Source organism: Callospermophilus lateralis, chromosome 10, assembly GCF_048772815.1.
Source record: "Callospermophilus lateralis isolate mCalLat2 chromosome 10, mCalLat2.hap1, whole genome shotgun sequence".
Classification (NCBI taxonomy): Eukaryota; Metazoa; Chordata; class Mammalia; order Rodentia; family Sciuridae; genus Callospermophilus; species Callospermophilus lateralis.
This window is the reverse complement of record NC_135314.1, coordinates 58,226,907-58,343,602: the sequence shown is the minus strand read 5'-3', so window position 1 is coordinate 58,343,602 and position 116,696 is coordinate 58,226,907. Positions and strand designations below refer to the sequence as shown.

The window sequence follows — 116,696 nt, the reverse complement described above, 5'->3', positions numbered from 1 at the left end:
GATTTGAAGAGCAAATCAGGTCAGAGAAGCAAATTTTCCTCAATTAGGAAAAGAAAGAAAACACTTTAAAAACAACATGTCTATTATTAAGAATAATTTTCTGAAATTAATTTTCAGAAGTTAATTGATTCATTAACTCATTCTTTTGTTCATTCATTCATTTAGTGTGACACCCTTACTAAAAAGATGCTTTCTTTCCTTCACTTCTGAGTTTAGAAGTGCACATTCATACTTGTTTTCTTTCTTTGAATGTCACAGGCACTTGGACATATTTAAGGTACTTGTACAACTTAAATATGCAGATTTCTTAAGCAACATCATTTGGCTTTAGTGTCAATGGGCCCCTGATGACCAATGATGGTGCTCAAGAAGTCACTTCTACACAATAAGTAAGTTCCTTAATTGTGTTCTTCTCTGTTGGGTAGGTGACTTCTACAGCAGCCAAATACAGATAGAAATAATGACAGGTTCCTAAAAAAAAAAAAAAAAGTAGATTGTAGAAGGTGAAATACTCAATAATTAAACCCAGAGGTTGGGAAAGGTGATTTTGTCCTTCTAGATTTAAAAGATATCTTGCCCCTTACTCCAATCCACCCTGCATCCTGAGGAGACAGCACAGTCCTCTGCCATTCTAGGGGCAGACAACTCATATTTTCCTTGTCACTTGGCTCCAGTCCTGGTTTCTGATATCTCATTTGCATCTCACTTTAAACAGCTTGCTCTTCCTTATGCTTCCAATATGGAGCTTAACTCTTTTTTTCTTTTGGTGATATCATCCTTCCTTTCCCAAACTCCCCAAACCTCCAGTGAGACATCTGAGTATGCAGTAGAGTCCACTTAAGACTTGGGGCGAAGTGAAGGCTTGTATACACATTAGATATTTTTTATCCTGCATACCTTCTTCCTCTCCCTTTAGCTTCCCAACCCAAACTCAAGGACCCAAAATCTGGGGGATAGGGAAGACATAGATGCTTGTCTTTATGTAGTTTGATTAACTGAAGCCCCTTCATAAAACAAAAGGACCCTTAGCTTTGGGTTTCTGCAAATAGTAGTACTCAGTAACTGATAGACTATTTTTTCCAGGGCTGCCGTGGGGGCAGGGTACCAGGGATTGAATTCAGAGGCACTTGACCACTGAGCCACATCCCCAGCCTTATTTTGTATTTTGTTTAGAGACAGGGTTTCATTGAGTTGCTTAGCACCCCGCTTTTGCTGAGGCTGGCTTTGAACTCTTGATCCTCCTGCTTCAGCCTCCAGATCTGCAGGGATTATAGGTATAATGCAAATGTGCCCAGCCTGATAGACATTTTGATTTATCAGTTTTTTAATTTCCCTTGTACCATTTGAAGCTATTCATGTCACCCCCTTAAAAGGTAAAAGAGTTTCATTGGGTTTAAAATATACTTTAAAAAATCATTATTATAACATATATTTATTAATATGGATAAGCCCTGTTTAGCTATCAATGGATTGCATATGGCAAAATTATCACAGTGTTTAAGAATATGTTTTAATGTTGAAAACTACAAAGAGAAAAGCAAAAATTGTCCCACAATCTTCTCAGATTGCCTCCATTGATATAATATGCAGATTTTGATGATTTTTCTGGGACTTCCCTTTACTGGGTTTGTCAGAATTATAGAATACCCACAGGGAGAAGGAAAAATGGCACTTTGACCCAATTCTTAGCACCAGGCTCAGGGACCACACACATCCTGACCTGTATTCAATAGTGGAATGAGAAATATCAAGACACAAATCAGGAGCTGGCTTCAGTAAGTCAATAGAACAATTAAAAGTAGGAAAGTTCATGAGGAAAGGGTAGAATTAAAGGTGGCCCAATGACAGACTTCAAGACAACCATAGAAAATGTCAGGTTCATGAAAAGGCAAGTATGGGAATCAAGATTCCAGGTAAAGTCCCAGATCTAAGCAGTTAGGGTTATAAAGAGAGCAAGAGTAGATGTGTCATAGATTCAAATGACATGTCCAAAAGCATTTGCCATGGATGTTTTCTGGAGATACTCAGGCCCCTCCCATGGATGGCGCTCTGCTGGTTCACAAAGCCTGCAGTTTTGCAGGCATCTGCTGGTATCACATTCAGTTAGGAAGTGGTCACTATGTAAGACCTCACAGCTCTATGAAATGCTATTGGTAGACTCAAAATAGGGTTGGGCAAGACAGGATCATTAAGGATGTCAACCCGTACTCGAGGTATACAAAGCCTAAGTAAGGTTGGGGGTCAGGATGCCAAGAATAGCAGTTGCGTTATAGACAATGTGAATTGGGCTTTCTGATACTTGGATTGAAAACCATCCTAACTGTGTGTGTGTGTGTGTGTGTGTGTGTGTGTGTGTGTGTTTGTGTGTGTACGTGCACATATTGTATTTTAATGAATGCAGATTGATAAAACAAATTCTGAAAGACTATGCAAACAAAATTCTATATAAACAAAAATGTTAAAGATTGTTATCTGATTAAGGTATTATGAGTATTTTTTTCCTTTTGCCTTGACTGTATTTTTTATTTTCTTTTTTTTTTTTTAACAATGAACTTCTATCAGCTAATATTCTTGCAAGCCACAGAGGTAATCAAGCCTTAAATGGAAGAGGAATTTGTTGGAAGGATATTGGGAACTCACACAACTACCTGGCAGTGTGCAAAACCAGGTTTTAAAAGAAGGCAGACTTCAAGACAGCCACACAAGGGAGCCCCCAAAGCATACCCAACCAAACCTGGTGAGGATGCTGCTCTTTTTTCTTTTTTCCTCTGGGGATTGAACCCAGGGTGCTTTGCCACTGAGCCACACTTACAGCCCTTTTTATTTTGGGACAGGGCCTCACTAAGTTATGTAGGATCTTACTAAGTTGCTGAGGCTGGCTTTGAACTTGTGATCCTCCTGCTTCAGCCTCCTGAGTTGCTGGGATTACAGATATATGCCACCATGTCCAGCAGGATGCTGTCCTAGCTGCCACTAACCCCTGGCCACCACAGCTCATATTGCCACCCAGCCTTAAATTCTGAATACCACAGATGCTGACCTGAAAACTTGGTATTGCTACCTCTTCTGCCTTTACCTGTCCCCAAAGTGGAAACTTGCTTCTTGGTGACAATACTCCCTGCTTCAACATTAATCATTAGTAGAATGGAAAATAAAAGAACAAATAAAATTAAGAAATTCCTTTACTTTTGTAATATTTTTGAAAATGTAATAAAGCAAGACGAAATGAAACTCAATTCACATCAGACCATATCAAAACAAACAGAACTGAAAGTCTAATAGCAATATAAGCACTTCAAGAAAGATCACTAATTTTTTTCTAAAATAGGAAAAGTAAATGCATATATATAAGATGCATCTGGGAAAAAAGGGATTTTTATTAAGTCACTGAATTTATATACCTTTCAATTTTGAAACACATTTATCTCACATTTCCTGATTTTCTAAACAAAGTCTAAAAATACACAATTCCTACCATCTTTTCAGTCTCTCTAGTACATTTTGTCACCAGAAGCTATTTCTTCTAATGTACCAACAGATATAAAATATAAATTAAATATAAATAAATTAGTGTTAGATGTCTTAAGCAGCTCAGCTTCCTCAAAGCACAGTTAACTGAGTAATAAATAATGCATCTCCACTCAGTTATGCATATTTTTGCCATAAAATAGAAATTTTTAAGTGGTCAGGAATAACATGCTCAATGACACATTTACTTGCATTAATAAAAAATATGTATATTTAAGCAGAAAATTTACACTGTGATTCAAAAATATCCAAAGACCTAGATACAACTAAGTATATTTACTTTTATTGTCTTTGAATTTTCTTTCCTGTAATTTTAGAATATAAATTCCAAAATTTTTTTCTTTAAAATGCCAGTTTTATGAGGTCAGTTTCAGTAGTTACCAGGGTGATGTAGATGTTGGCAAAGGAGTTCCAGCTCGGGTATAGACTTGCAGGAGGTTAACACTAAAGCTTCAGGACACAAAGAGGGATGGAAAGGAGAGGTCACTTTGTAACTGAAAAAAAAAAAAAAAAAACTAATAGCAATATAAGCACTTCAAGAAATAGGAAAAGTAAATGCATATATATAAGATGCATCTGGGGAAGACACATGAGACCACTCCCATCCCCACCCCTGCTTAGGGGCTCCCAGAAATAGTTGGGAAGGATTTTAGAGTGGTCAGATTTCCCAGAATTGAAGGTGACAACACTCAAAGAAATGCCACTTTTCCCATTACTGTGACCCTATTCTATTTCAGACAGGTGTGGCCTAGAACAACACGGGTTATATTCAGATGTGTTTATTTGTCATTTTAAGGCACACAGGAATGCCAGAGAGTTAAAAATAGTTGTAGGTAGGTGAAATGGTTATGGGTAGTTTTTGTGGTACAATTTAATAATAAATAAGTAGTTATTCTTGGACTGTTTTCACAAAAGTAACAAATATTAGACATATAAAAATATAAAATTGTTGCCAAAAAATCTATATTTTACACATTATGCATGTATATACATATAGCCACATATGCTGTAAAGGCACATGTCATTTACTTTTATTTGGGAACCTCTGATTGGATACTTTAAGGGTCAGTGATGTCCTCTACACAGCGACCATTGGCATCCTTTGCATTCAGTAGGAAAAGCCAAAGTATTCTGAGACAGAGGAAGAAAGGTTCTATTAGAATCCAACTAGGGAGAGGAAGATGAGATATTACTTCCTGCACATCAAGAAAAGATGAAAGAAGAAAGCAAATGATACAATCTCAAAAGACATGGGGTCCTTGGAGTAATACTGAATTGTGGACAGAATGTGTCTTCTGTTCTAATCCCATCCCACTTTTATCAACTTGAACCTCAATTTCTTCCTTTCTCTTTCATCTCTTTAGAAAATTCATGGGCTGGGGTTGTGGCTCCAGAGGTAGAGCGCTTGCTTAGCATGAGTGAGACACTGGGTTCGATCCTCAGCACTACATAAAGTAAAATAAAGATATTATGTCCACCTATAACTAAAAAACTAAATATTAAAAAAAGAAAATTCATGAAAGTAGAGTTTTGTTTCTTTGCCTTACTCCGTTCTGTTTCTTAGGGCTTTCTTAGCATAAGAGTTCATCCTCTGCCTCTGTGTTTTTTTTTTTTCCTTCTTTTAAAAAAAATATCAATTTAGTTATTAGTGGACTTTTATTTTACTTATTTATATGTGGTGCTGAGACTTGAACCCAGTGCCTCACACATGCTAGGCAAGGGGTTTACCACTGAGCCACAACCCCAGCCCTGCCTCTGTGTTCTTTTTATGGTGGAGAGGGTGGGTTACCAGGGATTGAACTCGGGGGCACTCAGCCGCTGAGCCACATTCCCAGCCCCCTTCTCTCTCTCTCTCTCTCTCTCTTTTTTTTTTTTTTTTGTATTTTATTTAGAGACAGGGTCTCACTGAGTTGCTTTGAGCCTCGCTCTTACTGAAGCTGGCTTTGAACTCATGATCTTCCTGTCTCAGCCTCCAGAGCTGCTGGGATTAGAGGTGTGCGCTACCATGCCTGGCCCTGCCTCTGTGTTCTTGAGCGTAAGATATGGTCTCATTCTGAAGCACAGAGTGGAATATCCTGGACCCCACACAATGTTCTCTGAGGCTTCATGAGATCCCTCCATGTGAAGCTGGCCATGAACACACTGCAGCCTAACTCCTAGGCTGCTGCCTACTCTCTTGTGCCATGGATGTTTATCTGCCAGGGATGAGCTTTGTTATAGATCCTGGCCAATTTCTGTATAATTTCAGTGATGGCCTGACTCCTTTTACAAGTGAATTCTATTCCTATCATCCCCCAAAATATGCTCTGCCATGATCCATAACTCCTCTGATCTTTAGAAGGCTTGGGAAAGATGTCATCCCTCATTTAAGTAGTACAGCTAAGGTGCCCCTCAGCTGTCCTTGCTGCTCTACTGCTCTGTGGAGGATTTCTAGGGTTTACTATGCTTTAACCTCAGAGGTCTCTACAGACTTTATGAAAAACATTCAACCAAGGCCATGTTGTAGGTCTTCCATCTCACAGGTCACATGACTTCCCCACCCCCACTCCAAGTGGCTTGCTAATTCTTGAAATTATCTGATGAATTTACTAAGGAAACCTCACACTGGCTGCAGAATTTCTTCAGCGATTATGAGAAGGCCTCAATTTTGCTATATCTAGTCTATACCCTACCACATCTGACCACAGGTATTCACGGTCTAGTAAATACAGAGGAAACTTCAGATATCCTGACAGAAGCCTGGGTCTGAGGTCCAGGTTTCCACTAGTTGGGGCTTACTGGTCAACTCCCTATGTCTTGAAGAAGACAGGACTTCCAGATAATGGGCTTTCTGCTAAACACTTAAACATGAGGAATTTGACTAATTTCAGTGGGATCAGATGGAGCAACCCAGAGTTTACAGAGACAAACACACCCACTGTGAAATACTATAGCCTAAAGGTGTGCCCAAGATCTGTCCTCTTGCCCTTTAATGTGCATGTGAGTCATATGGGGATTTTGTAAAAATGTAGATTCTGATTCAGCAAATCTGGGTGGGGCTTGAAAGTCTGAATTTTGAACAAGTTCCCAGGTGATCCTAATACCAGCCCTAGAACCATACTTTGAGTGGCAAAACTCTGAAGGAAGAAAAGCAGATAGAAAACATCCCAGAGTTCAGATTCCATTCTATGGACAAAATTTTATTGAAGCTGGATAGGAAGGCACCTTTAGGACAAATGGAAATGGACTTTATCCATTTGGCCCTTGTCACATTCTCTTAAGGAGACATTTGTGTGTGTGTGTGTGTGTGTGTGTGTGTGTGTGTGTATGTGTGTAAGTAAGGAAGCAGAAAAAAGGGAACTGATCAGTGCTTAAGAGGAATCTAGACATATGTTGGTATTTCCACCCTCCTGCACACATAACCCCTCATTACTCCCCTAATAACACCCCACCCCTCACCTTCCTGCCTTCATCTAGTGATGCTGCAATGATGGGTCATTTAAGCCCTAGCACAGGGCAGAAGAGAGGATGTGAAATTGCCCAGGAACTCCACAAGGGTTAGTCTTGACAGCTGGGGTTTTCAGATGAGGTAAGAGCATCTTTCTGTTCAATCTCTACCTGCTGTCCAGGTGGTAGTTAGCAGCTTACTGGGCTTGGTATTGTGGGAGTTGAAAGTAAATAAATAAAACCTATCCCAACTCTCAAGAGCTTACCAGCTGGTGAAGACAAGGTATGTGGGCAAATAACAATGGGAACAATGCATTGATTCTTCAACAATCTTATGACAAATACCTGTATTGGGCATACCTGGCATAGAGGCAGGGCATCAACTTTGGGTAAAGACTTAGAAAAGGCCTCGCAGAAGGATGACCTGGGAGCTTGAACTTTTCCAGGTGGAAAAGGAGGAATGGGAGGATGTTCTAATCAGAGTACCCAGACAGGCTTCCTTCAGGGAAAGGCTAGGAAGAGAGAGCAGCCTCAAAAAAGAGGAGAAATCCCAATGCCAAGGTTTGCAAAGGGCCTGAAAGTGGAGCCAAGGCTCTTGCTGAATATTGGATAAATGTTTGGTCAGATGGAGCACTACTGAGGTAGAAAGTTTTTCTCTTTTCACTTTTAATGTTTCTCTGTGTGATTTTTTGGGTGGTGGGGGGGGCACCTCAGGGCCTTGTGCATGCATATACTGTACCACTGAGCTACACCCTCAGCCTCTCTCTGAGTGATCTAATAATTATGCCTAGTAAATTAAAGGTAGATAACAAGAGTTGATTGCTGTCATGAAAATGGTGATTAGGAGCTTCTCAAAGACCTTGGTGCCAGAAAAAGACCAAAGTCAGATCACATGCTTCAGGGACAGGCCAATATCTTGGAACCAGTTACAGTAGTGGAAAGTGGCATCATTACCATCTAATGGCCCAAAGCCAGGGTGTGAGCCCCATTGTTGGCATGTATAGTCTCTTCAGGTGTGGAATTGCCATGGCTTCTACAAGTCACTTAGCATAATCTCCTCCGTCCTCTTCCAGTTCTTAGTCCCTTGGATTGGTTACTGGAGAGCATTGATTCAACTCTTGAAAAGGCCAAATGGACAACATTACATAAGAAATTAATTTACACTAAAGTATAAAGAAGTACTCAACAAATGTCAATGACTAATGTTGCCTCTGTGTCTAATTTGATAGGGGAGAGGAACTGATGGAGGAACTACAGAGAGCAGGAAGAGGAGGGGTGGGGTGGGGGAATGGGCTGTCCCTAAGAGAAGAAACAAATACAGGAAGAGGCAGCTGGCTTAGCAGTGCCTTTGATTTTACTTGTTTACCTTCTCCTGGGAAGGGGCAAATAGAAGTTGCTAGTGACATTATTTTTAGAACCATTTTTCAAATAGCATGGCTAGCAAAAGCTGTGGGTGCTGTTTTGCTCAGGAGAGGGTTTATCATGGCTAATTTTGTTATAGAGTGGCTTTGTTCCTAGATGCAATCAGCATGTTACGTTAGAAATTCTGAAGAAAGAAATTCTCATATCAGTGGCCCCTGGATAATGTCTGGGGACTCTTTTGGCACCATAAGGGTCCCTGGCATGGCCTTCTGCCATTGCTCAGTTGGGGGTAGTTGGTCAGAGCTCTCTTTCCTGTTTTTTTCCACTGGGTTCCAGTTCTCTGGGTTCCCTTATTAACTACCAAATTCTTACAATGCTCAGAAAGAGCACAATCCTTACAGATTGTGCAGAAGGTATCTCTGGATAAGGAAACTGATGTATAGACAGGCAGAGCCATTACGGAGCAGTGAGGGTCAGCATCCGAAGGAGGCCAGGACTGATGGGACAGGGAGATGGAAGGGGCAGGGACTAGGGGTCTCTTAGGAGCTGTATGACACATTAGGCAAGTGAGCTAATTTCTCAGGGCTCAGTTTTCTATCCTATAAGATGGAAAAAAAAAAATTAGTATACGTGGGAAGGTCTAAAGAAGATAAAGACCCGCAAAGAATTTAGAGGAGACGAAGACTGGGGTACAGAGTCTGGCACTGAGTGTTTGCGGCCATTTCTTTCCAGTGCCTGCCTCTGGATCTCCCTCTGAGTACCCTGCTTCCTCCACCATGCCACTGTCCTTCTGTGGGAGGCACCTCAGTCTCCAGTGTCATTCAGAGATGCCTCTCTTCTAGAAGGAGGGGTTCTCACTTGGGGCAAAACAAAACCACAACAAATATACGTTACAGTTAAGCATCTGAGTCGCCAGAGAGCTAGTAAATGTCTGTGTGTGCTGGTGGTGGGTCGCTCCTTTCTGAGAGGATCCTCCCTTGTGATCACTTCCTTCTGCCCAGCACAGGGGCTACAAAGGAACCCTGTATCAAAAGGACTTGGTGGTTGCAGCTAGTGTTGCTCTGACTGAGTCTGAAGGAGGACAGATATTTTCCTGGGCCACAAATTCTTCAACCCCCCACCCCCACCCCAAAGGGCTCTTTTCACCATCGGAGTGTTAAAATCCCAAAGGTCAAGGTTAAACAGATAGGGAAAGGGTCTAGGGGAGCTGCTTTTAACCTACACAAGGATTTCTCATATTTGGATAATACCCAATCCTCTTTTTTACTGTGATAAAATGTTGGTGTTGTAAAATTTAGCATTTTAACCATTAAAGTTCAGTGTCAATAAGAAGAGTCACACTATTGTGCAACTACCACCACTATTTATCTCCAGAAACTTCATGATCCCACGTTGAAATTCCACTCCCACTAAACACTAACCATCCCTTCAGTTTCCCGCCCCACCATGCCCCTGGTAACCATTACTCTGTCTCTATGAATTCTAGGTATCTCATATAGGTGGAATCATGCAATAGCTGTCCTTTTATTTTATGGATTCTTTTATGTGAAAAATATTTATTATAGACTTGCTTTACTGAATATTCTGATGTTGTGTGTGCGTGCGTGCGCACAAGCACACACAGAAGTCCTAAACTTAAAGCTTATACAATTATAAAAACAAATTATCAAATGAAACCATAATCATCCACAAAATCATGTACAATTTAATGTGAGAGCTGATGCTTTGCTGAAGCAACAGTTCAAAGTCGTTTAATAATAGAAATAGTTTTAGATCTGCTTCTATATTTAATTTGTGTTTGCATTTTTGGCTTTAATTATTTTAATGCAGAGAAGAACGGTTTGCATATGTATATTATGGGAAGTGTTACTAGTAACATCAAAGCTTTGTTTGACAGTGCAGGATAATCAGACTACTCACTTAACTATAATGCTGCCAGCAAGCAATACTTGGAGGCCAAGTTTAATGAGGTGTTACTAGATAATAGCATAAAATTATCTTTTCTTGGAGATAAAACTAGCACTGTGGTTTTATTGGAATCTGAATTAAAGGAACGTCTAATCTAAATCTTGTTAGAATTGGGAACAGCAAAATCCTTTCTTGTGATTATCTACAACACTTGCTGTTAATGATTTGCAGCAAGTTGGTACACACAGAGATAAGTGCCAAGCAATAGAATTGGAATACAAAATTAACAGCTATGGGCAAGCTCTCTTGAGTTCAGCATACTTAAAAAATGATAAAAAAATACTTTTGATTCTTTTTGGCTATGAAACAAACTGTCCCAAAATGTAGTGGCTTCGAACTACAGTATTTGGCTTAAAAATCTAAGATTTGTGGGGGGCTTGATGGAAACCATGTGTCTCTGCTCCACTAGATTTTATCTGAGGTGACTCAGACTGAGGACTAGAATCATCTAGTGTAAAAGTTGGGATTTTTTTTTCTGCAAAGCACCAAATAATAAATTATCTAGACTTTTATCTGGCTCTATGTTCTCTGTTATGATTCAATGCTGCCATTGTAGTACAAAAGCAGCCATAGAAAAATAGACATGATTTGTGTTCCAATACAACTTTATTTATAAAAAGAGGCAATTGGCTAGATTTGGACACAGGTCAAAATCTGCCAAGCCCCAGTCTGGAAGTTTGCTCACTGACACATCTGGCAGTTGATGCCAGCTGTTGGTTGGGGTTTTGTCTGGGTCTTTTGATCAGAACCTTTCCTTGTGGCCTTCATGGTGCCTGAGCTGCCTCACAACACAGAGCTGTTCTCCAAGAACAAGTGTTCACAATGAGCCAGGCAGAAGCTCTTTTATAACTTCACCTGAAAAGTCATGTGACACCACTCCTACCACATTATTTGTTGAGGCATCACACAGACATCCAGGTTGAAGGGAAGGAAATATATGTAAGATTAAGGTTTTCTTCTCTGTCAAAGTTAAATCTATAGTCTGAGTTTCCTAATATGTAACAAAATGTGTTTGTTGTCATCTAAAACCTAAATTTCACAGTGTCTAGTTAGGTGGGGATATTTCTCAGTTACAAAACCATATAGTTAAAAAGTAGTCATTTTGAGCCTTCCAGCATATCTCCCTTTGTCCTTAGTCTTCCAATCCTAATGCATATGGTGTACTAGGTGATCCTATGGTAACTACAGCTCTTCCCCTTGCCCTTCTATCAGAGCAAGTCAACACTGCATTAGGGATAAAACCTGGGCAGACTTCCCGTCCACTGTCCATGCTTGCTAGATTTGTTTTGTAAGCATACCCTTCCTCAGAAGTAGTTTGTATTGCCAAGTAACTTTTGAGTATGGGATTGATTTCTTGCAACACCAGATATTTCTAAAATATAGATACCACTTCTTCTTCTTTTTAATGGACAGAATGCCTTTATTTCTTTATTTTTATGTGGTACACACAACCAAACCCAGTGTGCCTCACACATGCTAGGCAAGTACTCTGCCACTGAGCTATAGCCCCAATTCTAGATGCCACTTCTTGATGGGATAGTGACAAGATTCCCTCAAAGACACTACTAAAAGTCCTGAATTGTTTTTAACTGTATTCCAGATTCTTGGAAGTTCTTCACAGCTGCTAGAAAAGTGAGGAAAAGATCCTTTTCTTCACTGTTGTCTGCATCTCTGGTTGATGTGCATCAGATTCAAGGGTCATCTTCCGAAAGTCACCCTTAAGGTTTTGCTTGGTGCCCAGTCTGGAGCACTATACACCTAATGCAGGTGCAATTGGTACAAAAGAAGAATAGGAACCTTTTCCTGCTTAACCATGCGACTGACTTCTCATTCTTAGTTCTTAAAGAAATAATTCTCAAGAGTGCTGCCCACTCTGACAAAGCCTTTGCTGACATCTTCTTTCAGCAGGTGTAGTTTTTTAGAAGATGACATGGGAAGCAAGTCTACAGATGTCTCCATTCACATAACAATGATAGCTACGTTGAGATAACATATCTACAGTCTCTTGAGGACAATGCCAGCATACAGACTTCAGTATGTGATTGAATGTCAGGCTGGATGGTAGTAGCTCATATTCAAGGGTGACTTCTCTCTGGGTTGTTGGGTGTTGGGCTTCCCACATTTGATCCTGGGACTTCCATGCAGGCAAAGAGTCAAGTAGGCCCTGGACTTTGGGTTCCTTTGTTGAGTAGTGAGAAGGTAAGTATTGGTGTATCTCAAAGATGGGGAGACATGGTAGAAAGCTTTCGTGTTTCTGTTGCACTTGGCAACCAGAGGCTGAGCCATGGGCCCTCCTTCTCTCCTGTGCATCCTGGATAGGGGTCTCTATTTAAAGATACTCTCTCTCTTTCTGGATTTTCTTTCCCCTCCTGAGAGCCAAATCCTCTCTATATGACTCATGTAGTCAGTATAGAGATAATTCTTATGTCAGAAGCAGCAGCCATTCATTTGCGAGGAGAGCAATGACTATTCAGAAAACAGGTCTCCTCTCATCATGCAAATACCCCTAATTAAGAAATCCAGAGTCAGATTCTGTGTCATGGAAACATAATTTCCTTTGACTCAGAGAGTTTCAGGAATTGCTGCAGGCTATGAACCTTTCTTAGTTTCCTGGGTTAAACAGCATAATTCTTTGCCCTGAATTTTCTTGGACAGAAGTGAATTCAATCTAATATTGATGAAGTATCTTCCAGGTGCCAGGCTGGCCCGAGTGACTCAAGAAATAGGGGGGAACAATCACTGAGTTCCTGCCTTCAAGGAGCTTGCAAAGGAATCAAAGGAGTCAAAATCTTTAAAAGGTAAACTCTGCTGTGTGGATCCTGATAAAAAGGTGGAAACTGGGTTTGGACACTGTTATTGGTTGAGTTGTGTCCCTCCAAAATTTATATGTGTAAGCTGCCTAGTACCTCAGAATGTGTCTTTATTTGGAAAGAGAGTCTTTTTAAAATCTTTTTTTCCCCACATTAAAAAATATATATATATATATTTTAGTTGTAGATGGACACAATACCTTTATTTTATTTATTTTTATGTGGTGCTAAGGCTTGAACCCAGTGCCTCACAGGTCCTAGGCAAGTGCTGTACCACTGAGTTACAACCCCAGCTCTCCCATATTTTTTTATTGGTACAATATAGTTGTACATAATGATGGGACTTGTTGTTACATATTCATACATGCACACAATATAACAATATAATTTGGCCCATATCACTCCCCAGAGATTGCCCCTCCTTTCCAGCCTCCCACCCCCGATTTCTTTGATTTTCATGAAATTCGCTCCCACCTTTCTTTTCCTTTTTCTTCTCTAGCTTCCTCTTATGAGAGAAAAATATGCCTCTGACCTTTTGAGTTTTATTATTTTGCTGAACATGATGGTCTCTAGTTCCTTCCATTTTCTTGCAAGTGACATAATTTTATTTTTTATTTTTCTTTATGGCTGAGAATATATATATATATATATATATATATATATATATATATATATATATATATATTTTTTTTTTTTTTTTTTTGTTGTTGTTGTTGTTCAGTCATCCATTGATAGACACCTAGGCTGATCCATAGTTTGGCTATTGTGAATTGTGCTTCTATTAAAATGATTATGTCTGTATCACTGTAATATGAAGACTTTAAATTCTTCAGGATGAATATCAGGGAGTGATATACCTGGGCCATATGGTGGTTCCATACCTAGTCTTTTGAGAAAACTCTGTATAATTTATAATTCCACCAAGAGTGTAAAAGTGTTCCATTTTCTGTACATCCTCTCTAGCATTTATTATTATTTGTATTCTTGATGACTGGCATTCAGACTGGTGTGAGATGAAATCTCATTGTAGTTTTGATTTGCATTTCTTTAGTTGCTAATGATATTGAACCTTTTTCATACATGTGTTGGCCATTTGTATTTCTTCTTTTGAGAAGTATCTGCTTAATTAATTTGCCCATTTATTAATTATTTGGGGTTTTTTTGGTGTAAAGTCTTTGAGTTCTTTATATATTCTCATGTTAATCCTCTGTTAGAAAGTAGCTAGCAGAGATTTTCTCCCATTCTATAGATCCTCTCTTCACATTCTTAATTGTTTTCTTTTGATGTGCAGAAGCTTTTTAGTTTGATTCCATCCCATTTATTAGCTCTTGGCATTATTTCCTAAGTTTTAGGAATCATATTGAGAAAGTCGTTACCTCTGCCCCATATGCTATATGATCCTATGCTTTCTGCGAAAAGGCTTGTGTAGTCTCTTATCTAACTCCTAGGTCTTTGGTCCATTTTGAGTTGATTTTTGTGCAGGGTGAGAGATAAAAGTCTAATTTCATTCTTCTACATACAGATAACCAGTATTTCCAGGAGCATTTGTTAAAAAGGCTATCTTTGAGATACTTTATAGAAGCAGTTAAGTTAAAGGGAAGTCATTAGGATGGGCCATAATCCAATATGGCTAGTATCCTTATAAAAGGGGGGAATTAGGCCTCACAACAGTGGCTTCTGACTCCAGGCCCGGGTCATTCTGGCCAAAGCATGGGGTGCTGCAGCTCTGGAGTGACCAGGGTGACTGCTGGAAAGAAGACATCTGGCTGCATTCCACTGGTATGGCTTCTTTTCCTGAGGGTAAAAATCTTTGCTTGTGACATCAGAAGAATGTGTGGATGAATCAGTGTCCTATTTCCAGTTTTTTACTCTATTTTGTGGAAGGAGCAGTAGCAATAACAGCAGGATTAACCAGGTCTTTCTCTTTCTTGGTACCTTCACCTCTCTGTAACTGCTCATGGCTAGACACCATCCAGAGAGGTGTTCATTGTTGTTGTTTGAGGATGTTGGGGAAATTAGGTCTGAGATTTTAGGGAGTGCTGTGGTTTGAAATGTATCCCCTCTCAAATTCAGTTGTTTCCCATGTGATGGAATTAAGAGATGGGGTCTTTAAGAGATGATTAGGCTATGAGGGCTCCTTCCTTGTGAAGGTAATTAGGACCCTTATAATAGAGGCTTCACACAGTGTTTGGCTCACTTGCCCTTCTGCCTTCTGCCATGTGAGGACACAGCTGTCTTCCTCTCCAGAGGAAGCAGCTCTCACCAAACTACTGAACCTGCCTGCACCTTTATCTTGGATCTGTCAGTGTGGAGAACTGTGAGAAGTACATTTCTATTCTTTATAAATCATCCAGCCTGTTAGCTTAATTTCTTCCAGCAGGACATGTAAGCTCCCGTCACAGTGCCTGGCACATAGTGAGCTCTCTGCAAATGTTTGCTTCCCTCTTTTCCAAAGAGATAGCAAAGATTCTCTGAAATGCTAAACTTCAGGTACTATCTGAGAGAAGATAGACAGGGGTGAAGGACAGGTAGTCTGTGTAGATTGTAAATAATCAGGTTGGAAAGATAAGGGCTGATTATCAAAGAAAAGGAAATGGGTTGCTAACATCTCCATCTCAACCAGTTGCTAACACTTGGGAATCCACTTCCCAGCATAAGTAATTGCCCCAGGGCTGCTCCTTCCTGCCCAGAGGCACACAAGCTGAGGAAAACAGAGAAGGCGGGGGATTTGTAAAAAAAAAGCAAGACACACCCTCTTCTGTGGGCACCCAGTTCTAGGCCCCCTTCTCTCTGGAGAAATCTCTCTGTCCCTCTCTTAAATAAAACTTGTTTTGTATGCTTGCCTTGGCATTTCTCAGGTCTTTCATCTTCATCACTGGGGAACTAGGACTCAATCTTGATTTCTAACACCCATATCAATAACACCAAATTCCTTTTTATCTGCTCACGATACTTGGTGCAAACAGAAAGGTGAGAGCAAAAAGAGAGTTGGCCCAAATGAAGCCAGAAATCTTGATTGAGGTCTATTAGGAATCAGGTATTGTGTAAAATAGTGTGGAGATGCAGTGAGAAATTAAACATGGTTTTTGTCATCCACACTTTGATAATCTATTTGGAAGGACAAGCTATGAGCATGTGAAGAGTTAAAAATAAAGGGGATGTATCTATGGGGGGGGGCATATGCCTAATAAGTCAATCTGAGGGCAGCTAGAACTGATCAGAGGAAGGGGAGGCCATTTCAGGCTGGTAGTTTGAATAAGGAGAGAGGGGCTGTGTGAGCAAGAGTGTAAAGCCTGAACTGGACCAGGGTATGTTCTGGAAACAAATAGCACACCCTTTTGGCAGGAGCTAGGAGAGTTGTAGTTAAGTGGAACACAACGGAGGGCAGAGCTCCATATGCAGGGTCTCAAACCTCAAGCCAGTGAGGTTAGACCCTGCAGGAAGTGGGGAGCAAGGAAGGTTTTTTCAGCAAAGTAGGCGTGTGAATTGAAAATGCATTCTGTGGCTTTACCCCAGTCTCAGCAGACCTGAGATCTGCACTCCTTATAGCTCTTTCTAGTTGTCGTGGGGTCTCCTAAGTCTCTTGTTTAACATTTCTTTTTGTGCCAATGCTTGAGGAAAAAAACATTTTCAGCTTGGGTGACTGGCTATGGTATTTTTAAACAAGTAGCTTGTTTGTTTTCCGTGTAATGCGTATTCAGCATTGAACTTCCTGAAGTGGGTGGAAAGGACCAGGTAGCTTCAGAAAGCTGCTTTCCAACCTCCAGGATGCTGATTCAATGACTCAGCACAGAACGTTTTGCAATAGATCTCCAGAACCAGCCCAGCTGGCTTTTCCCAGGGAGAACTTGGTGTCCAAAGAGAACCTTAGCCTTAGCCCCTGCCCCACCAGGTAGAAGTTCATTCTCTGCTCTAAGAGCACACCTGCAGCACGTGTTCTGGAACCAGCACTGGGGAATCTCAAAAGAGCTTAGGAATCAAGTTAGATTTCAGTGCAAACTCTGGCTCAGCCTCTAACCAATTGTGTTTCTTTCTTCTTTATCCAACCTCTCCCAATTAAAGTTTCCTCATCTGTGAAACAAGAGACAATGACTCCTTTGTAGTGTGGTTATGAGCCTTAAGTGAGACAAGTGTTAAGTGGCACACAGCAGGTATTCTATATTTGGATCTTTTTCTATTGCAAAATGCACAGTATTTCTACAAAGGAAGCTAGTTGTGTCTCTTGGCTCTACCTTAAAAAAAAAAAAATCAGATTTCCTCATTTTCCAACCACACTCCCTTTGGCCCTGCCCTGATATCTGAGTCCTACAGGTGGATGTGCTCCCCACAGAAAGGGTACTTGACTGGGAAGAAGGGTTCAGGAGAAAATTCTGTTGCCTAAAAAGTGGGCTGAGCCAAATTGCCACCCTCACTTGGCTAGATCTGTTCCCCCAGAAATAAGTTGAAGACAATAACAGGGAATTCAGGTGTAAAGCAAGAAAACATAAACAAGATTTTGGAATATAAATTTGTGTTTTCCAAATACCTTTCTAAGACATTTTATCGGCTTTTTATTATTACTTTTTGTTTTAATTGTATTTAATATGTGTATAAAATTTAATTTAATATGTGTATATCAGCACATATTAACTGTATAAATTAGTGGGTTTCATCGTGATATTTCATATATGCAAAAGACATGCTTTTATCCTATCTACACTACTACCCTTTCATGTGTCTTCTCTCCCCTCTCCCATCTGATTTTTATTAAACAAACACTTTAATATTGCTTGCTGTGTGTCAGGCACAGTTCAAGCTATTTTACATATTAACTCTTTCAGCCGTCATAGCAACCTTATGGGGTAGGTATTATTTTTCCAGTTAACAGTTGGTGAAACTGGGTCATAAAAATGTTAAACAACTTAAAAAAACAAAAATGTTTGACAACTTGCCGAGACCACACAGACATGTGGGGGACTTTGAGCCAGGCATTGCAATGAGAATAGAAAAATTATTGCCCAAAATTTAATAGAGAATGAAACCCATATAAAATTCCTGCTTGACCAAAAAAAAAAAAAAAAAAAAAAAAAAAGGTTCAGATATCAGAGAGAATTTAAACTTTGGTGAGTCGGCAACTTGCTGTCCTTCATGTGAGTAGATGAGAAAGACAGTCATGTATGGCTTCCCATGTGGCCATTTGAGAGCTGCCTCAAGACTATTCTGGCTACTCTTCCTTTCTTCCTGGATTTATTTGTTTCAGCAAAAATCTGCTGAGCATCAATCATGTACGAGGTACAGCAGTGGGTGTGGGGTACATCAGGATGATTACAACATATTCCAGGCTCGGGGAGCTCACAGTCTAGTGGGGACTGAAATGAGATGCAGAAATGAGCCCATAGCCATATATGTACTAAAGAAGGGCCTCTGCAAGGGTATCTCTGCCTCTCTTTGCAGGAGTGAGCCTCATTCTTTCTCACCTCGCAACTGAAACCAGCACATTTCTGATTTACAAGGAGAGGCCACTGCTGCGAACTGCCTACTGGCCAAACCAAGTAGAATCCCTGTGTTCTTTGCCTGGCTTCCTCCATCCCCAAATCTCCCTCTTGTCTTGTTCCATTCTTTGAGATGGTCTCCTTTCCTTCTTTTTTCTATCTTTTGGTTTTCTCTTAAGAACTGGCAGACCTCTTTCTAGGTCTCTCCCAAGCCCACGCATCTTGGGAAACCCTGACCCAGATTCGCCAAGCTTGCAACAGGTTATTTGCCTTGCGACACCAGCATTTCCTGTCCTCAGTGGCCTCAATAGTGAACTGAACACCCAAGGCATTCCTTTTCAAATGCAGTTTAAGATAAGGAACATTTTAGAGAGGAAGAGACCAAAGTGGGTACCGGAGGTGAGGGAGAGCAAAGTCTGAAGAGAAGGCGATCAGCCTCCTGAACATCACTGGTGCAGCAGATTCCCCTTAAGGAAGCCCAAACACTGTTCCTGGGTAAGGTGCAGCAGCGAGGTAATGGGGAAACCGCTGAGGAAGGCAAGACTGAGGAAGGTGAAGATGTCCTCCAGCTAATACTGCTTGTTACCCAGGAACAAGCCTGTGAAGGTGGCATCTTCAGGAGAAGCCCTCCTGCTAGGAGATTTGGAGTACTACCACTTTCAGAAGCCAGCTGCTTCAGAGTCTGCTAGTGATGTTTCATGCTCTGAAGTCTTTGGAAGGCAGAGAACCCAGAAAGCTCTGCTCCCTTTGATGCTCAGCTCTAGTCCCAGAACAGGGTCTTTTCCCTCCTTTGTTTCCTTGCTTTCCTTTGCTTCACCTGTTTGTCTACACAGAAAGCCACCCACTGAATATTTGCTGGGCTTATACTTTGGGCAAAGCTCTCTGATGGCTGCTCTAGAGGAGAGACAACAGGAAGACGCATGAAGACAAGGTTTTCAGGAACTTGCAATTCACCCATCTAAATATAATGTAATAAATACAGACACTGAAGAACTGTTATGGAATGTGCATTGACTTTTCCTTTTACCACTTTCAAAATGATATATTTCTTTAAAAACATGCTTCCCGCATCTGATTCTTTTTTTCTTCCTTTGTGAACTGTATTTAAAAGGGGTAAGTTGATCCTTTAAGGAAAGAGGGCTTGGGACAGGCCAGGAGATCGGGAGAGACTTTGTTATGAACCCCAAGATTTTCAATCAGCAGAGAACATCTTCTGGGGTCAGAATGAGGCCTGGCTCCATGGTACACTTAGGACCAACAGAGACAAGCCTGGATGACGGCAGCAGAGGCAATGTTTACATCCCCAGGATTCCTTCACATAATTTACTGCCCTTTCTTCAAGAGCATAACCAAGAGTGTGCCAAAAGTCATGGCATTCTCATCCCTTTAAGAATTTCATCATGGATTAGCTGGTCTTGGGCAAAAGCTTTAGAAAGGGAGCTGGAAAGGAGAAGAGGTGGTGGTGGTATATTTTGGGGCAGGTAGGCATGGTGGTTGGTACATGGCTTTTGAACCAAATGACAAATAAGGAATATGTGGGATGGACTCCCCGCCTTTTCAATCAGATCTAGCACAGCTTACAAAGTCATTCTAGATGAAACAGGTGATACAAGTCTGTATACAGTTGAATCAAAAATATGAACCCTCAAACATCCCTCTCATTTCACCAGGGGAATCAGTCAATTTTATTAGGGGATACTCAGGAAAGACCAAAGAGAGACGTACGCTCCATTTAAGTCTTAAAGGGGAACTAATTCACAAGGTACCCAAAGTGAGGGAAAAAATTCTAGATGTAAGAAAGATGGAGATGTAGAAAGGCTGTGACAGTGGGTCTGAGGTTCTAGAAGCAGAGTAAGGTGGCTAAAAAGATGGCCAGGCTGAGACGGCAGGTTCCATATTAACCCCCAATAGGCCTCAATTGGCGGCATACTGGGAGGCGGGGAGCTGAAGGAGGTGAAGCCAGCCACAGGACCCCCAGTGGTTGGGAGGAGTCTAGGGTCTCCAACATTTCCTCTATTGGGAGGGGTGGGGGGCACTTCTGGGAGAGGGAGCTACCCAGGGATACCACACAGAACCTGTTACACTGGGCGTTTGGCAGAAGTAGCACTCCGGAACCACGGGGACCTAGCAGCAACTCTGATGGCTTCTCCATTTCCTCTTCCTTGGGTGGCTGAGTCTTACTCAGATCCCTCCTCCCTGGCCCAAGACTGCAATTTCAGAGGAGACTTGCCTTGGGAGTCATTCCTTTTTGTTTGTTTTTATTAAGGTACCACTTGACAGCACACAAACAACACACACAGAAACTACAAACCCACACACAGAATAAATTATGAAATTTGTATTTAAAAGTAGGCAATAAAAGAAGGTGTGCTACCAGGAGGGCCTACAGGAAGTCCAGCATCAGAGGGGTCATGAGGTATTTGCAGGCCACTAGAGTCTGTGATAAATGTGTGAGAAATTTAGTGCCCAACATTCCTTTCTGAGGCCCAAACTCCTTCATGAAAACCTGTGCACACCCACAGATGCATGCGTGGGCGCGGGAGCAGGGGACAGCCTGTAAACATCAACCAGTTCAGCATCAAGCAAAGTGGACCCAGCTGTGTTCTCCCTGTGGCTTTGGTGGTGGAGGAGCTCCTGGCACTTGTCCTTTACCAATTCTCTGAGTCCCTCAGAGGTGCAGGTGTGCCCTGCAGCAGGGAGGAAGTGAAGGCCTGCTTCCGGAGGGAGGTGAGAGACCCAGTTTTGTTACCCTGGACTGTGGGGTGCCCATCTCAGCTTCTCACACCACCCTTGCTTGATTGTCTGACGAGCCTCACCTGCCACTCCCAGAAGACTGAGTGAAGGACGTGTCCCTAGGGAAATCCACCAACGTGGAGTCTCAGGAGCTGTGTGTCAGTTCTCCAGCAGCGTGATACTGGGGAAATCATCTCATTTATCTAAGCCTCAGAGTCCCCATTTGTAAAAATAAGAGTGTCTACTTCATGGGATGATCGTAGGAATTACTGAAATTTGAGTCAGACGCAAGTGAAACTTTCACAACCTGTTTTCTTTCTAGCCTTCTTGTCATCCATTTCTCTCTCTCTCTCCATCCCCATTTTGTTTCCAGGTTTATATATCTTGGATGGTCATGTAAACCCAATAGGACTAAAGTACCTCTCGACCAGCAGGGCCTCCCTATCCCAACAGAAATTGTAGGTGCTTCCCAGCACATCACTGCAGCACTGGGAGAGTCAGGGGGTGGGCTTCGGGATCAGAAGACACTCCTGGTCTCTGGTACTACTTTAGTCCAGGAAAGAGAACTGGGTCACCTGTGGGCACATGGAGACCTGACTGTCTTGGGGATGATGGTGAGTGAGATGCCACTGATGGTGGATGGAAAGGAAAAGGAACAGTGGGGCTAGGTGGGGCCTCTGAGGTGCATCTGATTAGAAGCTGGAATCCACGGGTGGTGATGTTTACAACCTTCCGTAGAAAGAAACCCACCCTCCAGGTTTGAAAGGACCAAGGATGTAGAAGATTCATCTGTTTTTTTTGTTTGTTGATACTGGGGATTGAACCCAGGGGTGCTCCACAATCAAGCCATATCCCTTTGTATTTTTATTTTGAGACAGGATCTTACTAAGTTGCTGAAGTCTTCACTAGTTGCCCAGGCTGGGCCTGAATTCGCAATCCTCCTGCCTCAGCCTTCTAAATAGCTGGGATGCCTGGCATAGGAGATTTATTCTCCTGGAAGATGTGTTCATCAAAAGGTCAGTTGATGGGTCATAGTCTACAACTTAAATTTTGCAGAAATCTCTCCATTTTCCTGTCCATCCGGTCATCCATCTGGTGGTATATTAAGAATTCTGTAGAATGCAGGCTGACCTGGACAGAAAACTCTATGTGCTCATTTAGCACTTTTTATTCAAGGAGTTGTTATCTTCAAGTCACTCAGCTGGAGTCATTGACAGTCATGCTGTGAGGTAGTAGCAAGACAGGTAATATCTCTTTGTATGATCAAGAAGTTCTTAAGGTAACAGAGAGCACAGCTCAAACACAGAGCTGCTCAGGTCTGTTCCCCAAACCAGGATCTGGCTTTCCTCCTGTAGGCTCCAGCTGGTCTGACCTTTATATCCAGACCAACCCCTGCTGATGTTTATACCAGCGTGGGTTTTAAGTCATCTTTGAAGTTCACAATGGGCTTGGAGCGGGCCCACAGCTTTTCCCAGGAGACCAGCCCCCCAGCAGGTTCAGGATCAGTGTCTGATGTGCCACTGTCACTGGAGTCAGAGGAGCTCTGGAAGCAAATCTCACAGTAGGGTCGGTGGCAGCGGCAGAAGAACTCATCTGAGCTGCTGGACTCAGTGTCAAGGTAGTTGCACTGAGAAGACAGGAAGGGACAGCCAGGGAAACCTGGGGACCAAAGCTGCTGCTGCTCAGGCAGGTCTGGTGAGCGGGGAAGGCTTGAGGCAGTGGGACTCTGTGCCTGGGCAGAGGCAGAAGGCTGGTGAGGAAAGGCTGCTTGGCTCTCTTCAGCCCCCTGGGGCTCTGTCCGGTGTCTGCTGCCCTCCAGGGGCCCTGGCCTCCCTTGAGGATCTGGGAGTAGTAAAGGCTTCCTGGAAGAAAGCCTTAGTACCTTAGAATCAGCAGTTTGGAGGTACAGCCTGCAGTCGTCCCCACTCTGCACATTCAGCTCACTGTGTGCCCCATAAACAGTCCTGTCTGCCTGATGCCACACATAGGAGGGTACAGAGCCAGAAAAGTGTGAGCGGGCCCGCTGAGCTGCCCGTCTCCTCCTCACTACGTATGGGCTGAAGCCCAGCTCCCTGGAAAGGGGCATTTTCTGGGGACTGTGGGCAGCACTGCTTTTCCAGAGCTGCAGAGGACGAGATGGGGAGGCAGAGAGGGGAGCCTCAGGGCCCAGGTCCAGCTCTTGTAAGACTTCCTGAAGCTTTTCCCTGACTGCTGAACTGACCCTAGGTACTCTCTCTGGGGAAGCCTCTGAGCCCTGCCTTTGTCTCTGGAGACCAGAGGCCCCTCCACTTAGTATGACACTCTGGCTGGGGGCTTCAGGTCCCTGGTCTTCTCTTTCTGGACTTTGTCTTTGCTCAGCCTGTGGCTTCTGGCTACAACCCAAGTCTGGATGATCAGAAAAGTCTTTCAAGTCAGGCATTTTCTGGCCTGGGGAGGAGCTGGTGTCCCTTGCAGGTGTCCTGAGGCTCTGCATGTGTGGGGAGGGCGCTGAGGTGCACTGGGAGTCTTGGGTAGCTTTGCCCACATCATCCTGAGAGGCAGAGGGGCATTCTGAAGGTCCCTGAGCTGCCAGGTCATGAGCAGAGGCTGCAGCTGGGGCATCCTGGCCCTGGAAAGAGGTGGGTGGGACAGCCCACTCTGGGGTGTCATAGGTGCACTCAGCAGACATCAGCCGCACCAACTTCTCTTTGGCATTGTTTACTTGTTCCTGCAGGCTTTCAATCACAGCATTTTTCTGTAAAATAAAAGCAAATCATCAACCAAAGATGATGCTACAGGTTCTATACTGCCTCCTACCATGGAAAAAGTGTGGCATCTGAAGACCTTGGTTTAAATCCCAGGTTTTCCAATGTACTGGTTCCAAGAAAGTGCCTCTACCAGGAGAAATGAATCAAAGCGAGCAAAGTGCCTAGCACAATAACTGACAGAAGGTGTTCAATCAAGGCTGCTGTGATTTATTGTTGTTATGATCTTCATCTCCCCTTCCATCCCCCAGGCTATGGCACTGTGAGGAGAGAGGAGCCCCATCTGTCTATTGCTGGCTGCTGCAGCATCTTCTCACTCTTTCCCAGAACCAAGAGGCTCAGCTCTGGACACTGGTCTCAAGGGGTTTGGGATGGGTCTCACTCTGGATTTCTCACAATTTTGTCAACCACGGATGAATCTGAAACACATCTCCTGGGGAGGTACAAATAGGGAAATAAGTAGTTTGCCTCTTGCTAAGCAGCTTGGAAAATGGGAAGAACAGGGAGAAGAGAGGAGCCAAATCTGACTGGATCCAGGAGGAGCTGATGGGAAGAATCTCGGGTTTGTGTCATGACCACCTTCCCAGGCTGGACCTCTGGGGGTGAGAGGCCAAAGCTACCATGTGGCAAGGTCAACCATCAATATCTCCTAAAGAAATATGTGCATCACAATTATTGCAGAAGCTTTAAACAAATAAATAAACAAACAAAAAATGATTATTGGGCCTAAGTCTCTGGTACTCGATTTAGTAACTATAGAATGGAGGGCAGAAGATGAATGAAATTGGGGAAAGGAAGTTCTGCAACTGAGCTGCCTGCCTGTTGCGTGAATGGTAGTGGATAAACAGGCTTTGCCCAGGAGTGCTGGCAGGTGACAGCTGCAGAGGTGTACCCATTCTGTCTGTAAATTTGTGGGGCAGGAAGGAGGAGGAGGATCAGCAATGGGTGTACCGGGTGTGACTGCACTCTGGACATCTGCCTGTGGGGCAACAGAGGATTGTCTTTCCATCTTTGGAAAATACTGATGCTCCAAGGCAGAGAAGTAGGGATGAGATCCTAACGAATGGTCTTAGGGCAGATGAATGGTCTTAGGGTCAGGGTTTGGGGAAGGCAGTGTTGTGTTCTAGGAAGGGCTTGTCTGAAGACCTAAATGCTGCCTTTTTGCTGCTGTCTCTTTAAAGGCTAAAGCTGAGCATTTGGACATCCATTTATCAGGTGCTAGAAATAAAGGGTATTCCCTTTTTTTAGGATAACTAACAAGTTTCTCATGGACCCAGCCTGTGGTCATTTCTTGAATTTACATGAAAGAGTTGCTTAGAAATGATCTTTTCAGGGTAGTGACTGAAATAAAATAGACAAATAATCTGGTAGCAACCCCTCCAGGCAGACCCACTGCAACCCCTGTGCATAAACAGGACAGAGGTGTTTTTTTTGACAGTGTTTTTACTCCCAGTTTTTACTTCGTTACCATCAGGAGAGAAGCCAGGCCCAGTGAGTGACTGGTGAATCAGGCGGAATGGACTTCAGCTGAGCACCTGCCTGACAGTTCTCTCTCCCTCCCGGCAGCTGGGAAGGTCTGGGCGTAGCTGGGTGAGTGTGGATGACTCAAGGCTCAGCAGGAGCAGAGCAGATGAGTAACAGGAGAACGTTCAGGCTCTTCCTGATGTCTGGGATGTGCCAGATCTCCCTGAGGATCTCCTGGGAGGCTGGGATGGCTGCACAGGAGACCCCAACCGTCTCCCTCCTCCACCAACCGCTCCTCCTGAAGCTCACCCTGTACCTTGTCCTGCTGTCACCTGCCAGCACTCCTGGGCTTCAGGAGGCCATCACTGCCTCACAGAGTCAGGAAAAAGTCATCGGTTGATGACCATCACTCCAGCGGGTGAAAGCTGAGCACTGCCTTTTTGTGCCTTATGCGAAAACTTCTCTGGGTGTAGGAAAATAGTCTAAACCTTGAGTCGGGAAGAATACTCTCCTCCCAGTTAAGCAAACATCTGAAGCCGGCTGGCGACAGATTTAGAAACATCAGGGTAAACAGTATACTTCCCTTCTTCCAGAAAAGGAAATGGGACTCTTTTTCCACCATGGCTGCATACTAATTAGAGGCTATCGTGACGCCAAAATCTGACCTCCAGTGACAGCTGTTTTTAAATGAGTGTATTAATTATTACTTTTGGTGCACTGAGGGAGCAAAAGGCCAACAGGTGTTTTCTCATAGGGTGAAGGTCGTAAGGAGCAATAGCATCAACCTCTCATATCTCTGGGTCTAGGAAGAAAAAGGTTAGGCAGGTATCCTCTGTGGCAGAGTCTGGAGGGGAGGCTCCTCAGCCTCTGGGAAGGTTCTCTCTGCTGCCTTCACACAGGCTGGGTGGCCAGTGACAGATGTTAACCCTAACAGCCGGGGGATCCCTGGCCATCGGAACAAGAGGATGCAGGAAGGAGAAGATGGACTGCCTAGATCATGGGGAAGAACGAGAAAGGCACGAGGGCTGCACAGAAAGATGTGTAAGGAGAAAACGGCCAACTGGGAGGCTGGAGTCAGGGCTTGTGCCCACAATGTGCTTCCAGAGGTATTTGTAGTTATTCATCATGCACTGCTAGCTTCCAGGAGGCCCACATGAGACACGCCCCCCCCCCCTCGCTTGCCACGGGCCCAAGGCAGACTGCTGGTGCTCAGACCTGTTCTTGGAAAGACATAGCAGGTGCTGGGGAGGCCAGCTTTTTACTGCCTATGCATCTGCATCCATTCCAGCCCTTCCTCCACGGACTCAAGGCAACCTTTTGGAAGAGCAGATTCAGTCACTGTGTGGGAAATGGCAGCACGGCAGAGGTACAAAAAGCATGTCATAAATTACCATAAGGCTAAAGAGTCAGTCCATGCGGCCATCCCAGCATTAGCTGATCATAAATGAAAACTATCCAGATTGTTCTAGCCAAGTTTCTGGCCTTGTGTTTAGCCGGAGGGTGGGGGGGGGGGGGGAATGCTTCTTTGAAGAATTCACAGAGCATCAAAGGCAATGTCACTCCCTTTCCAGGTGGGGGAAGTCTGGTTTTGAAATAATGTCCTGAGTGTTTAATAAATAGTAAGTAAATGGAAAAGTGTTACTGTGATGGACATAAAAGGCCCAGGGCTAAGGGTATGATGTGGGAGACCAGAGGGGCGGGCTCCCTGGGTGCCTGGGCAGGTTCAGCCCTCCTTCTCTGGGGCTTCTTAGGTCCCCAACATACCATCCTCTCACCAGGACTGTTAATAACAAGGGGCAGTCCTATTACAAAAAGTACAGTTTGCCAAATAGCACCTATCCAGGTATAAGCTATACAGAAAAAATTATGGAATGTAATTTAGTTAGTGTCAAAATACTGACTAATTCCCCTGGGCCCCGTGCCTTCTTCCTGAGGAATGCAGTCCTCAAGCTTTTCCACGTGCTTGCCTCAAGCCCACACTGTGTTTGTCTGGGAGAGGGGCCAACTCTGGCTCAAGAATAGAAGAAAGAAGGGCTGGGGCTGTCCAACCCCCCTTGGTGCTGTAGTGACATTCAGAGCCCTTGTTTCAATGCCCTTTCATATCTGTAGACAGGTCGGGCTTTCTAGGGTCACGGGATGATTGAGTTCTCCCATTAGTACCTGGCAGGGACAGTAAGGGCCCTGAGGGATCTTGGCTATGAGGGTAATGGTCTATATAAAGAAAGAATGTATCACGTTGATGCTGAGGTCCACTATAACTTGGGGCCTTTACAATGCTGATTCCTCTCCGTGGAATGCTTTTCCTGTACTCCTTGCCTGGTCAGTTTGTACTTCTGTTCACTTTCAGTGATAGGTCTCTGTCCCCACCACCCATTATTCTGACTTACTACCCTGATTTTTCCTTCATAATTCTTACCACAATTCATGATTACACATTCATTTAATCAATATCCATTTCCTCTACTAGACTGTAAGCTCCATGAGGGTAGGAACAGTGTTTGTTTTGTTCTTTAGAGCTTAGCACAATGCCTTAGCACATAAAAATGACTAAATATACACCTGTTCATTGCCTGTACAAAGTCACTGGGACAATGTAGAGGTTTTGCTTGCTGTTTGGGAAGGTGAGGGAACGTTGGCCATGAAAGCACACGGGGCCCACCAGTGCATGACTGGAGTTCTTTACAGGAATCTGCCAGGCAGGGTGCAGCTTACTTCTGTGAGGAGCCTCTCCATGGAGCTCTTCTCCCCTCTCAGGTGGCAGGTCTGTTCGTCACCAAACTGGGTATGCAAGCTTTTGCTGGGAGTACTGAAATATTTGGCCATGTGTCTGATTGTTTGGTTTTCCCCTTCAAATGCCTTCCATTGCTTCAGCTGTTAGAAAAAAAAGAACACATGTTATTTATTTAATTACACACCCAGAGACACATTCCCTCACTTCTCAGAAACACCAAGGAATGACACTGTCACAGATACACATATGCACAGACTATTCTCTCCTCAAAATGTCCTTTGCTCTGGAGGGCTTGTAGACAGGAGTGATAGAAAGTATAATGTTAAACCTATAATAACAGTTTAAAAATGCCCAAGGAAGAAGATGACAAGGAATGAATAACTTTAGCTCTTCTACTGATTGCCAAACTGATCAAAGAGAACCAGAGTTGATGTCTACTCCTAGAACCATATTTTAAAGCCAGAATTTAGGAGGTTAAGCTTTCTAAACAGTGTATGTTTCAAATGAAACTGTTTCTAGTTGTGTGTAGCTGCTGTTCATCAGTTTTTATTTGCTGAGTAATGATGTGCTTCCTGATGTTGGGAACCCAGTTCTTGTGAGTGGTCTTCTAATCCTAATAAATGAGCAAGGCTCCAAGAGATAGGAACCCACAGAAGTCAACAAAAATGATGGACATTAGGTCTGACAGATAGCCATATCTTTCCCTTGACAAATGAGGAAAGATTCCAGTAGGAGTGCGACTTGTCTAAGCTCACACAGGAAGTCAGTGGCAGACCCACAGCTGTAACCAGGTCAATAAGCCACACTGCCTATCCCTCCACAAGTGATGAAGAGAAGACTGTGAGCTGTGAGGTCCTAGGGGAAATTCTTTGGCAGAGACTGACCTTGAAGAACAATCTGTAGAAGCATGGGCTGGTTCCCTTTAATAGGGATGGAGCTGGTGCACATTCACAAATGGGGTTTGCTCTGGAGCTTCTGGGACATGTGCCTATCTGTGAAAGCCCATAATGTGGATTGATGGGGCACAGTAGTGGAGGCTTTTCTCTTTCCTTAAGGAATCTCCAAAACTAAGTGTCCTAGTGATGGACATTGAGGACTCTGGCATGTAATTTTGAGGAATGCTGCTGAAGTGTCTATGGATAGCCTCAAAAGGAGATCTTGGATTTCCCCCGCCACTCAACAAACATTTACTAAACTCTTGAATGTGGAGCATAACCCAAATTCCATAAATTTCAGATAGAATCCTGGATTTCACTCCTAATTTCAGTACCACTTCCTCACCCAAGTCCTCTTGGGTCCTGTGTTGACTCAGCACATGTCTTCCTGGTATCAGGAGTCTGTGTGGCCTGGGACAGGCCAGGAACCTCCCTCTCGGAGCCCTTCCCAAAGGGTCAAGTGGGGGGTTCACTGCTGCACTCAGCAGCTACTGGAGCCCATGTCCCTCTTTGGTCCTATGTGGATGGAGCAGACCTCCTAAAGTCATTCTCTAAACAATGCCCTGGCAGTGCCACAGGCTGTCTGTTCCTCTCAGCATCCCCCTTTCCTTGGTAGTACAGCTCTTCCCTTTGCCCCCAGCCCTCTGAGTCTGAGCCCTTTCTGCAGGGCTGCCAAAATAGGTAAATATGGGCATCAGGGCACTTCTGGACTTTGGGTTGGTGTCTCTCTAAGTGGGATGGGTGCAGCCAAGCTTAATTCCTCATTTGTGAAGGTCCTGGCATTTAAAACTTGACCCTTCAGGGTTTCTGGATTATAGCTATAAATAATTCTCAGGTTGTAAAGCGCTTCCTTCAGGACAGGCACATTCTTGTTCTAGGCTATGTGGGTGTGGGAGCTGAGTAATGGCCCCTCAAAGATGCTCATTTGTCTCTGAATCCATGGAACCTGTGCATATGTTGCCTTACATGGCAAAATGAATTTTGTAAATGTGATTAAGGATTTGGGGATAGGGAGATTATCCTGGATTATCCAGGTTGGTTCAATGTAATCACAGGAGTCCTTTCAAGAGGGAGGCAGAGGGATTAGAGTTGGAGAAAGAGATGGAAACAGGGAGATGGGGTGGGCAGAGAGAGAGAGATCTGAAGATGCCACACTGCTGGCTCAGGAAGTAGAAGAAGGGACTTGAGCCAAAGAATGTGTGTGGCCCTCAGAAGCTGGAAAAGACAAGGAAACAGATCATCCCTAAGAGTCTCCAGAAGGAGTGAGACCTACTGACACCTTGATTTTAGATAAATAAGATCCACTTCAGATTTCTGACCTCCAGAACTGTACGATAATATATTTGTGTTGTTTTAAGCTGCTAAACCTGTGGTAATTTGTTGCAGCCTTAACAGGAAACTACTATGGGGGCGGGGTGTGTGTTAAATGTCTAGTCTCCAGCAGGTTACTGCGCAGCTTTCAGAAGCTCACCAAATGCACCTCTCTCACTTCCTGCCACTCTCCTATTGTTACCATTTGTGCTGCAAAACCAGCGAAAACTTAGGGTATTCCAAACATACATACATTACATCCTCTGACTCACACCTCGGATCAGTGTTATCCCATCTGAAAGGTCACCTACTGTCCCTCCCCCATCTGCTCAGAGAACTCTTACTGTTCCTTCAAGACTGACTGCAAACACCTCATTTGCTGAGATGTCATCACTGAGTTCTCCTTCCCCAGCTCCGTGTAAAGCTTTCCTCAAGATTTTAATTCCTTTCCTGTTTGCTCCCCATTACCTTGGAGGTGGGGCCATGCATTTCACGCAGGTTCCCAGCAGCTAAGAAATGGGTTGGATGGATACAAGGATAAGAGAAAGAAGCTTCCCTTTAAGAAGCTCTCCAGTCTAACAGGAGTGCTGGGACACAGACATAACCACAAGGCAGAGTAGAAAGTCCTAAATAGGCTCACGGAGGAGCAGGTGAAACGCTTTGGGGTTAGAGGAGAACACAGTGTCCTGTCTCTGACCGACTGCCTCACACAGGAAATGGAGGGTGGGGGATGGTTCACGTTCGGGTCACAAAAGCAAAGGTTGGCTGATTGCTGGTGATGACCTCAGTGCTTGGCACAAACACTTAGGCATTTCCTGAGTGCCCTTGTAGAAGGCTGCTGGGTCCCCTCGCCTCCTTGTCATCCATTTCACCGGCTCTCTAACGCCGCCTAGAGGCCACTTGGGGCATCTGTGCCTTCGCTGTCACAAGCCCCACCCATCCCAGCGGAGCCTGGAGGCTGACAGACAGGAGGACTCACTGCACTGCGGACCCGACCGCCACCCCGCCCTCGGTAGAGCTCCCCTCGCACGCTTTTCCCAGTTTACTCAGCTGTCCTACTGTCTTGGGGAAACACAGTCCAAATCTCAGAGAGGGAGTCGTTTTTCTGCCAAAGGACAGGGAGGGAAATCAGTTTGGGGACAGTCATTTTTACATTTCGAAAAAGGATGTATCTCCTAAACCTCAAATACGACAGACTCAAATAAAAATATTTTTTTAGTCTCACATCATGGTCAGCTCAAGAGAAGAACGTGAGAAAGAAAACAGAAGAGATACAGAGAAAAGAAGCTCAAGCCAGCTAGGAGGAAAGGGAGTAGTGAGGCAGAAGGAAAGAGAAAGGCCACTGCCGTCCCTCCATCCACACAGTTCCTGTGCCCCTTGATCCCATCTCACTCCCACTTCAACAAACCAAGGGCTTGTGGAAGTCAGACGTCTGCTGTTTGTCATCCTGCTTTATCGTGTTCACGGTAGGGGGAGTGTACCTGGAGTCACTACTGTCCTAGGTGCTAAGGATTCAACCAAGAGATCAGGAAGGTTTTCCTTTGATAGTTCCTGGATAATTACTTCTGCCCCCAAATTATTTTGTTCTCTTTCAAAGATTCCCATTACCTCTACATTGTATCCTCAGACCTGATCATTATATTTTCTTATCTGGTCTCTCACTTTTATCTGTCTTCTTGTTTTCTGTTTCCCTCATTTACTAATTCAATATTTTGCACTGTCCAATTGCTTATTCAGTGCTTTGGTTGGGATTTAAAATTTTAACACCATATTTTCATTCCTATTTAATATTTCATTACTTAAGACTATGTTCTTTGCATGATGGTTTGCTTTTGTTGAAGATGGGCATATCCTTTGAATCCTATTGATGAGAAAAATAATATAGCTTCTAAAACTTTAGTTCTACTTCAGAGAAAGACAGCCTTTACAAATCTTCAGATTTTGTGATTCTCTTTTTTTTAAAAAAATATATTTTTTAAGTTGTAGACAGACACAATACCTCTATTTTATTTATTTATTTTTATGTGGTGCTGAGGATTGAATGCAGTGCCTCACACATGCTAGGCAAATGTCTACCAACTGAGCTACTACCCCATCCCTTTTTGTGGTTCTCTTTTTGTGAACTGCAGGTTTCCTTCATAGGTCCTTCCCCTTGAATTTCTTGTATTACCTGGAAAGAACTATATTTTTCCAGTAAAAAATAAATATATTTTCCTGGTCTTTCCCTCATATTTATAATACAGCTGCCATGGCTTCAGGTATCACATATATTCAAAACAGGAAGAAGAAAAAAGGGGTATGTTAACCATGCTTATTGCTTTTTTTTTTTTTTTTTTAGGAAAACAAAAGCTTTCTCAGAAGTCTCCCAGAAAGCCTCTAGTGTTCCAAACAGTATCACAGAAATACCTCTGCCTGTCTAGGAGCCTAGCAAACAAATATTTAGTTCTTTCAGCCTAAGAAGTGGAGATAAGCAAGGAAGAAAGGGGTTGGCAAAGAGGTTACCAATCAATAAAGCTGGCCACAGGGCCCAAGGGGAGGCTTCCAAAAAGGCCCCTCCTTGTTGCCTTTACCCATGTTCCAGAGAGGTACAGTCTTTGCTTTTCAGAGCCCATTTCCGCTACATCCTGGACAATTAAGTATCTGCTCTCAATGGCGTCTTCAATCCAGTTCTTACAACATGAAGATTCAGCAAAAATTCCTCCAATTTCTGACACAGATGTAACACCCATCCTTGGATTCTCATACTGCTGCCCCTGTTGATTTTTTTCTTATTTGTTGATTATGTTGAATATTTTAATGAATTTGTGAACAGTAACTGGCTCATGCTTGTGTCATATCATCATGCCCCAAAGTATACTCTTTTCTTAGATAAATACACTGAAATCTGCCATTAGCCAATGCTGCAATGATGGGTTAGCTCTCTCATGAGGAAGTAGTTCAGTCACCTGGAAGCTGCAGTGGAACCAGAATGGGGACTTGAGAGAAGAGAGGGATGAGGGAGGCCTCAGGAAAAGGAAAGGAGGACCAGGAGGGAAATAGCAAAGTGCCTGCTGCTGAGTTTGTGAGCTTGGATAGATGTGTTCGGGGTTGCTAGTGCACTGTGGCAACAATTACCATCACTTTCCTTTCTAGCCTCTGTGTGCCTTCTCCTGTCCTCTGACTCCCTTTCTTCCTCTTTGATGTCTGTATAATTCTGCTTCTTAATCCCTATAATATAAATCATATTTTGATTTTTCCCTGTTGTAAAACAAAGAGGAATATTCTAGATTTTCCTCTAATAAAAAGAAAGGAAAAGCATTTTAAATCACAAAGTTCCAAATCAAATTTTCCCAGTGAATCTGTACTCTCAAGTAGAAAGAAAAATTTTTTTTCTCCCTCCAGGACTATAAAAAACAAACAAACAAACAAACAAACAACAACAACAAAAAACTAGTGTTATCAAGATGAAGGGGGAATTAGGAATGAGTGAATCAGAGTGGGTTTAAAAGCAGGAACCAGGCAACCACCAAGGAACAGACCATGCCATTGCTCAGTCCCCTCTGGCCTGCCCTTCTAGCTGACCGGAAGCACAGCTGTCCTCCCCCAGGTCAGTAAGGAAGGACAGAGGGGGCCCTTGCCTTCTTTGTGACTCTCCAACAAATGGCATGGAAAGGTATCAGCAGAAAACAGAATAAACAATCTGTCATGCCCAGAGAAAACTCTGAGTGATTAAGAGAACAGGCCCTGCAAAGTTTTCCCTAGAGCATACCTGAGGAATGAAGATGAAGCAGTTGATTGTGGTTGTGCAAACAAAGATGCCTCCAGATGTGAGTCCAAAGACGAGGTTGGGCCAGGAGTGCAAGTATCTGGTGACTACAAAGAGCAGCCCTGCAGCCAGTACCAGGAGGTTGACCCCAACCATGATTGTTAGGGACTGATTCACAGGAGGAGAGCTGACGTGGTCTGTCAGGCCAGCCAGGTAGGCACCATACAGCAAGAATAGTCCCTGGAGGAGGAGAGGGAAACCAGAGACACAGAGAAGTGGAATGGCATGTTAAAGAGCAGTAGGGTTAGGATGTCCCCATTTAAAACTGGGTAAATAATAGCTATCTCAAAGGGTTGATATGAGAATTTGTTAAGAAAACACATAGGAAAAGCTTGTGGCATCCTTTCTACTCAGTAGGTGCTTAATAAATGTTATTTTCCTCTCTTTTACTGAGAATTAGTTTATCAGAGACCAGCAAGTCAGCCATTAGACAAGAATCTTCTGGGATAAGGCAAAGGACAGGCTTATGTGGGTGGATTGGGGCGCTGCAGAAGGGGTGATGGGCACTAGAAGGGCTGCTGGTGGTGAGGGCTACTGCATCCATTGTGTTGGTTTTGCACTGCATGAAGCTGAAGGGACACGTGAAAGCTGAAATCAACCAGTGGTTTGCTTCTCAAGTCCTGTGCCACAGCAGGGCACTGCCCAGAGGGAGGGGCTTTTTTTCTTCTTCTAATTTTCCCAAAGACACCATCTGCTTGCCAAGCTCTGCACCTGCAAGATTGCATCTGCCTAGAAGAGATGGCATTTTCTAACTTACACAAAAGATCTCTATAGGCTAGCGGTGGCTCTGTGCCAGGGGGGGTTTATGGGAGATGAAGGGTGGAAAGAGAAGAACAAAGGCAGGCTGGGACTTAGGCAGGACTGTGGGGCAGGAACAGGCAACAGATGCTCCCCCTATACTTTTTGCTGCTTTGTGACATTCCCTGTCTCCACCACAAGGAACTATTTTTTTCCTCTTTCCGTGAATATGAACCTGCTTTCAGAGTGCTCACTTGTACTAAAGACAAAATAACTCACAGCACCTTAAACTGCTGCTTTTCCCAGAAGGAACATTATATATACAGAAATCAAAGCTTCAATCCATAATCCACAGCACATAGATTCAACATATGCTTGCCTTTCTGACTATATATAAAGTATGACACTACGTATTTGGTGGAAATTAGTGCTCTACAGAAAAGGTCATGGTCCTAGCTTTCAGAGCAATCAGTATGGTAGAGACATTTAAAGGAAGCATCAAGATGTCCCTGTTTTTAACACAGATGTGAGGATGCCAGAGGGGACAAGGTGGGGCTGGGAACATGGGGAGTCAAAAGGAGAAGAATGATAGTAAGGTTAGGTATCTGCAGGACACTCCCATGACCCAGAAATCAATCATCTGGGCAACCCCACCTGCAGGGACAGCCCTATGATAATTTCTGGAGCACTAGCTATGCCAGGAGGGACAGGATCAGCATGGCAGAGAAGCCTTTGGAGCTCTAATGCCCAGCATGCCAAATGGGGCTGAAGGCTAAACGTGGCCACCCCGAGCTCTTCAATGACTAGGGGACACAAAAGTTAGGGGGCCAGTGGGTCCTGGCTTTTGGTTTACTGATACCAGTTAGGTGATATCTGTCAGCATTGGGTATCATTAGTAAACTTATCAGAGGTGAATGAAATTAATTCTGTGATGTGAAATATTCAAATACAGCCAGGCATGGTGGGGCACACCAGTAATCACATCAACTAGGGAGGCTAAGGCAGGAGGATTGCATATTCCAGGCAGCCTTGGCAATTTGACGAGACCCTGTCTCAAAACAAAAAATGAGTGCTTATGCAGCATGTGCAAAAGCCCTGAGTTCAAGCCCCATTACCAAAAAAAGAAAATAAAAATAGGAATAAATGTTCAAATATATATTTCTTTTTTAAATTTATTTTTATTTTTAAATTATTTTTTCAAATATATATTTTTAATAAAACATTTAATTTGGTTAAAATTCTTGCTAAAAGGGAATTAGGCATGAATAAAGCATCTATATATCCATGCTTCCTGTTGAGTGTGTCAGAACTGATCCTTTAAGTCATTTGCCTTCACTGCTAGGGATGGAGTAGGGGTAGCTGACAGGCTCAGATGGGGGATCCTGGAACCTAATGTGGGGATTGGCTCCTCACTGATTGGCCTCTGGGAGTCTGGCTCAGTCAGTTTCCTGATGCTCAGCACTTTCCTCCTTTCTTTCTTTGTCCTACAGAACAATAGCACAGTGAAATTAAGTGGAAATGAGAATATATAAAGGGCAATGGAGGAAAAAAAAGTCAAGGTGGGTCACATAGTGTTGCTATGGGGAAGTGCTGGGTTTCCCTGCTGGAGAGGGTAGGCTCTGTTACAGGGGCTTGAAGAAGTAGTAGAGGGCCTGTGTTTCTCAGAACCGTTGGTGAACAGTGGAAGAACAAAAACAATAATATCATCTTCTTTTATCAATATCTCTATCAGAGTAGTATATGCACATAGTTAAAAAGCAATATTTCCCTGCCTCAGTCCACCATGCCAAGGCCTGTTCCTAGTGGTAGAATGGGTCAAGTTCACCTTTAAAAGCCACCTATTGCTATAAAAACTCCCCCTCCAGCCTCCCAGGCCTCCTTGCCTGGATAGTTAATAGCAGGCTCATGTCCCATAAGGCTGCCCAGTTCAGTGAAGCAGGTCTGCCCTTGGCCCTCAAAACTGAAAAGCAACTAAGGGTCTAATCTGTTCTGAGGACTGTCCTTAACTGCCCTGTACAGGTTTCCCGTACTCTCTGGAAAGAGTTTCCAACATTTGCTCATCTAACAGAGACACATGAGTCTCAGAATGGGAGATTGGGGCAGTATGGGAGATACTCTGAGGCAGCTAGATCCCTCAAGGGACACTGTGGATGCTGCTGTCTTAGAGCCACACCTGTACCTAACCAGAGCAAGAAAGTCAGGTGGGTGAAAGGCAGCGGGAAACAAAGACACAGTTGTGAAGAAAGACACAAGACACACAGTAGAAGCCATTAGGAGAGCAAACTAAGCTGAGTGGAATATCTCGTATTTTTCTTACAGGGGAGCTATGGAGAAAGTGGGTCTTGTCCAATTAACTTAAAAACCAGACCACGAAATGAGAGAAACAGCGGATAAATTCCACATGATGTAGAGAGGACTGAATGAGGAAATCCAAAGAGTTAAAAAAGTGACCCCTGAAAAAATAGAGAAATAAAAGGCTCATAGCTTTGAGATGTTTGCACCAACAGAGATCTCCTCTGAGTTCAAACTCTCTGTAGACATCATTAGTTAGTGGACCTCATTAATCCCTGTAATCCCCTCTTCATATCCATTTTGTTGGTGACAGACTTTCATTGAGACATAGTTACCAACCTTGCATCCCAAAACGAGAGCAATCCAGACATCAGAGTACCGTGAAGCACAGAAGTGTGTGTTGGTGAAAGAGCAGGACACATCTCTCCCTGTCACCTAGGAGGGACACAGGGTCAGGACTGAGGGTACTCACAATTACCAATATCACACAGCAGATCTTTGTGAACATCCTGGAGAATGGATTCCCCCAGAGCACATAACCCCCTGCTCAGGAAGTAAATTGGAAAAATGTAGGTGATTCCATAGAACCTAATGAGAGTGACTATGAGTTGGAGGGAAAGATGATAAAGTTGGGTGGATACTAGGTGCTTGGTGGTAGCAGGGTTTACCCTTCAATCATATGCTTTGCTACCCAATTATTTAATATGCTGCCTCATTGATATTACAGATTATTTCACATCATGGACCTTTACTTGCAAATGTTAGATTCTTACGTTAGATTTTGCAATGTCATGATTCTGCTGTACTTCTCAGCCTCTTGTGAGGCTGGAGGAAAAGAGACTTAGAGTGGTTAAATAACTTCCCCAAAGTCAGATGGCTGGTGAGCTTGGTAGAACTGGGATTTGAACCAGGGAAACTCCAAAGACTACCTCCAAAACCACCACGTCCTCTCAACAGTTAGGGGAAGGCAACTACCCCTTAGCTGAAAGTTCTCATTATGGACAATGTGGAAGCAGAGATAACTGCCAGTGTGCTGACATCTCACAGATGCCAGGAGAAGGCATCAGGGGCAGGAGGCACAGTGGAAGGGACACTGAAGCCTATGGAAAAGGGGCACTCATGGCAGCCCCAACCCCACACTCTCCTTCCTCTACTTGTTTCAACTATGGCCACACAATGAATGCTCCTAGGAAAATGACCCCCTATGACCACAGAGGACAGTCCAGTCAGGAATTAGAATCCCCAGAGTTTAGGTCCCTCACCGTCATGCTGACACCGAGGATCTGGAGGCACTGAATGGGATCAGTCAGCACCCATGTCATGAGCAGGATCACATCGGCCATCACCAGGGCTGCCACCAACCCCAGCAACTGCAGGTCTTTGATAATCTGCAAGAGTCAAGATTGAAATGTTCTCTGTTTGTTGGCTACCTGACACAGGGGCTAGAATGTCCTACATGCTCTGAGCAGTAAGCTCCAGGGACAGGCCTCTCAAGGAGCTTCAAATGCAGACATCAAACATGAAACAGGCATCAAACATTTGCAATGACTTTAGCATCGTTGTCATAATTGTTACATCAAACATTTCCATTTGCTTAACTTTTTCACACCCTATTTCTTCTGACAAAGAATTCAAAGGGTCTTATAAAATAAATACACTGATGTTTCTAGATATGTTTATATGAGCACAGAGAGATCTGGAGGTTTTTTATATTAAACTGTTAGTAACTATTAATTCAGGGTGGAATTGAGAGATGGTCATGGGTACAGGAGGAATTACTAACATTTTCTTCATATACATATGAATTATGTGACCTAATATGAAGAAAATGTTACTTTTGTGACCATAAAAATAAAATTAAGAAAAAATACACATGCATTCTAACAGGATAAAATATTGAAAAATATGAGGGAACAGAGAAGTCTGATGAAGGCCTAGGTGGGAAGCACAGGCAGCATCGGAGACCTAACCTTATTATTATTATATTTTTTGTACCAGGGATTGAACCCTCTGAGCAACATCTCCCCCCCTTTTTATTTTGGTATTTTGAGGCAGGTTCTTGCTAAGTTGCAGAGGGTCTTGCTGAGTTACTGAGGCTGGCTTTGAACTCATGATTCTCTTGCCTCAGTCGCCCAAGCCACTGAGTGGATCTAATCTTTTGATAGCCAATGGAAAGAAAGAGGCACAACCAGGTCCATGATTTAAGGTGAGATAAAATAAATCAGTTGGCTAATCAAACTGCTCAAATCAGCCATAAATAGAAACTCTCCAAAGCAACCAGTGTGTGTATAGGGATTGGGGGAGGCCATTATGTGTAGAGGAACAAAGAAAAAGAAGATATTAGACTCCTCATTATATATATAAAGCCAAGTGAGCATATAGTGGAAGGGCATCTTCAAGATGAAAGAGAAAAAGAAAACTCTGGTCTAGAATCTGTACCCAGAAATACATTTTGCCGGAACTGAGGATGTAGTTCAATGGGGGAGAACTTGCCTAGCATGCACAAGGCCCTGGGTCCAACTCCCAGAACTGGGGAAAAAGTATAAGTGTGCGGGTGTGTATGTGTGTGTGTGTGTGTGTGTGTGTGTGTATTTTTTTCAGAAAAAAAGGCAAAATAAAGACTTCTTTAGATATACAAAAACTGAAAGAATTCAAAACTAGTACACACACACTAAAAGGAAAGGAAAATGAAAATGATACCAGATGGTGGATCTATACAGGAAATTAAGACCACTGGAATGGTGGAAAAATGTGGAAAAATATATGATTCATATTTATAATTTATATACCTCAAAAGATAATTGATTGTATAAACAAAAGTAACAATAATTGTATGGGCCTTATAATATATATTAAAGTAAAAACAATGAGGGGCTGGGGATGTGGTTCAAGCGGTAGCGGCTTGCCTGCCATGCGTGCGGCCCCGGGTTCGATCCTCAGCACCACTACAAAATTCTCTCTCTCTCTCTCTCTCTCTCTCTCTCTCTCTCTCTCTCTCTCCTCTCCTCTTTCTTAAAAAAACAAAACAAACAAACAAAAAATGGCACAAAGGTGGGAATGGGGAGTGAATGCATACTGTTGTAAGGTGCCTACACAACACACGAGTGCAAATTACATACATATGTGCAAACTCTTACAGAAGCCAAAAAGGAGGGAATAGTTCCCAACTCATTCTATAAGGTCAGCATTTCCTTGATATCAAAGCAAGAAAATGATACTACAAGAAAAGAAATTGATGGGCACTATCCACTAAAAGCACAAGTATACAAACTATAAACAATATTTTTACAAAAATGAATACAAATAAACAAAAAGGATAATACACATTAGAAAAAAATAAATTGTTTTCTCAATTTCTAAAAAAAAAAAAAAAAAAAGAGAGGATAATACATCACGATCAATTGGAGTTTCTCAGAGATGTAAGGTTGATTTAACATCCCAAATCATTTAGTATAACCCACCATCTGAAAAATCTAAAAAAGAAAAACCATATGACAAAACCCAACATTAATTCTTGGTAAAAATTCTCAGAAAAATGAGAATAGAAAAGAATTTTTCAACTGGGTAAACAGCATCTACAATGAAACATTCATGCTTAGTTTTGAAAAGCTGAATGCTTTCCCCATAAGAATAACTCAAGAATATCTGCCCTTACCACCTCTGTTCAAGAATGTACTGTTGTTTCTATTCAGTGCCAGCAGAGAAGAAATGTTTATTCACAGATAATTTAATCATCTATGTAGAAAATCTGATGGAATCCATAAAAAAGCTGCTACAAATAATATGTAGTTTAGTGAAGTTGCAGCAAAATATATTCTATTTGTAAGCTATACTTTATAGCAAAATCCAATCTGAGGGCTGGGGCTGTACCTCAGTGGCAGAGCACTTGCCTAGCGTGTGTGAGGCACTGGGTTTGATCCTCAGCACCACATAAAAGCGAACAAATAAAATAAAGGCATTTTGTCTATCTACAACTACAAAAAAATAAAAATAAAGATAAACAGTCTGAAAGTAAAATTTAAAAAACAACAACATGTATAATAGCATATGAATATGAATACTTAGGAATAAATCTGTTAAAATATATGAAAGATTTATTTTGAAAAGTACAAAAAAATTGCAGAGTTGAAATGAAAGAAAGCCTAAATAAATGGAGAAATATACTGCACTCATGGGTCAGAAGACCCAACACTGTTAAGCAATCAATTCTCTACAATTTGATCTATAGATTCAATATAAATCAAGAATCCAGTAGGATTTTTGTAGAGGTTGAAAAACTGATTAAAAAATTCATACAAAATTCAAAGAACCTAAAGTAACAAAAACAACATTGAAAGAGAAGAACACGGTTGGAGAGTAAACATTCCCTGCTTTTAAGATTTAATAGGAAGCCACAGAAATAAAGGTAGTTTGGTACTGTTGTCAAGATTAAAAAAAAAAAAAAACCCACATACAACAATGAGACAAAAGAAAGAGTCTAGTAACAGATCGATACATCTCTGAGCAACTGATTTTTGAGAGAAATGCAAAGGTAAATCAATGAAGAAAAACAGCCTTTTCAACAAATTGTATAGGAACAATAGTATATTCATGTGCAAAAAGGTGAACTTTGATTAATATATCACACCATATTACAAAATTTACTCAAAATGGATCATAGTTCTAGATGTAAAAACTAAAACGCTAAAATTTCTAGAAGTAAACACAGGAAAAAAAATCTTTTAGTCCCTTAAGTTAGGCAAACATTTCTTAATATGATACTGAAAACTGATCCATATAGAACAAATAAGTAAATTGGAATTCATCAAAATTAGCAATGTCTTCTGTTTGAATGACAAATAAAATAAAGGGCACAAAGTATGAGAAAAATCTTTGCAAATCATAATTTTTCTTGCCTCAAAAAAAAAAAAACCCACAAAAAAACAAAACCTATTTTTGAAAAAGGAGTCAGTGTTCTGGAGGGATAGACGCATTTTCTGTCCTTTTGGGCAATCTTCTTCATCTGTGTAGTTACTCACAGCTGAGCTTTTGATAAATATTCATCATGATTTGATAATGTTTGAAAAAAAAATCTCATTCCAGAGAAGTAGACTCCAGCTGAATTATATATTAGGTCTGGAAAGAGCCTCTAGCCAAAGAGGCTGATGGTCAGGCTTTGAGGTCTGGTGCTTAGGGGAAAATGGAGGAATGTTGGTTAGGTTGATGCTGGACACCAGGGACACGTAGGTGATCTACTTTAACATAGTTCTGGGGTTGCTTCTATCGGCTGCATGGGTATGGTCTTGCTTGCTCACAGCTTTAGTCACATCTTTCTCAGTACAAAGAACTGCCTTCTTCATTGAAAAGAACTGGGATCCAGGGAGAGCAATAGTTCTGCTCATTTGCTATAGCTTCTCTGTAATCATATCTTCCCTCCACTTCTAACTCACCCCTGTGCCAAGAAATAGTCTCTCTGGGCATCTTGTTCTCCCTCACACCTGTGCCTGGAATCTCCATAGGGGCTGGAATGGGTGTGCATGAAGCAGAGCCTGTGTTTAAAGACCTATCTCCCAATAGTATTAGCTCACAGCCTTCCAGACCTGGGGCTTTTTGAGACCACCTGACTCAAAGGTTTTAAGTGAGGAACAAGAACTTCAAATCATCCTAAGAGGGGCGAGGTCCACTGACCCACACATGTTTCTCTAGCTTTTAATCCACGGGGAGCTGCTGCCTGCAATCCAGTGTTGTGTATTTGCTGTCGACTCACCACTCTCTTGTCTGGGACTCTCTGGGTAAACACCTTGTAGAGTCGCCAGCTCTTCCCCAGAACAGGGCCAAACACAAGGGAGGTCCCAATGCACAGCAGAGACAGTCTTATCTATAGGTGGAAGGGGACAGAAGCAAGAGTCAGGACAGGAATCTTCATCCGTCTCCATGCATTCTGATCTACAAAGCTTCAGGTCCATAGAGGGCATCAAATAGAAGATGGGACCTAAGTGGCTGAGTGTGTCAGGGATCACCTGTGAAAGTGCCCATGCCAGGGATATGAGGAACCGCTACTCTCGGGAACAGCTGATGGAAAAATTTATCCAAGCTTTAGCATTATATTCAAAACAAAATTTCAAAATGTCACCTACCTGAATGAGAGTTTCCATTGAGCTCCCTGCAAAAACATCTTGAATCCCAAAGAGGTAAGCACTACTGTAAGTCAGACAACTGCCCAGTAAGGTCACAATGTTCAGATTGGGACTGGACATCTTCACAATCCTAGATGGAATTAGGAAGAAAGATGCTTAAAACTATGATCCTTTGCACTGGGGTCAAAGATCTCCAAGATCAAAGCTTCCTCTCCAGCATAATCTTCAGTGCAGCCCCAGAGTGAAGGCTCCTGCTGGGAAGAAACCACTTCACTGCCCTGTGAAAACTTATGGCCTATTCAAATTTATTTTCAAAGAGAACTAAATTCTGGCACTTCTTGCAAAGAAGGCTGACTACCTACACTCAGGAGGCAGCAGACAGGAGTTAGGATGGTATCCATGAAGTTTAGGGTTGCTAAGGGATTGCTGTATACAGCTGAGTGAATAAATAACTAGCAGGTATATACCCAGAGAGACAGTTTGGAGCTTTTACAAATGAGCTATAAGGTAAATTTCTATCTGAAAAGAGGTTTGGAATATTTTGCATACACTCTGTACTTTAATTGACATGTAAATTTTTCTTTTTCTACCTGAGGAAGAAAAAAGAAGAAGCAGGGATGAAAAAGGCAGGAAATTAGGGGAGGATCTTTTCTCCAAGTAGTTTTAAATCAGGGTATAGAACAGTTAGATGATTAGAGTGAGATGTGGACAATCAGGGTTCTCAGTCTCTAAGCACCAGCAGAGATTCAGGCTGGGAAACCAGGCTTCCTGAATAGTGACTGAAAACAAATACAATTAACAAGTAACAAGAAGGAATGTAATTTTTTTAAGCATTTTAGTCTAAATAGTGTATGCTATATAAATGCAATATTACAACTAGGAATCATTTGATAATCACTGGATGTATATACATATATATATATATATATATATATATATATATATATATATATATGCATGTATGTATGTGTGTGTGTGTGTGTGTGTGTGTGTGTGTGTGTATATATATAATTTTTTTATGTGTGGCACTGGGGATTGAACCCAGGACTTTGCACATGCTAGGTAGGTACTAAGCTATATCCCCAGCTCTTTATATTTTATATTTTTTTGAGATAGTGTCTTGCTAAATTGCCATGGCTTCCCTCAAACTTGTGATCCTTCTGTCTCAGCCTCTTGATTAGCAGGAATTGTAGGCATGTGCCACCACACCCCACTTTATACTTGTATTTTATATAATAACTGGGGAGGAAGCATTCTTCTTTGTCTCCAAGTTACCTGATTGAATGGCTTAAAGGCCAGGACAAGGTTAAACTATCCACTTAAGGTAGCCTATTTTATTTATTTTTTATTCTGTTTTATAATTATTTACATATTTTAATTGTACAAATTAATGGGGTTGACAGTGACATTTCTATATATGAATACATCATGCCTTAATCATATCTAACCTCCCTATTACCCTCCTTTGTCCCCCACCCCCTTCCTCTTTTCCTTCCTTAATAGACTTTCTTCTACTTTCAGTTTTTTTTTTTTTTTTTTTTTTTTTAAGTTTCCACATATGAGAGGAAACAGGTGACACTTGTCTTTTTGTGTCTGGCTTAGTTTTTTTTTTTTTTTTTTTTTTTTAACATGATGATTCCCCAGTTCCATCCAGCAATCAAATAATGACATAATTTCATTCTTCTTTATCACTGAATAATTTTCCATTACACATACACACACACACACACACACACACACACACACACACACACCCCCCATATTTACTTTATTCATTCATGCATTGATGGGAACCTAAGCTTATTTCATAATTTGACTACTGCGATAGTGCTTCAGCAATAAACGTGGGCATGCAGGTATCACTATAGTATGCTGACTTCATTTCCTTTGGGGGTATACCCAGGAGTCGGAAAGCTGGATCATATGGTAGTGTGCTATTGTTAGTTTTCTTCTTCTTCTTCTTCCTTCTTCCTTCCTCCTCCTCCTCCTCCTCCTCCTTCTTTTTCCTTTTCTTTTCTTTCTCTCTTTCTTTCTTTCTCTCTCTCTTTCTTTTTCCTTTTTTTTTTTTTTTGAGAAACTCCATACTGTTTTCTACAGTGGTTATATACATTCCCTTTACATTCCCACCAACAGTGTGTAAGGATTCCTTTTTTTTCCCCACATCCTCACCAACATTTGTTAATTTTTTTCCATAACAGCCATTTAGTGCAACCTATTTTGATGACAGTATTTAGGAGGCATTCAACAAGCAGTCTGGCATGTTGCATTTTCCAGTGTCATAATCACCATGTGCCACATGGCTGGCATCTTAATATATCCCCATACACCAGAACACCATACCATCACCCTGAAATTCAGCCTGGTCACCACAGGCCAATATACATTTGAGCTTCACTTTGTCTTATAGTTAAAAAAATGTTGCTTTTTTTCTGTCTCTAAAAATGAGAACAACTTTCATGTATTCCCTTGTAAAATGGGATAATAATAATGATAATACTTTCTGAGAGTTTTGAGGCACTATTGCAAAGTGCTTGGCACAGAGCTTGGCACACAGTAGGCATGTCACCAACATTAGGGACCAGTATTATAATCTCGCCATTGTCCATGTTTCAGTAACCTAGGAATCATCTTTTTCTTCTTCTGTTTATCACTTCTGCTCAATCACCAAGTTCTCTTCTTTCTTATGTCACTCTTTCTTCTCATCTCCATTCCTGTTATCACATTTATCCAAGACACAGTCATGTGAGAGACAGGAGATAAAGTCAGGTGTGTCAGGTGGGGATGATGGCTCTAGGCCTCTGTTTCCTCTTCCATGAAATAAAGATAACACCATCTTTCATACCCCCCAGGTCCTTGTGGGGCCCAAAAGAAGTATGAACCAAAACTTAATTCTAAGGCGATATAAAAATATTAAGTTTTAGATTTTTGGTGTAACTTTTCACTTTCTGCAACAGCATTTTTTTCCTGTTATAGAAAATCCTGTACCTTACTTTCAGACTTATTTTCCTAAAATACCACCTTTATCACTTAGCAAGAATGACATGTAACTGGGGATTAGCTCAATGGTACAGCATTCTCCTAGTATGGATGAGGCCCTGGGTTTGACCCCCAATACTGCCCCCCCCAAAACTGTGAAATCTAAAAGAATATTTTTTTCTTTCTTCTATCACTTACCTTAAGTTTCCTCTATCCAAATTTAAGACCTAGCCTATCCTACCTAGACACATTCTCAGGTCTGCCTCCTCTGCCTCCACGTTTTCCAATAGTGGACTTACTGTAGAGTGATCTTCCCTTGTTTCTTTGTCTCTCTAAAACAGAAGGGGGAGATGTGGTAAATGTTAGCTACATAAATAGGAATGATGCTAACCAGCACTTTCACAAAGCATTCTTTAAGAAAAGTACTACGACTCACGTTGACACTGACTTAGAGCAGAGGTCACTGATGCCATGGGAGTGGCCACTTGGAAGCCTGAGCAGTGATTTTAACCAGTGGGGAATTCGTGCAAGACCAATACTCAAGACCATGTCCCCCTATCCCCTGCACCCCCTAGTTGCTCAAATGCTCCTGCACATAAGCCATGGATATCTGATGGTGACTTCCTTATCAAGCACCTGCCTGGATCTCACAGCCACACATCTGTTGCGTCTAGATCACTAATAGATAGGTTTCTCACTTTATTCTTCTCTGCCCCCGGTTTATCTGAATACCATAATTCTGTCTCCTTTGAGAGATTCAGTCCTGCATGGAATCTTGATTTAGAATTCTTCCCTTTTCTGATCTAGTTAAGAGGAACTCCATTTAGTTAGATTTGATGAAATAGATATTACATAGTATTCATATCTCAGACACTGGTGCAAATTCATTGTTCAAATGACATGGTATAGACTTACATATATATTCTTTCATAATTTTTTTCTGAGAAAATTTTACTAAAAACTTGCCTCAGAAAAGGAAAAAGTGAATAGAAGATGATTTTCCTATTTTGTTTGGCCTAGTGAACACCTGTGAAGCCACTTAAAGGTGAATCATCTCTAATTTAGCAGGATAATTATGTCTGGGGAATGACTTTGCTATACTGATAGGAATTCAATCATCAATGTCATTGATATTTTTCTATTGAACTATTCAGCCTACGTAACTGAATAGTTTAATTCAGTCACAGACACACAATTTCCACAAAGTCATAAGATGTAAATAGTATATACTTAATTGTAAATAGTGCCATCTACATTACTGTGTTCCATTGATGAAGAGTTAAAAGCCTGAACTGGGTGACTGGCAGTCTGAAAAAAGGTGGTGTTATTAAAAAAAAAAAAAAAGATGTTATAGCTATCTCATTATCTTTTTCTTTTCATTTATTGTCTCAAGTGTAAGGTAAGAGCTTTCTTGATTTTTCTACTTTTAAGTAAGATTTCTGTATATGTAGAGAAAAACTTATAGATGTCTATAGAAAAATATCTATGTCTGCAGAACTTTTATAATCCTGAAGTATCATTTCAATAATCTTTAATGAATTCTGATGCTTAATTGGCATCCACCAGCTCATGGTATGATGTTTAAAAAAAATCTTTATCAAATATTGGTTTCAGAATTTGAAGACATTATATAGGGAGTTATTGGGTTTAGAAACATGGCCTAAGATTGGGGCAGAAGGTATTTCTTGACGTGCTGTGACTATTAGAAAATTTTCCTAAGATGTCATAGGATGTGCTTTCTAAAATGCTACATGAGTTGATGTAAGTGGTGTCACTGGGCTTTAACATATCCAAAACCAAATATGAATGTCTTTCCAAAAGTCTTTTTAGTGAAATAATTAAGATTTAAATTATGATTCTTTTTCAACCCCCTGTTTTTGATCTGTGCTACAATGGGATGCTAAATTCATCTCATATAGAACTCCAAACACTCTTATCATATCTGATGTGTTATCTGATGTGTTCCTGCAAATCTGATCTTTTTGCTGTTGTGCCTGTTTCTAATGTCTGATTCATTGTGATACTAATTCAGATTCTTTGCACTTCAAACTAATATTACTGTGACATCTAGCCATTTATATTTAAACTCTGTATCATAAGAGCTGGCCTGCTCCCTTCTCTCCTGCCTGGGCCACCATCTTAGGAGGCCAACCCAGGAGATTTCATTAACCTTTCAACCTTCAGATTTGTAAATTCTCTATTATAATAACTTCACTTTATTCCACTCCTGACACCCACCCGTGGGGTTATAGCTTGCGTCTTATGATCACTGGAAATGGTTCCACTTAAGGAATTTTAAACATCAGTAAGCTGCTCTTTGACTACAATCTGTCTAAAATTTGATTCCTAGTCTTCTCTCTCAACCTGCTCCTCCCACATTCTTCCCCAGTCCAGATAACAGGAGTTCCATTTTTCCATTTGTTTGGACCAAAAACCTTGGAGTCATCCTTGACTCTTGCTCATTTCCCACATCCAATCTGTCATGAAATCTTGTTGGCTCCATTTTCAAAATACACCCGGCACCTAACCTCTTCTCACCACCTCTGCTGCCACCACCTGATCAAAGTCTTACTTGCAATAGCCTCCTAACTGGTCTCCTTGCTTCTAATCTGAAACTTCTCCAAAGACTATTTTCAGCATGCACAGCAACTTGAGTGACACACTGAAGGTAAATTGGATCATGCCACTTCTCTGCACAAAACTCCCAATGGCTTTTCATTTCTCAGAGGAAAAGTTAGTCTCTATCAGGGTCTCCAAAGCTTACTCAGTTGGTTTCCAATATTATCTCTCTAATTTTCAAAATCTTCCCTGTGCCTATTCCCCCTCCAGCCACAGAGCCCTCCCTCCTTGCTGCTTCTTGAAAACAGCAGGTATTCAACACCCTTCAAGGCTTTGAGTGGTACTCTCCTGCCTGGATATTTCCATCCACATTTTTGCCTGGCTCATCTCCTTTTTGTCTTCATATCTTGTTCAAATGTTACCTTCTCAACCAGAACTATAATGGCATTACCATTTAAAAGTATATCCTTCCTCCAGAATCTAAATCCTTTTTATCCTCTCTATTCCCTTCTTTCCATGCTATCACAGTACTTATTACCTTTTAATACAGTACCTAATGCATTTAATTCTTGTTTCTCCCAAACCAAGAGTCCCAATTAGAATTGCTCATGATGAACTCCCAGCATTAGACCTAGATATTCAAAGCACTCACTAAACACTTGATGAATGAATGAATGAAAGTCTCCTATCCTCTAGCCCTCTCATATGCTTCCTCTTTTTTTTTTTTTTTTTTTTGGTACCATGTATTGAACTCAGGAGCACTCAACCACTAAGTCTCATCTTAGTCCTATTTTTTTTTTTTTGTATTTTCTTTAGAGACAGGAGGATCTCACTGTTGTTTAGCATGTTGCTTTTGCTGAGGCTGGCTTTGAACTCTCCATCCTCCTGTCTCAGCCTTCCAAGCAGCTGGGATTATAGGCTACACCATAGCATTTGGCTTATATGCTTACTCTTAATACCCCTTCCTCATTGACAGCCAGCCTGCAGACCTCCATTTCCCTGGTTCTTTTACTTCCTCCAAATCTATCTCTTCCTTCATTTATCCAGTTTTTAAGTCTTTGGTTGGTCATCTGGACTCTTCTTTCAACAATACCCTAACGAGCTCTTTTGCTTCATGTTAAGGCTTAGATATGTGATGTCCTCTAAGAAGTTCATGTGGCAATATCCAGAGATAAAATGATTTAATTATGACAGCTGTATCCTCATCAGTGGTTAATTCATTTGATGGATTAATAATTTGAATGGATTAATAGATGATAACTGTAGGCAGATGGGGCATAGCAGGAGGAACAAGGTCACTGGGGGGTGTGGCCTTGGGGATTTTATTTTGTCTTTGATTCTTCTTTCTTTTTTTCTCCTACTTCTTCCTGGCTTCCAAGAACCGAGCAGCTTTGGATGTTCTGCTTCATCTCAGGCCTAGAGCAATGGAATTGGCTGACCATGGACTAAACCTCTGAACCCAAGAGTCCAAACTAAACTTTTCCTCCTTGAAGTTTTTCTTGTTAGGTATTTTGGTCAAAGTGATGGAAAGCTAACACATTGCATCTACCCAATAAAACTCAGATAAGAATTACGACTCATTATCTGATTTTACATCGAGGCAGCTGAGGCTGCAGGAGAAAACTGTACAACTTTGCAGATTACTGTCACCAAGATCAGTCGTTTCCAACACCAATTATCCAAGTTAACTGTCCCACCTATCTTTTTACTTGTACTTTGAAGTATTCCTCTACATTTGCTTTATGAGTGACTTACCTCATTGGAGTCAAAGAAATAAGAGCACTATCTAAATGGATGATGTCCTCAAGTCTAGGTTTGGGGCCATCCCCCATGTTCCTATTTATAACCCACTGGTGTACATATGCGTTAATAAATTGTCATGTTATATAATACCACCATTCTATGTTTCCATTCTCAAAAGTCAGGCTGTTTCCAATTCATCTATATCTCAGTCCCTAGCACAGTCTCTGGAAAATGCTAAATTTCCAAAATCATTTATAGTATGAATGTATAAATTCATTAATGGATGTGGAAGGCCTATCTTTTCTTCCTTCCTAATCATATTTTTGTCCTCTTTGCTAATCTCACTATTTTTTTTTCTGGTAAAGCCATCTTCTTTTTAGATGAAGGATAGGAAGTAGGCAGGTGAGTCCAGTGGGCTCTAAAGTGAAGCCAGAAATCTCTTGAGAGTCACGGTCTGGCTCATGCCTATGTGTTAACACAAGAGGGGCACATGTTGGATAACAGCAGCAGTTCCAAGGAGATACCTGTGGTCTCAGAATGGCTGAGAACTAGCTAGCATTATTGAACACAAAAAGGTCAGAAATATTTTTGAGACTCTGACTGCCATAGACTTCCAAAAACATTGAGTTTTAGAAAACTGATATACCACTTAGAAAACTGATACACTCCAAATTCTCATTGAAAATACTTGTTGTCTGGGTGAACCCCTCTTTAGCCTCCCTTGGTGCTAAAAGGAGTCTAAAAATGAAAGAGAGAAAGGATCCTAGCAGGATGTTTGTGAAGCTTTTTGCTCTCCCAGTCTCTGTTTCCAGGAAAGGGTAGTATCTGAGGGAGTATTTATCCACGTAGGAGTATTTATCCACATGCACATATATGTTCACCTGTTTCCAATGAGATCTGCCTGCTTCCAAGATCCATTTCTATTGGCCAGATTCCTCCTGGAGAATTCTCCTAGGAAATGCTTTTTATAATGTCTTTTACATCATGTGCCATGGGCTATGCAGGCCTAGAGATATGACAACAGCCTTTGCTGAGCTGGTGATGGATGAGACCTCATCTTCATGACCACGCAGATTTCCAACTCTTAGCTGACATCTGCATCAGAAGTTAATAATAAGCACTTCTCTCTCAAGCTTCTGAAAACCCGCTGATTCTGGACTGATTTGCTGCTTGTAGCTGGGCTAGGAAGCATGACTTCTTTTTATGTACTTGAAGCTAGCAAATGATGTTTTGATAAGAGCTAAAATAGTCAGCACTGCCTCTTATTCTGGGTGGGCCTGCTTCTCTAAATTATGCTTATATAGTTTTGTTTTACCTTGAGAGAGCAAGCTCCCTAACCAGCAGTCTGTCAGTTCAGGTGGACAGACATCAAAGCTGGAGAAAACCTGAAAGAACAGAGACATCCTGCCCATAGGACAGCTAAATGATAGCCACAGTTGAACCCAATGAAATATATAAGGTCCCTTCGGGTTCCTCCCTTCTTAAGTTATTCCAGAGAGCCAAGTTCTTCCCCTTATTGCTGATTTATTAATAAGCCAGTCATGCTGAATTTCTGCCTCTTTTCCTTGACCAGGGATAATAGGTTGGCCTGGTTAGCAGAGATGTGGTAAACAGTCAACCAGTCAACCAATCATCCAAATAAAATACATAAGTGCAAAAGAAAACTTGCTAAATATTTTGCCCAAATTTCCCCTTTAGTTACCTCAGTGTGCCCATGGTTTACTATTTACTATTTTGTTGATGATCATCATCTGTCAAACATTAATTTGAAAGATCCTAAATATCAACTTGTCAAGATAGTAAGAACTGGAGCCGGGCATGGTGGTGTACACCTGTAATCCTAGAGGTTTGGGAGGCTGAGTCAGGAGATTCACAAGTTCAAAGCCACCCTAAGCAACTTAGTGAGATCCTGTCTCAAAATAATATATAGAAAAAGATTTGAGGATGTGGCTCAGTGGTTAAGCACCCCTGGGTTTAATTCCTAGTACAAAAAAAAAAAAAGGTATTAAAAGCTGGAGATAGGAAGGAAAAGGAGATGTAAACTCTGCCCTCAGCTCATTATGATACCACTCCTGGGGGTGGGGACATGGGAGGATTAGATGAACTCTAGATAGGGCAAAGGGGAGGGAGGGGAAGGGAGGGACATGTGGGTAGGAAAGATGGAATGAGGTAGTCATTATTACCCTAAGTACATGTATGAAGACACTTAGTGCTTATTGCAGCACTTCTACTTTGTGTACAACCAAAGATATGAAAAATTGTGCTCTATTTGTATAATATGAATTGCAATGCATTCTGCTGTCACATATAACAAATTAAAATAAAAAATTTAGATTCTCTTTATAAAATAAAGTTCCTTTCCACTCTTTGCTAAAAAAGAAAAGAAAAGCTACCACCTCCTTGGTTTCTGGCCTTTTCACTGCAAAGACAATTCTTTTTTTCATTTTTATTTTCCTCTTTTAAAATAAAATAAAATTTCAATGTAATATGAATGTTATTTCTTCAATACCCATTGTATCATTTAATAAGATCTATGTATACGAATATACGGATATTAATACATGAACTTACATATAAATTTACAGTGTACATATTTCAGAGTTCAGAGCTCTCTTGGACTATCAACAGTGCTAAGGAGCAAAACAAAAATACATTCTTCAATTCTTTTAAAAGCTGAAATGTGGAAATTTAGAAACAAGACCAAATGCCCATTACCTCATTATAACGACTCAAGTTGAGGGGCAGTAGAGAAAAAGCATATTGATAGGTTCAAGCTAGTGAGAAGGAGGAAATAAAAGCCCCGAAGTGTACCCTTGGAACGGAAGCTTGTACGAATTTACTGAGAAATATTACGGCCACATGCCCCATTGATTTTTTAAAAATTCATTGCCAAATGCATTTTTCCACATGTAATTGTGAAAAATTTCAAATCCCAGGGGAGAAAACAATAGAAACACAAAATTTCCTCTTTTCTTTGAAAACCTTAGACCCTAGAGTTACAATCCAGGCATGTGCTGTAATTTATGAGGCAGTGATTTCAACTTTTCCCCCTTTGCTGTGGGAAAAGGCCTTGAGCAAGTCCTAGCAGGCAACTTGTAGCACTTCCCAAAAGGCACACCAGATGCCCTGATTTTAAGTAGGGCATAAAGCACCAGCACAACTGGCCACAAGAAACACCCAATCACAGGAGTCTGCTTCCGGACCAGGGTGTCATTAGCTCCCAAGTGACTCACAAGTCAATCTCTTCGAGGCAGGAGGGAAGATCCACGTGCCATATGGGGAAGCTTCCTCTCCCTCTTCTCCTCTTTCTCCTCCTCAACTTTGCATCAGAGAACATCGGGCCTTGGGGGATCTTGAAACCTGAGGGGAATCCTGAAGCAGTAAGCTGTTGGAATGCTTCCCCACTGGCCACAAGCCATGAATTCATAATTCTGTGACTGGGTCTGACACAGCTTTGTCCCCATCAGCACCTTCTGTATGACTCTGAACCTAGATGTAGCTTACCGAGTATTTGTTAAAATGCATAAACTTTTAGAATTTGAGGGGTCTTCCAGGTTCAAGGCTCAGAAGAGATAAAAGGAAGTGTGCTGCTAGGCAGGACCCGGCTCCTCCCCACCATTCCACTCCCACCAGGTGTGTAGGGCAGACTTGGAGACCTGGGGGTCTGAGGCTGACTACTTGAAAACCAGTGATCTGCCCCGACTCCCTCATTGTAAGATGAAGGGACTTGCATGTGGTTTTAGAGCCAGTCGGGGACCACACTGGGACAGCTGATCCAGATGTCCTGACTGGTTCCTCCAGGGTTCTTTTGCTTCCTCCTGGTAACTCCAGCCGCCTGGCATCCCTGTTCTCATACTAATGATTAACGAAGCTCTGCCAGGGGCCTTCCTGACCCAGATTTCTAACATGCTGTAGTAGTGTCAGTAGGCCAAGGGTTTTCACCTGCCTCCTCAACTGAGGCTCCACAAAGGGCCCCATTCAGCTGTTGGTGTCACCAAGAGGACATGGAGGGGGAGTCTTGGGTGACCTGGGTTCACAGAGCCTCTGTAGTTTCGGTGAGGTTTTTGTCTGCCTCTTCAGACTCTGTCGGCTAGCTTGGATCTTGGGCCTTGGCAGACTTTCCATTTTGCCTACTGGATTCACACACTGGCTAGAACTTCAGACTGAATTCTTACTGCAATTTCGGGTTCTTGGTTTCTGTATTTGTCTGGTGTCTCTCAATGTTGTCCCCAGCAGTGACAGGAGTTGTATATTTATTATATGCTAGAATCGATGTAAAAGGAACAACTAATAGATAATGTGTGTGTGTGTGCGTGTGCGTGTGTGTGTGTGTGTGTGTGTGTGTGCACACGCAAGCGCGTCTTTCATGGATTAATTCTGAGGTAGCCTGGTGTAGTGGAAATCAGACTGACTAGATTTACTAGCTGTGCATATTCAGTGATTTGCCTAACTACTCTGAGGTAGACTCTTCATCTGAAAATGGAGAAAAGAGTATCTCTCCTTTGCGCTATCAAGGTTAGGAGCTAATATATCTAAAGTGCAAAGCACAGAAAAGATATGTAATAGAAAGTAGCTTCTAATCTTAAATTGTGTTTACACATATAGGAACTAAGAGCTGATTTTATGACTTTGAAGTGCTAAAGTGTCCTGAGGTACCTTTTAATGATCAGAAATTACACTAGAGTCAAAATCATCTGAGCATGTCATTTCTATTTCTACAAATACAGGTAGAATAATATTAAAAAGAGTTGGCAACGTAATCTATTTAATGTATACTAGGTAGTTGCTAAGTGCTTGCTCTACATAGGCTAATGCAACCTTCAAAGCATTCTGAGATAAAAAGCATCATACTTCTGTTTTTAAATATGGCAAAGGTTTAACAACGTTCAATAAAGTGATTAATCCATGTGCCTTGTGAGTGAGGAGATGGGATTTGAGATGGGATTTTATTCCATAGCTGAGTTCTTGTGCCACTTAACCTTCACTGTTCACACACACGTAACTAGTCGTGAACACTGTTAAGGAAGAACCCTCATCCCCTTGTCTCTGTTTTCCTAACCAGGTTCACTGAAGAAACACTTCCTTCCTCTGTGCCCATGTGTGAAGCTTCTGAAGAAGTCTCACACATACTCCTATACAGCCCAGCATTTGCTTCCCTGAAAGCAAGGAGTGGCGAGTGGGACAGCCCTGGGCTATTCTCTTCCAAATGGTCTTTAGGGAAAGAATTTCCACATCTCTTTCCTCCTTTTGCTCCTCCAATAGGCAGTGGGCTCTCTCTCACTTCTTGGACCCTGTTTCAGCATTACATAAAGTAGTAGTTTCTCATTTAACTTTCACCAGAAATCCCTGTGCTTTCTTTTTCTCAAAAATCTTTTCATTTTGAAATTATTTAGGACACAAGAAGTTGCAAAAGCAGTACAGAGAGTTCATATGCACCCTTTACCCAGGAACATCTTACACAATCAGCATATGTAACCAAAACCAGGAAACTGATACTGGTGCAATATTCTTATCTGAACTATAGTCCCTATTTGAATTTCACTGGATTTACATGATGTGTGTGTGCATGCGCGCGTGCACATGTGTAGTTCTATGTGTAGATTAATGTAACAATCATCAGGTCAGGATACTGAACTGTTCCATCACACACACACACACACACACACACACACACACACACACACCCCTCATGTTACTCCTTATAGTCACACCCTTTCTTCTACCCTAATTCTGACAACCATTTACTTGTTCTCTCATAACTACAAATTTGTCTTTTGAGAATGTTATGTAAATGGCATGCAATGTGTAAAACTTTGAAATTGGCTTGTTTTACTTAACATAACACCCCTGAGATCTATCCAAGTTGCTGCAGGTATCAAGATGTTCCATTTTTATTGTTAGGTAGTCTTCCATTTAAAAAATTTTTTTTTAGTTGTTAATGGACCATTTACTTTATTTTGTGTATATGCAGTGCTGAGAATCAAACCCAGTGCCTCACATATACTAGGCAAGCACTCTACCACTGAGCCACAACCCCAGCCCGGCAGTCTTCCATCTTAGGATGCCCCACAATTTTATATCCATTCACCTGTTGAAGGTCATTGGATTGCTCTCAGTTTATCCCCCTAGCTTTACATTTATAATTGGCAAATAACTATTATATATTGACCGTGTACAATATGCTACTTCAATAAATGCATATATTTTGAGAAATTGAATCAAGTTAAATTAACATATGTATCACCTCACAATTTTTTTTTGTTCTAAGCACATGAAAGATACACTTTTATAGCAATCTTAAAGCATAAAATACCTTATTATTAACTACATTCACCATGCTATACAATTGCTATCCGGAATCTAATCATCCTAGCTGAAACTTTATAACCTCTGCCCTGACCAGCGTCTCTCCATTTTCAATCTTCACTTCAACCTTAGTTCTTGACAACCATAATTCTACTCTCTGCTTCTGAGTTTCAATTTTTAAAGTTCCACATATAAGACAATGCAACATTTGTTTTTATTGTGTCTTGCTTATCTCACTCAGTATAATGTCCTCTATATTTATCCATTTTGTCCCAAATGTTAGGAAGCTCTTTTTAAAGGCTGAATAATATTCCTTTGTACCCATATGCCACTTTTCTTTATACAGACACTGATTCCGTATCTTAGCTATTATGAATAATGCTACAATGAAGATGAGAATGAAGATATCTCTCCCACATTCTGATTTTATTTCCTTAGTCTATATAACCAGAAGTGGGATTGCTGGATCATATGTAGTTCTCTTTTTATTTTTCCGAGGCAACTCCGTATTATTTTCCCTGATGTTCTTACTTACATTTCCACCAACATTGTACAATCTCCACATCCTCACCAACACTTATTTTGCATCTTTTTGATAAAATCATTCTAACAGGTCTATCTCATTGTGGTTTAAATTCACATTTCCTTAATGATTAATGATGTACCCACTGGCCATTTTGTTGTTGTTGTTGTTTTCTTTAAAGGAACGTTTATTTGTGTCCCCTGTCCATTTTTAGAATTGACTTATTTGTTTTCTTGCTATTGAGTTGAGTTCTTTATATGTTTTAGATATTTACCAAATATTTTCTCTCAGAGATTACCTCTAAGAAAACTCTGCTTTTTTTTTGTTGTTGTTTTCTTTGCTGTTTAGTTTGTTATTTAGATTCTGTTTTTATGTAATCTCATTTGCCCATTTTTTGCTTTTGTTGTGCTTTTGGGGTCATATCCAAAAAAAAAAAATCATTGCCCAGACCAATGTCATGGAACTTCCCTGTTTCTTCTAGAAGTTTCATAGTGTCTTATATTTAAGTCTTATATATATATATATTTTTTTTTTTTTCCCCTAAGTTTTAAGTGCACACAATATCTTTATTTTACATTTATGTGGTGCTGAGGATTGAACCCAGTGCCTCGTACATGCTAGGCCAGCACTCTACCACTGAGCCAGAACTCCAGCCCATGTCTTTAATATATTTTGAGTTGATTTTTATATGGTATGAGATAAGGATCTTATTTTATTCTTCTGCATTTGAACATTCAGTTTTCCCAACACCATTTACTAAATACAATGTTCTTTCTTTTTTCTGTATTCTTGGCACCTTTGTTGAAACATCAATTGATTATAAACAAATAGACCCTTTGTCTGTCTGACTAGTTTATATCTCATTTTTGTTGTTGTTGTTGTTGTTGTTGTTGTTTTTATACTGGGGATTGAACTCAGGGGCACTCGACCACTGAGCCACATCCCCAGCCCTATTTTGTATTTTATTAGAGACAGGGTCTCACTGAGTTGCTTAGGGCCTTGCTAAGTTGCTGAGGCTGGCCTTGAACTTGCAATCCTCCTGTCTCATCTTCCTGAGCAACTGGGATTACAGGCCTGCTCCACAGCACCCAACTATGTCTGTTTTTATGTCAGTATTATGCAGTTTTGATTGTTAGAGCTTTGTGGTAGATTTTGCAGTCAGGTAGTGTGATACTAATAGCTTGATTCTTTTTTTATCAAGGTTGCTTTGGCTATTTTAGGGCTTTTTGTGTTTCATAGCAATTTTTAGATTGTTTTTTTATTTATACAAAAAGTAACACCATGGGCTGGGGTGGTGGCTCAGCAGTAGAGTGCTCGAATAACATGTGTGAGGCCCTGGGTTTGATCCTCAGTACCACATAAAAATTAATAAATGAAATAAAGATATATATTTCAATAGTGTTACTTTAATATATATTAAAGTAACACTATTGAAATATTAGCAGGGGGGCTGGGGATGTGGCTCAAGTGGTAGCGCGCTCGCCTGGCATGCGAGCGGCCCGGGTTCAATCCTCAGCACCACATACAAACAAAGATGTTGTGTCCACCGAGAACTAAGAAATAAATATTAAAAAGTTCTCTCTTTCTCTAAAAAAAATAAATAAATAAAGTGGAGGTTCCATTTATAAAAAAAAAAAGAAAAAGAAATATTAGTAGGGATTATAATGAATTTATATATTGCTTTGGGTAACATGGGTACTTAAACAATATTTATCTTCCAGTCCATGAACCTGGGATATCTTTTTATTTATTTATGTCTTCTTCAATTTATTTTATCAGAAAGATATCTTTCATCTTTTCGGTTAAATTTATTTATTATTTATTTATTTGTTTATGGTACCAGGGATTGAACTCAGGGGCACTTAACCACTGTGCTACATCCCCAACCCTTTCAATTCATATATGTTTAAGACAGGGTCTCACTAAAGTTACTTAAGTTCTCACTTAAATGCTGAGGCTGACCTGAACTTGTGATCCTCCTGCCTCAGCCTTCTGAATCACTGGAATTACAGGCATTCACCACTACCCCTGACTCCATTTATTTTTTGATGCTATTGTAAATGGGATTTTTAATTTCTTTTTCAGATAGAACACTGTTAGTATTTCCAATTTAAAATATATGTATACAACACACACACACACATATTTGAGTTGTAGTGGGCACAATATTTTTATTTTTATTTATTTATTTATTTTAATATGTTGCTGAGGATCAAATCCAGGGCCTCATGTGTGCAAGGCAAGTGCTCTACCACTAAGCTACAACTCCAGCCCCAGTATTTCCAATTTTTTTTGACTATTGCAAATAAACCTTTGTACATAGGCTTTGTGTGAACATAAAATTTCTTTTCTCTAGGGTAACTATACAGAATTGTAATGGTTGACTCATATAGTAAGTGTTTAACTTTCTAAGAAAATATCAAATTATTTTCCATAGTAGTGTATGGCAATGTATGAGAGATTCAAGTTTCTCTGCATCATGCTAACATTTGGTATAGTAGTCTATATGCTTTGGGTTCATATATGTCAGCCTTTAAGAATAGAATCCTTGGACATCATTTGATGGTCAGCCCTGTATTTGTATGTACTCTAACTGGAGTGAATCCTGCAGGGAAGGAAGTGTGTTTTAATGTGCTGAATTCTTATCAAGTACCTTCTATGTGCCAGACACTGTGGCAGGGGTTAGAATACAAACTATTGTGTTTGACTTTGAGGATTCAAAATTTAGCACAGGAGAGGGGTAAGGGAATAAATAAATATGATTATGAAATAATGAAGTAAATAAAATAGGCACGTGCAAAATGCCATGGAAATCATGCCTTGGGGGCTGGGGTTGTGGCTCAGTGCCGGCCTAGCACAGTCGAGGCACTGGGTTCGATCCTCAGCACCACATAAAAATAAATAAATAAAATAAAGGTATTGTGTCCAACTACAACTTTAAATATATATATGAAATCATGCCTTGAAATAGTGGTTGTTAAATTCTAGCACCAGAATCACTTGGAGAGTTTATTAAACTACATATTGATGGTCCTAATCCCACAGAGGTTTGGATTAATCAGGGTCGGGGGTAGTCCTGAGAAACTGCACTTCTAATAAGTTCTCAGGTGATACTGCTGGTTCTGGCCAGCACTCTCATTTTAAGAGATAGGAGTTTAGGGCTGGGGCTGGGTCTTAATGGTAGAATGCTTGCCTAGCATGTGTGAGGCACTGGGTTCAATCCCTGGCACCACATGAGAATAAAACAAAATAAAGGTATTGTGTCCATCTACAGCTAAAAAATATATTTTAAAAAAGAGATAGGAGTTTATTTTAAATAATGGATGGGACTTTGTCAGGTGATAAGTGAGAAAAAACAATATCAAATTAAATGGGTAGGGCTGGCATTGTGGCCCAGTGGTAGAGTGTGTGGCTTATGTGAGGTCCTGGGTTTGATCCCCAGAACACCAGCACCACCAAAAACAAAATTTAAAAAAAATGCAAATAGGTAGGTAGGATTCTAGAGCCAATAAAAACAGCTAGTAAGAAGAACGGTAAAATCAGCACATTCAATATGGCAGAAATTAAGAAAAGAAAAGGCTTCAGAAAGAAAGAATAGATGATATGGTTAACAATGTCAAAGTGTTTTGAAGGCTAAAAAGAATGGAATATAAAAGAAATCTGTGGGTTTAAGGACCTTGGCAAGGAGTCAGATCCAGTAATTTTTCAGTAGAGTAAGAAGTGTTGGTTGAGAGTGAATTGGAGATTAGAAAGTGGGGGTGATTAGTGAAATCTATTCCTTTAAGAGATTTGACAATAAGATGGGGAGAACTGGGGCAGCAGTTTCAGAGAGAGGCACAAACAAGAGAAGAATTTCTTCTGGGAGTCTTCTCAAGTCTCAGAAGAACACCAACAATTTTCATCTGTCTTTATCTGTCTACCTGACTGGAAATATGCAAAACACAGAAAGCTATCTGATCAACTACTACCAATCTATGCTCAGGAGGCAATTTGAGTTTGGTAATCTCTCTGTTATCTTTGTCAACAAATTCAGAGTCACATAATTAGTTTATTCCACTGACTTTTTGTACCTGAGCACTCCCAGAGCTCCACTATGAGAGCAGAAGATCCAGTGTCATCTAGTGTCTTCCTCCTTGTAGATTTTAAGAAATCCCTTTATGTTTTGTACTGTCTTCAAAATGCTTCTCCAGGGGCTGGAGTGATTGCCTAGCATGTGTGAGGTGCTGGGTTCAATCCTCAGCACCATATAAAAATAAACAAATAAAATAAAGGTATTGGGCCCAGTTATCATTAGAAAAAAAGAGAGAGAGAGAAAGTGTTTTTTCAAAGTCTTTTTTTCTTCTTTTTCCTATTTTGTAACTAACCTACCATACTTTCTGCTTCTCTCTGGAGAGCTTTTTACATTTTTTGAGATGTCACTTTCCCTCAAACAATAACTACTATGACTGCCATGTTTTTATATTTATGTATTTTTTAAATAATCAGTTACTTTTTCCCTATGCCTCCAATGAAGTCTCTTAAAATAGTTTCCATCTTCTTATGAACACCTGCCTTTCAATTTTCTCCTAGCAAATGATCATATGTTTTCAGATTTCTTAATGAGAATTGAATAATTGAATTTCATTTTCTGGGTTTATGTATTTACTTGTGTCTTGATCACTTACATCAGTTGAATCAGTCATGATTCCCTCACAAAAGCGACTCTTAGTCACTAGGCAAGAGCCACAGCCAGGACATTTTCTATAGCTTTAGTGGGTTCGAAACTTCCTGTTTAAGAAAGTTCATTCCATTACAAATTTTACAAATTATTATTAAAAAGTTCACCTCTACTTCTTAATCTGATTAAGTATTTTATAATTTTCATGTAGGCTAACTTTCCCACTTTTGAATGCCTGACACAATTTCTAAGATTCCAAATCTCTAATATTAATATATAGATATCATCAGCTTGGTCACTCTAGTATATATCAATGACTCTCAAACAATAGGACAACTTGGAGAGTTTTTTTAAAAAACTGCTGCTTGTATCCTACACTTAGATGTCTTAATTTAACTGGTCTTGGTGAAACCTGGGCATCAGGGTTTTTAAGAGCTCCAATGCAGAGAAATTAGAACCCTCATACATTGTTGGCTGGACTGTAAAATGCTGCAGCTACTTTGAAAAAGAGTCCTAAACATACCTTAAACACAGTCACCATGAAACCCAGCAATTCTACTTGTAAGTTTACATCCAAGATAAGTAAAAACTTACACATAAAACCTTGGACATGAATGTTCAAAGCAACATATTATTCAGGATAGCAAAAAAGTGGAAACAACCAAATAAATCCATTAAGTGATGACTGGATAAACAAATTATGTAGCACTCATACAATGGTATATTATTCAGACATGAAAAGAAGTGAAGTTCTGTTTAATGCTACAACATGGATGCACCTAGCAAACACACTAAAATGATGCTAAGTGAAAGAAGCCAGACACAAAGGGTCTCATTTTGCATGGTTCTATTTATATGAAATGTCCAGAATAGGCAAACAGAGACAGATTAATGGTTGCCAGAGGCTGGGAGAAGGGAGGAATGAGGAGAGACTACTAAAAGGTACAGAGTTTCTTTTGGGGGTGATGAAAATGTTCTGGAATTAGTGATGATGGCTACTCAACCCTGTAATTGTACTAAAAAACCACTGAATTGCAGACCTTAAAGAAGTGACTTTGACAGTATATGAAAAATATCTCAAAAGGAAAAATAGAATCTTTATTCCTATGGTCATCTTCTGTATCGGAGACATTCTTATTTATGGATATTTGAGCAAGATTCTCCATTGTCAATAACATTTCTATTTTACTATTCTTGTTGTATATTTCATACAAAATTAGGCCACCTCCTCCCTTTTACTCTGAGACCTGAAAACTCAGCATAAAATTAATTCCATAGTGTGGCAGAATGAAATATCTGGCTTCAGTCACCTTTAGATACGAGGGAAATAAATTCCAAAGAAAGAAAATTAGAATAATAGGGTCTCTATTAAATGGGAACAGACCATTCTGCAACCTGGGAAGGAGAAGACCAATAACATTGTGATTGAAACCTATTATATTACAAAGAGATTGTGATAGTGTGGATCTGAATGCCACCCAAAGGCTCATGTGATGAAGGCTTGGTTTCCAGTGCAGCAATGTTCAGAGGTGGGAGTTTTGGGAACTGACTGAATGTCATAAGACTCTGAGTCTCATTAACAGATTAATCCACTGTTGAACTGATTTTTGGAAGGTGGTGGGAACTGTAGGGTGGCCGGGGAAGTTGGAGGACTCTCTCTCTCTCTCTCTCTCTCTCTCTCTCTCTCTCTCTCAATTTCTCTCTCCCCCCCCCTCTTCCCTACTCTCCATCCTGGCTACCTTGAGATGAGCAGCTCTGCTCTGCCACACCCTTCCACCACGATGCTCACTGAAGGCTCAGAAACAGTCAACTGTGGACTGAAACTGTGAGCTGAAATAGATCTTTCTCCTTGTACATTGTTTTTCTTAGATATTTTGTCACAGCAACAAACAGCCAACTAACACAAAAATCTCAAGTATGGCAAAATGAAATCCTAGAAGATTTGAAAGAGAAGATAACATTTAGACATGCAAATTTAGGATATGAAAAATAAAGTACCAACCTGCAAAACAGATAGTAATTTAAAGGTGGTTATTATCTTCCAAGAGATGGTACAGGCAATGAAATACAGTTTTAAGGAAATGGTTCCATAATAGATTATTTGCCAAAAGGAGTTGCTATTCGTACGAGATTGTTTTTCTTTTTGGGGAGATGGGCCTAACCATGAAGGTAAATCAGAGGATTTACCTGCCTTCTCCCATGAAGGTGCTTGGTATCACTATCAAAGACAGAAAAATGGTCAGAATTGAGACTCAAATGGTGGCTAAGAATTTAGTCCGGAAGAGTTTAGATTCAGGAATCTGGGAAGGCCCATAAGCCAGACACTGAGAACCTGAAAGTAGAAACAAGCAGTGGTGGAATACGCAATGATGTCTAGGACCAAGAGACACTGTGAGGAAGAGAAATACAGAAAGAGCCAACAAAAGGGAAAACTATGAATGAGTCTATCAATCAGGGCCAGGGAAGACAGAAAATTCTCAGAGCTCCCAGTCAGTGAGAGGTGCCAGAAAGGCCCAAGCTGGCATGGGTGTCTATGCCAAGGTCTAGGTTTGTGGGCAGGCACTGGGCCACTAGAAAAGAGTGTGAACAGACTTGGAACAGGCACTGGCTGCTTCTCTTTAGCCTCTGCCTTGGGCATGTTGACCTAATTTTGTAAGAGACAAGGCCCAGGAAGCTTTTGCATTTCAGGGCTGAATCCTAACATCCAAAGGGTTGTAGCTGCTTTGATTGCCATCCAGGCCCATGTCACTGACACCATGGGCTGGATTTCATCAGATATCTATGGAGAGGGTATGCTTGGGGTACAGAAAGTGGTAATTATAGTCTGAAGTTTATAATGGGCTTGCTATAAAATAAATTTACAGAGTAAACCCAGACTACTGATTTTTTTGTGCTCTGAGCCAAGGTATATATGCCCAGGTCTGGGGAGGGACTAAGCGGTAGTTGGGAGTTAAAAAGGCCAGCTGCATAAAGGAGGACATGAAGACGGTCAGTTCTTTGCAGTCCTAGGCTGGATGGCCATGACACTAATCCAATGTGAAAATTCTCAGGATTGGAAATAACCGTTCAGATGTTACAGAAACAATATTACCAATTTGTTTGCCGTTTCTCTTTCCTTTCTTCTGTTTTCTTTTTAATGTTCAAAGTAGATAAGGCTCAGATTTGTAGAAAACAATCCATGTTTTGAGAAAACTATACTTACAGATAAGCTTTTCTAATTTGCCAGTTCTTTTGTGCTGAGCCATGTTTTCCAACAAACAAAACACACTAATAAATCTATCAGGGGCAGAAAGGCAGCGGGGGACAGCTGCAGCCGCATCATCCAGGAGTGACAATGATTAATTCCTACATCTGCTCAGTCGAACAGAAACAAAGGTCACCATGCATAGATTAGCATCGTGATCACCACCCCCTCCCAGCACACGCAAATGCACACATACATGCAGAGAGAGAGAGAGAGAGAGAGAGAGAGAGAGAGAGAGAATCTTTCACCTTTCACCACTGACAATGGTAACATTCAAAATGCCTGAAAAACATTCACTATCTGGTCAAAAGGAAAAAATGGAAAACAAGAAAAAAAACAAAACAAAATCAAGATCTTTATCAAGATGCTGAGGGGAAAAAGCATAGAGAAGGATTGGGCACTGATTAATGTCAGATTACTGTCCAATCTTGAGCAAAATTTGGATGCTCAGATATATTTATGAAAACAAAGGGAACAGGAAATTAAGGAATAAATCCTAAAACAGCAGTCTGATCAAAGGAAGAGAGGATATTGTGGTGAATACAAATATTTGGTATATTAATCTTCTCAGGCTGCCATAACGAAATACCATAGGCTATGTGGCTTAAACAACAGAAATTTATTTTCTTGCAGTTTGGGAGCTAGAAGTCCAAGATCAAGGTATCATCATGGTTGGCTTCTAGGGAGGCCTCTCTTCTTACTGGGTCCTCAAAGGTCTCTTCTCTGTGCATGCACAGGGGGGGAACTCTGGTTTTCTTCTTCTTCTTCTAAGGTACCAGTCTATTAGATTAGGGGCCCACCTAATGATATCATTGAATCCAAAATACCCTATCTTAAAGTACAGTCACACTGGGGTTATGTGAAAAAGTCATGAATTTTGGGGAAATACTTTCTGTCTATAATATTTAGAATTATGTAAAGAAGGTGTTTGGAAGTTGACTCTTTGTCCTGAAGACATGCCCACCTCCTATTTACGACCCGTACAATTATAGCTCCCTGATAGTTTGCTTTTAAAAAGATAATCTTAAGCTAGGAAAGGTATTTTTTAATTGGTTCTTTCTAGTTATACATGACAATAGAATTAATTTTGACATAATTATAAAAGCATGGAATATAATTTGTTTTAATTCAGTCTAGTATGTCCCCTTTCCTTCTCCTCCTCTCTCCCACTGTTCCCTTCCTTCTACTTTACCAATCTTTCTTTTTTTCAATATTTTATTTTTTAGTTGTAGACGGACACAATATCTTTATTTTATTTTTATGTGATGCTGAGGATCGAACCCAGGGCCTCGAACGTGCTAGGCGAGCGTTCTACCGCTGAGCCACAATCCCAGCCCACCAATTTTTCTATTACAGTTTTTTTTTTTTTTAAGTTAGTGTCTTGTGGATGTACATGATAATGAGATTCACTGTGGTATGTTCATATATGTACATAGAAAAGTTAGGTGAGATTCATTCCACTGTCTTTCCCTACCCCATCCCTCCCCGCTTCCCTTCATTCCCCTTTGTCTACTCCTCTGATCCTTCTTCTATTCTTTTATAAATAAATAAATTAATTATTTTTTATTCCCCTTTATTTTGGATTAGCTTCCACACATCAGAGAAAACATTCTAATGAAAGTTATTTTTTTAAAACACACAAATTACAAATACCTCAATGAATTATTAAAAAGAAAACACCAAGTGACTATAACCCATGTCAAAAGAGGACATTACAAATATCTCAAAATTCTACCTCATAATTATTACCCTTACCCTTTTCCCTAAAGGCAAAATACTATATTGACTATAAAATACTTTATTGACTATAATTTAATTATGCCTGAACTTTTTAAATAAAGGGAGACCCTAAAGCCCATGCTGCTTTGTGATTAGCTCTTTTAACCTGACATTGTGAGATTCATTCATGTTGCTGGATATCACTGTAGCGTGTTCACTTTTACTGCTATATAGTATTCCACACAGGATTTTACCACAGCTTATTTATTCCTTCTACTACTGATGGACATTTGAAAATTATAAATAACACTATCATGAATATTTTATACATATTTTAAACATAGTTCTGTTGGATATAATTTACATGTAAATTGAAAGGTAAATGGATTCCTAGTTTCAGATTTGTTAAATTATTTTTCCAAATGTTTGTACCAGTTAATATTCTCACCAAGAGGAGATGAGTTTATAAGCTTCACATCTCTACCTAACTTATCGTTAATTCATTAGTATGTATCTCATTATAGTTTCATTTTAATTTGCAATTCTGCAGTTATACACACCCATCAGTCTACTTTCTGTCTCTATAAATGTCTATTCTAGGTATTTCATATAAACGAAATTATACAATATGTGGTCTTTCATGACTTTTTTCACATAACATGTTTTTAAGTTTCATCCACGTTGTAGCATGAATCAGTAACTCATTTTTATGGTTGAATCCTACTTTATTGAGTAGTTTGTGTCACTTCATTTATCTACTCATCAGATGGTGGACATTTGTTTTTCTCCACTTTGGGGCTATTATGAATAATCCTATGTACATTAATTTATGAGTTTTTATGTGGACATGTTTTCATCTTCTTGGGTTCGTACCTAGGAACTGAATTGCTGGGTTATATGGTAACCATGTGTTTAACATTTGGGGGAAATGCCTAAGTATTTCCACAGCAGCAGCACCATTTTCCATCCCCACCAGCACTATATGAGTATCCTTATTTCTTCACATCCTCACAAAAACATATTTTTTTTATTACAGACATCCTAGTGGGTATAAAGTGGTATCTAATTACAAATACCTCAATGAATTATTAAAAAGAAAACATCTATGTGACTATAACCCATGTCAAAAGGGAACATTACAAATATCTCAAAATTCTACCTCATAATGATCTGCATTTCCCTCATGGGTAATGATGTGCCTATTGGCTATTTGCATATCTTTCTTTATTATTCAGATTCTTTGCCTGTTGAAACATTGTTTTTTATTTATTATTGAACTATAAATATTATTGATATATCTAGACACAAGTCCCTTATCAAATAAATGATTTAAAACTTTTTTTCATTCTTAGGTTCTTTTCACTTTTTAAAAAAGCGAGAATATTCTATTTATTTTTTGCAGTGCTGGAGATCAGACCTAGACCTTGTACATGCAAGGCAAGTGCTCTACTGCTAAGCTATACCTCCAGCCTTCTTTTCAGTTTCTTGATGGTGTTTTACTTCTGAAGCAGAGAAGTTTTTCATTTTGATGATGCTAAATGAATCTACTTTTCTCTTGCTCCTGTGTTTTTGGTGTCATTTAATTGTGTTTTAATAAATACGAGTTCTTATTTTTTTATTATTATCAATGGTTCCATGAACAGGTCCTATAAAATTCACTTCTGTATTTATAGTGAAACTACTCATTATATCATTCAATATCCACAATACACAGTTGTGGAGTAAGAAGTTTTTTTTGAAAATAGTTACTTTTAAAAGTCTGAATTTACTCATAAAATGTGTTTATCCTTTTGGATGTTTTCTTTTTGTCTTGTCAGAAACCCAAAGATAACTTTTTAAACTTTTATTGAAGAAAACTATATATAAAGAAAAAATACAAAAATATAAAATTCACTGCCTTTTAATAAACAAACACACCTGTGCAAGCAGCATGTAAGTCACGAAACATAACCTATACTCAAGTAGGTTTTCTCTTGTATTCTTTTGGTCACTATTCCTTCTTTTTCCCTTCCTTCCTGACCTTAGGACAAGTACTATCTTGTCTTCTGACATCTTAAATTAGGCTAGCCTATTTTTGTGTTTCACATAAATAGAATCATATTGGATATAATTATTGTGTCTGACTTTTGTTCAACATTATTTTTATGAGTCGTACATAATGTGCCATATAGTTATAGACTGTTTATTAGTTCATTCAAATTGTTGAGCAGTACCTAATCATCGAGTGTATCATGAGCTATTTAGACATTAAGTTGGTGATGGGCATTTGAGTAGCATCCAGTTGGGTTTTGCTGTGGTTTGAATACGATCTGTACCCAGCCAAACTCATGCTGACATGTGGTCCCCAAAATAAAAGTGTTGAGAGGTAGTGGGGATCTTCAGAGGTGTTTTGGGTCATGCAAGTACCACCACAGGAAAGGATTAATGTCCATCTCATGTGAATGAGTTCAGTCTCATGGGGCTAGCTTAGTTGCCATGAGTATGTTGTTGTAAAGCAAGGCCACCTCACATATTTGGTCTCTTTTGTATGCATCCACTTCCACTTCGGTTTCTCTGCCATGTTGTGATGCAGCCAGGGGGCCTTCACCAGATACCAGCACCATGCTATTTGGCCTTTACAGCTACTAGAACTGTGAGCCAAATAAGCCTCTTTTCTTTATGCATCACCCAGCATCAGGTATTGTTACAGAAGCACAAAATGGACTAAAATGGAGTATTACAAACACTGCTGCTAAGAATATTCCAGTACATGAATTTTGGTGAACATATGTATGCAATTTTGCTGGAATTTCTGGGACCTAGAGTATTAACATGTTTAATAGATACAACTAAACAGTTTCCCAAAGTGATTACATCTTGTAGTTAAGCACTATATACACTGTTTATATATAATTTGTCTTTACAATGTTTACTGCATATATAATGATGGTACCATATAGCTTAGATTTGTAGTAGACAATACCATTTGGGTTTACTCCAAGATGTTCACACAATGATGAAATCACCTCACCATACATTTCTTAGAACAGCATCCCTGTCATTAAATGGTGTGTGACTGTACTTCCACATCAATGCATAAGAATTTCCCATTGCTCCCCATTCTTCTCAACACTTGGTTATGTCTATTTTTTCTTTTTTGATTGTAAATATTCAATCTCAGTGTAGCTTTAGTTTGCATTTCTCTTATGACTGATGAAATCGAACCCTTTATTGGCTATCTGGATGTATTTTTTTGGGAAGTGCTGTATCTTTTGTCCATTTTTTTTTTTAAATTGGTTCTCTGAGTTTTTCTTATTGATTTATAGTAGTGTTTATTCTGGATAAAAATCCTTTGATGATACATCCTTTGTGAATACAGTCCCAATCTACGACTTGCCTTTTTCCTGTCTTAGGAGTGCTTTAACAAACAGAAGTACTCAATTTTAATGAAGAGCAAAATAACAATCTTTTCTGTCATGAAAAATACTCTGTGTTTTTTTGGACACGTCTTTCTGCTTCAAGTTTGTGAAGATATTCCCTTATATTGTTTCCCTGAAGCTTTACATTTCGCCTGGAAGGGATTCTGTTGAGGTTCAGGTTGCATTTTCCCCCAGGTGGATGGCCCGCTGACTCTGCACCACCTATTGAAAAGTGTGTTTCACACTCAACTTCTTATGGGTGCTTCCTATTCTGTTCTAGCGGACTATTTTTCTCTCTTTACCCCAACAGCATACTTAACATGTCTTCCTTGCTAGTTTTATAATAAATTTTGATATCCAGAAAAGGAAATCCTTTCACTTTGTCCTTTTTTTTCCAGGCTATTTTTGGCCTTTTGAATTTCCATATAAATTTGAGAATCAGCTTTTTGATTTTCACCAAAAAAGAAAAAAAATGTGATTCTGTTGTGATTGCATTAAAAACTACTTGTATCAATCTAGGAAGAAAATTTGTCTTTACAATATTGAGTCTTCTAACTGATCTGGATGTCAAAGTGCCCACCCCCCAGGCTTTTACTGTTTTGGGTTCTCTCTTCTTAGGATGGTTAGCTGTTTACTGCCTCTCCCTTATTTCTCCTACATAGACAAGAGTAACAGCTCTTGTGGCTATTGGTGGTCTGTTCTCAGATAGTTTTATTTTGAAGTTCACGGGAATATTCTGTCATCTAGTTTTCTTTTTTTTTTTTTAATTTTTTAACATTTATTTTATTTTTTTTTTAGTACTTGGCAGACAGAACATCTTTGTTTGTATGTGGTGCTGAGGATCGAACCCAGGCCGCACGCACGCCAGGCGAGCGCGCTACAACTTGAGCCACATCCCCAGCCCTCATCTAGTTTTCTTATAAGTGGATTTTGTTTTGTTTCTTACAAAGTTTTTTGTTTTCTCTGTACCTTCTCTGTATGTTTTCATGTGGAGATTCAGGAAGATTTAAGATTTATGATTATGCTGCCAGGCGTGGTGGCACATGCCAGTAATCCCAGCAGCTTGGGAGGCTAGGACAGGAGGATCTCAAGTTCAAAGCCAGCCTTACCAAAATGCGAGGCACTAAGCCAGGCAGTGAGACCTTGTCTCTAAATAAAGTACAAAATAGAGCTGGGTATGTGGCTCAGTGTTTGAGTGCCCTTGAGTTCAATCCCTGGTACCCATAATAAACAAACAAACAAAAATCTATAATGCCCCTGTCTCTGTCACCTTCCCTAAATTCTTTGTCACTTATTGGTTCTAATAATTTATATGAACATACATTTGAATTCTCTATACATTCAATAATATTATCTGCAAATAATAAGGTTGTTTCTTGCTTTCCAATCTTTACTCAGTATTACCTGATAGTCCCTTTATTTTTCTGGCTCCAGTTTTTACTCTGTGGCTCATGTTCTCTCCAAGTATACACAAGAAGTGCCATTGCCAGTATTTACTTCCAGAACCAGATTCCCAAGCTGCTGGGATTACGGGCATGTGCCACCACACCTGGCAGCATAATCATAAATCTTAAATCTTTCTGAATCTCCTTAGGTAAATTAGGATGCTGCTTCTTGAGGTAGCCCCTATTGTATGCTGCCAACCTGATGACATCCCTATAGAAAATACAGAGCACAGAAAGAGTCCATGTGCACTCTCTTCTGCTAGGGTACCTTAGCCTAGGAAGGGGTGGAGCTGGTGCTCACCCATTAGACTTGAGCAGCAGGGAACCAAAGATGACTCCTCCAAACATTTCCAGGGTTTCTTAGGTTCCACTTATAGCCATTCAAGTACTTGAATTAAGATACCTCAAGGAGATGACTTTATTTAAGGTTAAATAAAGATGTTAAAGTTCAATTCACAAAATGGCACCCAGATTTCCTGTTCAATGGAAGTCAAGTTATGTCAGTCCTTAGCTCCAGACCCTATAATGGCTTCCCATAACACTCAGGGTAAAAGCCAAAGTCCTTACATTGACCTACGAGAGCCCCGTGATCTGGCCACCTTTATTTTTCTGATGTCACCCTACCCTTTGTCTTACTTAATCTGCACCAGTCACACTGGCTTCCTTGTATTTGTTTGAACACTAGGTATGTTCCTACTTCAGGGTCTTTGCATTTTATGTGCCCTCTGCCTGGAATGGCCCTTATCTAATGACCTATTTATTATATTTTTCAGGTCTATTCTCAAATGTCACCTTCTCAGTGAGGCCTTCCCTGGTCAATCATCTAACTACTACCCTGATATTCCTCATTCACATTCCCCATTTTATTTTTCCTTTCTGTCTTGATCACTAACATCCCATATATTTTATTTATTGACTGCTCACTCTTTAGGAAAGCAAGGTCTATGACGGAAGTGAAGTGATTTTTTTTTCCTATTTTGTTCTTCAATATAACCCCAGCACCTAGAACAATATCTGGTACACTGTTGACCAATTCAATAGATATTTGTGGAAACAACAGGTACACTCATAAGAACCAGATTATGAGAATGCCATCTTAAAGTACAGACCTCTGTGGTCTTGTATCAAGAGAAGACAGGTTCCAATGATGTGACAAGATTAAAAGATAGTTGAAATAAGGGGCCACAACCAAGAGGGCTGGTAATCTAAAATTCTAGATGTCATCTTTGGGCTCCTGGAAGTGGAAACCACCAGGAGAAAGAAAACAGTGGAAATCAACTGCTTAACTTTGGCATGATTTCATGTAGAATGATACTATATTTAAAAAAGTTAAAGAATAAAAAAATCTGTCTTCTAAGATCTACCTTTATCATCATACTCTATTATATTCTAGGTCAGTTAATTTGTTCATTTAAGAAATAGAGTGAAATCCAGGCACAACAGAGACACAAAGATGAATAAATTCCAGGCACTTATTATCTGGTGAGGGAGATAAGAGCCCCCTCCTCCAAATTCAGTAAGTGCCATCAGCTGTGATGGGGTAATTGTTGTGTCTATCTATGATGTTAGGTAGGTAACAGAGGGTGTGGACATTTCATCTAGAGCTGATATTCATCTAGGCCTGTCTGCAGGATGAACAAACAGCATCAGAGCCCTATGTTGAAACCACTCATACACATTAACCCCGACTCTGCCTCATTCACTTCTGCCAACTCACCCACATTCCACCCCATAACCAGTACCCTAGAAAGACCTCCTTCCTGCTCGCAGTGCTACATCTTTCCACCCCACTTCTGCTTTGCTCCTCTTTCCCTGTACCATTCCTGCATACCAATGGCTTCTGACCTCATGATACACCACCTGTTCTTAGATCCCTGCCCAATTCTCTGAAATTGGTAAGTAGATTTTTTTTTTTTCCTTTTATGACCCTAGCTACCATTTTGGAGAAAGCCTTGCAGAAGTTGCTTCTGGCTAATCTATCTCATCAAGGCCTTGACCCTGCAACACCGTTCCCAAGTTGAGCTATATGCCTGGTATTTATTCTAGAACTGTGTAGTTCCTCTTCCTCCATCTTGGTCAATAACCATCAAACCAGGGATAATAGAGAAGATCCCAGAAATCCTTGTAGGGCACAATAGAATGCACATCTTCTCTTAGCTAAGATATATCAGTACTGCTCTCCTTTCTTCCCAGCCACATTTCTTTCAGCTCCAATTACTAAAATCACAAAGACGGCAGACCTGAAACAACATGAAAAGAACACAGCTCCTATCCCTGCAGCAAAGCACTCTTTTTTAAAAAGCTATTTTTTCAAAAATCCAAATGTATTTTGATTTGTTCATGTTTTTCTACCCAGGGGATGCATTTAAAACTCCCAGAAAGCTCTAAATAACATTTTAAACAGGATCCTGAGCACATAGGAATTGAGCTCAGTAAATATTTACTATTGAAATTGATAGATAAATCTCACTCAAATAATAATATAAGGCTTTCAGGAATGGAAAGAATAAAGATGAATCTAACTCTTTTGAAAAGTGAGGAGATCTTGAAAATTTTGATAATAAAGGGCAATTATGCAAAACCTAGGAAGCCAGAGAGATTTGAAAAGGGTACAATAATAACGTGCTTGAGAACCATGACTCATGCAGTATGTTGGATTTTCCGAAGGCAGAGAAGGAAAACACAGCAGGGAACACGAGTGTGAAACTCATCTCTGCCTGATACAATAAAAGGCCTGTGAGAGGATCCTGAGGAAGACGTTGTAGTAGACAAGGAGACTGCAGGGTTGGACACATTTTAGCCATTCACCAGCATCTGGTTCTTTGTCTATCACCTCCAGCCAGGGTACAGACAAAGGTAGCAGATGCCTATGTGCAGAGCTCCCAGTATTGAGGCAAACCTATAATGAGCCCTGAGAAGCTCTGCAAAGTCTAGTTGGTATGCCCAGAGGCTAGGCTACTTTTTCAGGATTGTGCTTGCAGGGCACAAACTTGAGGGATCAGATAACATCTCCAGCAGACAAAAAAGCAGGCTTGTTATAACTCATTACAAAGTAGTAAATCCTTCAGGCTCAGGGCTCCTCTCCTTGAATGGCAGTCCACTGTGTGTGCCAGAATCCATCATGGATCCTCTATTGTCCTCCTGACACTTGGGGACCTGAGAACCAGCACAAACCCAACATGAAGCTCTGAATACTGCTTCTGTCATGAGAAATGAAGTACTTTGTCTCTGACCCAGAGATCTTGTGTCTTTTGCTAACACCATGACAGTTGCAGGTTAGTTTGCAAGTAGCTAAAGTTCATATCCTACACAACTCTTTGTTAACCAGACTTCTTAATTTCCCAGACAGTAATATCCCAGATTTAAGGAATTTGAAAATTCTATCTCTAATTCTGAGATGTAACCATATATCAGGAACAACGACCATCAACAATCATTATCACAAGTGATAGTGAAATAAGGTTTCAGAATAAAAGAACTTACTGAACAAGTTTAGCTTAATGCAGGACTTACATTGCCCTTACTCTGTGCATTTCAGAGGAGGCACCAGGAGAGCTTCCCATTGTTCCTGAAATATCTGCACAGTTAGGATGACCTAAGCTGGGCAAGGTGGTGAAGTCCTGTAATCCCAGCTTCAGGAGGATCATGAGTTGGAGGCCAGCCTCAGCAATTCAGAAAGGCCCTAGGCAATTTAGCAAGAACCCTGTCTCAAAATAAAAATAAAAATATCTAGGGATGTAGCTCAGTGGTAAAGCCCCCATGTTCAACCCCAGTCCACATGCCCCCCTAACAAAAAAGGATGACAGTTAAGTCATTATGGTCCTAATTCACCTGCGTGAAGAATCTAGGGAAAAGAAAACACTCTCTCATATCAACTCTTAATATCTAGCAGAGTTACTAGATTGGTTTCAGGATACCTGATGTTGTATACATTTTTTCCCTTGAAAACTTTCCCAGAAAAATAAGAACATTTTTAACATAGTTTAGTAGCTTTATTGAAATATATCTAATATACAACAAATTATACATATTTAAAATGCATGATCTAATAAGTTTTAAGAAATTTATATACTTGTGATTAATCAAGTCATGAATGTATTTATGACCTTGAAAAGTTTACACATGACTCTTTGAAATCTCTCCTTCCAATCTCTTTGCCAACTTCACCTACCTGCAGGCAACTGCTGATCTGCTTTCTCTCACTGCATATTAATTTAATTTAATAGTTTAATTTTCTAGAACTTAATGTACTTGGAATTACATAGCACATTAATCTTTTTTTTTTGCCTTGCTTCTTTCACTCAGAATTATTTTGAAATTCATCCATGTTATTCCAAGTATTAATAATTCATTCTTTTATTGCAGAGTAGCATTCTCAGCAATATACAGCAATTTGTTTATCCATTAAGCTGTTGATAAATATTTACTATTTCCAGTTTTTAGTTATAGCAAATATGCTGTAAACATTGGAGTACAAGTCTTTGTACCGATATACCTTCATGTTTTTTTAAATTCTTTAATTTTTTATTTTAATTATTTATTAGTTTCATGTGGTGCTGCTGAGGAGTGAACCCAGTGCCTTACACGTGCTAGGCAAGTGCTCTGCCACTGAGCTACAGCCCACATAGTTCATTTCTTTATGGTAGATGTTCGTTGATTTTAAAAGACTCTCAGACTGCTTTCCAAAGTGGTTGCACCATCTTACATTCTTACCAGAAGTATATGCTAAAGTATAAGATTCTTTGGAAAACATGATTTTGATATTTATTGTCTAATTTATTAATGTTTTATTTTATGGATCATACTTTTGGTGCTGTATCTAAGAAATCTTTGATTATTCTAGGGTCACAAAATATGCCTTCTATATTTCCTTTATAAGTTTTACAGTTTTAAGATTCTAGTTAATCTATGATCCATTTTGAATTAATTTCTGAACATAATGCACAGTGTAGATCAAAGTTCATTTGTGCATATGAAAATTCAATTGTTCCAACATAATTTGTTGAAGATTTTCCTTTTTTGCATTGATTGCCTTTACACTTTGGCTGAAAATCAGTTGATGAATACATGAGTTTATTTCTGTAGTCTATTCTTTTTTGTTAATGTATAAGCCTGCCTTTGTCCAACACCAAACTGCTTCATTACTCTAGTTTTGCATAAGTCTTGCAATAAAGTGGTCCTGGTCCCTTATTCTTTTTTAAAAGTGTTTTAATATTCTAGGTCCCTCATAAATTCATGTGAATTTGGGAATCAGTTTGTCAATTTGTACAAAGAGGGGAATGGGACTGTGATTGGGTTGAGTGCACACATCATTAGGAGAGAAGTGATGTTTTAACAGTATGGAGGCTTCCAACCCATGGACACATTATCTCTATTCACTTAGGTTTCCTTTAATTCTCTCATCAAAGTTCTAAAGTTCTTAGATTTGTCCCTAAATATTTCATATTTTAGATGCTATTATAAATGCATTGCCTTTAATTTCATTTTTCAGTGGTCTGTTCCTATTATATAGAATTACAATTGAGTTTTGTACATTGAACTTGTATCCCACAACTTTGCTAAAGTTATTGTTCATTGTAAAGGTTGTTTTTTGTTTGTTTGGTTTTGTTTTGTTGTAAGTAGATTCCATTGGATTTTGTGTGTGTGAGCGCCCCAGGGATTGAACCCTGGCACAAGTGAGCCGTATCTCCAGCCCTTTTAATTTATTATTTTGAGACAGGATCTCTTAAAGTTACCCAGGGCTTTGCTAACTTGCTGAGGCTAGCTTTGAATTTGCAATCCTCCTGCGTCAGCCTCCCAAACTGCTGGGATTACAGGCAAGTGCTACTGCAATTAAATCCACTGGATTTTTTTTTTTTTTTTTATGTAGATAATCAGGTCACCTGAGGATAAAGATATTTTGGTTCTTCCTTTATTAAAATAGGGGCCTTACTCTTCTAAAGTAATGAAATGAAATAAAATGTTTAATAGCAACATTGAAAGTGAACATCTTGTCTTTCTGATCTTAACAGGAAAGTAGTCATCTTTTACTATTAAAAATGATGTTAGTTGGAGATTTTTCCATAGACGCACCTTATCTTTATAGGAGAAGTTTAAGAAACTCTCTCCTATTCCTAATTTGTTGAGATCTTATCAGAATTGATGCTGAAATTTGTCAAATGCTTTTTCTGCATGTATTGAGACAACTATATAGTTTTCTTTTTTAGGTGGTAAATATGGTAAAATTATATCGATCAATATTTGGGTGGTAGACAAAATTTGGATTCCTGGAATAAAACTTCATTTGGTCATAATGCATTATCTTTTTAATATTTAGCTATATTTAATTTGTTAGAATTTTGACTCTTTGTTTGCAAGGAATATCACCTGGGAGTTTTTTCCCCTTCTCATTCTTCTTTTAATGTTATTGTTAGATTTTAATATCAGCATACTGCTATCCTCATGGAATGAGGTAGGAAGTAGGAAGTTCTTCCTCATTTTCATTTTTTTAAAAGGGTGGGAGTCTAGCTCCTCCAGAGATTTTTCTGTTATTGCTTTTTAATTTAATTCCATATTATTATTTTTACAGGCACACATTAGCTATGTGCCTCTGGCTTAGGGTCTCACACAGAATGCAGTCATAATCGCAGCCATGGCTGAAGTCCTCTTAAGACTTGACTAGGGGAGAATCTGCTCCACACCTATTCACATTGCTGTTAGCAGGTTTTAGAAGCTCTATTTCCAAGTTCACTGATATGGATATTGGCAATCCCAGGTACTCACAGGCTACAGCCTGGAAACTTCAGTTCCTTGTCATGCGGCCCTCTCCACAGGCAGCTTACCATATGGCTGTGAGCAAGTGGAGGTGTGAGAGAGATCCAAGGAGGAAGCCACAATCTTTTGGAACCTACTACTAGAAGTGACATCCTTTAATAAGCAAATCAGTAAATCCAGTGCAAAATCTCCACTCAAAGAGATTGTTGTTCATAATATTACCTTATTACCCTTCTAATATCGAAGAATCTATAGTGATGTCACTTCTCCCATTCCTTATTTGGGTAATTATATCTCCCTCTCTCCTCCTTCTCTCTGTTTCTTTCCCTGATTAGTTTGGCTAGAGGTGGTTGATATTATTGGTCTTCACAAAGATTCAGCTTTTGGTTTCACTGATTTTTTTTTTTCATGTTGTATTCCATTTCATCAATTTCCACTAATCTTCATCACTTCCTTTCTTCTATTTAGTTTAGGACTTATTTGCTCTAATTTTTTTTTCTTTTTCTATGATGGAAGGTAAGGTCATTGACATGAGGCCTTTCTTCTTTCTATACTTCAGAATTTAGTGCTATAAATCTTCCCTATAGTACCCCTTTTAAAGTCACCCAACAAATTTTGATATATTGCCTTTTCATTTTCATTCAGTCCAAAATACTTCCTAATTTCCTTTTTGGTTTTTTCTTTGACCATGAGTTTTTTTTAAAAAAAGTGTTCTACTTAGCTCCTGAATATTTTAAAATTTTCCAGAGATTCTTCTGTTATTGCCTTTTAATTTAATTCCATTGTATTCAGAGAACATACTTCGTATGACTTGAATCCTTTTAAATTTAGTGAAACATTTTTTATGGCCCAGAATATGCTCTATCTTGGTAAATGTTCCATGTGTACTTGAAAAGAAATTTATAGTCTGCTGTTGTTGGGTGAAGGCTTGCATAAATGCCAATTAGGTCAAGTTGATTGATAGGATTGTTCAAGTTTCTTATATTTTTACTGATTTTCTGTTGTAGATTACATTTTTAAATTTTTATCAAAAATGCAGGATCTGCAACTGCACTTAAATATTATTGAATTTTTTTTTGTCAAAAGGGTTTTTTCCTCTAGCATAGGCATGCCTGAGAAAGTACACATGTACATACACACGTACACACACACATATACACACACACATAAATTTAGAGACCACAGAACTTAAGTGACATTGAACATTGAACTGTGATGCTGCACCTTTGAACAAATTTTGTAGCTCAGTAAAGTACTTTTGAAAATGAGTTATTTTATATTTCCTGTCTGACCTTGTAAGTTCCTTAATTACAAAATGTATTCTTATTCACAGTGACTCCTATTATTTTATTCTTTATGCCAAATCATGCTTCCACTGCAAAGACAACAGGCAGCAAAATTTTAATAAAATGAAAGAAATATAGATATTTTTAATGTTAATGCTATTTATAGCTGCTTTCTGTTTTAACAGGATATACAAGTGCTTGACAAGCTTTGCATTCTGCAAAACTGTGTATAAAAATAATGGGTTAGAAGAAAAATATGATGGGGCTCTAATGCTTGACACACATTTAACTTTCTAGTGAGTATAAGTAAAATAATAAATATCCCAATTAAAATATTAGCACTCAGTAAATATCCACAACCATTTACAGCCAGAATGATAGCTGATTTTCTTTATATATATATATATACACATATATATATATATTTATTTTCTTTAGTTGTAGATGGACACAATATCTTTTTTTATTTATTTATGTGGTGCTGAGGATCAATCCCAATGCCTCACATGTTCTAGGCAAGTACTCTACCACTGAGCTACAACCCCTGCCTTCAATCTCTCCCCTATCTTCTATAGCCTTCAATCTCAAGTATAGGTCCTAAAGCATTTATTGCCAATAGATAATATTGTCCTTAAAATTAAAAATATGCTCTGATACATGCTTTCTTCAACATTCAGTTGCAGTTTTTAAATATAAGGCAAATGTCTCTTCTGCTTATTCATCTATAAATACAACTTCATGTGCAGCAAAGACTCAGTTTCTGAAGTCATTAAGCCACCTATTACTTGCACAACAGGAAGGCATTGACATGGTATTCTCAGTGTAGGCCTTCCTCTCTAACTGTGAGAGAGCTTGCCCCTGAGTGCTTTAAACTACTGGTTTGCTGGAAGAAAAATGATAGGTGGAATGATGATATCTTTTTCTTATTTGTCAGTCAGGTTTAAATTTCATTAATGAAATGTGCTGTAGTTCAAGAGACTGTTCCTCTATTGTTCTAACCTTGAAATGAATGATTTTCCTAGTCACTTTCTTGGTATCACTCAATATTAGGATTTAAATATCCTTATTTTCAAGAGTACTGAACACTGTTTACTTAGTACCTATTATGTTCCAGAATCTATTCTAATTGCTAGAGGAAAAGTGGTGAGTATGATAGATAAGATCCCTGTATTCACAGGCTTTACATTCTAGAAAGGGATACTGACAAAAAAGACAATTCAATCAACACAGTAATATCAGATAGTTACATAAAATAAAACATGGTGATGGTATGTGGAACGAGATGGGCTGGGTGGCCATTGGGTAGAGAGACTCCTTTAGATAAGATGGTGTTATGGTTTGGATGTGAGATATCCCCCAAAAGCTCATGTGTGAGATAATGCAAGAAGGTTCAGAGAAGAAATGATTGGGTTACGAGAGCCTTAACCCAGACAGCGATGGGATTAAGTGAGTGGTAACTGAAGGCTGGCGGGGTGTGGCTAGAGGAGGTGGGGCACTAGGGGTGTAGATTTGGGGTATATATTTGTATCTGGTGAATGGAGTCTCTCTCTCTTCCTGATCATCATGTGAGCAGGTTCCCTCTGACACACCCTTCTGCCATGAGGTTATGTCACACTCTTTCCCCATGATGTTCTGCCCTACTCAGCCCCAAGGAATGGAGCCGGTCTTCTATGGACTCAGAGCCCTGTGATAAACTTTTCTCCCCTAAAATCATTCTGGCCGGATATTTCAGTCATAGAAGCGAAAAAGCTGATTACAACAGCTGGTCAGAGAAGTTTTCTTTGAAGAGGTGACACTAGAGCCAAGACCTATAAGATGAGGAGGCATGGGCCGCAGGAAGATCTGGAGAAGACTGTCAGACAGAGGGAACAATAAAGGGACAGAAAGCACAAAGACCTTGAGATGGGAGTAAGCTTAGTGTGTCTGAGAAACAGAATGAAGAGTGGCTGGGGCAGCTTGGGGGTGTATTCCAGTTTGAGTGCCACATGTCACATGCTGAGGCTGACCCAGCCAATCAGGTCAATGTTGCTTAGCAATTCCCTGTCTGTGGTGCCTAAAATGGCAAGTGGCATCCCCAAATGCTTGCTAAACAAATACAACCAACGGATCCTCATCTAAGTGCCAAATCTATCATAGGCAATGGAGTACAATACACTTGATCACTGCCAGGTGTGAGACTCGAGTGGGACTGGATGAGTTTGGCCTCTGGGGGAGGGGTCCAATTCTGATTATAGGCTCCAACCAGAAGTCAGCTGTATGGCAGGGAGAGAGGGCTGAAGCTGGGCTTCTCCAGAAGCAGACTGGAACAGTGGGGCCAAAGGAGGGTATAAGTGTTGAGGTGGGAGAGATGGGGTGGGCCCCAAAGGAAGGAATAAAGAGCAGTAAAGTCAAGAGTCTGTGTGTTTGGATTAAAGAGCTTAGTAAAGGCAAGAGTCTGTGTGTTCTTTCAGACAAGTCTCCAATTGCTTCTTTTGCCAGGCTTGGGAACCAGAGATGCTTACCCTGATGCACCAGTGATGTCTCAGCCCACCAGAACTGTCTAGCAGAATAGCCAGGCAGTAAAACTTCACTGTTCTGTGAGAACCTTAACCCAGATTGATTCCATTGTGAAGTCTATACACTTTTATGTTGTTTTGGACATTTTATCTACAGGGTCTCAGTTTTTCACACAAATACTACATTTTCTTAGAAGGACTGTCCCTCCTATAAAGAGAGAAATTTTTCGTTCTCTTCTTTGGATACTCACTGTAGTAATTGGTACAATACTGGGCTGGAGCTTTCTCTGCTCTGGAGGGAATTGTACTACAGGAACAGTAGTATTTCAGAGGGAATTTCTCATGTGACTCACACAGTGGGAGACAAGCTTTGCTGATACTGGCTGGATGCTTGTGGTGCCAAAATGATGTTAGCACTCTAAGTTTCACAGTTTGGGCCAGAGGCGATGAAGAACTAGGCCCGGGGCTGCTTACCTGTTCTTCCTGCAGCGAATTGTGAAGGCAAGGAAGAAGAGTATCAAAAGTAGTCCACAGCTGAGAAAAGTCCAAATAACACCCAAGAGGGCAGGAGACAATGAAGGGACCGTCTTACTGCTATGCTGGGAAGAGGTCTGAAGACAGAGGAAAGAGAAGCTGTTAGGAATGAAGGATCTTCTGCAGATCAGCACCAACGCGGGGAAATACATGTTCTTGCTTAGGCACTTCTCCTCTCTCCTTCCTCCCCCACCTCACTGCCAACAACAACAATAATGTGAGCACCCCTGACGCCCCTTGACTGCTCACTTACAACTGTTGTCCTGCAGAGATCATGAAGGGGTCTCTGATCCAGCTGCTGGCCAGGAAAACTGTCACAAAATTCAGAGCAGTTTATTTCAGGCTCCATGTCACCACATGTCCTCTTGGTGTGTACTTATTCACAGTCTCAGTCATCCACTGGTAAGGGAGGCAGACCTTTGAAACACAAAAGCAACTCCAGTCTTTTCTTCAGAAGCCCCATTTTGGAGCTGGCTTCTGGCTGAAATCCAGAATAAATAACAAATTCGGATGGAAGCAAAGGCTTACTTCATTAGGCTCCTTCATCAGACCTACTCCAACATTAGACATCCTTCAATGGGTCCCCTGCTGCTAGAGTGTAGTATGTGTGCCAAAAGTGGACAATTTGGTAACCCTTAGGTCACAGAAAGTGATGATTCTGGCTCACCACCAGAGGGCGGTCACTGTTCCAAATACTCTCACGCTGGGCCTTGAAGAAAGGAAAGCAACTGTGTTAACAAGCACAAACACAAATTTTTAAAATATTTTTTATTTTATCATATGCAATTATATTTTACTGTATAATTATGTACTTATATATTACAAAGGTTAAATATATAAAGTACTTTGGTATAATTTTAAACCATTATTATAAATAATACTTTAAAAACAAAGATAAAGCACATCTAGCAATTTCTAGGTAAAAAGCTCTGCAGTCTGTCTTCAGATTCCTTTCGTGGCCCATTACTGTAAAAACTTTACATTAGATGTGTAAGACACATTGTTTTTCCTTCCCTCCCAGGAAACCTCCTGCTCTTCTAAGATTTTCTCATGTAACTTCTGGTTTAATCTCCGTCTGATCCTTGGTGGTACTGGGCTTGGTGCCCATGCTGTCTCCATACATGATCTGTCACTCTACCTCTTGTTGTCTCAGAGTGTGGAAGAACATTCTATGTCCAGTGAATGGGGGTTTTTGAGAGGTCTTCTTTGCTTGTTTTTGTTTGTTTGTTGTTTGTTTGTTCATTGGTCCCAGGAATTGAATCTAGTAGTTAAGCACTATTGGGTCACATCCCCGGCCCTTTTTATTTTTTATTTTAAGACAGAGTTTCACCAAGTTGCTTAGGGCCTTGCTAAATTGCTGAGGCTGGCCTTGAACCTGCAATCCTCCTGCCTTGGCCTCCTGAGCCACGGGATTATAGGTATGTGCTACCATGCCCAGTTTGTTTGCTTGTTTTTAAAAATATGTACTGACAGAGTTTAGGTTGGCTACTCAGGTAATAGGAAGATGTAGAAATTCCTTCTAAATGAGTCATAAGATGCCTTCAATATAAATATTGTGATCTAAAAAGAAGCTCAACCTTGAACAGCAAAGGCAGAAAGGCCAAAGGGCTCAAATTAAGACCAGTAGAAAAGCAACCTTTTATACTAGAAAATAAATCTTTCAGTAGAAAAGCAATCTTTTCTACTAATTTTTAAAGCAACCCATCCCTTAATAGAGAAAATAGATTTGAAATTTGACTGAAGCAATTCAGAGGATGCCACTTCTGCTTTGTGTTTTTGAAACAGCATAGCATCATATTCTTTGATTGTGGAGGAAAATGGGATAAAAATATCAACAACTATTATTTCAATAGTCACTGAGCATAGGACCCGTGTTTAAGCCAGAATAATAGTGACAGGTGTAGAATGCCATCTTAGATTCTGTGTGCTTAGGCATGAACAATATGGCACCAGGTGCTGCCCATCCATTGGCCTCTAATATGTTCCTGAATTATTTACCAGGTTCATTATAATGACATCCCAAGAGAATGAAAATCCACTATCTCTCGTCAAGACATTTAAGTTCTTGTGCAGCCTGGAGAGATTACTAAGTGCAAAATTAATAATCAAATATAAAAATCTTACTCTTTGTATTCTAATTTAGTTATGACTTTAATTGCTAAAAAGGCACTCTTTTTCTTTTTTTATTTTTTATAGTTAGACATCCCCTATTAAGCCTTCTAGCAGAGAACAATATCACAAACCACAGGGGGGATTACACATTACATTACAAATTAGAAGATGTATTTTTTTCTATACTGCCATTTTAATTATACTGGCAAATTAAGTACACTTATCTATGAATCATTATTAAATCCATGTATATTGTATCCTTATATGGAAGAAGTATATGTTTGTGTATAGGTATTCCTGTATATATAAAACCTCACTGTGTTCTCACTACAGCAGTGTTGTGTGGCATAAACAGCACCATTCCTCATTTTCAAATAAATAAATTGAGCAGAAAAGTGGAGAACCTTATTCCAAATCTACAGAGGCAGACTTGTATCTAGTAGTTTGCAATCCAAGGTCAATGTCTTCCCAGTGCACACTGTACACAGGGCAGACACTATAGACTGACCTGGGTTTCTCCAGCTTTAGTTCCCAAGCTGCACTTCTGTGGTGCCCTGGAGTGTGACACACCATGGTGCATCTATACCAGTGACTCTCAACTAGGGCAATTTTGTACCTCCAGGGGACATCTGGCAGTATCTGTAGACATCTGTGGTTGTCAAAATTGGGAGGAGAGTGCTACTGACATCCAGTGGGCAGAGGCCAAGGATGCTGCTAAACATTCGTAGAATGGTCCAAACAACAAAGAATTATCCAGCCCTAGATGCTAACTGTACTAAGGCTGAGAAACCCTGATTGACATTGTATCTCTCAGAAGAGATGATAATCTTGAGCCAAAATCATCTTTGAGAAACTTTGAGAACATGATGGGGTTGTCTATCTGGACATTAAGTTCTGAGAGATGCAATTCTTATTTGGGATAAATTTATGAGTAATTTTTTTTTTTAGAAAAATGAAAAAGAAGGTTTACTGCTTTGCTAGCCAAGGAGAAACACAGAAGACTCCTGTCCTGAGGCTGTGATTCTGCCCGTCAGAAGGAACAGGGGGCTTTTAAGAAGGGATTCAAGGCTACATTGAACATGTTCTCTGTTGGAGTTGTAATTCACTTGTTAATTTGGGACATAGTCATTTCTGAGATCTTTTGGTACCATACCCAATGTCTCGATTACTTTGTTCCTATGATGGGTGTATACTCAAGGATACATAAATCGGACTAAAATGGGGAGGAAAGGTAATCCTGTTTCCCCTGAGATTAGGGAGGGGGAGAGATTAAGGAGAGCAGGGAGAGAAGAAAAGAAAGAAACCTCCATTTAAAAATAAGTTGTAGTGGCAGAGCAGCAAGGGTTATATATATTCAAAGCATAAAGTAGACCACTGTTACACTTCCCCACTGCTGAGTTCTATATTCCATTCCTATGGAAAAATGGGCAATGACATCTCCAAGCTGCCTCCTGCTGAAAGAAGGTGAAGTTTGGGGAAGTAACCCAAAGTCCTTGTTCTCTATCAGATGTGGCGTGGACAGATAAGGGTATTCAGCATCAGAGAAGTCCAGAGGTCCACAGAATCAGATGTCAGGTAACTTTGCAAAGCATACATAGGGCAAGGATCATGCTAAGACAATAATAAACAAGATAGCAAAGCATTACTTTTTTGTAACTAATTAGCACAAAAGCAATTAGCATCTCAGGCAGTCTCTGAAAACCATGAAACAGTAACTCATAATCATATCAGTGGAAAACAGATCAAGTTTATCAATGTAGGGGGTTAGGAATATTTGTAGGTCTAAGAGATCAGGCTCAAATTAACTTAGGATAAACTTGCAACCTTAGAGTCCTTTATGATCATTATTATTGTGTACTCCCACACAAGAACCCTTTCCTCTATAGCCTCCAGCTTTACTTACTTTAAGTAGGGCTGACACAAATGTACATTTAAGTTACATTAAAAAAAAAAAAAAAAAAACATTGTTTTTCCTTTTAAATGCCCATGTAGGACTATGCTTAGGCTTTAGTCTCCTGCCAGATATTTAGGACCATGTTGATCAAAACTGACCCTGTTCCTATCTACTTGTAAGAGTCAGCCGAGATTCCTCAAAGATCACTTTTAGGGAGACATGTATAAAGCCTCTAGGCTCCTTTAGCTTTCCTCTACCAGTGGCGCCATCTGCCAGGATAGGTCAGGGTCTGCCTGACCATACATGGCTTCTCTTGGAAATATCAGGGACATTTCCTTCTCCAATGACCCTCCTCTTTGGAGAATGTGCACTGGTTGGCTTCCTGTTCTTTAGGGTCCTCTATAAATATGTTCCTAATGTCTCCTTGGACAGACTAAATTCATTGGCATAGAATTTTGAAATGTGAGGCCCCCTTCAACCTATGGGTATCCAGTGAAGGAACTTTATATACAATGATATTAGGCTCTTTCCTGTATGGGGCAGACATACCATTCCAAATTTGACACACACCGAAGTCTACATACAGGAGCTGATGAAATACTGAAGGGCTCAGTCATTAAAAAGAGAGAGTAAATGGTTTCACAAAGTGTGTGTGATTGGGAAAGTGTGTGGGGAATGATCAAAGTCAGAGTTAGGGAGTAAAGGTGAGACATCAGACCATAACATAGATACAGAATCCAAGCCTCAAGGAGAAAGATCTGCCAACCTCCTTCTAAAGCAACCTTCCCCCTACTTCTCTACACAAAAAGCCTCTAGGGTGAACATTCTACAGACAGTAACAGATCCAAGCCCATAGATAGTAGTACTTGCAATTTATTTCATGGAAATTATAGATTCCTTCCCAGTAATTAGGATTAGGAAAGTAGATGCTGCATTATCTACACTGTTCCAAATGCAAGATGGTAGTTTACAAGTTCACAGCTCTCAACAGCCCCATATCTTTCTACAAAATCCCCTCAATTCTTCTACACATTACTTCTGACCATTGAAAAATGAATCATACTACCACTATCTTTAACAAGTTGTTTTGCAGTTGGTAGGACTTCTGCTTATGAAGAATTAACTGCTAAATGAATTGCTTTCCTCATATAAACAACTTGAAAACTAGACAAAACATATGAAACAACTCTTTTCAGGCACTGGACAATAGAGATGATAGGACTGCGATTTCCAACTAATGCTGCTTGAAGTCAGTTTCTGGGCTATAGCACATGGAGGGAAAACCAAATGAAAGTAGTAAAATCTTGTTGATTTAAGAATAGATTGGAGTTTGGGAATGCTGGGGTGACTAGAATTTGGGGGGCAGTGTAATAGAAAAGAAGAAGTTGAGTTCTTTGATTATTCTCAGGCTTTTAAAATGCATTATTAGGGCAGAGCCAAACGGCCTCTAAGGTTAACCCTGCTGGGTTAATTTAGTTCTATTACAAAGGCATAACTTTTTGAGGATTCTTCTAAAGTACTACACATTATGGTGTCTCTCTATTCTGGCTCCTAGGTATATGGAGGATTCTCAGTTCCAGGAATTGCTCAGCTACTGCCCACCAGTGGTGATTTCTTTACCTTTATGTAGTTTTCCTCAGTCATGCTAAGACCAATACTCAGAAAAAAAGTGAGGCTTCCCTGCAGATTTCCAAAATATGGCTGGGAATGTGGCTCAGTGGTTGAGTGCCCCTGAGTTCAATCCCCACTACCAAAATAAAAATAAAAAAATAATGATCAAATTTTTTCACAATCGATTAAGAGTATAAACCTATATAGACTCTAAGTTCAACAAGCCCCAAGCAGAATAAACTAAACAAACAAACAAAGCCAAAAACAGAAAAACAAGGCATATCATAATAAAATTGCTAAAAATCATTGATGAAGATAAAATTTTTAGGAGTGCCCAGATTATGTTCAGAGGAACACTGTTAAGGCTTACAACAGATTTTTCATGAAAAACTATGCAAACCAGAAGGGAATGGAATGATCTTTAAAGTGCTGCTGTACCTCCAAAAGGCTATCCAGAATACAATACCCACTGAAAATGTCTTTCAGAAATGAAGGTAAAATTCAGAAATGATTATTAAGTAAATGTTTAGATATTTTTCAATAGAGCAATGAAATTCTGTAATTAGATAAAGTTTGTACAATAAAAAGTTAAAAAATTCAGTCTCCCAATTATTAACTGAGTTAACTTTATAATACACTTGATTCTTCCAAACATTTGATTGATGGGGAACAAAAGAAGACAAAATACGGGCATTTTCAGACAATATCTGAGAGTCACAAACTACAAAAAATGTTAGAGGAAAATTTTCAGGCAGAAGTAAAATGACAACAGATGCAAATATGAATGAATGCAAAAGAATTAAAAGTTCTGGAAATGGTAAATGTTAAATAAATGTAAAACAACTATTTTTGCTCTTTTATAAAACTATGCTCATAAGCATGTACCTATTAGGAAAACATACATATATTGAATTTCCTTTACATCCCTATCATTTATATCCTTTCACTGGTTTATAGTCTCATTGTCAGTTGAGTTTGAGCCTGCATTACTAACAATAAAACTGAATCCTGACAGAGTTCTGGGGTAGAAAGTGATGAGATGAATGTATAAGGGAATCATGTATGTATATTAATGCAGAACTCCATGGTTACACATTCCCTCTATTGCCACTAGTATTCACCCAATGAATTTTTTAAAGCACCAACGGAATCTGTTCCTGGCAACTGGAATGTAGTGTTGAACAAAATTAAGACTGTTACTTTTCTAGAATGTGTGTTACAATGTGGGATTCAATCATCCATGGGCACAATATATAAATACATGAAATAATTTGTTTAAATGTATTGAGACAATGAAGGAAAAGATAAAGCAAGAAAAGAACATTTGAGAATGCTAGAGGAGATACAAAAGGATATTAAGTGAGGTTTTCATATTTGACCTCAAAAATTAAAATATTATAGGCTGATTCTATAAGGAAAATTGTATCGCCTTCCACAGCAATCTGTCTTGCTATTGCAGGGAACAAGAATGGCAGTGATAACAAAGAGTAACTCTAGGGCTGGGGATGTGGCTCAGTGGTAGAGAGCTTGCCTAACATGCATGAGGCCCTGGTTCAATCTCCAACACCACCCCAAATTAAAAAAAAAAAAAAGCAACCGTACTCAGAGTCAAATGACAATTATTGGTTAAGTCAACCAAATTTGGGGAGGATTTGTTTTTTTTTCCCTTTCTTCAGCAATTTCTGATAGCCTTCCTTCATGGAGTATTTAGGGTTCTCTCTTTATATCCAGTTTCACCTTCAACAAAGCCTTCCCTTGCACATCCTCACCTGAAATTTCCCTCTTTAACCCATCACATATCAAATATGATATTCATATTTCAGTGATCCCAAAGAGTTCTCCTTTGTTGTCTTGGTGTGCAGTTATGTTTAGAATTTTTTAAAAAATTCTTAGATATCCTTAAAACTCAGCAAAGTATAGGGAAGAGAATATAAGCACTCAAAATTAATCATTAATACCCTGGCAGGCATTCCAGGCCACCCACTCCCACTTACTGCCCTGTCTCCATCCCTGAAAAAGATCATTCTTTTGCTTTTTTAAAAAAAAATTTAAAAATAATTTTTATTTGTCAATGGATATTTATTTATTTATATGCAGTGCTGAGGGTTGAACCCAGGGCCTCACACATGCCAGGCAAGTGCTCTTTTGCTCCAGACCCTCATTCGCTTTTTAAAATATAAATGATTTGATTTTTAAAGAATGAAAAATACCTTATTTTTTAAAATGAGATATCTATACAGTGCTATTATTTCTAAGATATGTTGTTAATAAAATGACACAAAAAAGTAAGATGCAGCAAAATGTTCATAGTATGCTACCTATTGTGTAAAAGAGGAGATGTGATACACACAAGCCATCAACTTGTTTTCAAAAATAAATAATGGAAGGATAAGAGCATTGCCCCTAAGGGGAGTAAAATAACAAGAGGGAGGACACAGGGAGGCAAAATAGACTTCTCAATGTTTGTAGTTTTGACTCCGAAGTTAACAAAATATTTTACGTAATTTAAAGACAAAATTAAAACAAAAAGAAGAGAAGCAGTTCTTAAAGTCAAAATGAGAAATTAATTAGCCTATTTGTATATAAAGTTGATAGCATAAACACATAGAGAAGAATTATTTTAAGAAACAGTAATTTTATCAAATGTTCTAAGAGCAAAAAAAAAAAATCCGCAGAGAAATCTTAAACTACATTTGGTAGGTATTTTCTGCTGTTTATGTACATACACACACATTTATACACATATATGTATCTATTAGAGAAAAGCAAATAAATAATTATGTTGATGTCATTGGGAAACAATACTTCAAAGTAAGAGAAGAGAGTTATACATAAAAAATTATTTGAGGGGGACTGTGGCTCAGTAGTAGAGCATTCGCCTAACACATGTGAGGCACTGGGATCTATCCTCAGCACCACATAAAAATAAATAAACAAAATAAAGTTATTGTGTTCATCTACAACTAAAAAAAATAAGTTGAGTAAAAGCCTTTAAAACTTTTATTTAAATATTAAATATCAATATGGACTTAATATTTATATTTCTCTAAGATATTAATATTTCTCAATCTGTTCACTGAATCTTGAAAGTAATGACAACCCAGAAACAATGAACATTCCAACTTGCCCAAATTGTGTTCTTTTTTTAATATTTATTTTTTTAGTTGTAGTTGAACACAATACCTTTATTTTACTTATTCATTTTTATGTGGTGCTGAGGATCGAATGAACCCAGGGTCCCACACATGCAAGGCTATTGCTCTACCACTGAGCCACAACCCCAGCCCCCTCCCATTGTGTTCTTTAAGACCGCTTTTCACTAAAAGAAATTAATTTTCAAAACAGCCACTTTGAGTTATGAGCAGATATACACAAGATGAGTCTGGAATATTTTGTCACTAGGAAAAAAAGGCATCAGAAACTGCAGAATCACATCAAAAGGATACAGGAGTCCATTTAATTGGTCCCCACTGGCCAACAATAGGATAGTTTGAGCATCAAAAAAAAAAATTACTGCAAGGCACTGAAATATACATACGAAGTAAGCACTCACTAAATGCTTATTTTGAATTTAGCATTGTAGGAATAATAGGATATTGTTAAGAGTGGAGGCTAGAGTATTAACTTAGTGATTCCTTCATGAAAACTCATGGTATAAATTTTTCTTCCTCTCAAATACACAGGTATCCAAATACATTTTTATGTTAGGAATAGTATTATATTTTCCCTCCCCAACCCCCTGCTCAGAATAAAATATGTGGCTCGCTTATAAAAGCTGCACAATCTAAGGTATTTCGGACTCATTTTATTATCCTATGACTATTTTTTCTTTTGTCCTGATTTACTTACCTCTCTGTATTTCATTCCACTTCTCTATTTTTCTTTTGGAGATTGAATCCAGGGCCTTGCACATGCTAGGCAAGTGCTCGAGCTATCATGGAGCTATACCCCTGGCCCTTTTCATTTCATTAAGTTGCCCAGGCTGGTCTTGAACTTGCAATCCTTCAGCCTCTTTCTTTGGAGTAAGTGGGATTATAGACAGGAGTCACCATGCCTAGCTGCACTGAATGTTTAATATTAAAAACAGAAGAAGGGGAAATTGGAATAATAGGGATTTTTATGCCCAGTGGGAACAAATAGATATATTATTTGATTTTTTTGGTACCGGGGTTGAACCCAGGGGTGCTTAACCACTTAGCCACATCCCCAGCCCTTTTTTATACTTTATTTTGAGACAGGGTCTCGCTGAGTTGCTTAGGGCCTTACTAAGTTGCTGAGCCTGGCTTTGAACTCAAGATCCTCTTGCCTCAGGCTCCTAAGCTGCTGGAATCACAGGTGTGCACCACCATGCCGGGCTAGATATATTATTTGAAATCTCTCAATCTTAGGTTACTCTTAAAAGAGGTAATACAGAACTACATGCAAATTTATGCCAAAATGCATACATGCAAACCAACAATGATGGTATTAAACTAGATGTTCAATAAATTTTCTCTGGCACCAGTAATTTTTAAAATTGTAGTTATTAGCACATATTGATTATAAATTAAAGAATTCCTAGGACATGCATATATCCTGCTTTGATCTTATCCACACTCTCTCTACCTTCGCCTGCCCTCCTTTGTCTCTGTCTCCCCATAACCCCCTTCCCCTACTCAAACAATTCCTCTTCTATTTTCAGGTCATTTCCCTCATCCAATTTCTTCATATAAGAGAAAAGATGCCATACTTGGCTTATTTTGTTTAACATGATGTAGTCCCATTCCATCCATTTTCCTGAAAATGACATGATTTCATTTTTTTTTATCATTGAATAATACTCCACTGTGTATATAAATCATATTTTCTTTATATATTCATCTGTTGATGGGTACTGGATGATTCCATGTCTTACCTATTGCAAATAGTTCTGCAATAAACATGGAGAGGCATGCAGCATATGCTGACTTCATTTCTTTTAGATATGTATACACAAATGGTATGGCTGGATCATATGGTAGTTCTATTTTTGGCATTTCAGAGGTCCCAGGGCCAATTCACCCCCACCCCCACTCCAGTGCTTTACTTCATATATTCTAGAATCACCTAACATAATAAGAACTACTATCATATAGTAGTTCTATTTGTGTTCTTATTATTTGAGGAAACTCCATACTATTTTCCATAGTGGTTGTACGAACTTACATTCCACCATCAGTGTATAAGGGTCCCTTTTTCTCTAAATTCGTATTCCGGCACCAATATTTTCTGAAATATTAGCACTTAATTCACTATGTTAGTGTAGGCAGCAATTACATGGGTAACTATAAATAGTGGGAAATGTAGAAATGCATTTTAATTGCATTTGAATGCAGTGTGTTATATTTCGGTAGTGGATTTATAAAAATCCTGAATATTGGTCAATCATACTAATAGTAAATTTCATTTCTGTTCCCTGAGCATACACATTGCTTCTCATGGGGACAGCCAGTAAGTTTGAGTAGGGTAGAGGGGGTTTAAACTTCCCCCCAAAATCTGCCACAGAATCTGCCACACAGATTCTCAACAAAGAACATAGCCCACAGTTGCAAACGCTTTCTAAGAAGAAATGAGCATGAAATGAAGATGGGAAAGTCTTGCATATATAAGAACAAAAAGTTTGTTCAGGGAAAGTAAATGAAGAAGCACAGAATGTTGGAGCTAGAGGTGATTTTGGACGTCACAAAGAGATTTTGGATATCACAAAGTCCAATCTCTTCATTTTGCTGGTGAGGAAACTGAGTCCCACAGAGGTTAAGGGAGAGGCCCAGAGTCACATGATTGCAGGAACAGAGTCCAGATCTTCCAAGTTCAGTGTTCTTTTTACACTATTTTAAAGGACCTTTAAAGGAGAAGATGCAGTTGGCCTTTCACATGTTTGGGATAGCAGAGTTTAGAGGTCTGGACTTGGGGAAGGGAAGATGGAAACTCTGTGTGTGTGTGTGTGTGTGTGTGTGTGTGTGTGTGTGTGTGTGTGTGTGTGTTTATAGGGTAGCAGGGTCAGGGTGGTAACCAGAAGGAAGGAAAGTGGGTCTAGGACCAGTGGGGGCCACTGAAGCAGGCAGATGAGAGGGGTAACAATTCTAGGACTGTGTTTAGAAGTTTGTGGAGCAGGCCCAAGGGAGAAGATACAAAGTGGACAATAAAATAAAATTTCTTAGGAGCATATAAATGTTGTAACTTGTATACTTTCCCCCAACAATATAAAGTGAACTGAATTAATCTATTCCTCAAAAACTCAAATTTAACCAGTCACACCTGCAATGGCAGCTCCTTGGGAGGCCAAGAGAGGAGGATGGCAAGCTTGTGGTCAGCCTGGGAAACTCAGTGAGACCCTGTATCAAAATAAAATAAAAAGGGCTGGAGGTGTAGCTCAGTGGTAGAGAACCCCTGGGTTCAATCTCCAGTACCACAAAACCAAGACAACAAAACACGAACAAAAAAAAACCCCACCTCAGATTGCCTCGTCAAAGAGGGTAACATGGGCTGGGGCTGTAACTCAGTGGCAGAGTGCTTGCCTCACACATGTGAGGCACTGGGTTTGATCCCCAGCTCCACATACAAATAAATAAACAAAATAAAGACACTGTGTCCATATATAACTAAAAAATTATCAAAAAAAAGAAAGAGGGAAACATAACAGTTCTACACATACTTTCCTGATGTCTGAATAGTTATCCCAAGGGGCTGGGGGTATAGCTCAGTCGGTAGAGTGCTTGCCTCATATGCACCAGGACCCTGGAACAGGGTTTGTACAGGGAATTCTGACTCATCTGAGGAAGAGCAGGGGAGGTGAGATGACTGCTCCCAACACACACCCTTCTGAGGGATTTTACAAGCTGCAGGGAGTCACTGTGTGGCCCCAGGCAGGGGTGGGTGAGGAGAGTGGACCTGATTCACTCTTTCAATCTGCTATGGTCTCAGAGAAAGCTTGGGGACTTGGGGCTTTGGATGAATTCTGGGCCTCCTCACCACTCCTCCTTCCCAGCTCACAGTGATCTTGCCACAATCTGGAGGATGTTTTGCTCCATGGTCTAGAATGCTATACTCAATCTTTTAGTTTCACACACTTGTAACTTTTCTTTTGCTGAATCTTTTTTTTTTTAATTTTTATTATTGGTTGTTCAAAACATTACATAGCTCTTGACATATCATATTTCATACATTTGATTCAAGTGCGTTATGAACTCCCATTTTTACCCCGTATACAGATTGCAGAATCACATCAGTTACACATCCATGTTTTTACATATTGCCATGCTAGTGTCTGTTGTATTCTGCTACCTTTCCTATCCTCTACTATCCCCCCTCCCCTCCCCTCCCCTCCCATCTTCTCTCTCTACCCCATCTACTGTAATTCATTTCTCCCCCTTGTTTTTTTTCCCTTTCCCCTCACTTCCTCTTATATGTAATTTTGTATAACAATGAGGGTCTCCTTCCATTTCCATGCAATTTCCCTTCTTTCTCCTTTCCCTCCCACCTCTTGTCCCTGTTTAATGTTAATCTTCTTCTCATGCTCTTCCTCCCTGCTCTGTTCTTAGTTGTTCTCCTTATATCAAAGAAGACATTTGGCATTTGTTTTTTAGGGATTGGCTGGCTTCACTTAGCATAATCTGCTCTAATGCCATTCATTTCCCTGCAAATTCCATGATTTTGTCATTTTTTAGTGCAGAGTAATACTCCATTGTGTATAAATGCCACATTTTTTTATCCATTCATCTATTGAAGGGCATCTAGGTTGGTTCCAGTCTAGCTATTGTGAATTGGGCTGCTATGAATATAGATGCAGCAGTATCCCTATAGTACGCTCTTTTAAGGTCTTTAGGGAATAGTCCAAGAAGGGCAATAGCTGGGTCAAATGGTGGTTCCATTCCCAGTTTTCCAAGGTATCTCCATACTGCTTTCCAAATTGGCCGCACCAATTTGCATTCCCACCAGCAATGTACAAGTGTACCCTTTTCCCCACATCCTCGCCAGCACTTGTTGTTGTTTGACTTCATAATGGCTGCCAATCTTACTGGAGTGAGTTGGTATCTTAGGGTGGTTTTGATTTGCATTTCTCTAACTGCTAGATATGGTGAGCATTTTTTCATGTACTTGTTGATTGACTGTATATCCTCCTCTGAGAAGTGTCTGTTCAGGTCCTTGGCCCATTTGTTGATTGGGTTATTTGTTTTCTTATTGTTTAATTTTTTGAGTTCTTTATATACTCTGGATATTAGGGCTCTATCTGAAGTGTGAGGAGTAAAAATTTGTTCCCAGGATGTAGGCTCCCAATTTACCTCTCTTATTGTTTCTCTTGCTGAGAAAAAACTTTTTAGTTTGAGTAAGTCCCATTTGTTGATTCTTGTTATTAACTCTTGTGCTATGGGTGTCCTATTAAGGAATTTGGAGCCCGACCCCACAATATGTAGATTGGAGCCAACTTTTTCTTCTATCAGATGCAGAGTCTCTGATTTGATATCAAGCTCTTTGATCCATTTTGAGTTAACTTTTGTGCATGGTGAGAGAAAGGGATTCAGTTTCATTTTGTTGCATATGGATTTCCAGTTTTCCCAGCACCATTTGTTGAAGATGCTATCCTTCCTCCATTGCATGCTTTTAGCACCTTTATCAAATATAAGATAGTTGTAATTTTGTGGATTGGTCTCTGTCTCCTCTATTCTGTACCATTGGTCCACCTGCCTGTTTTGGTACCAGTACCATGCTGTTTTTGTTACTATTGCTCTGAAGTATAGTTTGAAGTCTGGTATTGCTATACCGCCTGATTCACACTTCCTGCTTAAAATTGTTTTTGCTATTCTGGGCTTTTATTTTTCCATATGAATTTCATGATTGCTTTATCTATTTCTACAAGAAATGCCATTGGGATTTTGATTGGCATTGCATTAAACCTATAGAGAACTTTTGGTAATATCGCCATTTTGATGATGTTAGTTCTACCTATCCATGAACAGGGTATATTTTTCCATCTTCTAAGATCTTCTTCTATTTCTCTCTTTAGGGTTCTGTAGTTTTCATTGTATAAGTCTTTCACTTCTTTCGTTAGGTTGATTCCCAAGTATTTTATTTTATTTTTTTGAGGATATTGTGAATGGGGTGGTTGTCCTCATTTCCATTTCAGAAGATTTTTTGCTGATATACAGGAATGCCTTTGATCTATGCATGTTGATTTTATATCCTGCCACTTTGCTGAATTCATTTATTAGCTCTAGTAGTTTCTTTGTAGACCCTTTTGGGTCTTCTAGGTATAGAATCATGTCATCTGCAAATAGTGATAATTTAAGTTCTTCTTTTCCTATTTTTATGCCTTTAATTTCTTTCATCTGTCTAATTGCTCTGGCCAGTGTTTCGAGAATTATGTTGAACAGAAGTGGTGAGAGAGGGCATCCCTGTCTTGTTCCAGATTTTAGTGAGAATGCCTTCAATTTTTCTCCGTTCAGAATGATGCTAGCCTGAGGCTTTTTTGCTAAATCTTGATTTATCCCTTTGTTCTACAGTTATTTAACTCTTCCAGTCAGAATTATAGGCTCCAGTTGGTTATAGGTTTGGGTTCCCACAGGACCTAGGAAAGTGTTTTAACAGCAGATTTTCTATAAATAGTAGGTCAACTGAATGCAGGGCACACCTTGGGGTCCCCAGGGCCAATTTACCCCCCAACTCCAGTGCTTTACTTCGTATATTCTATAATCACCTAACATAATAAGAGACACCTTAGTAGACAAAGCCTAGGATAAATTTAAGTCTTCATGGTTTTCTAACTGTGGTGCCTTAGGTAAGTCCCTTCCATAAGTCTTAGTTATCTGCTCATTAAAATAGGGATAACACTCTCTATACCTTATAGGTTTTGTTGATGATTAAATCATATGATATATTCTGCAACTGATGTGATTCTGCAATCTGTATATGGGGTAAAAATGGGAGCTCATAGCCCACTTGAATCAAAGTGTGAAATATGATATATCAAGAACTATGTAATGTTTTGAACAACCTACAATAAAAATTAATTTTAAAAAAAATCATATGATATAAAGGATGCATGTAAAAATAACTGATACACACTGAATTGTCAATAAATAGTGGCTTCTCTCATTCCCACAATTTACAGGACTCATTTACAAAGGAGACTTGGAACACATAACCAAAGTTATTCCTAACATAATATCAAGTTCTGAATAATTAATGTTTCTTCTGACATAAAGTACAACCATCTTTATGTTGCATTTAAAGTCAGATTTTGTAAGAATAACAAATCATAGATTATTCATTAATCCAAAAAACACTGATTGATAACTAACTGGTAGTAATAGAGCTAACAGCCAAGATTATAGCCAGCAACAAGTCAGCATGGTCTTGGTCTAGCACCTGGCATGAGCGCCTCATGCATATTGGATGATAAATACGTTTTGTTGACATGACCCAGATGTTAAGTAAAAATTATATATTATAAAGTTCTAGTCCTCAAGACTAACTGAATGCTACTCTAACCTAGGAGAAGCAGGAAAGTTGACTCATGAGGGTAAAGTGAGGGCTGGAACATTTCCCTGTCTATTTGTGGGTACATCTCCTGTTTTCAGAGACTTGCCCTGATGCATTTTTCTGACTCTCTGATAGAAACTGGCACAACCACATAAACTGGGCCATGAGTCCCTACTGCCTTATATTTGCATCCCAGGGACTTGTTAATATTCTACACTATTCCAGGGCGCTAGGTTTGAGAATTGAAAAAAAAAAGAAAAGCAGCACCATAGACAAACCACCACTAACTTTTCAGAGTTACCTAAAAGCACTTAGGTACTATTATGCAAATTGTACATGAATGATTTCCATAAAAACCAGTCACAAATGTCAATTAGTGCTCATTAATATGCAATAAAATTCTCATTTGAAAACTATTAAGAGCCAAGAATGAATTCCACTTGGCTGCCCTCTTTTAATGAGAACTGCTGTGAAGTACCCTATGTTATTTCTCATCAGCCCAACAAATCAAGTGTCCTAACAAATCAAGCTACAGGCAACAGTAGGACCAGAGAGAAGGATCACTTGAAGGTTTCAAAGGCTAGTTATGGATAGCTCAAGTTTTCCACTACTGTAGCTGAGATCCTACTCTGCTGGGTGCACAGAACATAGGAGGAGTGAATTCATTAAGTTACTTTGTGAATTGAGCTGGGTGATACTGAGCATTCAGTTATGTTTATGATGGTGCCACAGAGCTGGAAAAAAATAAGACCTCATTCCTAAAGGTCTATCTGTTCATGAGACTGAATGTGCTACCCCACCTTGGGAGCTGGGAACCAAGCCCTTAGAATTACTGGTGTTCACCCCTGAATAGTCTTCTGGTCAGAATTTTTACAAGTGAACTCACATGCTGGGTCTCTAAATTCCAGTTTCAGCAGGACATTGGATTTCTCTAAACTGTTGTTCAGCATTGCTGTGCAACCCAAGACGCCTGTGTGACAGTGGTTTGGGCCCTTTGAAGAGAAAGAGGTGGAAAATATAGACTATCAGCACTAGACTAGTCATTTTGAGGCACTTCCTTTACAAAGTGTTCTAGCCTGGACGCAGAATGGAGAACAGAATTTCCTAAGTAGTCTAATGCAGTGATTATCAAACTTCAGTGCACATTAAAATCAGCTAAAGAACTACTTTAAAAATACTTATTGTTGGTCCCCACTTTCAGAGTTTGTGTCCAGTGGGTCTGGACTGGAGCCTGAGAATTTACATTTCTAACAAATCCTGGAGGGCTGCAGCTGCTGCTGGTCTGGGAACCATACCATGAGAAACTCAGTCCAGCATAAGAAATAGAGAGATTTCATTGAAGTTTGAATCACACAGACCCTTGGAATAATATTTGGCTGTTACTCCAGGCTACTTTGATGAGGGTCATGCACACATATGTAGATTAAGTGAGTTGAATAATTCTCTAGAAATTAAATTCAAGGAAGTACTGTTGCGAAATTTGATATTTAGAACAGCACTTAATTCTCCTATTCCTGAAGCCATGAGTCTTAAATTTTTTTGGTCAAAAGATACTGATGAAATGTACGGACTCTCTCCTGAAAAAGTCTACAAAACACAACATTGCACATACAAGATGAGCGGGGATCACAGGCCATCCACCAAGTGAAGAGCCTCATTTCAAATTACAATTCAGCTGAAACCAGGGATAAAATATTTTTAAATTAACATTTTCTTTATAGTATTCTCATAAATCTGAATATTTCTTTGTGGCTACCCACAAATAAAGCATGATGCACTGAGATGACAAAGGCTGTGACAAACTCACTAATCAAACAATTTAGTAATAATTTGGAATATGTTTATAATTTAGTCTCTCAATATGTCTTTTAATTGAAGTAATCTATTTATACTTAAAATAATTATGTGTTTAAAATGTGTTTAAAATCTATTATATGACTATTTGTGTTATTAGTGCAATCCATTCTATTTTCCTGCCTTGTAATTTTTTACCATTCAGTTTTCCATTGATCAGCTTTTAAAAACACGAGGTATAAATGACACAAATTGCACACATTTAAAGTGTCAATTTCATAAGTTTTGACATATACACACACCTTTGTGAAATCATTCTTGCCTTCAAAACAATGACCAGGTACTAATTCTCCAATAATATTCTTTATTTTTTAAAAGTTATTTTGGCTATTCTTGTAATAGACATTTTCATATCAATTTTTCAGGTAATCAATTCCTATAATAAGGCAATTTGGGATTCTCCTGGGACTGCATTAAATCTATAGATCAATTAGGGGAGAAATGACACCTTGGCTATTGAGGTTTTTGACCCATGAATGAGATATATCTGCTCAATTACTTAGGTATTCTTTAATATTTCTCAGAATTTTTTTTCTTTTAATGTATAGGTGTTTGCACATTTTTATTGGATTTATCTCTGTTTTGTATATTTTACTTTCAATGTTATCCCTTTTTTTTACTTCAATACCAAATTGTTCAACATTTGCAATCGAGAGACACACAATTGATGTATGATATTGATACTGTATTTTGAAACCAAGTTAAATTTACTTAAATAGCTCTAGTAACTCTTTTGTAGATTTGGTTGAATATTCTACATAGTCAAGTCTATATTGGAAAAATAAAAGCAGTTTTATTACTTCCTTTCCCGACACCTTCCATTTCTTTTTCTTAATCTTATTGTGGTAACTAGGATCTCCAGGACTCTGTTGAACAGAAGTGTAGGAGTGAATATCCATGTCTTATTCCTGATGTTAAGGGGGAAAGTATTGAGTCTTTTACCATTAAATATAAGGTTGGGTACAGATTCTGCACAGATTCCCTAGTTCATTGAGACTTTGTGTCTAATAGATCAGCCTTTCACATTCTCTAATACTCCTTGAATGAACTTTAGTAGTTTGTGTCTTTCAAGAAAATTTTCCATTTCCTCAAAGTAGATAAAATTATTGGAATAAATAATAATTATTTATTTATAAATAAATAATTCCAATAAATAATTATTGGAATAAAGCATTTATGATGTTCTCTTATCCTTAAATATCTATAAATTTGTAGTAATGTCACTTCTCTCATTCCTGATATTGGCAAATTATATATGCTCTCTTTTTTCCTGATCAGTCTGTCTATAGGTTTATCAATTTTATTGATTTGTTCCAATGAACCAGAATTTGCCCTCCTTGATTTTCTCTATTTCATAAATCTATTTTATTTATTTTTGCTCTGCTATTATTTTCTTTCTTCTTCTTACTTTGAATCTCATTGCATTTAATTACTTAAAATGAAAGTTGAACATATTAAAGACTTTTTCTGTAATGTTGTGAATTTCCACCTAAGTACTGCTTTTGATATATGATTTTTCACTTTCACTTAGTCCAAACTGATTTCTCATTTCCCTTTTGATTTCTTCTTTGATGCATGAGTTATTGTGAAGAATGTCATTACCAAATATTTGAGGAATTCTATTATTGATTCAATTCCATTGTGGTTAAGAGCATATGTTGCATGACTTGAATCTTTTTAAATTTATCAACTCCTGTTTGATGGTCCAGAATATGGTCTACCTTAATAAATGTTCCATGTGTTCTTGAAAGGAATGTGTGTTTTCCTGTTGTTGTGTGTAGTGTCCTATAAAAATCAGGTTGATTCATTGTTATCTTATATATCCTTAATTATTTCTGTCTTCTTTTTATCAATTACTGAGAGAAAACTAATAAAATTCTGGGCTATGCTTACAGATTTTTCTATTCTTGAAGTTCTATCAATGTCTACCTTTGCATATTTTGAGGTTTTGTTATTAGAAGCATAAATGTTTAGTATTGTTATATCTTCCTGATGAAATAACTTTTTTATTTTTTAAAGTGATTTTCCCTGGTAATAGTCTTTGCTCTGCAATATACTTTATCTGGTGCTAACACTGCTACCTCAAATAACTTGAAATATTCTTGAGCTCTGTCCTAAGAATCTGCATTGGGAACAATGTAGTCCTCTCATATCATTTTTATTTTTTGATTCGTTAGGCAGGATCAGAGCACTGCTTAATCAGGGTTCAGCATTTCCCACTTCTAAGGAAGGGCCTTTTCTAGCTGGTGGAAACAGGTGTTATTCCTAGTCCTGTGTGAGCAAGAGTATTGCTCCTTTTAATCCTTCTGCATGGTTCTTTCTCCATCCCGAGGTGATTTTTCTCAGAAGCATGTGCTGATCAGTAGCCAGTTTTAAACTTGAGTTGTGGGGCTAGGGATGTGGCTCAAGCAGTAGCGTGCTCGCCTGGCATGCCTGTGGCCCAGGTTCAATCCTCAGCACCACATACAAACAAAGATGTTGTGTCCACCGAAAACTAAAAAATAAATATTAAAATTCTCTCTTTCCTCTCTCTCTAAAAAAAAAAAAAGAAGAAAAACAAAAAAACTTGAGTTGTGTCCTGTGAAAATCTCTGGAATTTTCTCTGTTGTTTTCTCTTCTCCATTACTCTGGTCCTGTGAATTTTAGTGGCCCTGGTCTCTCTAGACTTGAAGCTCTGTTTTCTCAGCTCAGAGAATCTGAGTTCTCCCTCTTGTATCATCTTCTGGAAATTGTATTTTGGTATGCCTATTTTTGTTTTGTTTCACTGAAAATCATAAACCGTGTATGAAAAATATAGAGGGTCCAGACCATTTTTCTCTTCTCCAAGAATATGGAGAACGCTTCTGCTACAGTATCAAAATAAAAAACGATTACCTTTATCTAAGCAGTGACTGAGATGATTGGGAATCAGTTTTCAGTATTGTATAAGACTAGGACTATTTTTGTTTTCCCCTAACTACTTAGGCATAATCCTTCAGGATATTTTTCAGACCCCTCCTTTCTGGAAGGTCCTACACTCCAATTTTTATCTTCCCAGCACAATAAGTCTTCAAGTAGCTCTGATTAGCTTTCATCTTTTTAGCACCTCTTTAGATTTTTATCTCTTTGTCTGTGCTACTTATAAATTAGGGAATAACTTAAAAGAAAAATTGCTCTGATTACTATGCCTCTGTTCTTCCCATGATCGTGATTCTTGTGTCATAGCTCATTTGGTATCCTTGAATTCCAATTATTTATTTTCTCCCCAGCCCTACCAAACTGGAGAATATTCTGCTCAGTTTCTCCAACTCTTAGCTGCTTATTGTTTGGATTCTTAGATTCTCCTCACTGCTACTTAATAAATCATAAATATCTCAAGGGGAAAAGCATTCTAGAATGTGGTGCACTCAATGTGTTTCTCTTCTTTCTGAGTTCTGAGCACTCAAATCCTAGTTGACTTATTATGTCTTCTATACCTTAAAATAAATGCTTTAAATCCAGCTTTTCTACATGTTCTCTATGGAAGCAAGTCCACTACCAACTAGTCCATTACTGCTAGAAGCAGATGACCAATGTCCTGAAGTATCTTTACTCTTGTTTTTTTTTTCATTGACAAGTTCAATTTTTTAAAAATATACTTAATCTACAAATACAAATGGCAGTGCAAACAGTACAAGATGCAACTATCCTTACTTTTAACTACAAGATCAATTAAGATACATTATAGAATCCTTAAGTTATGAATGACAAATCTATTATAGGAACTAGTTTTATTGTCTTTATTAGTACATACATGAAAATTGAAAGTTCATAACAAAGTATATATTAACAAAGGGTGATGCTTACTCCGTAACGTGTGCAAATTAAACTCTTATGCTTAGAATTCAATTGCAATAACTTCTATTCTGTGTTTCTCTTACATTCCCTTACTTTTGAAAGCTACTAAGCAAAAGCTGCAGCATGCAGAAGTCAATAACAAACTATTTTTTAACAGAACTTGATAATTTCTTTCCCCTGCTTAGCTAATATTTGCATTTTAAACAAGACTCACCCTGGTGTTTTGGATATGGATTAGAGACCACAGATTTCCATAAAGTATCTACTAGCTCAGAGACCCACTCATCACACCACAGTCTTCACTGAGGATTTTAAAATCATATACTTGTGGCTATTTGTCCATTAATTGTACCTCACTTGTCCGTACTCACCAGTGTCCCTTAATATTTCTCTGATATTTCCTCCAGCTCTGGTGTGGTGGGGGAGTCCCATTCCTCATTAGTCTAGGGGACTAAAGTTTTACAGCCCAACAAGAGCAAAACTAAAAATGAAAGCCAAGGACTCCTGGGACACTCATTCCTACTACCAAGTTGTTTAAAATCATTTGTTTAAAAGCTTCACATCTGTTGCTTGGCACTGATCCTTAAGCTCCAAGACCCCTACCATCTTAACTAATTATCCTCATGTCAAATAATCAGTTACAGCTGATTAACTATATGCTTATAAAACTTCACAAATCCCAGATCCTCAAAATGGAGGGAGTACACTGAGAAGGGAATCAAATGACCTTCCTCAATCCAACTGTTAAAAAAAAAAAAAAGGGGGCATGACAAAAACCACATACCAGACACAGCTCTATGAGAAAATTCTGTAACTGAGCCCGTTCTCTCTGAAAGCACATCCCTCCCCAACACGCTACCCCTCAGATGCGGTTGCCACAGATGAAGACCATGTATAATTCCACAGCATGGAATAAATGAGCAAGGGGAATTGTAAACAGTCTGGCCAACCAAAAGCAAGGGAGACACAATGCAAGCAAGATACTGCAGGCCCCATCCCCACTGGGCTGATATAATCCACACTTGGCACAGAGGCGCTCTCCCTGCAGGCTCTCCTGCCTATGCACACTGGCACTCCCACAGGAAGGTGGCAGGAGAAGGGGAGAAAGACCAAATGAGGGAGGGAAACAATGGCTGTAGAGGAGACCCATGGTGAAGATTAAAATTGTGTGTATTCCCTTTGACCCAGAAATGCCAGTTTGGGAATCTCTCCCATGGAAATAAAAACCAAAGCATATAGTGGGTAGAGATGTTGCTCAGTGGTAGAGTGCTTGCCTAGCATGCGTAAAGCCCTGGGTTCAATCCTTAGCACTTCAAAACAACAACAAAACCCCAAAGTGCATGAACAAATGGAGAATGTTTATTGTGGAATAATTTGCTGTGCTAAAAAACAAAGCAAGGGCTGGGGATGTGGCTCAAGTGGTAGCACGCTCGCCTGGCATGTGTGGGGCACTGGGTTCAATCCTCAGCACCACATAAAAATACAATAAAGACGTTGTGTCCACCGAAAACTAAAAAAAAAAAATAAAAATAAATATTAAAAAAAGTTCTCTCTCTCTCTAAAAAAATAAAAAATGCAAGGGGAAAACATGAATATTTAGCAATGGGGAAATAATGGGAAAAACCAGGAAACTTTCTACAATGAAATACTAGGTAGCTGTTAAAAACAATAAATTGGATCCATTATGTTTGATCTAGACTAATGTACATAATCTAATAAATAATACATAATATAATAAATTATGACTGCACTGATTGGGAATTGGATTTCAATACTGTATAAAACTAGGTCTATTTTTGTTTTCCCCTAACTACTTAGGTATAATCCTTCAGGATATTTTTTTTTTCAGTTTTTTTTTTTAATTAATTTTAATTGTAGGTTGTTCAAAACATTACATAGTTCTTGATATATCATATTTCACACTTTGATTCAAGTGGGATATGAGCTCCCATTTTTACCCCATATACAGATTGCAGAATCACATCACCTTCAGGATATTTTTCAGGCCCCTCCATCCTGGTAGGTCCCACACTCCAATTTTTATCTTCCTAGCACAATAAAACAACAGATTAACTAGTAGTATATAATCCCATTCACACACAAAACAGAAAATAGTTCTACATTTGCTTGTTTGAATATAGAAAGGAATTGACAGTGAACTTCTGACAGTGGTTTTCTCAGAAACATAGGGGTGGAGAGAGAAAGTAAAGATTTAGAAAATTTTTCTTACATACTGCTTTCTTACTAGACTTGTTAAATGGGTGTGCATTCCTTAAATGATTTAAAAATGCAGTGAAACTTAAAAGTTTAAAAGGACTTTTCGAGACTTTATTATTGCAAGTAATGCCAGCCCTAGAGTTCAGTGCAGTGTGTGGTTCTCTGGCATTTGGTTTTGATTGATCCTGGTGGACAAAGACAACAACTTCTGGTCCTGGAGAGAGGGCTCACCTGTGTCACTCAACAGAAGCCAATTAAAGCACAAAATCAACAGTGCCCTTGGAAAAAGCCAGTGGTTATGAAATGAAAACCACATCTACTTCTCCAAAGCCTCAGCCACAGAGCTTCCCAGAGGGCTGACTGAGCCGGAGAGCAGCCAGCAAAGGCGTGGACGAGAATAGCACAGGCTTTTGTTTGAGAAAAATCCCACTACTCCCAACTATTGACAGCCTTTGTTGGCTCCTATTCCATACTTCAGAGGCAAGGAGCACAAAGCTGGTCTGGCCTCCCCAGGAATAAATATAAAACTGTGGGAGAGCTGCTGCTGGTCAGGTTTGAAGTGGTCTGTATTAGCACTTTGGCAGAAGATACTTTGAGCACCACTGGAAGCCACCTGTGGGCTTTCCAACTGTCACCCACAGAATGGCACTGGCCAAGGCAATGGCCATGGGGGTGTGATACTTTGTTTAGTTTTAACAGTTTGGTTTCATACTAAGAGATACTTTCACATCTTCTGGGGGGACCACAGACACAGAACATTCAAAAATAAAAAAAAAATATGCAAAAGTTAGCAGTCTGTGAAGACTTAATTTTTAAATTATTCACTCACCTTCCCATATCTTTTTTTCCTACAATGCTACTCTCCCTCACCCATATCTCTTATTCTATTTCTCTACTTAACCTCTTAATAAGTTTTCCTTAGTTATCATTAAAAAATCCATGCTTATTATAGCAAATATGGAAAATACAGATAAGCTGAAAAGAAGAAAAATGATCATGTGTAATCTCACTACTAATATTTTGGAATAATTTACCCTTTTAAGTAGCCTGCATTTGTGTGTGTGGGGGGGTTTGCAAGTATAGATGAATGTCTCACATATGTAACTAATATCATGAAGAAATATAAGAGAATGGAAGAGTGAAAGAGGGGTCTGGATGGAGCACTGCTGCTGGGACCTGCACTGCTGTGATATGGACACATGCTTTTTTGCATGGAGCCTGTATTAATATTCCTCAGAATGACTGTGACAGCAGCCTTTGTGTCTCCTCCCCTCCTTTCTCCTCATAGCTGCTTTGGAAATATTTGCATGTGAAGAGTCCCATGCGTGGTTATTTGATCTTCTTTCATTCCAGTTTCTCACTTGCAGATAATTGAGGATCTACAACCCTAGCAGGCCACTCTTCTCTTCCTCTTCCTGTCTCCTGCTATTAGCTTTTCCTCTCTCTCTCTTTATTGTGATCTTCTGGGTTTATCCTACAGCATCTAAAAGCATCTGGCAGCCATCACAGACTCAGGCACAGTCACAGAACAATCGAAATGTCTGTTCAGAAAAGGCACACAGCAAGACATGTAACCTGTTCATCAGCTCAGAGGAAATGCCACAGTTAATGTGGCCCTAAAAATGAGAGATGCCACCTCATAAAGAGAATAAGGAATAGTCAAGATCAGGGCCAAGAAAAGTTTTGTTGACCTGGGGTTTTGCCAGACTAGCACTTCCAGTTCCTTAGCACACCCTCAGCCCAGACCACACTGTCAGGGCCTTTGCATTTCCCTAGCTAAGATTCTCTGCCTTCTCTCTCAAGATCTTGCCAATGACTCTTGCAAAATCAAGATTAGTGCTGGCAATGCCCACTGATGGTCTGATATTCCAGCAGGGGCAGATGGCAGTGGGAAGGCCCAGAGCATACTTACCTGGGTGTTCCCAAAGGAACACTGGAATCCATACTGCCACGGTAGCAAGAGAGCAATTCCAAGCAGCAAGACTGGGGAAGTTGTGAAGCTTCTCTTTGAGGCTTTCCCATGCCATTTTCTCTCCTGGCCACCAGAAATCCCTTCTCCCCATCAGAACCCCAGAGCTTTCTAGCTAATCTATATCCAATCATATCTGTAGGTTCTGCATCTGTGGATTCATCCAACTATAGATTGAAAATACAGAAGAAAGAAAAGCTGTGCTGAATAGATGAGTTTTCTTGTCATGCTTCCTGAAACAACACAGTATAACAAGCATTTATATAATGTTTGCATTGTATTAGATATTATAAGTAATCTAGAGATGTTTCAAAGTATATGAGAGGATATGTGTATGTTATAAGCAAATGTTACACAATTTTATGTGAGGGATTTAAGCATCTGCAGATTCAGGGACCTGTAGGGGTTGCTGGGATCAATCCCCCAGGGATACTGAATGACAGACTTATAGGCAAAGCTCCTCACTGCAGCACTTAAGACTGACTTCCCCAAGACCATTACTTGTGAAATTATCTCTTCCTGGTCATAGGCATCAGGTATAGATGAATGATAGATTTAATACCCTTCTACTTATTTTCTGGGTTTAAAAATAAACATCCTGGGGCTGGGGATGTGGCTCAAGTGGTAGCGCACTCGCCTGGCATGTGTGCAGCCCGGGTTGGATCCTCAGCACCACATACAAACAAAGATGTTGTGTCCGCCGATAACTAAAAAAAAAATAAATATTAAAAACTCTCTCTCTCTCTCTCTCTCTCTCTCTCTCTCTCTCTCTCTCTCTCTTTAAAAAGAAATAAAATAAAATAAAAATAAACATCCTGGCCAGATGTAATGCAATATGCCTGTAATCCCAGCTGCTTAGGAGACTGAGGCAGGAGGATTGCAAATTCAAGGTCAGCCTCAGCAAATTAGCAAGATTCTGTCTCAAAATAAAAAAATAAAAAAAGATATGGCCCAGTGGTTGAGCATCTCTGGGTTCAATCCCTGGTACTTAAATAAATAAATAAATAAATAAAATAAACACCCTGGTTTATGAAAAAATGTGAGTTCTTTTGAATAGGAACTGGCAGCCTCAAGGGAGAACACACATCAAACTGCATGACCTCACCCCTCTAATCCCAGCCCAGTGGCTAGGCAAAGCAGGTCTGGGTTTTGTAGGTACTCTCTGCCAACCTCCTTGTTAAATCTTCTGCTGCCTGGCAACTCACATCTGAAGTATACTGACACAGATTTGGGTTCCATTGATAATGGTGTACTCAGACCTCAACTCTCCTCACTGAGGCAAAGAGGTCGTGATGGACACTGGAGGGTGCAACCTGCAGCTAATGGATTCTGTGTGACTCAGCATTCTGAGTATGTTTGTTGCAGGGCAGGAAGGTGGTTAATGAGATCACCAACCTGGTCAGTCTGGTCAGTCCTGGAGCTATACTGAATGAATATAAACTTGTCCTGCTTACCTCACATAGACTAGACTGCACAGAGTCTCTAGACTGGACTGCACATAGTAAAATATTCTAGAAGTGCCTTGGACACAAACATACCTCAAGGCCTTGCCTAGGCTGGATGTACTTCCTAAGAAGGGCTCAAGATCTGACACAATCTCTGGTCAAAATTTATATGACTCCCTAGGACAAGCAGATCTGTACTTCTGAGCCATCCATAAGGTGGCCTTTGGCTCTCTGGCTTTCTCTCTGACTATAACCTTGCTTTGACCCTCCCCTCACCCCTTTACCACCGTATTCAAACCACAATGGTACTTTGGCCCTAATTCAAATTTCTGCTGAAGTTATGCTCTTCCTCTGGAAATGTTCTTCCACACCACAACTACCAAAGAGGCACACTTCCTTCAGAACCCAGCTTAAATTCAGCTTCTTCCAGGGAGGAAAATGTCTATTCCTGGAGCCGATCTCCACCTGGAAATCCTGGCCAGCCTCCACCCAGCCCCAGTCTCTCATGGCAGGATGTTATAACTTAATTACAGCACTTTGCATAGTTGTTTTGCATAGGCTTTTCCACGTCAATGTCAAAGGAACTGTGCCTTTTACAAGGCTGACTCCTCCATTCTTTCCTTTGGATGAAGGCATTCCACCATAATTAATTCTTCCTTATTTAAACAAGTTCTTTTCACTATCCCCTCTGGATTTGCACCTTTGAGGGTACTACATTAACAGATCCTTCTGTTGTCAAGCCATTTTTAATATTACATTGCTTGATCTAGACACGATTAATGCTTATTTTTTTCTGGGTGCTCATTCTCCCCTATCCCCAGAAACCAGGGTGCTTTGCAATGTGGGGTTTTCAATAACATGGATGTTCTCAGGCTGTATCATCTGTCTCTGAGAACCTTATATTTATGACAAGCGTCTCAGAAAAACGCCTTGTGAAATCTACATGTAAACCAATGCCCCATGGAAACACATAAATATTTTATCAGGCTCTGAATAAGACTCTGGCTTATAAATGTTTAAACACTGGGTAGCATAATGCTCAGAGGCTGATTAGAGCCAACTTGTAGTGGGATGGGGAAGCTGAGAGAGGAGGGGAATGCTACAGCAGTGGCAGGAGGCATTGTGTCTCTCCTAAGGACCTAGGAACATTTCATGTGCACCTGAAAGCTCCTGCAATTTGCATAGGCTCTCATTTTCCAATTGCTATTCCCTGGAATAGAGGTCAGGCAGCTCCCAGTGGGGCTAAATAGGGAGGTTACTGGTCGGGCCGCCAGCAGGCTGCCACATCAGTCACAGACCCCGTCAACTTGCCATACTTCTATCAGCACCGGTGGCACAAGGAAGATTTTCAAATAAAGTATTTAGCATTCAAATTGAAGGATGTTCATGGCAGTTTTATTCAAAATCGGCCCAACCAGTAAACAACCCAATGTCCATCAGTAAGAGCACAAAAAAACCACACGGTAGATTTTCAGACAATGAGTAGTACCTTGGTATAAAAAGAAAAGAAAAAACTACTAAAATACTCAACAACATAGATGGATCTCACAAATATTATGCAGAGCCAAAAGAAGCCAGACACAAGAGTGCATGCGTGTAATTGCACATGTACCAAGTTTAGGAAGCCACAAAATTCTATTTAAAGAAATCAGAACAAAGATTTCATTCCGACTTCTAGATGGTGCAGGGGGCTAGAAAGAGGCATGAGGGAAATTTCTGGGATTGAAATTTGTTATATCTTGTTTGGAATGAGTTGTTCAAACTGGCCCAACCTCTAACACAGGATTCAGCTTAGAAGCTTTGTGAGGATAAAAGAGGCCACTGATCTCCAAGATCATTTACCTATAAAATATTGATTAACTGAGTCATCTAAAAGAACTTCTAGTATTTTATCAAGGGTTTCACAGTCCTTATGGGACACAATGCCGTGTGTGTGATTTAATTATTTAACTTATTCAATAATATTTATTGTTTATAATATGCTAAATAGGGGCACAACCATAAACAAAATTAAAAACTCTTTTGTCCCTGTGGAGTTCACATTTGAGTGGGGATATGCTCAATTAACAATGAAACAAATATATAATATCAGGTAGTAATAAGTGCTGTGTAGAAAGTTAAAAGCAGGGTCAGATGATAGTGACAAAAGACTGTTTTAGATCAGGTGGCCTAGGAAGTCTCATTGAGGAGGCCACATTTTGAAAAGACCTGAAAGAGCTGAGAAATTGAATTAGTGAAGTATCTGAGGGAAGAGTGTTCAGACACTGGGAACAGAAAGGAGGACAGTGAGTAAGAGGACATGATACAATGAGGCCACATGGGCCAGATCACATAGGGCCTTAGCCAGGACAGCTGGAATTTATTTGAAGTGTGAGAGGAGGCCCTTGGAGAGTGTTACAAAGCAAAGTGATATAATCCAACAGATTTTGGGTTTTTTTGTTTTTTTGTTTTTTGTTTTTTCCCCAGTGCTGGGGATTGAACCCTGAGTGGTCTACCACCGAGCTACCTCTTCAGCCCCTGCCCTTCTTATTTTGAGACATGGTCTTACTAAATTACCCAGACTGTCCTTGAACACACCATCCTCCTGCTTCATTCATCCTCCTGCCTCAGCCTCCCAATTAGCTAAAATTATAGGTGTAATATAAAATATCAGTTGAAGCCACAGTGTCTGGCTTTAACTGATATTTTATGGAGGAAACAAAAAAAAAAAAAGCACTTAAGAGATTTGCCCAGAATTTTTTGTGGAAAAGTCAGAAGAATAAGATCTATTTTTTTTTCTCAAAATGCTAACATCCTTTATACATCTATTTCTTAATCACCTTCTGATTCAAACTCTGTCCAAGGCCATATCACCTATTTTTGGAGTTTTAACTCTGAGTTTTATTAACAAGTTTATGTTTTAAGATAATTATAAATTTATAAAAAGAGAGGCAGGTAACTTTTCTGTATATCTAAAAATTGTCATTATAAAATTGGAGGAAAAAGGAGACTTAGGGCTTTGCATCCTTTATCAAGCAAATCCATCAGCAACTAAAACATGAATATTATGGTTCTCAACCCTTTCTGTAAAATACAGGCTCTGAATTTTTACTGAATGTAGGTCATCAATTTGAACTCTCAAATCAAACTTTTCTGCCTAAATAAGTCCATGCTTCATCATTTCTATGGCATAACAGAGTCTGGACCTTCTTTCCCTCTCCAGGGCCCTAAACAACTAAAAACCTAGAAGGGACGGGATAAAATTTGTGGATAGAGGAGGTTGTTCTCAGAGAAGACATCATCTTCTTCCAACCCCATCTGAAATGCCCTTATGGCCAAACGGGAAAAAAATTAAAATAAAAAAGGTAAATATTGGAATCCTCAACAGGAAACAAACTGTGACGTGCCTCTTTTCTTTTTGAGATGCTCTTTCCTTCAATCGTTACTCTTTCCCTCTCTGGAGAACCTTCTAGGCTGGAAGTTGCTTAATCCCACCCTCCCCAGGGTCTCCTTTTTGCCTTCTCTAGCTTTAAGGTCCTCTATCTCCGGCCTGCCATTATTCTGCCTCTGATGGGGCCAACTCTAGACTTGGGAAACAGAGAGGAGCTAAAAGCTGGAGGTAAGAGAAGAGGGAAACAAAGGGCAGACCCCAGAGACTGTGGCGGCCCTGAAGTGCAATTAAGCTGGCAAAATATGGGGACCAGGGAGCCACCTCTACTCTCTCTTGAGAGATCCCTAACTCAAGCAAAGTTTATCCAAGTACTTTATTCTTCAGAAGCAAATTGCCTTAACCATAGACAAGAGCTTTCTTAGTCACTTATCTGCACACCCATTTGCTCTACCTCCAATGAAAGAATCTAGTGTTTTTACAAGCAACTGCTGTCCAGACTGCTGGGAGACTCCCTGTACAGAACTTAGCCACTGGTAGAGAAAAATGAATTTTTCTTTTCAGGCCTTGCTGCCTACTACATCAATTTTTTTTTTCCATTTTTTCCATAGAGGAGGTTGTCTTGAAAATCTTTCCCTTTCACCTAGGGATGTGAAAATGTATTGTTATCCACTATATCCTTGTTTAAAGACATTTTATTATAGGGTAGAACATAATTTGCCTATTACTCATGCAGGCTTGTACCTAGAAAACCAACAAAAGGGTAAGAGTAGCCACGCCATAACGTCCCTCCCCAGATTTCTATTTTTAAATATTAAGAACATAACTCGATTTTAAAGACAACCTTAAGGATCCTGTTCTGCAGCAGCACCTGTATCCCGAGAGACTTCTAACAAGAAACCTGCGGTTTATGATTGAGCTAACTTGGAAAGACTGCTTATCCGAGTACAAGGATGCTGCTGTGTCCAGACGTCTCCTCTGTGCCCAGAAGCAAGGCAGTACGACGGCCCATAGCGCAATAAAATTTTCTCTTTTCAGACTTCACAGTCTACGTGGAGGAACTCAAATGCGTCCCATCCTGTCCCCTGGGAGTGAACGCGCCGCTACGAGATAGATTTGGGGATACGTTCTGCGAGGAGGCGCTGGGAAATCTTGGGGCGGTGGGAAAGTGTTTGGGGATCTCTCGTTTTCAACAGCCCACTCAACACATCAGACCAGCCCAAACTCTCTTCACACCAAATCCCAGCGCTCTTCCCCTCTCCTTCCGATGTCCGCTCGCATCCCGGAGGAGCGACCCCGCGCTCCCATCAAATTTCTAAGAAAGTTTCTTAGCTGTTTCCAAAGAAATCGCCCTGATTCTAGAGAGGAGACAACGCCCCGCCCCACTTCCCACTTTTTATTTTGTAACTATACGACGTTTTGTGGAAGTCTAGTGTCCACAGAGAGGTCCTACAAAATCCCGAATATGGGCTCCTCAAGGGCTCCGAGCTCACCTCACCGGGTCCCCGCCCGCCGAGAAGCGCCCAACGCGGTTGTCCGCGGGCCGCCCGAGGTCCTCGGGTCTCTCGTGTGTTCGCAGCGCTCGGAGGGACCCGGAGGCACAGGGCGGACAGGAACACGCTCCCATCGCCCCACCGGGAGCCGGCGTGGAGGCGGCGGGACCGCGACGCCCGCCTCTGCGGGGTGCTCGGCGCGCGCTGCCCTGCGGGGCCGCCCCTGGCCGGGTCCTGGCTGGGCCGCCCCGCCCGTGCTCCCTGGCGCCGCCCCGCGCCCGGCGTCCCAACTCGGCGCTGGGCTCTGCCGACGGGACCCAGCGCAGCTATGCCGACTGCCCTGAGTCCCCCGGGGCAGCCCCGCCTGCGGCCGCCTGGCACCCAGCACCTCTCGGTGGGCGCCTTCCGTTCCGCGCCCCTGCCCAGGCTTCGCGCCAGCCGCTGCCTAGGAGCTGGCCCTGGGCCGTGGTGCCTTAAGCTCCGGTCCCATGGGTGCCCCAGTAATGAGCCTAGAGGGATCCCACCCCAAAATTCATTTTTATTTCTGGAGTTACCTACTTTTTTGGTTTTGTGTGTATATGTGTATACGCGTGCGCGCACACAAGTATGTACATAAATTAAATATACATACACAAATGTATATATGTGAATTAAAATACATGAATTAAATAAATATACACACAAGTAATATGTATATATATATAAATTATATATACACATAAAAGTATATGTAAGTATATTGTGTGTGTGTGTGTGTGTGTGTGTGTGTGTTTGTGAGTATGGGCGCGTGCGTATGACATACATGTTCTGAGGGTTCTGGATCCTTTATATTGAGTTTGTGTTTATTTTATAATCAGAAAGGCAAGACCTTTACTTTTTCCAGTTGTGTAGAAAGGAAGCCACAGATAAGATTCACTCCCGAGTCACTATCCACCCCTTAAAAATGTGTGTGCAACTGTGTTGGATTAGGACACCCTTAAGGAGAAGTCATAGCATGAGACAGCTGAAAAGGGTCCTGGGGATCCATTTTGTTTCTATATTCTCGTTTATTTTATTTAAAAATCTCAGGTTATGTGTGCTAGTTGAGAAATACTGCATTTTAATGATTAACCTGAGGGGACCATAGCCTGGGCAGTGGGAGTTAAGGCCTCCAGATTTCCACCACACTATAGCGACATTCTTAGATGTTTGTACACACTGTTACTCAAAGGCTTCTTTTTACAGAAAAGGCTATACTGAGGAGGAAAACATGAAGAAGAAAGGATGACCAAGGTTTTCATCATGACAGTGAGTAAAACAATACCGTTTATTAGGCAGGAGATGTAACTTGGAGGGAGAGAGTTTGCCTC

The 116,696-nt window shown here is 39.9% G+C and overlaps 1 protein-coding gene across 2 annotated transcripts; it reads right to left on the bottom strand.

Moving 5' to 3' along the window:
- Positions 1-22,700: 22,700 nt before the first annotated feature.
- Gpr156 (G protein-coupled receptor 156) lies at positions 22,701-83,421 on the bottom strand. 2 transcript variants are annotated; one of them, XM_076868548.2, is made up of 9 exons: positions 83,326-83,421; positions 83,013-83,149; positions 43,435-43,564; positions 43,065-43,175; positions 38,581-38,706; positions 37,658-37,753; positions 34,232-34,468; positions 28,219-28,377; positions 22,701-24,032 (listed from the first exon to the last, which is right to left on the bottom strand). In XM_076868548.2, exons 1-9 carry the CDS (start codon positions 83,419-83,421, stop codon positions 22,701-22,703), a joined length of 2,424 nt encoding a protein of 807 aa, XP_076724663.2. The 2 variants fall into 2 exon arrangements, with proteins under 2 accessions (XP_076724663.2, XP_076724664.2); XM_076868549.2 differs by having other exon boundaries at positions 38,593-38,706.
- Between the last annotated feature and the right edge of the window lie 33,275 nt (positions 83,422-116,696).

What these genes read in the sequence shown, in the direction of transcription:
- Gpr156 (XM_076868548.2), bottom strand. Translation starts at nt 83,421, where the DNA reads ATGGAGCCTGAAATAAACTGCTCTGAATTTTGTGACAGTTTTCCTGGC. An exon ending in GAGTCCCAGACAAGAGAGTG is followed by an intron (nt 38,707 to 43,064) that starts GTGAGTCGACAG and finishes TGACTCTTGCAG; the next exon opens with ATTATCAAAGACCTGCAGTT. An exon ending in GCTTCATCTTCATTCCTCAG is followed by an intron (nt 28,378 to 34,231) that starts GTATGCTCTAGG and finishes TTTTTCTAACAG; the next exon opens with CTGAAGCAATGGAAGGCATT.